This window comes from Lithobates pipiens, unplaced genomic scaffold, assembly GCF_037356315.1.
Source record: "Lithobates pipiens isolate NorthernLeopardFrog02 unplaced genomic scaffold, aLitPip1_a1.2 Scaffold_28, whole genome shotgun sequence".
NCBI lineage: Eukaryota > Metazoa > Chordata > Amphibia > Anura > Ranidae > Lithobates > Lithobates pipiens.
This window is the reverse complement of record NW_027507789.1, coordinates 206,201,676-206,309,306: the sequence shown is the minus strand read 5'-3', so window position 1 is coordinate 206,309,306 and position 107,631 is coordinate 206,201,676. Positions and strand designations below refer to the sequence as shown.

The following is a 107,631-nucleotide window of genomic DNA, read 5'->3' as shown; positions in this document are numbered from 1 at the left end:
CTGAAGCCACGTGTGAGGTGGTGAAACTAGTAGAGGTGGAGCTTTGTGGTGGAACCTTGTCGAAACTGAGTGAGACCTTTCTGATGTATTATCAATGCTTTTAAAACTTTTTAATAAATGTGAGCTGTATATTAGCTGGGGTGGAGAGGTTCATTTTTAATCCCTCGGATATTGCACTACTGGAGGCACTTTCTATTTTTTCCATGTATTTTTGAAACTACCGGCAGCTAATGTGGATTACACTGGATTCAAGTCTGAAGTAGCACAGTGGAAGGAACCCTTATCAGATATAGATCATTATGCCGTGTACCCACGACCGGACTTTCTGGCAGACTAGGTCCGACGGACTGTCAGCAGACTTCCAACGGACTTTCCGAACGAATGGACTTTGCCACACACAATCACACCAAGTCTGACGGATTTGAACGTGATGACATACGACCGGACTAGAATAAGGAAGTTCATAGCCAGTAGCCAATAGCTGCCCTAGCGTCGGTTTTCGTCCGTCGGACTAGCATACAGACGAACGGATTTTTCGACCGGACTTGAGTCTGTTGGAAAGATTTGAAACATGTTCTAAATCTAAAGTCCGTCTGATTTTACAACAGCAAAGGTCCAATGAAGCCCACACACGATCGAATTGTCTGACAGATTTGTTCCATTGGACCTTTGCTGTTGAAAAGTCCGGCCGCGCGTACACGGCATCACTTGTTTCTTGAGCGTCCAACAGAGGTTACCAAGGACCAGTGAGGATTTCCTGTAGGGAGAGTTACACAGATTGCAAGGTGTTTGACCCCTAGCAGGGTCGTGTAAGGAGGTGAGAGAGCATTGCATGTGGTGGCCGGGGCACTATGCATATGGAGATTGTTTGAAGCAAACACTTCACATCACAAGAAATTATCACTGTATATATTAATATTGGACTTTTGTTTGAACACTTATATTGCACACTAGTCTGGATTTGTTTTTATTTTTGTGTGTTTGTATACCGGTGCAGCGCTGTCTCATTTACACTTTGTTTACTGTTCTTCTGTGGGCGCACATAAGTGACACCAGCAACAATTTTAGGTTTAAATATTTCTCTGCATAATAGCGCCCAACTATCCTACTTTTAATCAGTCTGCTCAGTGATGGCCACTCCATACGGGGCATAGGGGCACCGCCCCCCTAATGCAAGCACCTGGCCTGTAATATGCATGCAGGGTGCCCGATGCATGGTTTCAAATGTTTTTTTTTTTTGAAGCACGCGATTAGAGCCAGAGGCTCTAATTGGCTTCAAAAAAGGGTGGGCACCCAGTTGTGTGACAATAGCGAATTAATATTCGCTATTGTCTTCCTGCTTCTCCTCCCAGCCAATCAGGAAACGGGAGGTGAAAAATTGGCTGAGGGGAGAAGCACCAAGATCGTATTGGCCAGTACCGGGGGCGGGCAGGATGTATGGGGAGATCCATAAGGGAAGATGGCCGCCTTCATTGGAGCATCAGAAAGATCTCTCTGCTCTGCATTGCTGCCAGACCGCGTGAGTGCCACCCAACTGGGGGCTCGGGTGGTCTGATTGACACCACCTGGGGGGTGTTTTGGGGGGTTTGTTGACCGCCCCTCCAACCCACTGGAGCACCAGCCGCCACTGAGTCTGCTGCAGACAGGAAGAAACATTTCTCCCAGTCTCCTGCCCCCCAGTGAACAAAATAGCTCATTCTCCTCTCTCTCCACCAGTTATCCCTCATTGATCACTGTACAGTGCAACTTTGTATAATAATGAACTCACTGCTGCTCAACTCCAAGTTGCCACAGCTAAAAATGCAGACGGACGATGCATGCAAGCAGCACCCAATTGCAGTGAATCCGATATGCAAGTATCATAGAGCGGCACACATCCCAAGATCACAGGATTAATATATTGATCACAATTAAAAGGTTACATAGCTGGTCCCAACCCTTACGCGTTTCAGCCCTAAATGGGCCTTAGTCATATCGCTATTACTATTATTATCATACAGGATTTATATAGAACCAACAGTTTGTTCAGTACTTTACAATGTTAGGGCAAATATCACAGTTACAATATAATTCAATACAGGTGAGCAAACAGAGGGCCCTTCTTATGAGAGCTAGATGGAGAGCATGGACAAAGATGGTGCTGTCCTTCTGGAGAGAAAAGCGGATGAAGGCATTGTCATTGGGGGCGGGGGTACTGTGACCTCTGTGAAAGATAATACAATTGGAAGTGATATGCCCCATTCCGACCACAAAATCCATCGGATTTTTTCAGACAGATTTTGTCCGACACTTGTGTTGCACAAAGTTGTCGGAAAATCCGATTGTTCTGAACGAGGTGACGTCAAATGCGTACATCGGGACTATAAACGGGCCAGGCGCCAATAGCTTTGCGTGGCACGTTGTCCGTCGGAGTTGTCTACACACGATCGGAATTTATGCGATCTGATTTTGTTGTCGGAAAATTTTAGATCCTGCTCTCAAACTTTGTGCGTCGGAAAATCAGACGGAAAAAGTCAGATGGAGCCCCACACACGATCGGATTTTCCCACAACATGATCTGTTCCGTGTGTATGGGGCATTAGACATTTTCTGACCTGGCATATGTCTGATGACAGGTCCACTTTAAGCTGGTGGTGTTCCCCTATCTATGTACATAGCTGTAGTCTCTCAGGCAGTACAGCAGGACTCATATGGACTGATCTGTGTCACGCCTCTGACTTCTATCATGGACATTATCAGCATGTGACGAAGCCTGGGGTGAGGGTGTGTGTGACGCATGAGTGTTGATCAAAGGTGTGCACAAATCGCTCTTCAAATACAATTTTTATTTTTCATGTGAAACATTGTGATTAATGTAAAACCACTTCCTTTGTGAACATGCCATTTCTTCAAAAGGATTTAACTGATCTCTTGTTCATTGTCTGAAAGTCGCTGTTATTCAGGAACCAGTATTTACAATTTGAAAAGGTTACTGTAGTTCTTCCCTTTTCCCGTCTCGGCCTTGCCTTCTTTCCTCTTTCTTGTTTCCTTCTTTGCTCTCCTTTTCTTGACGGGACTTTGCTCCCCCTCTCGGTTATATATGGGACTATAGCATACTGCACCGTTGTCTGGAATTTATATGTTCAGGTTTGCACCGCCAGCTAAGGGGATCTTCCCTGGACCTTCCCTGTCTTGCAATCATGTCTATTATGATTGATTGGGACTTGATTTTACGGTAGCATCATATAAGCTTGCCTATACTCATGTTTCCACTTCTAGCCCCTTTGTGGGCAGATTAGGTGTTTTTTCTTGTTACTCTGTTTTAAATGAATAAAAATTATTGAACCAGAAAAGGTTAATTCTCTCAAAACTGATAATTCATGGGCAAGTCCACCTAAAAGTGATACCTGAGTTATAGGTGAAGCCTTGTGAGCCTAGTCCGAGTCCCTGGCTTCTTATGTGTCTTGGATACTACAACAGTGAGATCTCCCTGGTATTATCTGCAACTTGTTTTCCATAATATAAATTATAAAGCCTGTGAGGATGGTGAGAACCCCTCATAATGGACACAACAGGTGTAGAAACTCAGGAACTCAGCACATGGGGTGGTGAGAACCCCTCATAATGGGTACAGCACGTGTTCAGACCTGGGAACTCAGCACAGGGATGGTGGAAACCCCTCATAATAGGCACAACAGGTGTACAGACTCAGGAACTCAGCACAGGGGTGGTGGGAACCCCTACACAGCAGGTGTACAGACCCAAAAACTCAGCATGGGGCTGGTGGTAGGCCCTCATAATGCGCACAACAGACTTGGTAACTCAACGCAGGAACAGCAGAAACCCTAAATAATGGGCACAGCAGGTGTCTAGACCTGGACATTTAGGGTAAGGTTGGTGGGAGTCCCTCGAAATGGACCCAGGACAATAATGGGAGTCTCTTATAATGGGCACAGCAGGTCTAGACCCAGGTTAAGGATGGAGGGAGCCAGGTTCTGAAATCTGTGCTGAGCTCCCTAAAAACTACAGAAAATTAGTAGGTGGATCAACCCATCATTATCTGTGTAAAAGTGAGATATGCAATTTGGGTGGACTGACCTTTTAAGCACTGCTATCTTTTAGGTCCTGTCTCTAGTGGACAACTGGGAAAGGCCAAGGTCAGAGTTTACACTTGAAAGAAAGCTGGGACAGGGGTTCTTTGGAGAAGTCTATGAAGGCCTCTGGAATGGAGAGGAGAGAGTTGCCATCAAGACCTTCAAACAAGGTTTGTAACAACAGATTTTGGGGATTTTCAGAGGAAAGGTGTGGGTAGATTCCTCTAAATGTGGATTTTGGGCTCTTGCAGAGGACCTGAACAGAAGTGACATGGAGAAGGAGATAAACGCGCTCAAGTCGTTGTGTCACCGGAACCTCATCCGTCTCCTGGCTGTATGTTCCATCGGAGAGCCAGTCTACATTGTCACTGAACTCATGACCAAGGGAAACCTCCAAGATTATCTTAAAGGTCAACCCAAAGTCAAAATATGATATATCTGAAAACTGCAGAAGCAGGGGATACAGAAGCAAGGGGTTTATGAGATGAAACATAATCCGCCCTTAAAGTAAACCTGTTATCCATTATGAACATCTGAAATTTCATAGCCCTTCCCGTTCCTGCAAATGCTCTTCAGTAACCCACCAAAGACTATGTTTAGATTGCTAGTGAGCTCTTCAGTTCGGGTCTAAGCCCTGACCTCTGTACAGAGATTAGCACCAATAATGGCAGTGTCCTCATTGGCCAACAAGGTGTTCTCATTGGACAAGGATGCCAAGAACTCAGTAGCAAACTGAAAGCAGTCTAACACAGGGCAATGGAGAGGTTTGTTTGGCCTAGGAATGTAATAGTGGGCATCTCACTGAATCTGATTACAATGTAACACTCCAATAACTGATCACACTACCTCCATCCAACCAGATCAAATGTTACGATGTTCTTTATGGCAGCCATTATTGTGTTTGACCATGGTCATATGTCTCTCTACAGGTGTAGAAGGGAAGCGCCTGAGAAATTCAGATTTTATTAACATAATCTGCCAGGTTGCAGATGGAATGGAGTACCTGGAGAAGAAACATGTGGTCCATAGGGACCTGGCCACACGGAACATTCTGGTCGGGGATAACCTCATTTGTAAGATAGCTGACTTTGGCCTGGCTCGCTTGCTGAAGGTTTGATATAATCTGCTGTCTTGTCACAATGTCACATACAGTACAGTTTAGTCACTTTTAAAGCGACCCTGTCATGAGAGGGGGCTGTCATTGGTGGCCTCTTGATGGTTCCTCATGCCTTCTCACCAGGAGAAAACAAAAGTTCCACAGGAGGAATTCCCCAATCAACACTGACTGTAGGGTTGCCACCTCATACCTTTAAACCTGAACACATGTGACTTACATAGGTTCCGCGGCTAATTTAATGCAGATAAGGCACCAAGTGAGTTTAATTACCACCTTAATCAGCCACAGAACCTGTGTAATTAATATGTGGTCAATGTTAACAGGATGAGGTGGCAACCCTAACTGATTGTGTTTATGGGGAAATTGAGCGCTTTTCTTCCCTGGGACCTGTGGTTGCAGGAAAGAAAGTGGCGTGGCCTGCTAGGGAACGAGTATTCTCAAAAAATTAGGTCATCAATGGCAGCCTCCATTATTCATCAGCTCTTGGGGGGTTAGGGTAGAGGGCATCCAGGACATTGGAAGAAAAAAAAAATACAGTGACAGGAAAGGACCATGTGACTGCTGAAAATGTTCACCCTGGGTGGGATTCGGGGACACATTGTATGCTTAATAGAATGAGAACATTCTTTTGTACAAGCTCCACCCCTTGTGTAATGTTATTGGAGGTAGCATGGGGTCTGGTTTATATGAAGAACTCATTTTCAGCAGAATAGACTCCCAAACAAGAGATGGTTCCCATGGTTCTTGAACTATAAGTAGATGCTCCTCTTAGCATCTACTTCTCCCTACAGCTTCACTTTAAATGTAAATGCAAATGTCCAGAGGAGGCCAGAAAGAAAATACAATTTGTATATTTAAGGCCTCGTACTGACCCATTAAATCCTACCACCCTAGGCACCAGCCCTCAGATACCATTATGATAAATAAAGCCTGAGGTGGGGTATCCCAAAGCTTTTTTAGGAACCTAGTATTGTCCCTGATATTCTTTTTGTATTTTCAGGATGATATGTACTCTCCAGAAAACAACCGAACCATACCAATAAGATGGACAGCACCGGAGGCCCTTTCCCACTGTAAATATTCTACCAAGTCTGATGTTTGGTCCTTTGGGGTCTTGGTTTATGAATTGTACACATACGGCGAAACACCATACAAAGGTGAGCAGCTCTGAGAAACAAAACCTGGGTGAAACATATTTCCATTACCCTAAAGGAGGGGAATTCTTCCTCCTCCTATCCACTCCATTGGGGAACTAAAGGCAAGTCAATTACTGGACAAGAAGTGGCACCATGATCCAGGTGCGTAACTATAGGGGGTGCAGCAGTCGCGACCGCAACCGGGCCCTGTGATGCAGGGGGCCCATGCAGCCCCCTCTACATATGGCCAGCAGCAGCATAGGCAGCTAGGGGTACCAGTGCACCATGCACAAGGGTGGCTGGAGGTGGAGGGTGACTAGCAGAGCTCCATGCATTGCCGCTCAGTCCGATGTGTGTTCTCCCCGGCCAGAGTCCCGCCCCCCCCCCCAGTCCGGCCCACACTGCACTGCATACTTCTCCCGGGTAAACAAACTTTAAGCACACAGATGCAGTGCAGCCCTATGAGAGCCGGCTCCCCGGAGGACACTGCAGGCTTGTCTGCCAGCCCCCCTCCTCCTCCGTCATACACAGATGATGAAAGGTCTTTCTGGGAGATATGCTGATCGCCCATCCAGCACACTGGATGGAGCCCAGGCCAACATGGATGAGTGCGCGGCTTACAGCTTGGTCATGGTGAGTGAGAGGACCCCATCCCCCGCACACCATTACATACCCCCTCCATCTCCCCCTGGGGACAGGGACTCCCACCTTCCCTGGGGACCGGGACCCCTTCTCACCTGGGGGCAGTAACTTCATCTGCCCTGGAGAAAAGGACCTCATCTCTTCTGGGGACGGGGACCCCATCCTGCCTAGGGACAGTCCCCCAATGGGGCACCTAAAAATAAATAAAAAATAATTAAAAAAAACTACTGATACCAGTGGTGGAACTACAGGGCTCACAAAGGTCATACCTGTGACCACACCCTGGAGTTCCCCCGCCAGACTCGGAGGGAAGGGCCCTGGCTGGGGTTCAGGGGGGCCCTTCATGGTTTCTTGCATCGGGGCCCTGAAGGTTCTAGTTATGCCACTGCCCTGATCCACAGGAGGCCTGGCAGTGCAGAAGATCCTCATGGTGGAAGAATAGTCAGGATCATAGACGAGAAGTCTCACAAGTCTCAGAATTCTAAAATGCAGAAAAGCACATAGGCTGGTTCAACACCTTGTTGTCTACTTAAAACTACAATTAATGTAATGAAGAGCTCCTAATTCCTTCTGGGGACTGAGTACCTCTCAGGCACCCCTTTCTAACTCTCCGGCTCCCTGCCCACCACATACCCCTGAGCAACCAGTAAAATGGGCATGGGATGAGCCTATAGCTTAATTTGAGTTGTGGTCGTTTAGAGGAAAACCCTGGTTTGAATAAAAAGCATAGAATCTTTTTAGAGGAGCTGATGGTATTACATAATACAGCCAACGAGCGCTTTCATGTCCTTCCCAAAATAACATAACATTTGACACCCTCAATAATGTGTGCTCATTAGAACAATTTATTTGAATTGTGGCATTTTTAAGGTGCCAACAATTGTACCAAATTATATTCTACTGTTAAAAAAAAAAAAGAACTTTTATTTTAAAGTAATTGAAACAAATTCAGTTTGGACTTAAAGCATTTGTTACCCCAACATTTCATATTTCTGATATGTGCCTGCTGCACCATGTAAGAGAAAGTATCCTGTTCTCTTTGTATTGCTTCCTTTGTGTAAAATCACTGGTGATCCTGCTAGTCCCCTTGCTTTCCTATTAAAACTGACCACACTAAGCAGACGAGCACACCATGGTCAGTTTCCCAGCTATGCTTGGAACTCAGTATGCTCTCCTCCAATGATCAGACTGGTACTAACATGCCCCTGCTGCACAGCCAGCCAATCACTGGGAAGCTCAGTGTACTTCTGCTTCTCCTCCCCCAGTTCATATGCAGCTGAGAACAGAGGGAATGTGATCACTTAAAAAAAAAGGGAAAAAAGGTATTTTTTTTTGTTTATATATCTATACACACACATGTTTTGCCTTTCATTTTTATTTTAAACTGAATTGGTTGTTTTACAAGGTGATCGATTACAGTCACTTTAATACCATACATTTGACAGGTAATATACATAATACATAAAACTAATTACTATGTGTTTCACAGTCAATCATTATGTATCCCCTTTAATTCAGCAGGTTGGGTCCTAGATAGAAATTGGGGCCCAGACAGGAGAAAGGAAAAAAATGCAATGATTACGAAGCGTTTCGTGGGTACTGACCACCACTTCCTCAGGTTCTGTGAAACTCAAGTTAAATAGAGAGTTAGTCCAGGACTGGAATCATAGGCTACTCTTTGACAATGGGACATTTTTGCTGGAAGCTACCAGAATAGGTGGAGGGCAGTTGGAGGGATTTGCTTAATTCTTCTTTCCCTGCCTTTGGCTTCTTGTCCCCTTTTTTTTTACATTCCCCCATCCTGCTATTTTCTCCCTCCTTCCTGCCATGTTTTTTCCCTCTCCTGACCATTGTGGAGTATATCTGGGGTACAGGTATAGGAAAGGAGATGATAAGCCATTGTTCGTGACACATCATGATCCCACAAGAAGTTACCAGCAGGTCTCTATACATAGAATATGATTGCCTGCCCTCCTCCCAAGGGGAGGTTTGGTGTGGCTGGTGGTCCACAGGTTCTATGAATACAGTCTGGGACTAACTCTCTATTTAACTTGAGTTTCACAGAACCTGAGGAAGTGGGGGTTGATACTCAGGAAATGCATCCAAACTGAATTTGTTTTAATTCTTTTAGAATAAAAGTTGATTTAACAGTAGAACATATTGGTATATTTGGTAAATCTTTGGCACAGTAAAAGTCCCACAATTAGAAGAAATTGTTCTTGTGACCAAGTCTCACTGACTTTAAGGACGTTAGTGCCTATCCACACAATCCTTGCCTATCCACACAATAGCAACCAGGTCAGGTCCAATCACACTTCCTCCGAAGAAGTGTCACATGGAGGTCTCTGTGGGTACTTCCTAAAGACTATTATCCAATTTAGCCTGAAATAGAATAATGTCTAGTAAAACCATAAGTGGTGTAGGAACCCCATCAATGGCTTTTTTTGTGGGCTATGTATGAAGTTAAAGTATATCTAAAGACTATAGGACATTAGACCATAGGACCATAAAGAAGAACAAACATAGCCACCTTCTAACCGGAAGTCATATCACAGCAGCCAAAAATAAAGAGGAATTTGGAGGAGGCTGAGACCAATAGCACATACTGTTTAAAACTAATGCCGCGTACACACAAACGGACTTTGAGGGACTAGGTCCGACAGACTTTCGACGGAGTTCTGACAGAGTTCTGACAGACTTTCCGAATGAACGGACTTGGCCACACACAATCACACCAAAGTCAGACGGATTCAAACGTGATGACGTACGACCGGACTAGAATAAGGAAGTTCATAGCCAGTAGCCAATAGCTGCCCTAGCGTCGGTTTTTGTACGTCGGACTAACATACACACGAGCGGATTTCTCGGTAGGAACTGGGTCCAGCGGAGTTCCGGCGGAAAAATTTGAAACATGTTCCATTTCTAAAGTCTGTCAGATTTTTACAAATCTAAAGTCCGCTGCAGGCCACACACAATCGAATGGTCTGCCGGAATCGTTCCGTCGGACCTTTGATGTCGAAAAGTCTGCTCGTGTGTACGCCGCATAAGTAGCTAAATATCTACAGCTAAAACTTTGTTTAGTTTTGTACAGAGTTGGGGATGGGTAAAACCCCTGTCAAGATTATTGTGTCATCTCTGTCTCTATTGGGGAGATTTCCTTTACAAGAAATGAGAATAAGGAAAGGAAGGAAACCCCTTCCTGGACAGCTGTCACCATATTTTAAACCAGTTGAAAGATTTCCACTCTAATCTGGTGACATCTCAATATATTGGATTTTTCCCTCACTTTTTGTCCTGGTGACAATGACCATGAGAACAAATAAAGACAGCGATTCTTTCTATTGAGGAGTAAATCGTCTTCCAGAATGTTATAGCTCTGGAAGCTAACTGTAACGTTTTAATGTGTTGGTACCTGTTTCCGGTGTTCTGACAAAAACTGTCCGCCTATCGAATAGTGTCCGCCCCATACTGCGCAGGTGCAGCGCTTGCGCAGTACGGAGGACAAGGAGTCGCCGAAGAGTCTCTGAGTCCAGGTGTAAGCCCAACCATCCAAGTGGACATACGGTAGCGCATAGTAACAGGGCCCCACGGGGGCTCGCTTCGCTCGCCACGCTTCGCTCGCCACGCTTCGGGCACGGCCTCGCTTTGCTCGGCTATTTTTTATCCTAACTCTATGTCCACTTGGATGGTGGGGCTTGAACCTAGATTCATCTTCAGAGACTTTCGTAATCTCCTTGTCCTCCGTACTGCACAAGTGCAGTACAGGGAGGACACTATCCGATGTGGGACAGATCTCGAAACAACACCGGCAAGAATTTTTTTTATTTTACCTAGCTACCCCCCTCCCCCAGACCAGACCCAGAACTTGCATTGGTTACCAATGTTCTCTTGACCTTACAAAAATGCAATTGAAACAACCTCAGGTTATGATGGCTTCCAAACAAACTATTGCATGGGCCTGGAAGACCCCGCCTCTGTATAACAGAGATGAAAAACCACATTACAAAGGCATTAATCCACAGTAAGATTGAGGCAATCTTACTAGATGCAATTCTCAAACACCTAAAGGTCTGGCAACCTTGGGTTGATAATAATTTCCAGTGCCTTGAAAAAGTATTCACACCCCTTGAAATTTTGTCATGTTATAACCAAAAACGTAAATGTATTTTATTGGGGTTTTATGTGATAGATCAACACAAAGTGCCACATAATTGTGAAGTGGAAGGAAAGTGATAAATGTTTTTCACTTTTTTTACAAATAAATAAGTGAAAATTGTGGGGGGTACATTTGTATTCAGCCCCCGGAGTCAATACTTTGTAGAAACGCCTCTCTCTGCAATTACAGCTGCAAGTCTTTTTGGGGATGTCTCTATCAGCTTTGCACATCTAGAGAGGGACATTTTTGCCCATTCTTCTGTGCAAAATATCTCAAGCTCTGTCACATTGGATGGAGAGCGTCTGTGAACAGCAATTTTCAAGTCTTGCCACAGATTCCCAATTGGATTTAGGTCTGGACTGTGACTGGGCCATTCTAAGCCCTTGTACACACGGTCGGAGAATCCGTCGGAATGTGTCCTATCGGACCGTGTTGTCGGATAATCCGACTGTGTGTGGTATGCATCGGACTGATTTCGTCGGAATATCCGTCGGACCCAATTTTCCAACATGTTGGAAATATTTTCCGACCAACTGGTTCGATCGGACATACTCCGATCATGTGTAGAGAATTTTGATCGGACCAAGTGCCACGCATGCTCAGATCAAATTCCTACATCAAAGCTATTGGCTATTAGTCCCATCGTAACGAAATTACGTCATCACGTTCTGGATGATCGGATTTTTCGACAACTTAGTCCGACCGTGTGTATGCAACAGTTTCGGACAAGATCCGACAGGCAAAATCCAACGGACAAAATCCGACGGATTTGGTTGGCAGAATGTCCAACCGTGTGTACAGGGGCTAACACATGAATATGCTTTGATCGAAACCATTTCATTGTAGCTCTGGTTGTATGTTTAGGGTTGTTGTCCTGCTGGAAGGTGAAGCTCTCCGGCCCAGTCTCAAGTCTTTTGCAGACTCTAATGCCGCGTACACACGATCAGATTTTCTGACAACAAATGTCGCATGTGAGCTTGTTGGTGGAAGTCCGACCGTGTGTATGCTCCATCGAACATTTGTTCTCGGACTTTCAGCCAACAAATGTTGGCTAGCAGGTTCTCAAATTTTCCACCGACAAATGTTTGTTGTCAGCCTTTTTCGACCGGGTGTACACAAGTCCGTCGGACAAAAGTCAGTGCATGCTTGGAATCAAGTGCTCGGTCTTGTAAAACTAGCGTTCATAATGGAGATATCACGTAGACTTGCACGTTCCTAATTGTTGGCTAACATTTGTGTGACCGTGTGTATGCAAGGCAAGTTGCAGCCAACATCCTTTGAACAAAAATCCACAGTTTTGTTGTCGGAAAGTCCGATCGTGTGTACGGGGCATAACAGGTTTTCTTCTAAGACTGCCCTATATTTGCCCTGTCCCTGCTGAAGAAAAGCATCCCCACAACATGATGCTGCCACCCCCCTGTTTCACAGTGGGGATGGTGTGTTCAGGGTGATGTGCAGTGTTAGTTTTCCACCACACATAGCGTTTTGCTTTTAGGCCAAAAAGTTCCATTTTGGTCTCATCTGACCAGAGCCCCTTCTTCCACATGTTGGCTGTGTCCTCCACATAGCTTCTCTCAAACTGCAAACAGGACTTCTTATGGCTCTCTTTCAATAATGGCATTCTTATTCCCACTCTTCCATAAAGGCCAGATTTGTGGAGCGCACGACTTATGCCTGTGTACATGCGAACGGAAATTCAGCCAGCAAAAGACAGATGAGAGCTTTTGGTCGGAAAATGGGACCGTGTATATGCTCCAGCGGACTTTTGCTGGCCAAATTCCTGCCAGCAAAAGATTGAGAGCAGGTTCTCAATTTTTCGGTCGGAAATTCTAATCATCTGTAGCAATTCCGATGTGCAAAATTCCTACGCATGCTTGGAAACAATTTAACGCATGCTCGAAAGCATTGAACTTAATTTTCTCGGCTTGCCGTAGTGATGTACGTCACTGCGTTCTTGACGGTCGAAAGTTCAGCGAACTTTTGTGTGACCGTGTGTATGCAAGCCAAGCTTGAGCGGAGTTCCGTCAGAAAAACCATCCAAGATTTTTCTGACAGAAAATCCGCTCGTGTGTACGCGGTATAATAGTTGTCCTGTGGACAGATTCTCTCACCTGTGCTGTGAATCTCTGCAGCTCCTCCAGAGTTACCATGGACCTCTTGGCTGCTTCTCTGATGAATGCTCTCCTTGCCCGGCCGGTCAGTTTAGGTGGACGGCCATGTCTTGGTAGGTTTACAGTTGTGCCATACTCTTCCCATTTTCGGATGATGGATTGAACAGAGCTCCGTGAAATGTTCAAAGCTTGGGATATTTTTTTATAACCTAACCCTGCTTTAAACTTCTCCACAACTTTATCCCGGACCTGTCTGGTGTGTTCCTTGGCCTTCATGATGCTGTTTTTTCACTAAGGTTCTCTAACAAACCTCTGAGGGCTTCACAGAACAGCTGTATTTATCCTGAGATTAAATTACACACAGGTGGGCTCTATTTACTAATTAGATGACTTCTGAAGGCAATTGGTTCCACTAGATTTAGTTAGGGGTATCAGAGTAAAGGGGGCTGAAAACAAATGCACGCCACCCTTTTTAGATATTTCTCTGTAAAACATTTTGAAAAAAAACATTTATCATTTTCTTTCCGCTTCACAATTTTATGTGCCACTTTGTGTTGGTCTATCACATAAAATCCCAATATAATACATTTATGTTTTTGGTTGTAGCATGACAAAATGTGAAAAATGTCAAGGGGTATGAATACATTTTCAAGGCACTGTACCTCTCGGTTTTGATTCTTCCCTTTTGGAACCATGACTATCCTGGGGCATACTGGTCTTCTGAATGATACCCCCTTCCCGGTGTCTGCAGTGACTTCTGTTTCCCTTATCTTCTTTTCTTTCTATTTATTTATCTTGTTTTTCTTGTATTTTCTCTTCTTTTCCCTCAAAAGTATGTAACTCGTTTTTTGTGTCTTTTGCACCTTGGATCCATTGGATTGGCTGATCTTAGCCACATAGCCACATATACCGTATTTATCGGCGTATAACACGCGCCGGTGTATAACACGCACCCCCAGTTTAGGAGGGAAGTTTAAGGAAAAAAACTTTTAGAAGGCAAGTTTAAGGAAAAAACCTTACATTTTAAATGTCCATCAATGTAGCCTTCCACTGTCCCCCTGCAGCCCTACACTGTCTCCCTGCAGCCCTACACTGTCTCCCTGCAGCCCTACACTGTCCCCCTGCAGCCCTACACTGTCCCCCTGCAGCCTTTCCCAAAATTGCAGTATGGTTAGTTTTAAATTTACCGCCGCCGCTGAAATCTTCGGCTCCTCCCGCCGCCGCAGTCGAGATCTTCGGCTCCTCCCGCCGCCGCCGAGATCTTCGGCTCCTACCGCCGCCGCCGAGATCTTCGGCTCCTCCCGCCGCCACAGTCGAGATCTTCGGCTCCTCCCGCCGCCACAGTCGAGATCTTCGGCTCCTCCCGCCGCCGCAGTCGAGATCTTCGGCTCCTCCCGCCGCCGCCGACATAGACCTAGCCGAGCCGAGGGTACTCGGCTACTCGGCTCTGCTCGCAGTAACGCCCCCCATCCTGCCCCTTGTCCTGGCTCCTGTGATGGACACAACACCGGGCCAATGGCGGGACGTAAAGGCTAGGAGGCGGGACTGGGCGTGACTGAGAGCGGAGCCGAGTACACAGTACACTCGGCTCAGCTCGGTAAATGTCGGCGGCACTCCACAGACAGCGCAGATCGGCAGGTCGGCAGGGGGGATCGGCGTATAACACGCACCCATGATTTTCCCCCCATTTTAAGGGGAAAAAAGTGCGTGTTATACGCCGATAAATACGGTAGCTCTATGTTTGCAGTCCCCTTTTTGCCTTTTTCTGGGTTGTTACCAATCCAATTTCTGTGACCTTATTATGTACTTGTACTTCATGTTGTTGTGATACTATCTTTGAAGTGGGTGCAAACCCAATTTTGACTTTCACATGTACCAACTGCGACAGTGTTGTTATTTTCTCATGTGTTTAAATATATTGAACAAGAAGCCTGCCAAAGGTTAAAACCTTTCCTACTCTATATAAAAAAAAAAAAATGTTTTGGCATTCTGTATACTGTAAAGTTATGTGGTCTTTGTAGAGCAAAAAGGTTCTTCCTCTTTTGCTTTTTATGAGTTATGGATCAGACTGACTTGTCTCTCTTCTCACCAGGGTGGAATAACCGGGATGTCTATGCAAAAGTCTCCCATGGCTACAGACTTCCTCAGCCGGTGAACTGCAAAAATGAAATATACAATTTGATGCTGCTTTGCTGGAAGGACAAGCCTCAGGAAAGGCCCAGCTTCCAGGAACTGGTGGAAACCCTAACGGTCATCGAGAGGACTGTTCGATAACAAACTGGACTTTGAAAAAAATTTGAACAGTTAGTGTGATTCTCCATTGGTGAGCAACAAAGTAGAGCGTACTTTTTTTTAACAAGTATTATGAAGTTATTTTTCTGCCCAATGACAAAAAACTTTTTACCAGGACAACGAATTATAACATCCTCCACCGAACAAACTTTTATCTGACTAGACCGTACTTCAAGATTGCCTCTTAGGCTGGCGGGACAGTGACAATTTTCAAACTGGCGGAAGGACGGACTTTAAAACTTGTATATAGCTTTGTACAATTTTGGGCATAAAACTGTCTTGATTTTCGATTTATCATAATGAGACGTGTCAAATTAGATATTCATTGATTCCAATGAAGATTTTTTATTTTTTATTTTGTAGCCCTTTTTCATGAATGGTTGCATCTATTTCATTGCTTTTACCACACAAACCTACAAAACATAATTCTATGTCAGATTTACCATAAATTATTGGGGATTTGGAAGAAAAAAATGTCAGTAATATCACAGACACCCAGCACTTTTAAATAGCACCTTGAAAAACTTTTTTTTCCGTCTGAAAATATAGTCATTACTAACGTCTGGATATTGCAGGTCCTTAAACGGATTCAGAACATCCCAAATTGGGATTTTTGGTTAGATGTTGCTAGGTTTAAGGACTCCCTGACTTTTCCTCTATCTCAGAGACTTTGGTGGCAATAACTCTGAGGAGAAATCTGACCATTCACCCGTTGTGAATATTTTGGGGGTCTCTCTAGTTCCCTGCTGGATTCAATATTATTAACTTTATATCTTAGAAAGAAGCAACTGTACAACTGTATGAAAGGTGACACTCCATGGTTTGAAGATAGGTAAAGTAGGGAATTGTTACAAAGATATTCCCACTAAAATCCTGAAGGACAGAAGAAGTCAGGGGGTGATGGAGCTTATCGGCATCTGCCAAAAGCTGAAATACCTGTTGTAGGCAGGGTGAAACTGTCCACTTTGCGGCCACAACAGTTTCCCACGCAAAATGCCCTGTGCCATGGGAATGTTCATTAATGTCTCAGTTTCTAGAGCCAGTTGTCAGAATGGAAATTTAGCCATAGAGTTATAAGCATGTTAAATAACCTATACTGATGCTACTTAATTTGGTATTATGTGGTTGAAAAAGGGTTTCCGCTTACACACTAAGGATTAATGACGAACAAAAACCGGCACCGGTGTAGCAGTTTGGTGCCATCAGATCACACACCTTATTCTATAATAGAATCATCTTTTGGAGGGGTCAATCAGATCTGATTTGTGAGCAGACCAAACAGAATACCAGCTGAGTTACATATGTTAAAATGGGTATGGATAAATCGCAGAATTGCCCAATTGGTGTCCAGTACTTGAAAGAACCTTAACTTTTTCAATAAAAACATGAGACAATTGTACCTCCAAACGAATAAATACCACTTAGGTGCAGGTTGAAATCTCATAGATAAAACTAAACACTATCACATGTGTAAACCACCCATAAATCACAGTGTGGAATATCTTGTGAAATGTGACAATTCAAAAATCAAATATGTGCCTATAAATGAAAACAATCAAATGACACAAATTATACACAATAGCACAAGTGCATAAAATTGTGAACATACAATAAAATGAAATTAAACAGTGAATTGTGAAATAAAGTCCATAACACGTGAAGAAAGTCGTCCCCGCACTCGAGACCCAACAAGATGTGTGAACTTTACCACCAAACCAGCAGAAATGGACTCTTACCGGAAGGCTATGATCCCCTATTACGAAGGATCAAATGAGACGTGAGGCCCCTGGATGACACAAGTTATTACGAAACGCGTAGGGCGGAACAGCAGGCTGACGTCACCTCGTGCTCCACACGTATACCCAGAAGGACGGGCTGTCTGTTTTGTGTTCCGGCCGGCGCTTCAGACTGCTTTGCTTTCTGAAACTTTTTATCATGTAAGTGCAATATAATCTTTTTAATAAATTAGTTTTAATGGTTTTACACTATGGAGCGCTTTATATTTTCCATTCATTATGATATCCACGGATGTCCTAATTGTTTGTGAAGTGGATGTTACTAGTCTGTCACCATACCTTTGGTCCTTTGAGAGCTAATCCGTTATATTACACGTCTCATTTGATCCTCCGTCATAGGGGATCATAGCTTTCCGGTAATGCCGCGTACACACGATCCGAATTCCGGGCAGAAAAAGACCGATGAGAGCTTTTCATCGGAAAATGCGACCGTGTGTATGCTCCATCGGAATTTAGCTGTCCGAATTTCCGCCAGCCAGAAATTGATAGCATGTTCTCAATTTTCCCAACTTTCTATCGGTAATTCCGATCGCGTGTATGCAATTCCGACACGCCAAAAATCACGCATGCTCAGATTCAACTACGAGACGGAAGTTATTGGCTACTGGCTATTGAACTTCCTTTTTCTAGTCACGTCGTACGTCACCGCGCTATAAATTATGGGAAGGCAAGACAGCTTGAGCCGAATTCCGTCGGAATTCTGTTGGGAAAACCATCAGAGCTTTTTCCAACGAGAATTCCGATCGTGTGTACGTGGCATAAGAATCCATTTCTGCTGGTTTGGTGGTGGAGTTCACACATCTTGTTGGGCCTTGAGTGCGGGGACGACTTTCTTCATGTGTTATGGACTTTATTTTACAATTCACTGTTTAATTTAATTTTATCTTTGATTGTTCACAATTTTATGCACTTATGCTATTGTGTATAATTTGTGTCATTTGATTGTTTTCAGTCATAGGCACATATGTGATTTTTGAATTGTCACATTTTACAAGATATTCCACACTATGTGATTTATGGGTGGTTTACACATGTGATAGTGTTTATTTCGTTTTTTAATCACATGGTTAGCGCGATTCTATCGTTTTTTTCTTTTTTTCTGAAATCTAAGAGCCAGACTATAATGTCAGACGCAAAACAAGAATCCCTACCTGTTTGTGTCCCAAGCCTCGTCATGAATACTGGAAACATCACTTCCGCCGGAACACAACAGGCATGTGCCACGGACTCTTCCTGACTGGGTCCCAAGCCTCTAGATGGATCCCGGAAGCAATGATAACATCCTCTGGGACGCAAACAGGCATGTACCGTGGACCTAGCCAAATGGCTCAGAGACATCTGGCAGTTCCCCGCCCACCACTAATGTCCCGCGTCGCATAACCTAATGACACAGTGAAGGGGAGTGGTGCTGCCGAATACACCCACTTGACTACACAAAATGCAGTCACATGTATAAATAACACAATGTTGCATAATCTCTAGAATAATTCATCCTATAGGATGAACGCAATCAGAGAAAGTTAAAAGACAGCACTCCCATAGGAAAAACCAAATGGAGGATGTGCAAGTAATATGTGCACATGCTCCCCAAAGCGTGCAAGGTCACGCCACAGCGCCATCATGTGGGGAAAAAATATATGAGCCAACCTAGGGAGCATGTCAACCGTGCCCCTGCACCCACACCAGGGACAAGGTCACTCACAAAGCTCCCTGGAGGCAAACAGTAGGATCCCCACAGACACATGGTAAAGTGTTAAAACCAGGGAGATTACTGTCCAAACGAGATGTCAGAACACAGGTGCAACTGCAATCATACATCAGTAAGATAATGGCAACACAAAAAAGGTACATCAGTACAATAAAATAAATATATGGTGATAAATGTATGGTCCTGTCTAAAAAAAACTTCATGGATGTGGGATGTATATAGGAGAAGCAATACAAATCTAAAGAATAGCCAAATGAACACTTGAAAGAGGAGCGGGCAAAAGCAGAAAGGCATCGCAAACAGAAGCCACCCTGGCGAGAAGGTGCCCCTCATGCCCGGTTGATGAAACAGTTGATGTCCCAATCAACATTCATACTGTAGGGCGAGTGGCACCTTAACTTGTGAATCCAGTAGGTTTCAGGCTGCGATACACCCCTAAGGTAGGACTCCCCCCTCCAATGTGGAACTTGTCAATAACCTGGAAAAAGGTACCCGTAGGATCTTTCCCATGATGTTCCAGGTAGTGACGGGGAACACTATGCTTGATGTAACCCTTTCTGATCTTTGCTATATGCTCATTCACTCTAACTGAAAAAGTCCTTATTGCGCATCCAACGTATCGCCTCTTACATGGACATGTAATCAAATAAACAATGTACTTCGTAGCACACGTGGTGAAGTGATTCATGTTGTAAGTCTGCAATGTTATAGTGGAGACAAAAGTATCAGATTTGCATCTGAGAACATTGTGAAGGCATACGTTACACTTCCTGCAGGGGAAATACCCCTTGCACTCAGAAAAAAAAAGAGACAAGCCATGGGGAGCAACCTCACCCTGGATGGAGCGAGCACCACGATAAATGATATCCGCCCCGCTCTGGCAGGGCCGGTCCCAACACCCCATCATTAAGCAGAATTTTCCAGTGTCTATTTAATATCTTTTTAATTTCCCTATGCTGGATTGAATTCCTACTGAAGGGGTATGAAGAATGCCACACAACAGTGTTAAGCAAGTATGCTAAAAAAAAGAACTAGGCTGTTGTTAAGGTTAACAAACTACGCACTAAAATACACAACAAACCAGTAGAAGAGTGGTACCTGGGTAAGGAGAGGTGTCCTCCAGTAGCGAGGGAGACGCTATTTGGGCTTTCTCCATAGCGGTCCATCTCCCATAGCAACAGAGCAGACCAGCCTTATGGAGGCCCTCAGCCTAGCTATATGGTACGGAAGAGGAAGAGTTAGCACAGGACATACATGAGATCCATGGCAGCCGTCTAATAGGATTTCATTCTGTTATTGGGAGTGAGGTAACAGGGGTACGCAGGCTGGTGGAGGTGATGCAGTTCTACCCCCACTCTGAATCCAACACATACAAGTGACTGTGTGTAGAGCTATGGGACAACACTTAAAGAAACTCGGCTTCATTACTACACACAGTGGGAGCTCATCTCTAAGTCAGGGGTTTGCCTTCATGTTAGACTGAACACATGACTGCAATTCCCGCCTAGCCCTGGGCATTAATGAGTGCGCTTTCAAGCAAGGTACCCCTAAGTGCATGGTCATGGTAGGCCCCACCCACAACATGGCACAGTCTGACATCCTCATCACCTTACAGCTGTTCGGGCCAGGTCGAACCTCCAGTGGCAGCAGGAAGTGAATAATTTAGCAGCAGTATTACTGCCGCTTCCCCTCTGACTAATTGATAGAAGCAGTGATGTCACCCCCCTGGTGATGCAATTATGCTGATTGCTATAGGCCTGGGCATTGTCACAGGTCTCACAGGAAAGGGTTACTTTAACTTGTAATCTATAACAATGGATTCCCAGAGCACCATGGGACAGCTAAAGAGACAGAAGAAGCACTTCCCTTTCAAGCAACCTGTCTCTGTTTGAAACATCTCCTGACCCCCGTATACTCACCCTACATGCACTCACTGTCTCTGTGCAGTGCTTATATTGGCTGTGTCGGTGACCCAGGCAAGCAGAGACATCACTGCCCTGTAATGTGATTAGGCTGCTCCTTAGGATTGGGTACCGTCCCAGTGGAGCAGATCACATGCACCCTCATACCCAGAAGTGCTAGGTAGTGTCAATAGCTGTGGAGGATCAAATTGCTGCAAATTTTCCATTTCATATAAAAAAAACAGTAAAAAAAGTTTCTGAAAAAGCCAAAGTATACAAATAACAAATGTAACAAATGCACAAAAAGGCATAAACACAAATAAAAATAAAGCTAAATAAAAAAACTAAATAACACTTAGTGACACCCCCCCCCCCCCCCCCCACACACACACACATGTGATAGTGTTTATTTTGTTTTTTAATCACATGGTTAGCGCGATTCTATAGTTTTTTTTCTGAAATCTAAGAGTCAGACTATAATGTCAGATGCAAAACATGAATCCCTACCTGTTTGTGTCCCAAGCCTCGTCGTGAATACTGGAAACATCACTTCCGCTGGAACACAACAGGCATGTGCCACGGACTCTTCCTGACTGGGTCCCAAGCCTCTAGATGGATCCCGAAAGCAATGATAACATCCTCTGGGACGCAAACGGGCATGTACCGTGGACCTAGCCAAATGGCTCAGAGACATCCGGCAGTTCCCCGCCCACCACTAATGTCCCGCGTCGCATAACCTAATGACTCGGTGATGCAGTGAAGGGGAGTGGCGCTGCCGAATACACTCACTTGACTACACAAAATGCAGTCACATGTATAAATAACACAATGTTACATAATCTCCAGAATAATTCATCCTATAGGATGAACGCAATCAGAGAAAGTTAAAAGACAGCACTCCCATAGGAAAAACCAAATGGAGGATGTGCGAGTAATACGTGCACATGCTCCCCAAAGCGTGCAAGGTCACGCCACAGCGCCATCATGTGGGGAAAAAATATATGAGCCAACCTAGGGAGCATGTCAACCGTGCCCCTGCACCCACACCAGGGACAAGGTCACTCACAAAGCTCCCTGGAGGGAAACAGTAGGATCCCCACAGACACATGGTAAAGTGTTAAAACCAGGGAGATTACTGTCCAAACGAGATGTCAGAACACAGGTGCAACTGCAATCATACATCAGTAAGACAATGGCAACACGAAAAAGGTACATCAGTACAATAAAAAAAATATATGGTGATAAATGTATGGTCCTGTCTAAAAAAAACTTTTATGGATGTGGGATATATATATAGGAGAAGCAATACGAATCTAAAGAATAGCCAAATGGACGCTCGAAAGAGGAGCGGGCAAAAGCAGAAAGGCATCGCAAACAGAAGCCACACTGGAGAGAAGGTGCCCCTCATGCCCGGTTGATGAAACAGTTGATGTCCCAATCAACATTCATACCGTAGGGCGAGTGGCACCTTAACTTGTGAATCCAGTAGGTTTCAGGCTGCGATACACCCCTAAGGTAGGACTCCCCCCTCCAATGTGGAACAAACTTGTCAATAACCTGGAATAAGGTACCCGTAGGATCTTTCCCATGATGTTCCAGGTAGTGACGGGGAACACTATGCTTGATGTAACCCTTTCTGATCTTTGCTATATGCTCATTCACTCTAACTGAAAAAGTCCTTATTGCGCGTCCAACGTATCGCCTCTTACATGGACATGTAATCAAATAAACAATGTACTTCGTAGCACACGTGGTGAAGTGATTCATGTTGCAAGTCTGCAATGTTACAGTGGAGACAAAAGTATCAGATTTGCATCTGAGAACATTGTGAAGGCATACGTTACACTTCCTGCAGGGGAAATACCCCTTGCACTCAGAAAAAAAAGAGACAAGCCATGGGGAGCAACCTCACCCTGGATGGAGCGAGCACCACGATAAATGATGCCCGCCCACTCCAGCAGGGCCGGTCCCAACACCCCATCATTAAGCAGAATTTTCCAGTGTCTATTTAATATCTTTTTAATTTCCCTATGCTGGATTGAATTCCTACTGAAGGGGTATGAAGAATGCCACACAACAGTGTTAAGCAAGTATGCTAAAAAAAGAACTAGGCTGTTGTTAAGGTTAACAAACTACGCACTAAAATACACAACAAACCAGTAGAAGAGTGGTACCTGGGTAAGGAGAGGTGTCCTCCAGTAGCGAGGGAGACGCTATTTGGGCTTTCTCCATAGCGGTCCATCTCCCATAGCAACTGAGAGCAGACCAGCCTTACGGAGGCCCTCAGCCTAGCTATATGGTACAGAAGAGGAAGAGTTAGCACAGGACATACATGAGATCCATGGCAGCCGTCTAATAGGATTTCATTCTGTTACTGGGAGTGAGGTAACAGGGGTACGCAGGCTGGTGGAGGTTATGCAGTTCTACCCCCACTCTGAATCCAACACATACAAGTGACTGTGTGTAGAGCTATGGGACAACACTTAAAGAAACTCGGCTTCATTACTACACACAGTGGGAGCTCATCTCTAAGTCAGGGGTTTGCCTTCATGTTAGACTGAACACATGACTGCAATTCCGCCTAGCCCTGGGCATTAATGAGTGCGCTTTCAAGCAAGGTACCCCTAAGTGCATGGTCATGGTAGGCCCCACCCACAACATGGCACAGTCTGACATCCTCATCACCTTACAGCTGTTCGGGCCAGGTCGAACCTCCAGTGGCAGCAGGAAGTGAATAATTTAGCAGCAGTATTACTGCCGCTTCCCCTCTGACTAATTGATAGAAGCAGTGATGTCACCCCCCTGGTGATGCAATTATGCTGATTGCTATATGCCTGGGCATTGTCACAGGTCTCACAGGAAAGGGTTACTTTAACTTGTAATCTATAACAATGGATTCCCAGAGCACCATGGGACAGCTAAAGAGACAGAAGAAGCACTTCCCTTTCAAGCAACCTGTCTCTGTTTGAAACATCTCCTGACCCCCGTATACTCACCCTACATGCACTCACTGTCCCTGTGCAGTGCTTATATTGGCTGTGTCGGTGACCCAGGCAAGCAGAGACATCACTGCCCTGTCATGTGATTAGGCTGATCCCTAGGATTGGGTACCGTCCCAGTGGAGCAGGTCCCATGCACCCTCATACCCAGAAGTGCTAGGTAGTGTCAATAGCTGTGGAGGAACAAATTGCTGCACATTTTCCATTTCATGGAAAAAAACACAGTAAAAAATGTTTTTGAAAAAGTATACAAATAACAAATGCACAAAAAGGCATAAACACAAATAAAAATAAAGCTAAATGAAAAAATGAAAGCCAAAGTATACAAATAACAAATGTAACAAATGCACAAAAAGGCATAAACACAAATAAAAATAAAGCTAAATGAAAAAACTAAATAACACTTAGTGACACCCCCCCCCCCCCCCCCAAAAAAAAACAACAACAACACAGCCTCATAATAAATTGCCTAAGCAGCTCAATGGGTTTTCCGGTCACTTTGAATCAATTTGACTTCGGAGAAATCACTCAGTTCACTCCTAATAACAAATCCCTGAACTGTTTCAAGTCCTTTTCCCTTCCAGGACTGAAGAAAGTGAGTGATAAAAAAGCAGTTAATGTTGTAGCTCCTGCCATCTCTCTCCTCCCCACTTATCCTCTACTTTGCGGTGAGAAGTACATCTTAAAGCAATGAGGAAGTATAACAAGTATTATATTCAGTTACAACCCAGTAATCACACTTTACATAATCCATGCACCTTGCTCTTGGGAGTCATGCTACATTTGGAGACTTGTTTTTCTTGGCCATACAGCTGCTGGTACTTCCATTCTGATCTGGTCATCCAATGACTATGTTATCATGAGCAAGACAGAACATATGTATATCAGCCTGTGGGAGTATGATGCCAGTGAGGAGAACGAATTAAGCTTCAAGCCCTGGGAATTGTTTCAGGTTGTGGAAAAGTATGATGGATGGTGGCTGGTCGAGAAGACAAACTTTGACGGTAGCAAAACTGGTGAGAAAGGACAAGTGCCATCTACCTTTCTAGTAGAAACAGAGGCGGTGGAAAACAACACGTAAGTAGTGGGTCATGAAGAGGTTGAAATGGCCAGGAAAATTATTTAAGAAAGAGCAGCCACATTCTCATTTAAAATGGATACGTGAGCTAGAGAGAGCAAGGACTTTTTGAGTGGGCCACTATTTGCACTATAAAAGCCAACAAGCATGTGTAAGCCACCCAGAGATGAGTGATATTTAATCTCTGAGCCAGTTTAAAACTTCTATTTAGCTTAAAGGTGAGCTTTAGGGCCTCTTTGACCACTTTGTGTGTAGCTCCCTCAGTGAAATCTGAGGGACTACTTATAAGTAAGTGGAGGTGTGTTTGCAAAAAAAACAAAACTGAGAAATGTAGAGCAGGCACGATGGATCAGGAGTTTTGGACCTTCCATTGCAAGGAACAATGTGCAATAGGCCTGGCGTGGGAGCTGGCTTATCAAGCCGCTGCATGATGCTTTTCATGTACATACATTGATTTTTTTTATTCCTAACACACATATGATGAGAAAAATTGCTTTGCTATTCACACATATGAGCTTTACCACGCCTTTTTGTTTATAAATTGGCATAGGATCACGTAAGAACAGAGATTTTCCAAGATGCAGCAAATAGGTGGCAAATGTGCAATGGATTGAATTAAAGGAAAGCTAAAAACCAAAGACAAAATAGAGATACCAGTATTCATAGAGGATATTTGGATTTGCTGTTTCCAGTGCAAAAGGCTTCTAGGGGAATATTTCTGGGAAATGCAACATTTGCAGCTTCATAAAATTACGGAATTAGAACCAATCTAAAATGTTCTGATGACAAGGATAAAATGCAGACCTTTAGAGGTGCCCATGTGTACTCTTCATAGTGCCAAGGCACTCAAATTCCATATTCTCCTACTAGAGTGCTGCATTGTCTCCTCCCGAAACCACCAGCTTAGCCCTGAGCATATCCTGGGTAATCCCATAAATTAGTGTAAGGCAACACTTTACAGAGGTGCCCTGGAGTGGAGGGCCAGCTTCACATAATGTATATTTGCAACTGTTCACAAAACAACGTCTACTTTTAATCTAAATGTGTAAAATTGTATAAAGTTAGGGCTGGCAGGCTAAAAGAAGAGGGAAAGTTTTACTAAAGCATTATCTTATAGAACCGAGTACTAAGGTAGTATCTAAAACTTTTTTCTCTAATGGTAGAGTGGAGAAGGGTTCTACTTCTGTTATGTTTTATTGCTGTCTGTGCCTCGCCAGGGAGATTTTCTTTTACTTCCTGTACTTAAAAAGCAACAGGTGAGACAGATGTTACTGAAACAGGCATCCCCAATTAGAATATTTCCTCTCCATTCCTGTTCTTGTGACAACTATAACATTTTAGATCCCCCAACACTTTACATCCTGGTGAATGGCCATCAGGACAGATAAAGAAAGTGAATCTCCCAGAGACACAGCCAGCAATAAAAACTGTTAAAAAGCAATATTCAGCATAAAAAAATAATTTGTAATAATAAGTCATAACCTTCATGAAAAAAAACACCAATGAAATCATTCTAAACAAAGAGGTGCATCCAATTATCTTCTGCATGTATCTCCAACGCAGGGCATAAGAGTGGGAATAGTAGTTTTACAAAAGGGATAACAGATTATTAAAAACTTCTCTCAGAATACCACTTTATAGCACAGTTCTTGTTATTGCTGCACAGATAGCACAAGACAAAGTTCATCTAATGTTGATTGCTGCTTAGATAGCAAAGTTCATACAATGTTGATGCGTATTGTATAGAACTCAACATTTCCCTATGGAAACAGCTGTTGCGTGTTAAACAAGAACTTTAATTCTTGGAGAAATATTTTGTGATGATCCAGATCCCCCTAGCTGGAATACAGTGGCCAACAATATCAGCCTGCCTAGCCACATAGTGAGCTGCATGTCCTCCACGTGCACAACCAACCACATGATAGGGGGGCACCCTCTCTTTAACCCATTTCTGCCTGGACATATGTTGGTCCCATTAGGCTTACCCGATACTATGTGCATGTGATCCTCTTCGGTGTTTCTACCAGCATAAGAACATCCCAGGAGGTTCTCAGTCTGGCCTAACCAGCACCCTCAGCAGTCTGTCTGATTTCTTCAGCATTGGACCCCAACAGCAACCTTATTTAGCACCTATTTGTTTCCAGAAGATCCATCTTGAGGTTAGGGGATGGGGAGTCCACACAACAACAGTCCTTCCGGTCATCCCAATGGTGATGACACAAACCTTTAAGCTGCAAACAGATAAGAGAACAGCAATGAAAAGAAGCAAGTCGAGGAGCAGCCCATACCTTTCGGGGTTTTGCCAGAATCCTACCTCCCATGAAAAGAGAATGTGAGAAGACCCATTAGTCCCGCACCTCTCCTTTGCTTTCCACCTAAGGGGAAGCCCCCAGAAACTAGAACCTCAACAATCTGTGTTGTGACTTGATCTTAGTACTGCTTCCCATGACCAACCACACCAGTCAATTTATACTGAACTCTCTTTCCCAAGGTGTCTAAAACTGGAAGAGGCAGGGCTGGCACTTGCTCACCATCTATGGTACATTGGACTCACTACTCTGGGGCCTCTAGTGTCTATATAGGCATTTACACTGCCTACTCTCACCACAAGGGTTCCCAACCCCAACTATAACACCTAGTGGCCAATTTGGGGGATTAAACCAGGCACTTCTGTGCCCTTACCCTTAGCTATCACTTTTGCTCCTGTTAGATTTTCCAACATATCATACCATATAACATAGGTACTCCACAACCTGATGATGTATACATAGAAAATATCACTTCAGAAAAAATATGGATAGTATTCTCTAACACGTCAGCAAAAATCAACATTCATTGACATATCCATATGCAACTTATTCAAAGAGTCTGTGTGGCCGTAGGGGCTCGGGTTACAATGTCCCATAGGTACTTAGGTCAGCAGGACCCACGCATCCAAAAAACAAATGTCTTGGCTTTAGATAGGATTTAATACATGTGAACATACAGAGGTTGTGATCCAAAGAATAGTGGCTGAGGCTTTCAATAGCCCTTTCTGGTTGATGTTTTTTTTTTAATCAAATCCTTTTTATTATTTTATATGAAAACAACATTGACACAATACAGAAAAACACAAAAATAGAAATCACACCAAACCAAAACCCTGCAGAAAAAAAACAAAAAAAACAAAACAAACCCCAAACCACTTCCCTTCAACAAGGACAGGGTTGATGACCACTGCTATAGACCCTATGGAGAATAAAAATCTGGGTCAGTGTGTGTGATGGAGAAAGACACCCTGGACGGGGACCGGAGGACATCATCCCAAATCTCCTCAGAGATGTGACCAATATCTTTCTCCCAGCCAACCAGAGAATGGATGGGGAAGTTCAATAGAAACCCATCTGATCGTACCCTATAAGTAACCAAGGTAAGACCCTTTGTTGAACAAGCCCATATTATTTCATCTAAGACAGGGATAGAGGGGAAAAATATCTTAGCAGAAGAAAACTGGGCATGAAGAGCATGTCTTAATTGAAGGAATTGGTACAGAGAACTCTCCCCTCAGATCGTCAAAGGATTTAAGTATACCATTCTGATATAGCTGAGCTAAAGTGGTTATTCCTAGTTTTGCCCATCTCTCAAAGCCTCCAAGAGCCGAAATTTGTGAAAGTCTATAATTTTCCCATATGAGAGTGTATCTAGTGGGATATGAGACACCCAACATTTTTTTAACTGTATCCCATACTTTACAGAGTAACATACAAGTAGGCATATCAGCAAGCGAGACACCCCCTCTTGCACCATCGAGTGGAGACCGACTCCTAAATGCAAAAGAAAATAATCGTCGAGCAGGAAAGGATATCTGTTCAGACTCCAATCTGGCAAAATGTTGTAATTGGGAGGCGAGAAAATATAGCCTTGTGTAGCACTGACCTCCGAAGGAGCTGCTGGTTTTATTGGGCTTGCCGTTACCTTCTTGACTGCTTCTACGTCTAGGGGTCCCCGTGGTAGATGGCCCAAAGAAATGTGGAAACCAATACTGAATCTTCTTTTGGGTTATTTATTTGAAACAGAAACATAGTCTCTCAATGAAGGGTAGAGGGTTAGGAGTAAGTTCAGGTACTTTAGACTGCAAAAATGGAAAGTCTCTTATAGAAAAATCTAGAGAATAGCAACCATTTCACAACTGGATTTTAAAACCCCCAGATAGACCTCCTCTCACTAGGCCTAGCAGCCGGTAGGGTGTTAAGTAAAGTCTCTGCCACAGACTTGAGCATAGGATATTTGATAAAGTCACTGCCACAGACTTGAGAGTAGGATATTTGAGAAAGTCTCTGCCACAGACTTGAGCATTACTGAGGGACATAGACAAGTTTAAATAGCTATCATACGGTACCAGTATCTCTCAGCCAGTCCGGCGATACCGTATGAGTGTAGATCCATGTAGTGTCCTTCAACTAAGCCTCCAGGCTCCAGCCTTGCACACGGCCTTCTCCTGAAGAGTCCTCCCCTGGGGTTTCTCCAGTTGCTGGGCCTCTCCCTTCAGATGAGATGGCACCGGACCACCTTTGGATCAATAGGCCCTGAAATCCATTCAGGCCTGTCCCTGCAGTTGCGTTGCCTCAGGCTAGCCAGCCCTGACCCTCGAAATGCATGGTTCCGCACCCCAGGCTAGTAGGGCCATGGGGCTGGGTCAGGAGGACCACCCAAACCCGAACAGGAAGAAAATATTCTACGGAACCCTAAAGCACGTGATGTCGGTGCCTTAAATACCACCTCCCAGAATGCACAGCAGGAGAACACTCTCACTGGGCTGGTTCCAAAAGAACAATGACACTCAATACACCCAGCTAAACTGCGTTCCTACTCTTGCCGACAGTGACAGTGACACCTGTGGTCAAGGAGAACCCAGTGCAACCCAGCTGGACTGGTACTGAGACCAGAAATTTAGAAAATTAGCCCCAAAAGCCAACTGTGGTTTCAGGAAAATTAATTTTGAAAAAACATATAGCGCCTGCTCGTCAGGAGCCAGCGCTACATACTCACCCCTCCCATTTAGACGATGTCCTCATCATCTGGGAAGAAAAAAACAAAACAAAAACTTTCAATCCTGAAAGTCGAGGAACTGCACTTAAAATTTGTAATGGGGAATGGAAAGGAAAAACAAAAAAACACAGAACATGTAATACGTTAACAGTTGACATAAAACAAGTCACATTATGCACAAACCCCAATGCCTGACTATCTACACCACCCACTCTCCGGTAGCTTGATAGACAATCATGGTGATTCCTGAAAAGAAAATACACAAAAGGAACAACAAAGAACACATACTATGTGTACAATCCTAGGTGGCAAAATCCCATTCTCAGCAGAAAATGAGACTCTCTCTCCAGTGCTGTTGACCTATATGTCTGTGTGTAATAGTCCAAGTGTTTGTGCAGACTCACACCACCTAGTGGCAAAAGTAACAAAATGCAAGTCCTTTCATACAAGTGATATGGCCGGTAGTTGACCTTGACACGGAGCTCTCTTTCTGTAGACCTAATACTTGCTAACTAGCCCCACAGTCCTTGTACTTCAAAAATTATTTTAAGCAGAGGGAAAAAAAACAGTGTCTATAAGTGTTTTACCAATAAAACCGAGGATCAGGCAAAGTTAGTGTTTTCCCTTTAGCATCCACCATAGTGACGAAATAGACAACATTGTCCTTTCCCGGCCAGCAAATGAAAACTTTGACGGAATATATGTGTCTCCCAAATCTCCAGTGCTGAAGACACCCGGTGAAGCGTTCGTACATAGCAGGGGAACATCCTTGCTTCCTAAAGGGCTTTTGGTACCTTCAAGTAGTCCCACACATCACTGGCATACCAATGCTCTCGATTTTTCTCAATTTCTTGCATAATTTCCTTGGGAAGAGAAGGGAACTTCAAACCGTATTCTGTAGTCACCCGCTTGTTCAGCAGCCGCTGGGACCGTGCAAGCCTAAGCAGAGCTCGAGCATTTCCATCCCCGGGAGGCACACAAGAGTTTGGTGACTTACACACCATGGCAAACGACATGTTCTTAGATTCAGGCAAACTAACAGGTTTAGGCAAAGTCAAGTCAATAGCCATAGGGGTTCCCGCCCGAGGCGATGCACTCCCCAAATTTAGGGCTAACCAGCCAGAAACATTGCAGGTTGCGGCCACATCATCTGCATTGGCCCACAACATCTCTTGGGACAAAGTCTCAAACAAATTGTCATCCCCTGACAAATCGGACAGGGAATCTATCTCTGAGTCCCGCAACTCCTCTGCTGGCAAATAGTTATGTACAGTCCACTTAAAACAATTTTCCCAGATTTCTCCCCGTATCTGCAGCGGATTCCTTGGGAATGATCTCCTTCCCCGATCCTATCCTGGCAAGTTCTGGGATGGACCTCCACTGCAGCCGTAGGAGGCCTTGACATAGCCTACTTTCTTCGAAGCAGGCACAGTAACTGTAGTAGGCCTCGCCACCGGAGCATATACAGCAGTCTCCTCGGTGGCAACGCCTGTGGCCCAGTCCATGCGGTATGCCCGAGGCGGCACAGTGGGTTGCTCCACTTTAAGCAAGTATTCTCCACACTGCAGGCATCGGACAAAATGCTGGAGACTTGCAACCAGTCCCTCGCACTTGTTGCAGTGCATGCCTAGCGCCTTGACATCTCCAGTCGTATACAGTAAAAAACGCCCCTGTGGTCTCAGGTGAATTCCTGTATCAGTGAGTAAAGTCCTAGGCAGTCTCACACTTGTGGGCTTTCCCACTAAAGCCATCCTGGGTCCCATGATAGACAATGTTCCTGGAATCCGGAACATTTTCTTTTCTTTGGCATAGAAAACAACCTCGATCTTCTTTCTCCTACGACACACTCACGCGTTGCCTCATGCAGGGAAAAGAAACAGGCAAGACTCCTCCCACTGGTTCCTCCGGTCACGCAACTCGCAGGCTTTTTTCCAAATCCATCCACAGTTTACGCCCCAAACAGTGGCCGTCAATTACTCCTTGTAAAATGGCGCAGTCCAAAAAACAAAACCCTCTACCATATAAATTCCACGCAGGCAATTCTCCTTAGTTGCGAGAGGTAACGGCAAATCCCGCACTCAAGCCCCCACATGTAGCACTGACCCCCGAAGGAGCTGCTGGTTTTATTGGGCTTACTGTTACCTTCTTGACTGCTTCTCCGTCTAGGGGTTCCCGTGGTAGATGGCCCAAAGAAATGTGGAAACCAACACTGAATCTTCTTTTGGGTTATTTATTTGAAACAGAAACCGAGTCTCTCAATGAAGGGTAGAGGGTTAGGAGTAAGTTCAGGTACTTTAGACTGCATAAATGGAAAGTCTCTTATAGAAAAATCCAGAGAATAGCAACCTTTTCACAAATGTATTTTACAACCCCCGGATAGATCTCATCTCACTAGGCCTAGAAACCGGTAGGGTGTTAAGTAAAGTCTCTGCCACAGACTTGAGTAGGCTATTTGAGAAAGTCTCTGCCACAGACTTGAGCATTACTGAGGGACATAGACAAATTTAAAGAGCTATCATATGGTACCAGTATGTCTCAGCCGGTCCGGCGATACCGTATGAGTGTAGATCCATGTAGTGTCCTTCAACTAAGCCTCCGGGCTCCTTCAGAGAAGCCAGCCTTGAACACGGCCTTCTCCAGAAGAGTCCTCCCCTGGGGCTTCTCCAGTTGCTGGGCCTCTCCCTTCAGATGAAACGGCACCAGACAACCTTTGGATCAATAGGCCCTGAAATCCATTCATGCCTGTCCCTGCAGTTGCGTTGCCTCGGGCTAGCCAGCCCCGAGACTCGAAATGCATGGTTCTGCACCCAGGCCAGGATGACCATGGGGCTGGGTCAGGAGGACCACCCGAACCGAACAGGCAGAAAATATTCTCCGGAACCCTGAAGCACATGATGTTGGTACCTCCCACTGGGCTGGTTCCGAAAGAAAAATGGCATTCAATACACCCAGCTAAACTGCGTTCCTACTCTTGCCGGCAGTGACAGCGACACCTGCGGTCAAATAGAAGCCAGTGCAACCCAGCTGGACTGGTACTGAAACCAGAAATTTAGAAAATTGGCCCCAAAAGCCAACTGTGGTTTCAGGAAAATGTACTTTTAAAAAACATATAGCACCTGCTCGTCAGGAGCCAGCACTACACTTGGACTAGGGACTGCCAGGCCGCTAGCAATTATAGGATGCTGTAAAGTCTAATGTTTATCTTAATAAAGATCCGGATAGGTATCCAAATTGGGGCATTATGTAAAAAATAGAGAAGCTGAGGCATTCATATCATTTTTATTAAATTGATACGACCTATTAGCGATAAAGGGAGCTTAGTCCAGGTTTTAAAACGATTTTGAAATCTAATAAGTAATGGAAATATATTATCTACAATATATGACTGTGGGGAGTCCGACATAGTTATACCCAAGTATTTTATAGATGATACAACCTTAAAATGAGAAAGTATAGGTGGTAGTGGATCCGGAAGGGGGTATAAAGGCATCAACATGGATTTCTCCCAGTTTATACCTAGACTGGAAAACCTTCCAAACTCCTTAACGTGTTCCATTACTACTGGCAGGGATGAACAGACATTACAAAGTAAAAAGTAACAGTACAGCGCAAATAAATATAAATAAATAAAATCAATTAACCAGTTGCCGACCGCCGCACGCCGATGTACGTCGGTACAATGGCACGGGCAGGCATAAGGACATACATGTACGTCCCTTGCCTCCCGCGGGTCGGGGGCCCGATCGGGCCCCCGCCCGGTGCCTGCGGCGGTCGGTATTCGTTCGGGAGCGATCCCGGACGAGGGGACGGCCATTCATTCATGGCCACCCCCTCGCGATCGCTCCTGACGAATAGAAATCCCCGGTGACATCACTTCCTCTCCTGTAATGTAAACACAGGAGAGGAAGTGATGTATTCTCTCCTCCGTGTCGGTATTTTTCGTTCCGACACGGAGGAGAGCGGATCAGTAAGTTGCACCAACACTCTACACACACAGTAGAACATGCCAGGCACACTCACACCCCCCCTTTACCCCCCGATCACCCCCCCAATTACCCCTGCCCCCCAGTCACAGTGACACCAATGTCATTTTATTTTTTTTATTTTTATTTTTTTGCATTGGTGTCATTTGTGACTGTAATAACTGTTAGGGCAGTTAGAGTTAGCCCCCTTTAGTTCTAATGTACCCCCCTAACCCCCCCAATAAAGGTTTAACCCCGTGATCACCCCCCGTCGCCAGTGTCACTAAGGCTGGGTTCACATTGCAGCGGTTTATGAGAACGAATGTGATTCGCACCGCACTGCAGTGCAAATCACATCCGATCTCTGTGCGATTCGAGTTCAGCCATTCGCCGCACCCGCCGCACCCGCCGCAAATTCGCACGGGACCCTTTTTTTGGCCCGCAGCAGAATCGGATCGCATGGGTGTTCACACCATGCGATCCGAGTTTGCAGATCGCACTGCGATATGCGAACTGATCTGGGGGTGTCAGTAACATTTCACTGACACTCCCAGCAGTTCGCATAGGGCAGTGTGAACTGCCGCCGGGAGGCATGCGATGCGGGAACCCGCCGCGGATTCGCGGCGTTTCCGCATCGCTCCAGTGTGAACCCAGCCTAATAAGCGATCATTTTTCTGATCGCCGTATTAGTGTCACAGGTGACGCTAGTTAGGCAGGTAGGTATTTAGGTTCGCCGCAGCTTTTTATAGCGCCAGGGACCCCCATATACTACCGCATAAAGCCCCCTGATTGCCCCCTAGTTAACCCTTTCACCAGTGATCACCATATAACTGTTACAGGTGACGCTGGTTGGTTAGTTATTTTTTTATAGTTTCAGGGCACCCGCCATTTATTACCTAATAAAGGTTTAACCCCCTGATCACCCGGCGGGTGTCATTTGTGACTAATAACTGTTAGGGCAGTTAGGGTTAGCCCCCTTTAGTTCTAAGGTACCCCCCTAACCCCCCCAATAAAGGTTTAACCCCGTGATCACCCCCCGTCGCCAGTGTCACTAAGGCTGGGTTCACATTGCAGCGGTTTATGAGAATGGATGTGATTCGCACCGCACTGCAGTGCAAATCACATCCGATCTCTGTGCGATTCGAGTTCAGCCATTCGCCGCACCCGCCGCACCCGCCGCAAATTCGCACGGGACCCTTTTTTTGGCCCGCAGCAGAATCGGATCGCATGGGTGTTCACACCATGCGATCCGAGTTTGCAGATCGCACTGCGATATGCGAACTGATCTGGGGGTGTCAGTAACATTTCACTGACACTCCCAGCAGTTCGCATAGGGCAGTGTGAACTGCCGCCGGGAGGCATGCGATGCGGGAACCCGCCGCGCATTCGTGGCGTTCCCGCATCGCTCCAGTGTGAACCCAGCCTAATAAGCGATCGTTTTTCTGATCGCTGTATTAGTGTCACAGGTGACGCTAGTTAGGCAGGTAGGTATTTAGGTTCGCTGCAGCTTTTTATAGCGCCAGGGACCCCCATATACTACCGCATAAAGCCCCCTAATTGCCCCCTAGTTAACCCTTTCACCAGTGATCACCATATAACTGTTACAGGTGACGCTGGTTGGTTAGTTATTTTTTTATAGTTTCAGGGCACCCGCCATTTATTACCTAGTCTCACTAGTGTACCCCTAAATTTAGGGGTGTCTACTTTCCAAAATGGGGTCATTTGGGGGGGGTTTGTGCCATCTTGGCATTTTATGGCCTTCAAAACTGTAACGCCCTTAGAAAGCCTGAAGGCGGTGCTTGGTTTTCGGGGCCCCGTACGCGGCTAGGCTCCCAAAAAGTCCCACATATGTGGTATCCCCATACTCAGGAGAAGCAGCAGAATTTATTTTGGGGTGTCATTTCACATATGCCCATGGCATGCGTGAGCAATATATCATTTAGTGACAACTTTGTGAAAAAAAAAAAAAAAAAGTTTGTAATTTTCCCGCAACTTGTGGCAAAATATAAAATATTCCATGGACTCAACATGCCTCTCAGCAAATAGCTTGGGGTGTCTACTTTCTAAAATGGGGTCATTTGTGGGGGTTTTGTGCCATCTTGGCATTTTATGGCCTTCAAAACTGTAATAGGTAGTGAGAAGTGAACTCAAAAATTTACGCCCTTAGAAAGCCTGAAGGCGGTGCTTGGTTTTCGGGGCCCCGTACGCGGCTAGGCTCCCAAAAAGTCCCACATATGTGGTATCCCCGTACTCAGGAGAAGCAGCAGAATTTATTTTGGGGTGTCATTTCACATATGCCCATGGCATGCATGAGCAATATATCATTTAGTGACAACTTTGTTAAAAAAAAAAAAAAAAAAAAAAAAGTTTGTCATTTTCCCGCAAGTTGTGGCAAAATATAAAATATTCCATGAACTCAACATGCCTCTCAGCAAATAGCTTGGGGTGTCTACTTTCTAAAATGGGGTCATTTGTGGGGGTTTTGTGCCATCTTGGCATTTTATGGCCTTCAAAACTGTAATAGGTAGTGAGAAGTGAACTCAAAAATTTACGCCCTTAGAAAGCCTGAAGGCGGTGCTTGGTTTTCGGGGCCCCGTACGCGGCTAGGCTCCCAAAAAGTCCCACATATGTGGTATCCCCGTACTCAGGAGAAGCAGCAGAATTTATTTTGGGGTGTCATTTCACATATGCCCATGGCATGCATGAGCAATATATCATTTAGTGACAACTTTGTTAAAAAAAAAAAAAAAAAAAAAAAGTTTGTAATTTTCCCGCAAGTTGTGGCAAAATATAAAATATTCCATGAACTCAACATGCCTCTCAGCAAATAGCTTGGGGTGTCTACTTTCTAAAATGGGGTCATTTGTGGGGGTTTTGTGCCATCTTGGCATTTTATGGCCTTCAAAACTGTAATAGGTAGTGAGAAGTGAACTCAAAAATTTACGCCCTTAGAAAGCCTGAAGGCGGTGCTTGGTTTTCGGGGCCCCGTACGCGGCTAGGCTCCCAAAAAGTCCCACATATGTGGTATCCCCATACTCAGGAGAAGCAGCAGAATTTATTTTGGGGTGTCATTTCACATACGCCCATAGCATGTGTGAGCAATATATCATTTAGTGACAACTTTGTGTAAAAAAAAAAAAAAATTTTTTTTTTTGTCATTATTCAATCGCTTGAGGCAAAAAAATAAAATATTCAATGGGCTCAACATGCCTCTTATCAATTTCCTTAGGGGGTCTACTTTCCAAAATGGGGTCATTTGGGGGGGGTTTTGTACTGCCCTGCCATTTTAGCACCTCAAGAAATGAGATAGGCAGTCGTAAACTAAAAGCTGCGTAAATTCCAGAAAACGTACCTTAGTTTGTAGATGTGACAACTTTTGCGCAAACCAATAAATATACAATTATTGACTTTTTTTTTTACCAAAGACATGTGGCTGAATACATTTTGGCCTAAATGTATGACTAAAATTGAGTTTATTGGATTTTTCTAATAACAAAAAGTAGAAAATATCATTTTTTTTCAAAATTTGCGGTCTTTTTACGTTTATATCGCAAAAAATAAAAATCGCAGAGGCAATCAAATACCATCAAAAGAAAGCTCTATTTGTGGGAAGAAAAGGACGCAAATTTTGTTTGGGTACAACATTGCATGACCGCGCAATTACCAGTTAAAGCAGCGCAGTGCCAAAGTGTAAAAAGACCTCTGGTCATTTACCAGCAAAATGGTCCGGTCTGAAAGTGGTTAATATAGTGCATATAACACAAAAGTCTATAAGTGAAAAGCTGCATTTTTTTTTCACTATTCACTATTTTTTTTGTTGTGTTCAGCACTGATTGATTTTCGATTATAGATGAACAGACATTAGACATGAAAAAGAGAAGATCATCCGCATATATTGATATCTTTTCCTCCATGTCTTCCCTAATCAGACCAGTAACATCAGGAGAGGCCCGTATAAGACATGCCAGAGGCTCTATGACCAGGGCAAAAAGCAGGGGAGACAACGGTCCCCCCTGCCTAGTGCCCCGGAAAAGTCTGAAACTAGGAGACTGAAAGCCATTCATCCTAACCAATGCCCCCGGAGCAGTGCATAACAACCGGACCCATTTACAAAAACCAGAGCCAAGCCCCAATTTATCAAGAATGGCCCACAAATATGGCCATTCAACACAAAGGCCTTTATTGCGTCTAGTGCTAAGAAAGCATGGTTTGAATGGCTCGGGGCAGGAACCTGCATATTTAAATATGCCTGTCTGATATTAAATGCAGTTGATTTGTTGGTCATGAATCCTACCTGATCTGGATGAATAATACTGTTAATAACCTTATTTAGTCTAGTTGCAAGTTTCTTCGCCAAGAATTTTAACGTTTGTAGATAATAGAGAAATTGTTCTATAAGATTCTGGGTGTAGCAAATTTTTATCCTTTTTGGGTATGACTACTATTACGGATTGCCCCATAGAGTCTGGGAGCTGGCCCGTATTAAAAGCCTAGCGTGCTAAGAAGAGCGGGAAGTAATACTTTATTATATTTTTTATAGGTCTCAATAGGGAGGCCATTGGTCCCTGGGGCCTTGGCATTGGGAAAACCAGCCACTGCATTTTCTACTTCCATTGTAATAGCCGGGAGATCAATACTGGCCATGTAACTAGATAGCTCTGCAAGGGTAAAATCTGCCCTGGAAGTATATAAATCTTGATAATAGCACGTAAAGATAGAAATAATTGAACTAGTCTGGTTACAAACCCCTCTACATTCAATAAGGCTGAAACATGTGTAGGGTTAGATCGGGGACCTTACTATCTGAGCCAATAATCTACCATTCGCTTATCCCTCAGCCCAGCTAAGTCTCTTCTGAAAAAATAGTTTATTCCTGGCCCTAGATTCCAATAGTTCGTTCAGCCTATTTTGAGATGAAAGCCTTTCCTGTTGGATATCCGGAGAAGGATTTTGAATATATATGGCTTCTGCCGCAGAGGTGTCAGCCTTCGCCAGCTCGAGCTCTCTATGGGAAGCACTTTTGATAATGCTTATATTCTGGATTAACAGTCCCCGAAGATAGGCCTTTAGCGCATCCCATAAAACTTGTATGGAAGTGGAGCCTAAGTTGAGGGACCAAAAATCCAGGATATGATGTTTACTTAAAGTCGTATTTTGCCGAGTACTAGGCCAAGTTCAGAATAGACATACTACCATAACTAAGCAGGCAAACATGTCTGCATGTGGATTTTCGTGGATGGGTGGATAAGATCGCACCTTGTATGAAAGTGTATAACTTTGTTCAACCTGTCTAGGACCAGTCATGGTCCTAGACAGCCCAAAATTTCTGAAGAGGGCAAAAAAGAATTTCTATAAAAGGAGAATCGCAAATAGAACAAATAGAAGGGACTGTATTGCTCAGCCTCCCTCACCGCGATTCCATTCCTAGAAAACAAGGATGCATAACAACTGCTACATATATGGCCTGGAATCTGCTTTGTTGCCTCGAAAAAAAGACTAAAACATTGTGACTTTTTTGGAAGAAAGTTTTTTCGCAGGCTGACACCAGCAGAGCTGAATGGTGCCTTATCTGTAGTGATAAAAGTAACACATTTCAGTTCCCCTGCAAAATGACTAACAGTTGACCAGGAGGCTTCTTCAAGACAATGGTCCTCCCATTGCCCATCCAGGGATGTCTGTGGTCGGTAACCTGGAACCAGAAGGAAAGTGATAGCCTCCTGCTTGGTGTGTGGGATCACAGGTCATTTAAGTGTCTCATACATAACAAAAGTCATGCAATTAGAATTTGGTGTCCTGAATTCTGATACCATACCCTTGGCAGCACCGTACAGATCCATATTTGCAACAAGTGAGGAATATGGGTACACAGAAAAGCAGTAGACACAATGGTTTAATAGCTTCATCCTCCTGTAAGTATTATATACTTTTTTTAACCTCAGAAACTATAGTAAAGGTCTGGATTTTGATTGTTTATATGGGCCAGGGATGTCAATTAGAAGTTTACTTTGAGAAGGTAAAAAAGTTCTAAGGGTGCAGCACACTATCATGTACACCTATTTATGACCAAGCTGTATATACTGTACCTTACTTTATAACAGATCTAGTAATGATAAAAAATTAGCAATTTGGAATTGCTGACTAATAATACAGTGGTGTGAAAAAGTGTTTGCCCCCTTCCTCATTTCCTGTTCTTTTGCATGTTTGTCACACTTAAGTGTTTCGGAACATCAAACCAATTTAAACAATAGTCAAGGACAACACAAATAAACACAAAACGCAATTTGTAAATGAAGGTGTTTATTATTAAAGGTGAAAAAAAATCCAAACCATCATGGCCCTGTGTGAAAAAGTGATTGCCCCCTAAACCTAATAACTGGTTGGGCCACCCTTAGCAGCAACAACTGCAACCAAGCGTTTGCGATAACGTGCAATGAGGCTTTTACAGCGTCCTGGAGGAATTTTGGCCCACTCATCTTTGCAGAATTGTCCTAATTCAGTTACATTAGAGGGTTTTCGAGCATGAACGGCCTTTTTAAGGTCATACCACAACATCTCAATAGGATTCAATAGGATTCAGGTCAGGACTTTGGCTAGGCCACTCCAAAGTCTTCATTTTGTTTTTCTTCAGCCATTCGGTGGTGGACTTGCTGGTGTGTTTAGGATCATTGTCCTGCTGCAGAACCCAAGTTCGTTTCAGCTTGAGTACACGAACAGATGGTCGGACATTCTCCTTCAGGATCTCTTGGTAGACAGCAGAATTCATAGTTCCTTTTATCACGGCAAGTCTTCCAGGTCCTGAAGCAGCAAAACAGCCCCAGACCATCACACTACCACCACCATATTTTACTGTTGGTATAATGTTCTTTTTATGAAATGCAGTGTTCCTTCTACGCCAGATATACTTGGACACACACCTTCCAAAGAGTTCCACTTTTGTCTCATCGGTCCACAGAATGTTGTCCCAAAAGTCTTGGGGATCATCAAGATGTGTTGTGGAGAAATTGAGACGAGCTTTGATGTTCTTTTTGCTCAGCAGTGGTTTTCTCCTTGGAACATGCAGGCCATTTTTGCCCAGTCTTTTCCTGATGGTGGAGGCATGAACGCTGACCTTAACTGAGGCAAGTGAGGCCTGTAGTTCCTTGGACGTTGTTGTGGGGTCTTTTGTGACCTCTTGGATGAGTCGTCGTTGCGCTCTTGGGGTAATTTTGGGCGGCCGGCCACTCCTGGGAAGGTTCACCACTGTTCCATGTCTTCGCCATTTGTGGATAATGGCTCTCACTGTGGTTCGCTGGATTCCCAAAGCTTTGGAAATGGCTTTATAACCCTTTCCAGACTGATAGATCTCAATTACTTTCTTTCTCAATTGTTCCTGAATTTCTTTGGGTCTCGGCATGATGTGTAGCTTTTAAGGATCTTCTGGTGGACCTTACTGTGTCAAGCAGCTCCTATTTAAGTGATGCCTTGATTGTGAACAGGTGTGGCAATAATCAGGCCTGGGTGTGGCTAGAGAAATTGAACTCAGGTGTGGACAACCACAGTTATAGTATGTTTTAACAAGGGGGGCAATCACTTTTTCACACAGGGCCATGATGGTTTGGATTTTTTTTCACCTTTAATAATAAACACCTTCATTTACAAATTGCATTTTGTGTTTACTTGTGTTGTCCTTGACTATTGTTTAAATTGGTTTTATGTTCCGAAACACTTAAGTGTGACAAACATGCAAAGGAACAGGAAATGAGGAAGGGGCAAACACTTTTTCACACCACTGTAACATCTTATTTTGGTTACAATTTCTACAATTTTCTTCTAATTCTAGGGATGATCAAATAGGTGGTCTGTCGGACAAATATGTGAGTGTAACAGACTTCCAGGCCACATCTGAAGATGAGATCACTGTTAAAGCCAGAGAACGACTCCAAGTCCTTTTGAAGCAAGAGGATCGCTGGCTGGTGAGAAAGGTGCAGGTGACAGTAAAAGGGGAGACTGCAATGGGATATGTGCCTTGTGGTCACCTGGTCAGAGAAAAGCCAGTGGAAAAGCAGAGGTAAGTCAAGTAGACAGACAAGAATGGGGTGTGGGGGGTCTTACCAATAAGTCAGTTGATATGGTTTAACCTTATTATTAAACCTCAACCTCAAAAAGAGGATTCCAATAAAAAAGGTTTAGTGCCGGTTCACACAGGGGCAGCTTCTGAAGCCGCCCCCGTACAGCACGACTTCAGCGAGGCTTTAAAAATGAATTCTGTATAGAAGTCAATGCAAGCCACTCCAAAGTCACCCCCAAGTAGTACAGGAACCTTTTTCTAAGTCAGAGCTACTTGAGTCGCTCATATTAGGATGGTTCCATTGTACTGAATGGAGCGGGACTTGTCAGGCTGAAAAGTCGCCTGACAGGTCGCCCCTGTGTGAACCGGCACTTAATATTCCAGAACAAAAGTTACAAAGTATCATCACCAAAGAGAGATAGAACTTGATAGTAGTAATGGTTGTCTACATCATGATCAGTTCATTATTTGCTGCTGTGGTCTTGCCCATTGTATTAGGGGCTGATACAGGTTTCAACCTTGCTATCGTTCCACCCACGTAGGGGCTAGCATTGATAGTGGTAACAGAAGTTAGCTTACAAGGTAGACAAAATGCAGTATTATGAAAAAAAGAACTGATATAATAACAGAGGATAGGCCTTTGTTCATCAGATGACGTCTGAATGATGAAACGCGTAGGGCATGGCCATATGACACACTCTCCCCACAACAAACTACAGCAGCCGGCGGTGATTTTAAAAGCATTTCGGTTTAATTTTTTCTACATGTGAGTAGTTTTTTTATTCAAATAAACGATAATGTGGTTACATACTACACCATGGATATGTTTCTTTCACATCAAACATACAAACGAGGATATAACGCCAGTGGATGAAAAAGTATCTCCCAGGAAAACATAATTCCCATCCTCTGGGACTGTGATATCATAATGGGCGGGGACATCACCCGGCGATGTCCTATATAAGTCGCCGCACGCCGCGTCCCTGTCATTGTGGCCAGAGACAGCGACGAGTCAACAGCTCAAGAAGAGAAGAACAGAAGTCGGCGAAGACAGCGGCGACAAAAGACCGGGCCACCGCTTGTAAAAGCACCCCCCCATGTTGAGGGCACACGGCCTGGTATGGCTCAGGAGGGGGGGGCGCTCGCTCGTCCCCACCCCCTTTCCTGACTGGCCGGGGTAGTGTGCTCGGATAAGGGTCTAATATGGACTTAGGGGGGGACCCCCATGCCATTTTTTCGGCGTAGGGCTTCCCCTTTAAATCCATACTAGGTGATGGCGCCAGCGACGCTTCCTTCGCTAGTCCCGGCTACCTGGAGCCACGTTCAAAATTAGCGGACTTTTCTCCGGGCGGGAAAAGTCTGTTCATTTCAAAAGTACAAAGTCCGGCGGACTTATTTTAGTGCAAAACTAAACGTTCAAAATGAGCGGACTTTCCTCTGTGTGTGTGGGCAAGTCCGTTCATTTAAAAAACACAGCGTATATTCCGGCGGACTAAGTCCGCCGCAAAAGTACCGTGGTACGCTCGTTCGGACAGTTCGGCGGACAGTCCAGGGGTTTTTCCGCCAGACTAAGTCCACCAGATAGTCTGATCATGTGTACACGGCATTAAGGACACTCTGCACAAGTCACTTTCTTCATTAGTATTTGTGGGACTATTCCAATAATCTTCCTATTTTATTAATTTTCACTTATACATTTATTTTTCCACTTGCACATGATTATATGTTTGTATTTTTATATTTTCGTATGATGAATTACCTACTATATGTACATTGATTGTTCACTAGCATTGATTTGATAAGATACTGATTTTAGGCACGCATAGCAAAAAAGTTTTTGGATTTTTTTTTCACATTCTATTAGTGTCTCCACAATTCCTTTCACTTGACGGAGAGGAAATTTATAATTAATTCAGGAGGTTGATATACCCTGACAGATTTAATCACGATCATCATATTATTTTATTTAATATGAAGGATATAGACCATGGTATAAGAGGAACGTAATACTTTCTGCTCTGATTCTTAATTTTAAAGGTATAGAGCCAAATCTACCCACTTTTTTATTTTTATTTTTCACTTTGTTCATCGAGCCATTGGGCCAAGCAGTTCTGGACAGGGTCCCACTACAGTGGGGCATTCTCTAGGGCTAGGCCCACCAATATTCATATAATTGATGAGGTGGCAACCCTACCCAGAGCCCTGTGTTGACAATCAACACAGAGCTTGGTACAGAGGGGGCAACTTTCTATCCCAGCAAAGCAAAGATCAGAAACAGAGATCTGTAGTAAAAAGCAGCAGACTTTACACACATTACACATTATTAGACAAACATTTAACCCCTTAATCGCTCTAGATGTTAACCCCTTCTCAGCCAGTGTATAGTATTAGCACTAGTGATGGACGAACTTCCGACGGGACGTTTCGCGAACGCGAAACGCGAACGGACACAAACGTTCGCGAAAACGACCGTTCGCCGCGGGCTCCATTGACTTCAATGGGAGGCGAATTTCGCAAACCTTTAGGTCGAATTTGCGGCCACGGGGTAATTATTAGGGGGTAGCACGTAGTCCCACCACCTGGACAATAGCATAATACATGTATGAGGTGAATTTGGGATCGATAACTACAAGCATTTTTTTTTTATTTGGGAAATTGTTCTGACAATTCAGGACTATGGAGCTAATGAAGGCAATGGAGGAGAGGGAAGGTCAGGGACCAGGGTAGGCAAACAAGAGGGTGCAGGAGATACAGAGCACTGACAGCAGCACCGTAATACAGAGCACTGACATCAGCACCGTGACATACAGCGCTGACAGCAGCTCCGTGACATACAGCGCTGACAGCAGCTCCGTGACATACAGCGCTGACAGCAGCTCCGTGACATACAGCGCTGACAGCAGCTCCGTGACATACAGCGCTGACAGCAGCTCCGTGACATACAGCGCTGACAGCAGCACCGTGACATACAGCGCTGACAGCAGCTCCGTGACATACAGCGCTGACAGCAGCTCCGTGACATACAGCGCTGACAGCAGCTCCGTGACATACAGCACTGACAGCAGCTCCGTGACATACAGCGCTGACAGCAGCTCCGTGACATACAGCGCTGACAGCAGCACCGTGACATACAGCGCTGACAGCAGCTCCGTGACATACAGCGCTGACAGCAGCTCCGTGACATACAGCGCTGACAGCAGCTCCGTGACATACAGCGCTGACAGCAGCTCCGTGACATACAGCGCTGACAGCAGCACCGTGACATACAGCGCTGACAGCAGCTCCGTGACATACAGCGCTGACAGCAGCTCCGTGACATACAGCGCTGACAGCAGCTCCGTGACATACAGCGCTGACAGCAGCTCCGTGACATACAGCGCTGACAGCAGCTCCGTGACATACAGCGCTGACAGCAGCTCCGTGACATACAGCGCTGACAGCAGCACCGTGACATACAGCGCTGACAGCAGCTCCGTGACATACAGCGCTGACAGCAGCTCCGTGACATACAGCGCTGACAGCAGCTCCGTGACATACAGCACTGACAGCAGCTCCGTGACATACAGCGCTGACAGCAGCTCCGTGACATACAGCGCTGACAGCAGCACCGTGACATACAGCGCTGACAGCAGCTCCGTGACATACAGCGCTGACAGCAGCTCCGTGACATACAGCGCTGACAGCAGCTCCGTGACATACAGCGCTGACAGCAGCTCCGTGACATACAGCGCTGACAGCAGCTCCGTGACATACAGCGCTGACAGCAGCTCCGTGACATACAGCGCTGACAGCAGCTCCGTGACATACAGCGCTGACAGCAGCTCCGTGACATACAGCGCTGACAGCAGCTCCGTGACATACAGCGCTGACAGCAGCTCCGTGACATACAGCGCTGACAGCAGCACCGTAAGCAGCCCCAGGAGGAAGTCAGCACAGCACAGGGATGGTGTGATCCCCTCATAATAAGAACCCCCAGGAGGAAGTCAGCACAGCACAGGGATGGTGGGAGCCCCTCATAATAAGAACACCCAGGAGGAAGTCAGCACAGCACAGGGATGGTGGGAACCCCTCATAATAAGCAGCCCCAGTAGAAATATGACACCGCTCAACCTCTTCAAAGAGGAGGGTAGGGGCATATAGTACGGTGTGCTTTTTTGGGTCAGGGAAGTGAGCCAAATGAATTAAGAAGGTCTGTGTGCTTGATTCCAAAAATTGTTTATAGACATATACATGGTCTACTGATCACATGTGTTGAATTCCTCCGAGATCCATGCCTCATTCATTTTTAGAAATGTGAGGTAGTTAACACTGTGGTGAGCTAGGCGAGTACGCTTATCGGTCACAATCCCCCCTGCTGCGCTGAACGTCCTTTCGGACAGGACACTGGATGAGGGGCAAGCCAACAGTTCGATTGCAAATTGGGCAAGCTCTGGCCAGAGGTCAAGCCTGCCCACCCAGTAGTCTAGGGGTTCATCACTCCTCAGAGCGTCCACATCGGCCGTTAACCCAATGTAGTCGGACACCTGACGGTCTAGGCGTTCCCTGATGCTGGATCCGGATGACACCTGTCGATGGGTCGGCTGAAAGAATGACCTCATATCCGAAGTCACCAACACATCTTCAAACCGGCCTCTTCTTGCAGGCGCTGTTGGATTGGTACCCGCAAATCCTTCTCTGGGAGTGGGAATTGCTCCTCTGCCAGCGCACGCAAAAGCAGAATGCAGCATTTCTCGAAGCAAGGCCTGGAAGTGCTGCATTCTGACAGCCCTCTGCGACGGCGGTAACATTTCCGCCATTTTGTGTTTGTACCGGGGGTCTAAGTACGTTGCCACCCAGTACTGGTCCTTGACCCTCATGCTTTTTATACGGGGGTCCCTATTAAAACACTGGAGCATGAAGGCCCCCATTTGCACTAAAGTGGAAGCGGTGTGGTGGCCTGGCTCCTGCTCATCATCCAGGATAATGTCGTCCTCTTCATTCTCCTCTCCCCATCCTCGCACAACAGGGATCCCAGAAAGGTTTAAAGCATGCTCTTCTTGCTCCTGCTCATCCGCCCCGGCACCATCCTCCTCTGACTCCTCATCAGACTCCTGTTGTTGACTTGTCTCAGATAGAGTAGCCCCCCCTGGGAATTCATCCAGCATTGCGACTTCCTCATCTTCCCGCTCCTGCTCCTCCACAGCCTGATCAATGACACGACGCAATGCACGCTCCAGAAAGAAGGCATAAGGTACCATGTCACTGATGGCGCCATGGCTGCGACTGACCAGTTTGGTGATCTCCTCAAATGGCCGCAGAAGTCTGCATGTGTCGCGCATGAGCAGCCACTGGCGCGGTGAAAAAAAACCCAGCTCCCCAGAACCGTTTCTTTCGCAGAGTTCATACAGGTAGACGTTAACTGCACGTTTCTGCTGGAGCAGCCTATCAAGCATATAGAAGGTTGAGTTCCATCGCGTCGGGCAATCGCAAATAAGACGTCTGACCGGCAGATGGTGTCGCCGCTGAATGTCAGCAAGGCGAGCCATGGCCGTGTAAGATCTTCTGAAATGGGCCGAGATTTTCCTTGCCTGCCGCAAGATGTCCTGGACCCCAGGGTATTTGACAAGGAATCGCTGCACGACCAAGTTTAAGACGTGTGCCATGCACGGCACGTGCGTGATTTTGCCCTGTTTCAATGCGCTAAGCAGATTGGCACCGTTGTCACACACCACTTTACCAACTGTCAAATTGAGCGGTGTTAGCCACTCATCTGCCTGTGAACGCAAAGCTGAAAGGAGTGCCGGGCCAGTGTGGCTCTTTGCTTCCAGGCACAACAGACGCAGCACGGCATGGCAACGTCTCACCTGGCATGTGGAATAGGTTCTGGGGAGCTTGGGCGGTGCAGTGGAAGAGACGCTAGCAGCGGAAAAGGAGGAGGCAGCTGAGGAGGAGAGGGAGGAGGATGGAGTAGGAGGAGGAGAAGAAGAGTCAGGCCTGCATGCAATCCGTGGCGGTAAAACCAAATCTACACGGGTGCCACGGGTTACATGCTTGACGGCCGTCAGAAGGTTCACCCAGTGGGCAGTAAAACTGATATACCTTCCCTGCCCGTGTTTGCTAGACCACGTGTCTGTGGTCAGATGTATCTTGGCACCGACACTGTGTGCCAGAGATACATTCACTTGCCGCTGAACATGGCCATATAGCTCTGGGATGCCCTTCTCTGAGAAATACTTCCTTCCTGGGACCTTCCATTGTGGTGTTCCAATGGCCACAAATTTGCGAAAGGCCTCCGAGTCCACCAGTTTATATGGCAGTAGTTGGCGGGCTATGAGTTCTGACAAGCCAGCCGCCAACCGTTGGGCAAGAGGGTTATCCGGCGTCATCATTTTTTTACGCTCAAACATTAGGCCCACGGAAGCCTGCCTTTTTGCAGAAAAATGTGAGCTTGGCGTGATGGAAGGTGGAGTGGAGGACAATTGTGAGGAGAGAGGAGAAGGAGAAGTAGAAGACGAGGCTGGACGGTGAGAGCCTGCAGTGTGGCTTTGTGTGTTCCGTTGCTCCCACTGGGCTCGGTGATGGCTGCTCATGTGCCTTCTTAAGGCGGTCGTCCCTAGGTGAGTATTGGGCTTACCGCGACTAACGCGTTGACTGCAAAGATTGCAGATGGCAACGCTATTGTCAGCAGCGGACACGTTAAAAAAAGCCCACACTGCGGAGCCATGTGCCGGTGTCCTGGGAGCGCCAGATGTGACCGTACATGGTCGATGACTCGCTCCTGATACATTTGCAGTCTGCTTTGTCCCTGCTGTGCAATGTAAGTCATTGCTGCTTCTCCTCCCTATCTGCTGGTCCATATCTCCCTCTGAACTCCCCTCCTCTTCCTCTCTTGTGGGCACCCACGTGACATCACTAGACACGTCATCATCAACGTCACCTTCCCCACCGCTATAAGTAGAGTAGGCAGCAACACCGGGGACCAACCTCCTCCTTGGGCTGATCTGGGTACTGGCGTCAGACTGCTGAGTAGCGCTTGTTGCTACCTCCTCTTCCTGATCCAATACCAAGAGTGGCTGCGCATCAGAAATGTCCTCTTGATATGGATCGGAAAATAATTCCAGTGACTCAAGCGGAAGGTATGTGGTGGTGGTGGTGGTGGTCGTGTTGTTGGTGGTAGTGTCTTTGGGGGTGCACATAGCAGAGAGTGAAGAAGAGGGTGCAGATCGAGAGGATGAGGAGGGTGCAGAAGAGTAAGGCTGAGCGAGCCACTCAACCAAGTCTGGTGCATCCTTTAAAGTAATTGAACGCACCTTCTGCAACTTCCCACTTTGGCTCAAGCCTGTTGCTCCTGCCCTACCCCTACCACCCCTGCGGAAGGGCCTGCCTCTTCCTCTGCATGTCATTTTTTAAATGACCCTGTGACAAAACTCTTAGTCCCTATACCGCTGAAGGACTGCTGCAGTATAGGTGAGCGGTCAGCAGTGGTGCACGTCAACCCTATCTATTGTGGACCTATAGCGGTCCTTACAGAACAGCAGACTGTACCGCACTCAAGCCTATGTACCGTAGCACCCTATACCAAGTTACCAGTCCTTATAAGAACTTTTGTGGACCAAGCAGGTTGTGTATTAGTGTTTAGCAGACTGTACGTCAGTCCCTATACCGCTGAAGGACTGCTGCAGTATAGGGCAGCGGTCAGCAGTGGTGCACGTCAACCCTATCTATTGTGGACCGATAGCGGTCCTTACAGAACAGCAGACTGTACCGCACTCAAGCCTATGTACCGTAGCACCCTATACCAAGTTACCAGTCCTTATAAGAACTTTTGTGGACCAAGCAGGTTGTGTATTAGTGTTTAGCAGACTGTACGTCAGTCCCTATACCGCTGAAGGACTGCTGCAGTATAGGGCAGCGGTCAGCAGTGGTGCACGTCAACCCTATCTATTGTGGACCGATAGCGGTCCTTACAGAACAGCAGACTGTACCGCACTCAAGCCTATGTACCGTAGCACCCTATACCAAGTTACCAGTCCTTATAAGAACTTTTGTGGAACAAGCAGGTTGTGTGTTAGTGATTAGCAGACTGTACGTCAGTCCCTATACCAATGAAGGACTGCTGCAGTATAGGGCAGCGGTCAGCAGTAGTGCACGGCAACCCTATGTATTGTGGACCGATAGCGGTCCTTACAGAACAGCAGACTGTAACGCACTCAGGCCTATGTACCGTAGCACCCTATACCAAGTTACCAGTCCTTATAAAAACTTTTGTGGACCAAGCAGGTTGTGTGTTAGTGTTTAGCAGACTGTGCGTCAGTCCCTATACCGCTGAAGGACTGCTGCAGTATAGGGCAGCGGTCAGCAGTGGTGCACGTCAACCCTATCTATTGTGGACCGATAGCGGTCCTTACAGAACAGCAGACTGTACCGCACTCAAGCCTATGTACCGTAGCACCCTATACCAAGTTACCAGTCCTTATAAGAACTTTTGTGGACCAAGCAGGTTGTGTATTAGTGTTTAGCAGACTGTACGTCAGTCCCTATACCGCTGAAGGACTGCTGCAGTATAGGGCAGCGGTCAGCAGTGGTGCACGTCAACCCTATCTATTGTGGACCGATAGCGGTCCTTACAGAACAGCAGACTGTACCGCACTCAAGCCTATGTACCGTAGCACCCTATACCAAGTTACCAGTCCTTATAAGAACTTTTGTGGAACAAGCAGGTTGTGTGTTAGTGATTAGCAGACTGTACGTCAGTCCCTATACCAATGAAGGACTGCTGCAGTATAGGGCAGCGGTCAGCAGTAGTGCACGGCAACCCTATGTATTGTGGACCGATAGCGGTCCTTACAGAACAGCAGACTGTAACGCACTCAGGCCTATGTACCGTAGCACCCTATACCAAGTTACCAGTCCTTATAAGAACTTTTGTGGACCAAGCAGGTTGTGTGTTAGTGATTAGCAGACTGTACGTCAGTCCCTATACCAATGAAGGACTGCTGCAGTATAGGGCAGCGGTCAGCAGTAGTGCACGGCAACCCTATGTATTGTGGACCGATAGCGGTCCTTACAGAACAGCAGACTGTACTGCACTCAGGCCTATGTACCGTAGCACCCTATACCAAGTTACCAGTCCTTATAAAAACTTTTGTGGACCAAGCAGGTTGTGTGTTAGTGTTTAGCAGACTGTGCGTCAGTCCCTATACCGCTGAAGGACTGCTGCAGTATAGGGCAGCGGTCAGCAGTAGTGCACGGCAACCCTATGTATTGTGGACCGATAGCGGTCCTTACAGAACAGCAGACTGTAACGCACTCAGGCCTATGTACCGTAGCACCCTATACCAAGTTACCAGTCCTTATAAGAACTTTTGTGGACCAAGCAGGTTGTGTGTTAGTGATTAGCAGACTGTACGTCAGTCCCTATACCAATGAAGGACTGCTGCAGTATAGGGCAGCGGTCAGCAGTAGTGCACGGCAACCCTATGTATTGTGGACCGATAGCGGTCCTTACAGAACAGCAGACTGTACCGCACCCAAGCCTATGTACCGTAGCACCCTAGACAGACCAAGTTACCAGTCCTGATAAAGAGCTTTGTGGAACAAGTGAGTTGTGAATGATTAGCAGACTGCAGCAGAAGGGCAGCAGTCAAGTATAATATTCTTTCTATATTTGGAAGAAAGAATATTATACGTGTACAAGCCTATTACCGTACCACTGATACCAGTCCTGAAAAGAACCTTTGTGGAACTAATAGTAACAGCAAGTCTTTAAAATTATCCTCACTGCCTGACACACTGCTTCCTGCCTGTCCCTATACAAATTGGCAAAAAAGAGTAGGCTGGAACGATTAGCTGGAACAGCTCTTTTGTGGACCTGATAGTAACAGCTAATGATGATGATGATGATGATGATGAAGAAAGACTAATCTGGCTGAGCTGTCCCTAAAATAGCAGCATACAGCGCTCTGTCCCTTTATCTAAACTGACAAAAGAAACTCAGGCTGCTGACCTAACACCTATACCAGTCCTGAAAAGAACTTTTGTGTACCAAATAGCTAGCGTTTTCTCTGTCCCTACTCCACACAGGATCCTTTCCCTACAGTGACAGAAGAAAGAATGTAAAATGGCCACCGGATCGGGTGTATTTATAGGTTAGGGGGAATGTCCAAGTGTCCATGAGCTGTCATGTCTCAATTGGTTGTCCTGTAACACATGATAAACGTGTCACGAAAGGTTAAAGTTCTTGTATACATTAAACACGTAAGTCCGCCGGGGCGAACGACGGAAAAAGGCGTTCGAACCCGCGGACGGCGAAAGTCGGAAATTCGCCGCGAAACGACCGCCGGGCGAACCGTTCGGCCATCACTAATTAGCACTGATCACTGTATTAATTAATGTCAGTGGTGATGTCAGTGACAGTTTGTCAGTTCCCCCAGCGTCAGTTTTAGATTGCCCACAGTCCTGGGAATACCCTCAAAGCATGTTGCTTGCTTTCTGGACCCCATCCTGACAGAGCCTGCATCCCTTTAGAGGTTCGCTCAGCATTATCATTAAGAACATCAGAGACGGTCTTCTTTTGCAGCAGTCATAGGTGCAAGGTTGCTTTTTTTCTTTAAATTAATGTTACACCTTTTCCTACCGCACAGGATCTGTGTGTGATTTTTTTTATGCATCTGTCAAAGAATTCTGGATGATCTCAGAAATTTCTTAAGCTGAAGCCCGCCAATATGGGCCCTTAGGCTGATTGTAGCCCAAACAGCTAATGCTAACTTGTCCTAGCTTTTTTACATCATGAAACATGTTCTCTTGGGAGATAGTAGAACAATTCTCCTCTTAGAAGATAATAGAATGATGGGTAACTTGTGGAAAGTTAATGGAACAGATCTCCACTATATGTCTTGGGCGCCATTTCTTCCTTGACAAATTGTTTCTAATTTAGGGCTCTTTACACTGGCGTCACCCTCGATAGAGTGATCTGCTGTGGATCACTTTTAAGAAGATGGTTAACAGGTGATGAAAAGGCATTATGCTGCCTCTTCACCGCCAGTATTACCACTAAGAGCCCACACAACTGTGCCACAATAGCAGAAAGGAAAAATAAACTGCTCTTGAGTGAAACAACAAAAGGGTGCAATAATCTATAAAAAAGGCAGCAGCAGTAAGTGAGATACACACACCTAACAATAAGGAAATACAAAAAGCTGCGCCAACAGGGAAATAATTTATACCTAACTACCCAGAGTGACATTTTTTTTAAAGATTATAAATGGTTGATACATTCAAAATTAAAAAATAAAAAATGACAATTAATATGATTTGTTAATTAGAGAGTTCATAAAAAAAGTCCATAAACAATCCAAAGTCACGATCCTTTATGAGGACACCACGGTGATTACACATACACGAGATGCGCACAAGTGCCCGTCACCATAGAGTGAGTGCGCTTACCAGATGGAAGCTTAATTAAAGCGTTGTAAGTAAATCCTCAGTCTCCTCAATATACTCCTCCTTATAGTGGATCAGCTGACCGTAGTGAAAAGCAACATTCGCATATAAACATCTCATTCCACGATCCCAAAAAATACTATCAATGGCTCCAGGGAAGAAAGGGAAACCAGCATAGTGTAACACCGTTTGGAAATTTTATTAGAGCAAAAAGATAGTGCACTTACATAAGCATCGATTCAGATACAAAGTGCAGAGTAGAACATACAAAGCCGTCCGGCATTCGGGAGCCCGTCCTCCCCTTCTACAACGTGATGGCGTCACTGCGTGCCTTTCCAGACGCGTTTCGTCATAAATGACGTTGTCAATGGGGAACAGGCAGCGCAGCGACGCACCACCTTTTATACCAGAACGAGGTCTGGTTTCAGTTCTGGTATAAAAGGTGGTGCGTCGCACGCAGTGACGCCATCACGTTGTAGAAGGGGAGGACGGGCTCCCGAATGCCGGACGGCTTTGTATGTTCTACTCTGCACTTTGTATCTGAATCGATGCTTATGTAAGTGCACTATCTTTTTGCTCTAATAAAATTTCCAAACGGTGTTACACTATGCTGGTTTCCCTTTCTTCCCTGGAGCCATTGATAGTATTTTTTGGGATCGTGGAATGAGATGTTTATATGCGAATGTTGCTTTTCACTACGGTCAGCTGATCCACTATAAGGAGGAGTATATTGAGGAGACTGAGGATTTACTTACAATGCTTTAATTAAGCTTCCATCTGGTAAGCGCACTCACTTTATGGTGACGGGCACTTCTGCGCATCTCGTGTATGTGTAATCACCGTGGTGTCCTCATAAAGGATCGTGACTTTGGATTGTTTATGGACTTTTTTTATGAACGCTCTAATTAAGAAATCATATTAATTGTCATTTTTTATTTTTTTATTTTGAATGTATCAACCATTTATAATCTTTAAAAAAAAATTCACTCTGGGTAGTTAGGTATAAATTATTTCCCTGTTGGCGCAGCTTTTTGTATTTCCTTTCCACAATAGCAGAGGCTGTGGGGTGGTTGCAGCATGGACCCTGTGACAGGAGGGCCCACGGAACCCAGAACCCCTTGGAAAGGTTGGGAAACCCTTGTTTCAGCTCCCAATGCACCTCCTATGTCTAATTCACCCTGTGTACATTAGGGTGACTGAGAAAATATGGCTTGGATTACTTAAAATGGGACAGTAATATTTATCCACAATATCTTCCAGGATATATATATATATATATATATATATATATATATATATATATATATATATATATATATATATATATATATATAAAGGCTATTCTTGGTTTGTTTTATTCTGAACTCAACATGTTAATTGAAAGAGCACATTGGCCTCTGTACAATGTAGGAGAAGGGCCAACTCCTACTGGAGCTCCTACCATTGTGAGAAGGTGTCCTGTGTTTATACTTATGTTGTGATTAAGGGATTAATTAGCTCATGTTAATTTATGTTTCTGCTTACAGGTGTATTGTTAGAGTAATATAAGCAGGAGGGGGGAACCTCCTCTTCAACTGTATATAAGACTGTATTCTTGTTCTAATAAACAGTTCATGGTGAGCAACCATACAAGTATTGTCTTGTTTGTGGTTGTCAGCGGTTGGAATATCTGATATCTATATTCAGACTGGAAGGAAGCGGTATATGACGAAAGCACTCAAGCGGAGTGTGGGACATTTGTTACAAACCCATTTGATTGAATGCCATGGGGGGGGTGGTTGAGGGTGTGTTTTTACTACCCCCAACCACAAGTCTAAACAAGGCCTAAATGTGCTGACAAACTGTACTAACAAATTGTAAATTCCCAATAATTCATCACATTCAACTGGACGGTTTCAATATATATAGATTTGGTTTCCTAATGGTTTGTTTCAGCTAATTTCATTTTTATCCTCCTAGCTGGTTTACTGAAATAGATGGCCTCCTCTGTACAATGTAGGAGACGGGCCGACTCCTACTGGAGCTCCTGCTATTGTGAGAAGGAGTCCTGTGTTTATACTTCTGATAATGTATAATCTACTCTGTGAAGCTCAGTGACAACAAGCCTGACCTGTAGTGAAATCCTGATTAATCACAACAATGGCCAGGTGGGCACGGAGTCACATTGGCTGCTTTAAGGAATTCATTAATTAGCTCATGTTAATTTATGTTTCTGGTCACAAGTGTAGTGTTAGAGTAATATGAGCAGAAGGGGGGAACCTCCTCTTTAACTGGATATAAGACTGTATTCTTGTTCTAATAAACAGTTCATGGTGAGCAACCAAACAAGTATTGTCTTGTTTGTGGTTGTCAGCGGTTGGAATATCTGATATCTATATTCAGACTGGAAGCAAGTGGTATATGAGGAAAGCACTCAAGCGGAGTGTGGGACGTTTTGTTACAGACCCATTCGATTTAATGCCATGGAGGGGTGGTTGAGGGTGTGTTTTTACCACCCCCAACCACAAGTCTAAACAAGGCCTAAATGTGCTGACAAACTGTACTAACAAATTGTAAACTCCAAATAATTCATCACATTCAACTGGACGGTTCCAATATATAAATTTGGTTTCCTGTTGGTTTGCTTCAGCTAATTTCATTTTTGTCCTCCTAGCTGGTTTACTGAAATAGATGGCGCAAAGGCGGAGATCCTTCTCCTATCCGAACAAAACATAGATGGTTCTTTCCTAGTCCGACCCAGCAAAGACTCAGGATATTGTCTTTCAGGTGAGTAAAGATGCTTAAAGAGGGAACAGACTGATTTTTTAACGACTTCAGCCCCGGAAGATTTGGCTGCTCAATGACCAGGCCATTTTTTTAGATACGGCACTGAGTCATTTTAACTGATAATTGCATGATTGTGCGACGTTGTACCCAAACAAAATTGGCGTGGCTTTTTTCCCACAAATAGAGCTTTCTTTTGTGGTATTTGATCATCTCTATGTTTTTTTTTGCGCTATAAACAAGAAAAAGCGTCAATTTTGAAAAAAAAAAAAACACAATATTTTGATCTTTTTGCTATAATAAATATCCACAATTTTTTTTTTAAAAAGCGATTTTTTTCCCTCAGTTTAGGCCGATATGTATTCTACATATTTTTGGTAATAAAAATCACAATAAGCGTATATTGATTGGTTTGCGCAAAAGTTATAGCATCTACAAAATAGGGGATAGATTTATGGCATTATTATTATTATTTTTTTTACTATTAATGGCGGTGATCAGCAATTTTTATCTGGACTGTGACATTATGGTGGGCACATCGGACACTTTTGGAACATTTTTGGGACCATTGCCATTTATACAGCGATCAATGCTATAAAATTGCACTGATTACTGTGTAAATGTCAATGGCAGGAAAGGGGTTAACAGTAGGGGGCTATCAAGGGGTTAATTGTGTGTCCTAGGGAGTGATTCTAACTGTGGGGGATGGGACTGCCTGAGTGAGGAGAGCAATTGTTGTTCATACTTAGTATGAACAACAGATCGCTCTGCTCACCTCTGACAGCACTGTTCTGTTCTGTCTCTGTGTGGAGCGATCGCAGGTGCCCAGTGGTCACCAGGCACGCACATCGGCCCATAGTGGTCAAAAGGCAAACAGACATATGGTAACGTTGTTTCGCCCAGGAGAGCCAACATGCCGCAGTAAAAATGCGGCAGCTGGTCGAGAAGGGGTTAAACATTCAATAGACTTAATTCACAAAGCTAACACGTAAGGATTAGGACACTTATTTTCAATAAAGTGACAGTTATTTTTAGCTGTTTTTAATGAGATTTAAAAATTACAGTCACATGGCTGAATAAGAGTCCATATTGTTCAACCAATAAAAAAATAAAAAATAAGTCATACAATCCCATATACACAATCCTATACCCACAGTTAATCCAGAGGAAGGAAAAAAATCTCAGCAAAGCATGATCCAATTTGCTACAGCAGGGAAAAAATTCCTTCCTGATCCCCCTAGAGGCAATCGGATTTTCCCCGGATCAACTTTACCAATAAATGTCAGTACCCAGTTATAATATGTACATTTAGGAAATAATCCAGGCCTTTCTTAAATTAATCTACTGAGCTGGACAGAACCACCTCTGGAGGGAGTCTATTCCACATTTTCACAGCTCTTACTGTGAAGAAACCTTTCCGTATTTGGAGATGAAATGCTTGGGAGCAGATCACCTCCTCCTCCCCTCCAGACAGTGCCTTCCCCGCCTCCTCCTCCCATTGGCATCACTAGATGCAGGCCTGCCCATCCTAACAGCCTACAAGCGTTGTTTCTTTGCTGCACACCTCCCTCCTCCAGTTCTGACTTCCCACCACGCAGAGCACTGGATCCGGGCTCTCCCTGGCTGGATGCTAAGGCAGAGAACAGGGGGGCTCTGTATGAAGACACTGTGCAGGTGGTATCCTGTTTTACTGAGCAGCGGGGCTCTCTCCCTGTACTGTGCCTTCAGTCCGTGACTGTCTCCAGTACCATGCCTGCAGTCTGACTATCTCCTGTACCATGCCTGCAGTCTCTCACTGTCTCCTGTACCATGCCTGTAGTCTCCGACTGTCTTCTGTACCATGTCTGCAGTCTCTGTCTCCTGTACCATGTCTTTAGTCCCTGACTGTCTCCTGTACCATGCCTGCAGTCTCCGACTGTCTCCTGTACCATGGCTGCAGTCTCCGACTGTCTCCTGTACCATGGCTGCAGTCTCCGACTGTCTCCTGTACCATGGCTGCAGTCTCCGACTGTCTCCTGTACCATGGCTGCAGTCTCCGACTGTCTCCTGTACCATGGCTGCAGTCTCCGACTGTCTCCTGTACCATGGCTGCAGTCTCCGACTGTCTCCTGTACCATGGCTGCAGTCTCCGACTGTCTCCTGTACCATGGCTGCAGTCTCCGACTGTCTCCTGTACCATGGCTGCAGTCTACGACTGTCTCCTGTACCATGGCTGCAGTCTCCGACTGTCTCCTGTACCATGGCTGCAGTCTCCGACAGTCTCCTGTACCATGGCTGCAGTCTCCGACTGTCTCCTGTACCATGGCTGCAGTCTCCGACTGTCTCCTGTACCATGGCTGCAGTCTCCGACTGTCTCCTGTACCATGGCTGCAGTCCCTGACTGTCTCCTGTACCATGCCTGCAGTCCCTGACTGTCTCCTGTACCATGCCTGCAGTCTCTGACTGTCTCCTGTACCATGCCTGCAGTCTCTGACTGTCTCCTGTACCATGCCTTTAGTTCCTGAGTGTCTCCTGTACCATGCCTGCAGTCTCTGACTGTCTCCTGTACCATGCCTTTAGTTCCTGAGTGTCTCCTGTACCATGCCTGCAGTCTCTGACTGTCTCCTGTACCATGCCTTTAGTCCGCTCGCCTCCCACCCTGCCAACCTCCGGCTCCCAAACAACAACCCCCGCCACCTCCCAAACCACCCCTCTTCATAGGCGATAGGTATCAGTAATTGGTATCATGCGGATTTGACTCTTTACAAAGATTGGGGTTGCGCCATGTCCTAGCAACACGGCGCGGCTGCGTTCATTGCGCTGCATGCCCCCGCAGGCACGTGACAGCGGCCTTTCTGGGACATCGTCCCAGAACAAGTGCAACACAGCCCACCCGTCATTTGACAGCGGGACGAACGGCAAGTGGTTAAAGAGTCCCTAAAAATTGGAAACAATGGCTTTCAGTGGAGTGCAGAAGGGTTTGAACTTCCTCTACCAGTAACAAAGGCTTCCCTTATTTCTAGTATAGGTGTCACCAGGACAAGAAGTGAGGCTAAATCTTCCTAATGGGGCCATTGACCGGAAAGAAAAAAAAATCATTTGACAAAAATGTTAATTCTTCCCTACTCAAATTGTGTTAGGCCTACTTAACTGGGACATGCTCAGCTACAAGAGGTCAAGTCTTACATCCACCTCTCTTCCCTCCAGTACGAAGGAACAAAGAGGTCCTCCATTACAAGATCAAGAAAGAAGATTCAGGAAAAGTCTACATCTTTGAAGAAAGATTCTTTACCTGCATCCACGATCTGGTCCACTATTACCGCTATCACCTAAAAGATCATGACTGCCTACCGCTCACACCATTTCTTAACGTAAGAGATATTTGAAAAAATAGTCTGTTACACATAAGCACAACCTCATTAAACAATTTAGCGTTTTATTGAGCACTGATAGTATAGCCATTGCTATATTTCCAGTGCTCTGTCAGAAGACATTCGGGTTTCCTACATGGTAGCTGTCCAAATGGAACGAATAATTACCCCAATGAGGACTTTACAGGCAGACTAAGGGAGTAAGTGAAGGTATAACAAAATAACAAAGTTTTATTGGCTTACAATTCTAAAAAGGCATATGCCAAGGAGGGCGAATACACATCACATAATAAAAACATATACAGCATGATGGTATGTAAGAAAAGAGCACCCAGATCATCGAATGTGCTAGAGCACAGAGGCGCCCCAAGTGATGCAAGGTGTTCACAGCTGGACCCAATGCGTTTCAGAAAAATGGTCTATTCCTTCTTCATGAATAAGGGTGCTAGACATAAATAGTCACCATATATAAACACCACATGTATGAGAATGGCATGCTCCAACAGAATGTCATATCACGCTTGGGAAAACTGAGGTAGGTGTAGCCAAATTGCAGAAAGCCTGGTATGGTGGCTGGTGGAGATCCGCCATGCAAGGTAGCTGTCCTATCATTTGCCCGCCCCTCCTCTCCTCCTGATCAGTCACAGAATGCTCTGTTTTCTGTAAACATATTCACAAAATAAAAGTTATTCTGTGAATGGACAGGAGGAGGGGAGGTGTGGAGTGTGGCTGCTTCTCCTGTTGTAGCGCCAGGGTGTGGAGATAGCTTTACTATTGGCACTCAAAACGGATTACACTTAAAGTGGTTGTAAACCCTTACAAACCACTTTGACCTACAGGTAAGCCTAGATTAAGGCTTACCTGTAGGTCCAAGAAATATCTCCCAAACCTATACGGTTTAGGAGATATTTGCCCGAAGACAGGCACCGCTGTCTACGGCGCATGCGGCGTAGACAGCAACGCGCAGGCGCACTGAGCGTGGCATCCTCGATAACGAAGATGCCGCGCAATACCGCGCCTCTCGGCTCCCGTGCGCATGCGCGGGAGTGACGTCATCGCGGCTTCGCCGAATGACAGCAGCGGAGCTGCGAGACCCCACCAACAAGATGGATGCGGCGGACTACAGGGGACAGCGGTGACTTCGCTGGCTCCTGTGTCAGGTAAGTGACACATAATGGGCTACTATGCGATGCATAGTAGTCCATTATGCTTTGCCTTTGCAGGGAATGAAAGTTAACTATTAGGAAGCAAGTAGATTTTAAATACAGACATCTTCGCTGAAGTTCTTCATTAAATTGTACTCAGGGACCAGTAACCGGAAGGTACGCCTGCAGAAATGTGAATTTTAGATGTCATGTCTGTGCACTTGCTCCTCATTATCAGGGTCAGAGCACTCAAAATTGTTATCGAAGGTAGAAACTGGAGAGTTAAGCTGGCTATGAACCATAGATTTTACCAGAGCTTTTTATCTCAGAGAATACACCCTCCCTTGCTAAGTAAAAAGTAAATTGTACAGAATGTGATAATAACAATAAAATATATCCCCTGCAGCCAGCAACAACAGCCCCCAACCAGCAGCAATAGACCCCTGCCAGTAACAATAGATCCCCCAGAAGCCAGCATCAATAGACCCCTCCCTCAACAGTAGATCACTCCCAGCAGCAACTGACCCCCCCCCCCCCATCCCCAGCAACCCAAGACCCTCCCAGAAACATTAGATCCCCACTGGCCACAATAGACACCCCTGCAACAAGAGAACCCCCAGCAACCAGCAACAATATTACAACACTTCAATACAGACCCCTTGCCATTACATACATTCAATGCTGGAGGTGCCGGAACTGCGTTCCTCCACGTTCCCGCTGAAAAAAAGCCCTGGATTTTACCATCCATAGTAACCAGCACAGAAGAAAGAACCTTACCCGGTTGATTCTTGTATTCAGACAGCTGGGACCTGTGGATGACTGAATACCTGAACAGTGCCTGCATAGGATTAAATGTAGGTGCTGTTTTGCTGACAATTTTTGGCCCACCTCCTCTGACAAAAATTAATTGGGAAACCAACCTTTGTTGAGCCAGGTGTTGCCGAAAAAAAACAGCACACAGACCCCCACCCCCTCAAAATAACAGGCCCTTGGATGGGCTTTTTTTTTAAAGCTGGAAAGGGAACGTTATCATTTGCTGGCAATTTTAAACACTTTTTCCTTTTTAAATGTCAGTACTGCTGCAGCACATTCTGTACCTCACAGAGGTGTGCCCCATCACAGGCAGGATTAGGACACCCCCCCAGCCATGTAGCAGCAGTCCCCGCACACCGCTGTCACGGCCGACATCTTTCTCAGGGCTTTTTCCGGGTTGTGACTGGCCGGAGCTGGGATGATGTCACTCCTGCGCATGCATGCCGGAGCCACCGTTCACGGCACAGGCTCAGATGGAATTACACCCGCGGGCCGTTCCTTCAGAACGCATGCGCCAGTGATGTCACTGGCTGCATGCACTGGAGATATCTCCTAAACTGTATGGGTTTAGGAGATATTTTCAATACCTATAGGTAAGCCCAGGGCTTTGTTTCAGCGGGAACGTGGGGGAATGCAGTTCCGGCACCTCCAGCACTGACTGTATGTAATGGCAAGAAAAGTTGGGGTCTATTGATTGGGGGATTTATTCTAGTTGGAGAGGGTCTATTTTTTGCAGGGGGGTCTATTGTTGCTGAGGAGATCTAATGTTGCTGGTGGGAGACCTATTGTTACTGAGGGTGGGACTTACATTGCTGGGGGGGGGGGGTGAGATGTTTCTGGGAGAGATCTATTGTTGTTTGCTGACAGAGTCTATTGATGCTGGCTGCGGGAAGATCTATTGTTGCTGCCGATAGTCTATTGTTAGTAGGGGGGACATTTTGTTGCGTATGGACAATTGTTGGTAGGGGGATCGAGTGCTTCTGGCTTAGGGCCTAATTGTTACTGGCTGCATGGCATCTATTTTACTGCTTTTCTTGCTATCATTACCAAATTCCATACAAATTACTGAGCACCACAAAATTATATGTGGTTCTGTATTCTTTAAAACGAGTGGTACTGGGGAGGTGGGTAGGGGGTGGAACCAAGGAATAGGGCTCGGAGGTGGGTTGGGGTGGAGACAAGGGGTGACTGGGAAAGGGGGAGTTCCTCCACCTATTCTCTGAGAAAAAAAGCCCTGGGTAAGCCTTATTATAGGCTTACCTATAGGTAAAAGGTTGCAGAGGAAGTTTACTTCCTCTTTAAAAGGATTTTTAATAACATATTCAGGGAATGGCCTCTGCAACCCCCCGATTCCCCGATCCGACAGCTAGCGAAGATCCCACCTCCCCCCACTAGCTGTCACATCACTCATTCACAGAGCTCTGTAAATGGAAAACTACAAGCTCCGGCAGCCTTTGTGGCTGTTGGCTTGTAGTTTTCAATGAACTACCCTGCTGATGTTGAGCGCTGTGATAGTTCATTCTCTCTACCTGTCAGGTTGTATCTGCTTCCCCGTAGCGGATATATGGGCACACTGATAGATCTGCAGGAGACCTGCATGGCACCAGCGATCTGCTGATGCTTTAGAGGCTCCAGAAACAAAAACTAATAAATGCATTTATTATTTTTTGTTAAAAGGTTGACTTATTCTTTAACCACTTCTTGACCTCTGGAAGATTTGTCCCTCTTCATGATCAGGCCATTTTTTTGTGATACAGCACTGCGTTACTTTAACTGACAATTGCGCGGTCGTGCAATGTTTCACCCAAATAAAATTGACGTCCATTCTATCCACAAATAGAGATTTCTTTTGGTGATATTTGATCACCTCTGTGGGGTTTTTTTTTTTTGCACTATAAACAAAAAAAGGCCGACAATTTTGAAAAAACAATATTTTTTACTTTCTGAAAATAAAAAAAATGTCTTTATCAATTTAGGCCAATATGTATTCTGCTACATGTTTTTAGTAAACAAAAAAAAGAAAAATCCCAAAAAGCGTATATTGATTGGTTTGTGCAAAAGTTATCGTGTCTATAAACTATGGGATTGTTGTATTTATTTTTAGTTATTTACTAGTAATGGCGGGACTATGATATTGCAGTGGACAGAACGGACACCTGTGACACTAATACAGTGATCAGTGCTAAAAAAAATATGCGCCGTCTCTGTACCAATGGCACTGTCTGGGAAGGGGTTAAATTCAGGGGCGATCAAAGGCTTAACTGTGTGCCTAGGTTGTGCTAACGCACTGAAAGGTCAGAGGTGCTTTGACTTAGGGAAGACATGAATCCTTGTCTCTGCTTTGCAGGAACACAGGATCAATACCTTCCCTTCTGACAGAATGACAATCTGCCATGTTTACATAGGTAGATCGCCGTTCTGCCTGTGTCCTGCGTAATCAGCGGGTGCTGACAGACATCGAGTCCACAGTACCCGTCGCTGGGCTTCCGCTGTGTGTGTGATCACAGTGGGAGTGGGTTCCCGGCAGGACACACATGCCCCAGATTCGGAAGTGTCAGCTTGAGTACTAGGTACGTGATCTGGCACAGAACGGCCACCCTATCGCAGTATATGTACGGTGGGCAGTCTGCAAGTGGTTAAAGGGGTTGTAAAGCTTTGTTTTTTATTTTCTAAATAGGTTCCTTTAAACTAGTGCATTGTTGGCTCACTTACTTTTTCCTTCGATTTCCCTTCTAAATGTTTTTCTTCCTTTGAATTTCTCACTTCCTGTTTCTCCTCAGTAAACTTCACACCATCATCCGAGCGGTGTTTAGTCAGCCAGAACAGCTTACTGAGGAGGAACAGGAAGTGAGAAATTCAGACAAAGAAAACAAAGAAAAAAAACATTTGCAAATGCACTAGCTTAAAGGAACCTATTTAGAAAATAAAAAACAAACCTTTACAACCCCTTTAAGTGCTTAATAAAATTCACTGCTTCTTGCGAAATGGAATTTTTTCTAGATTTTTTTTTTTGTACAAATGCATGATCTCCAGGGCAGTGCCCACCCCCTGTGCTATTTCTGACATCCCCATGCCTATTACCCCAGAAAATTTGCATTTTTATAGGTTGTTATAACAAATTCTTATAAGTTGATAAATTCAGTTCCTATTCATTTCAGTAGGGTTCAAGCTTGGCATCTGAATTACTCAGAAGTTCATCGAATCGAACCCTGCTCAAACCACCCCCAGCAGGGCAGGTCACTCATCCCCAGCTCTCTAGTCTAGGGTAGATCAGGGAAGGGTGGTAACAATGTTTGAGAATCAAGTGCAGCGTCGCCAGCTTACTACGGGAAGTTATCAGCTCACAAGTTTTCCACCAGGATCAACGGGCATTTTTTGTATGTATCACAAAGATGAAACAAAATGATTTAAATGGTATATTTAAAAGGGAGCAAATAAGAGAAGCCTATTGTTGACGTACATCTTGAAGTTTACTGATGACAGGTGTTTTGTCTTGGTAGGTTAACAGCTGCATTGAGGACACCTGGGAACAACCCTCGTCAGATTTCACATTGGTGACAAAAGTCAGAAGCAATAAGATAGGGGCTTCCGAGATCTGCCTCTGGGAGGGAAACTGGGCAGAAGGAGGGAAGAACGTCCTCATCCAGACCATATCTGAAGGTTTGTGAATAGCTGGTGTTGGCAACCTAAAGCAGTGTTTCTCAACTCCAGTCCTCACGGCGCCCCAACAGGTCATGTTTTCAGGATTTCCCTGAGATGAAACAGCTGTGGTAATTACTAAGGCGGTGAAACTGATCAAATCACCTGTGCAAAATAATGGAAAGCCTGAAAACATGACCTGTGGGGGCGCCTTGAGGACTGGAGTTGAGAAACACTCACCTAAAGTCATTGATTCTATCCAGCAAACACCAGATGTGCTAAAGTCAAGAGTGCATTCCTACTACCATAGCTCCCAACTGTTCTTGATCTCGAGGGCCTGTCCCTGATTTGGAGCAATGTCCCTCATTCCTCATTTGTCCCTCATTTTGGTCTGATCTATATAGTTATATACAGAGGTGGACTGACAACTCATGGGGCCCCCGGGCAATAGGAGATTATGGGGCCCCCGGGCAATAGGAGAAGATTATGGGGCCTCCAGGCAATAGGAGATTATGGGGACCCCAGGCAATAGATTATGGCGCCACACAGTATACACACACATACAGTATACACACACAGACACACAATATACACACACACAGTATACACACACAGAATACACATACACACACTAAAAAGGTACTGGAGAGGCGTGGCAGCTATAATCTTGGGATTTTTTTTTTTTTAAACACAGATTTTTACATACTGTCCCTGGTTTTATTGAGGCTGCCTGGCAACCCTGATGGGGCCCCTTAGTGGCATAGGGCCATCGGGCAGTGCCAGAGTCCCCGAATGGTCAGTCCGCCCCTGGTTATATATAAAATGCACTTTTTATATATAAAAAAATTTGTTTTCTAGTGCTAAACCTTTCATCTGATTTCTAAATTGCTGCATTTGTAAACTTCAAAAAACAATATAAAGGAATAGCAGTGATAAAAAAAAGCACTTGTGGGTTTAACCAATCTTGTTTTTTTGTACAATTCTCCTTTAAGGGGGCGTGGCAAGGGGTGTGCCCTATGCCGGCATACTTTTTCTGCTAGGTGTCCCTCATTCCCATCTCAAAAAGTTGGGAGGTATGCTATTACCTTTATCTGAGTTGCAGAACACAGGCCATCTCACAGGGTTAAGAAGAGGATATAGGGAGTGTACTTCCTGAAACCGACTTCATGCATCACCAATCACATTCAAACTAAGAAGGCTGGGCTGAATGATTGTTGGTTGTAATAATGATTTGTATACTGAGAATCAGTGAATGGTTCTATTCAAGCCTATGGGAAACATTACTTTTGGTGGGCTAATTGTTTTAATCCAGCCATGGGTAGTTTATGATAAAGGGGACCAGGTGGCTCAGAATGGGGTTGTCTTACAAGAGTCTGCTCAGATCCTATTGTCATTCCACTATCCTGTTCTCCATCTCACCCTACAGAGTTTTTTAAACGGAACAACTTTATGAGTGGAATTGAGATTCAAAAAACACTAAATCACAGGAATATCGCCAAACTGCACGCATTGTGTACCGCACAGGACCCCGTCTACATTGTCACAGAGTTCACAGAGAAAGGAGACCTTCGGACCTTTTTGAGCGGTCAGTAAAACAACCCTTTGAAAGTATCTTAGAACTGTTGATTTCTGCTACTGCCGGGGGGGGGGATGGGGAATGACTGTCATTTGACTTTATGCTCTATGCAGACGTCTGAGAAAGGCAGTGAGCCAATCGTACAAACAGGAAATGAGATTCCTGGAGGTGTTACAGTGTAAAGATGCCACGTTTGCAAAGAAGAGACCTTTAGAACACCATTAAGACTACAGACTGAGGTTGAAGGACTTTTCTTAAAAACAATAATGCCGCGTACACACGACCGGACTTTTCCGACAGCAAAGGTCTGACGGATTTGTTCCGTCGGACAATTCGATCGTGTGTGGGCTCCATTGGACCTTTGCTGTCCAAAAATCTGACGGACTTTAGAAATAGAACATGTTTCAAATTTTCCGGCCTGAACTCCGCCGGACCCAGTTCCTATTGAGAAATACGTTTGTGTGTATGCTAGTCCGACGGACAAAAACCGACGCTAGGGCAGCTATTGGCTACTGACTATGAACTTCCTTATTCTAGTCCGGTTGTACGTCATCACGTTCAAATCCGTCAGACTTTGGTGTGATTGTGTGTGGCCAAGTCCGTTCATTCGGAAAGTCTGCCGGAACTCCACCGAAAGTCCGTCGGGAAGACCCTCAGACCTAGTCCGTCCAAAAAGTCCAGTCGTGTGTACGCGGCATTAAGTACTTATTAGCTTGTGTAGCAATTATTGGTACCAGGTTTTAAAGAAAGTGGAGTTGTCTTCCTTCAAGTAAGCGGTTTTGGGGAATGATGTGCTTATTCCAAAAATGCTGTGACAATTAATCATATATAGAATGCAGCATGAAACAAGCACAAGTGATAAACCAACCGTGATGTGTGATTGATATTGTCAATAAAATAAAATTTATATATGAAGCCCCATATATATATATATATATATATATATATATATATATATATATATAGTCCTATTATAGACTTAAAATGATGAATCAAACTTCAGTGATATGTGACACCACCTCCACCACCAGGTGAATTGCCCGCGGCGCTCACCTTACGGGATGACCCCACTGGGTCTAGTCATGCCTTTAGTGACGCCTCCGACTCCTCCCGACGTGTTGCGTCACAGATCACGTGACTTCTTTCAATTTTGCGCAATGAAAGCCTTTCTTTTGCTCTTAGACAATACAGAGAGGAGCCAGTGATTTCTATCCAAGAAGTTTTAAAGAGACCAAACACAACAACACAGTCCTGCCAGGCACATCTAAGATCTATTATCTTAAAGGCACGACTAGACCCAGTGGGGTCAACCCCTAAGGTGAGTGGGCAATTCACCTGGTGGTGGAGGTGGTGTCACGTATCACTGAAGTTTATGATTCATGTGATGAAGCAGTTTATGGATATTTAAGTCTATAATAGGACTATATACAGTATCTCACAAAAGTGAGTACAACCCTCACATTTTTGTAAATATTTTATTATATCTTTTAATGTGACGAGACTGAATCATTTACACTTTGCTACATGCCACTACTTTATACATTTTCAGACCATTGCTCTCTAATGACTTCATTCACATCACTATACATGAGACCACGAGATGGTAGGAAGTCTTTAAATTCTTTTTTAAGCAACCCGAAGGTCAACCAAAAGATTTCTGACTCCTTGGAGGAATACATCTCTTTAAAGAGGTTGTAAGCCCTCGTTGATTCTTTAAATAACATACATATCATACTTACCGCCACTGTGCAGTCTGACCCCTTGTCTTCTGGGGTCCCCCAATGGTGCTCACGGCTCTTTCCTGCATCGGGAGACCCCCTAGGAGAAGCAATCTCTCTGGGGGTTACCATGCGGGCGCGCTCCCGAGTATTTGTGTCCATAGACACAGAATGCCGGACTCGGCCCCACCCCCCGCATCATTGGATTTGATTGACAGCAGCGTGAGCCAATGACTGAGTTGCTATCAATCTATCCAATCAAGAGCCGAGACAATGGGCAGAGAGGTAGAGCATGTCTCTGCTGTGGGAATGAACGGGCTTGCGTAAAACGGGGGGGGGGGGGGCTGGTCAGTGTCAGAAGTTTTTTCACCTTAATGCATAGGATTGCAAATGGAAAAAAATAAATAAAAAATCTGACATTGCTCTATCCAAAATGGAAAAAAAAAGTTTTGCCCATAGTTCTACTTTAAGTGAGCTTTACCCTCCATGGGCAAATCATCGGTTCACAATAAAGAGGCCTTGGTACAAAATTAAATACTGGAAAAAATTGTACCCCATAAAAAAGAGAATTTGTACGTACTTGTTCAACCATGTTGTAGATCGTCGCTAGCTATAAGAGCTACAGTGCTCAGGGAATCCTCTTCATCCGACACTTCCAGAAGTCTCAGATTACTTTCCCTCCTGAACCCCTTGCTTCTTCCTGCAGGTCTTAGGTCACTGGTGTTTACTGCAGGGAAGATTAAAGGGGCATTCCACTTTCATAAAAAAAATAAAAATGAATAATGTAGCATATACTGTACAAATGTCAAACAAGTCATTTTGTAATTCTAAAGGCATGCAGACACTCACTTCTCATTAAAACACTGCACATGCACCAGATGATTATAAAGAACCAGATTCAGGAATTTGTTTAAGGGCATAGTGGAACAGACAGCTGTTTCTTCAGGACATAAAAAGTTAGGAATCTGCTATGACATTTGTTAAAATCCTTGCAATGTACATTGATCACCCAGAGGAAATATTTTTTTTCTCAACAAAAGTGAAGTTACACTTTAAATACTGAGAGAAGTTTAAGGTTTTTGGTTGGGTTAAGGCTTGGATGAAGGAAGGGTGAAATTGTAAAGCTGGGTACGGACATTGTGCAGTTCTTATTATGGAACTGGCCATAATTCGCTATGTGGGTGGCACTGTTGGCACTCCTGCCCAACATCCCCCAAATAAGGAATTAAAAGAGTCCAACAAAAAGCTGTCTGCTGAATATCAGGTGCCTCCAATTAGATACAATACATTAGCAGTAGTGGGAGATTCCTCCATCTGAAGCTCAGGCTGACCCAGAGTGGATATAAGGGTTGTGTTAGTGGTCAGGTGTTGCAAAGGAAAACTTTTTTACATTCCACTTGTTTTTGATGCTTAAAGACAAGCAAAGGTCTGCATATTTATATTGTCTGCTCATCTTTCTACAGGTCAAGAAGGACTTCATTTAGAGGAAGCGGAGCTCGTGTATATTGCGCACCAAGTGGCAGACGCAATGGCCTACCTTGAAGTGAAACGTGTGTGCTATCTGGACTTGCATGGTCAAAATATCCTGGTTGGCAACAATCTACTTTGCAAAATATCCCAGTTTGGACTTTCTGTCCAGATGAAGGTTTGAATTAAGCAGAAATTCTTAAAACAAAAAGAATGACCCTCTGACACCATATTGATTTTTTTAGCTTCAAAAATGAACTTTGATGTCCTAATTCCCAACACATTCTGTTAACGACTAAATCGTTTTTTTTCAGCGAAACAGTTACATTTGTGCAAAGTAGCCTAACGTCATAAAAAAAAAGATATATATTTTAGATTGCATTTTTAGTTCTGACTAGGATCTACAGAAAAGTTACATGTTCGGAGTCTGACGATCAACCAAACCTCCGGTTGCAGAGGGCAGTGAAAAATTAAGCAACCAATGACATATTTCTGCCCGGCCCATTCAACTGGCAATGGGAATCCACTTGTTGTAAGCAAAGGAGTAGGGAATGGGGCTGATACATACAACAACGCAGTTTGGCTGGCCAGGAAAGCGGGGACCAGCATTTAGCCCCCTTGAACTATACCAGGCCACATGCCCTCAACATGGGAAACGTACCTTGCCAAGGGGTCCCCCCCTAGCAAAGCACTTTATCCCCATGATGATGGGAACAGGTACGTCTTCCCTACAACCCTGGCATGGTGGTTGTGGGGATCAGCAGGCGGGTGGCTTATTGTAATCTGGAAGATCCCTGCAAAAAAGAAAATTAATGAATGACTAACCCTACTCATTTACAAAAAAATATAAATGAACTAAACATGCAGACATAATTTGACAAGTCCTTTATTAAAATAGATCCACATTAAAGTGGATGTAAACCCGAAATTATTATTTTTTTTTTTTTTATGTCATAATGTAGAGTATAAGATTTTCTATCATTTGAGCCCAGTCTTTCCACAAAAGAGTTAATCCAGCTCTGAGCAATCCTCTTATTGTTCAGTGAGATAAATCTTGACAAACAGAGAAAACCTTGTCAAATCCTCCCCCTTGCTGTGAGTGACAGGTGATTTACATATCTCATGCACTAGCCTAAGAGACACGCATTATTTTTTAATTCTCCCCACTCCTTTCTTCTGCTGCTCTGCAAGGATTGGCTGTTCCACACCTCAGCATGATTTGGCATTCTGAAGTAATGTGGTGACTTTTCTGGCTTTTGACTGGATGTTAGTGATCATAGCAGAAGTTCAGTGTAAGAAATACACAGGAGAAAATGCATGTTGATAAGGGGAGTGTAGAGGTGGGCGGGGAGTCTACTGACATCACGACTCCACCCACTGAGCCCTGGAAAACAGACCCACCCACAAAATCTGCAGTTTTTCGGGTCTTATAGCAGGCAGAGGGGAGACATTTGACAGATAAGTATACATGCAGGAGGCATGTATATCCTTCTAGATAACCAATATTGCAGTAGTTTAGAAAGAATGAGAGTGGGTTTACATCCACTTTAATGATGAAGAACGATGCACTCTGAAAGAAAACATGTCAATACGCCCGATTCTGATGTAAACAAAGAGCTAGGTTATTCTGGGTGGCGTCACTATGGTCATGAACAAATTTAATCAGTGATGTCGCCGATTATATCCCCTATGTTACATTTGGCTGTCTAGTAGGGTGCGGTCATTCGTGGCAAGCAGTAGCAAAAAGCAGAGTCAGAATTATTCCTTCTGATAGTACAAGCTATGAGCTGCATGCAGATACAAAATGACATGTACTGGCCTTCCAAAACCACCTAGGGACCCAGACTGAACAGTTATATGGACCCCAACCATGTTGGAATCATGCACTAGTGTCAGAAATCTTTAGAACCGGGAGGCCCATTTAATCTATGGCCACTTCAGAAGCAAAATCTTTCCCCACGCCTGATGGACTACCATCTCCAAAGTCTGACCCATACCAGTTCTGTGTACAGCTACCTAAAGACATGAACCGCTCTGTTCGGCTGTACTTAGATATAAGCCAGTAAAATGTTCTATTCTTGGACCTCCATAAGCTATATGCTTGTTCATGCAAGCACTTGCGTATACCCAAATACAGCCAAACAGAGCCACTCATTTCCATAAGCAGCTGTACATAGCACCTGGGCATCCCGAGTAAGGGGAATACACCAGAATTTACTTTCCACCAGCCCAGGTGCCCATGTGCAATAGTCCTAAGACTGAACTAGAGAAATAGCATCTGGTTTACCCAATTAAATGTTCATAAGTAATATGTTTCTTCACCCCACAGGGAAAGCAGTCTCTGAAAGTAAAAGATAAAGTTGCCGTAAGATGGATGCCTCCAGAAGTATTACAGTATTGGGAAATTTCCAATAAAATTGACGTGTGGTCTTTTGGAATTGTCCTGTATGAGATTTTCACATTGGGGCAGCTCCCATATAAAGGTAATATCCATCTCCTAGCTCAGAGGTCTCGACTCATCAGTAAAGCCCAACTACTAGCAATGACACATCTTCTTATAATCACCCTAAGGATAAGATACCCTTCCTTTGGACGCTGGCAATATTTAAAAACAAATTACAGCAAAAGGGAAATGATGATATAGGAACTACAGGAATTACTACATTTGTTTGTTAAACGATTTATTCTGGATAGTGATGGAAGAACTTCCGACGGGACGTTTCGCGAACGTGAATGCGGCCAAAACTTTGCGAACCGCAAAGTTTGAGGCGGACCCCATTGACTTTAATGGTAGGCAAACCTTAAAAACCTCCAGGTCATATTTTCAGCCACAAAATACTTACTAGCTGTGCACACATAGTCCCACAACATGGACACTGACATAACAAAAGTATTAAGTGAATCTGGGATCGACAACGACAAGCATTCTTTTTTTTATCTGTGAAATTTTGACAATTCAGGAGCGCATGAAGGCCATGGAGGAGAGGAAAGGTCAGGCCAGGCTATGAAGGGGGTGCAGGAGATGATCAGTGCCACAGTCTGGGCAGCACAGTCCTGTGCCAGTGTCCCAGTGTGCCAACCTGTGCTTAAGCCCCTCCCTCTGCCCGGCCCTTACCCCCACCTATGCAGGGCTCCACTGCGATGGTCCGGAGGTGCCAGTCCAGTGCTGATCCTCAGCCATGATGCTGGCATTGCCTGCTGATTGGCTTCTCCGGTGCTATCTCCCTCACTGTCTGAAACCAGCACCTCAATAGAGACTGTACTGAGACCCTATATACTTTATACCTATACCAGTCCTTAAAAGGACCTTTGTGGACCTAGTAGCTAGTGATTTGCAGACTGTCCCTCAGTCCCTACGCTGATAAAAGACAGCTGCAGAATCGGGCAGCAATCAGCTCAACAGCACAGCAGTCAAGTATAATATGCTGTCTATAGATGAAAGAAAGTATATTATACGTGTACAACCCTATATACTGTATACCTATACCAGTCCTTAAAAGGACTTTTGTGGACCTAATAGTAATAGCTAGTGATTAAACTGACTGTCCCTGCTCCACACAGCGTCCTTTCCCTACACTGACAAAAGACAGAATGTAAAATGGCCGCCAGGTCTATTTATAATGTAGGGGGAATGTCCAATTGTCCATGTGCTGAAATGTCTCAATTGGCTGTCCTGTACCCCATGATGGATGTGTCATGGGTCAAAGTTCTTGGCAATGTAAACAAATATGGCCGCCGCGAACAGCGCCAGAAGTCCGCCAGTTTGGTGAAACGTGAACGAGCAAAATTCACCGCGAACCAACCGCCGGGCGAACCGCAAGGCCATCTCTAATTCTGGGTTTCATATAGAAGGATACAATCAACCACATGTTATCTTAATTGCTCATTCACATCATTGCGGACTTAAAAACGTAAAAAGAATTTACAATAACAAATATCCACCATGATAAAGTTGAGCTCCAGCCTGATATTGAAAATAGCAATCAATGCAGTCAAGTATTTCAAAATGTATTTTGATATGAAGCTAGAGTAAATAACTGACTCTTTCTTGGCATCAGCCAGTTGTAGTCAACTGTACAGCAACACTAAAGATAGGAGAAGGAAGGGCAGAGTGGGAAACAATAAGTGCAGAGTGGGTAGAGGCTTGACTAATTTGTCTCAGATAACACATACAGGAAATAAATGAGGTACTGATGCACTCATGAAATGAAATTAGATGAAACGCGTCAGTAAGACCAGACACATTAGATGCCCCTTGACATGTGCTCTTAGCTGGATGATTTGCCATGTGCTGCTGAACCCTCACTTTTTCTTTCACGCTTCCTCAGTTAGTGTTAGCAGAGACAGGACCTAGGAAATTCACTGTCTTCTTACGCTTCAAAAGACTAGAGAAACAACCTCTGTACTGCTGTTATTTGAAATAAAATTGTTATAGATATAACATCTGTGTCTTATGGAAGAGTTAAGCTGTGGTGCCAAGTCAGCAGGTGACCACACTGTCCAGACAGACTGTTTCTAAGGATGTACAGTATCTCACAAAAGTGAGTACACCCCTCACATTTCTGTAAATATTTTATTATATCATTTCATGTGACAACACTGAAGAAATGACACTTTGCTACAATGTAAAGTACTGAGTGTACAGCTTGTATAACAGTGTAAAGTTTCTGTCCCTGCAAAATAACTCAACACACAGCCATTAATGTCTAAACCGCTGGCAACAAAAGTGAGTACCCCCCTAAGTGAAAATGTCCAAACTGGGCCCAAAGTGTCAATATTTTGTGTGGTCACCATTATTTTCCAGCACTGCCTTAACCCTCTTGGGCATGGAGTTCACCAGAGCTTCACAGGTTGCCACTGGAGTCCTCTTCCACTCCTCCATGACGACATCACAGAGCTGGCGGATATTAGAGACCTTGCACTCCTCCACCTTCCATTTGAAGATGCCCCACAGATGTTAAATAGGATTTAGGTCTGGAGACATGCTTGGTCAGTCCATCACGTTTACCCTCAGCAAGGCAGTGGTCATCTTGCAGGTGTGTTTGGGGTCGTTATGTTGGAATACTGCCCTGCGGCCCAGTCTCTGAAGGGAGGGGATCATGCTTTGCTTCAGTATGTCACAGTACATGTTGGCATTCATGGTTCCCTCATTGAACTATAACTCCCCAGTGCCGGTGTTCGATCAAAAAGTGTCAGGCCATCGGATAGTGTCCGCCCTGTACTGCGCAGCCGCATCGCTTGAGCAGTACGGAGGACAAGGAGACTCCAAAAGTCTCTGAAGAAGAATGGCGCCTGCGCACTGAGTCCAGGTGCAAGCCCCACCATCCAAGGAGACATACTGTGGCAAACAGTAACAGGGCCCCTCGCGGGCTCGCCACGATTCGGGCACAGCCTCGCTTCGCTTGGCTATTTTTTATTCTAACTCTATGTCCACTTGGATGGTGGGGCTTGAACCTGGACTCACTGCACATGTGCTGTTTAACTTCGGAGATGTTCGGCTTCTCCTTGTCCTCCGTACTGCACAAGCGCAGTACAGGGCAGACACTATCCGATGGGGGACACTATTCAACACATCACCGGCAGCACTCATGCAGCCTCAGACCCGGACACTCCCACCACCATGCTTGACTGTAGGCAAGACACACTTGTCTTTGTACTCCTCATCTGGTTGCCGCAGCACAAGCTTGACACCATCTGAACCAAATAAGTTTATCTTGGTCTCATCAGACCACAGGACATGGTTCCAGTAACCCATGTCCTTAGTCTGCTTGTCTTCAGCAAACTGTTTGCAGGCTTTCTTGTGCATCACTTTTAGAAGAGGCTTCCTTCTGCAGTGTGCGGCGTATGGTCTGAGCACTGACAGGCTGACCCCCCACCCCTTCAACCTCTGCAGCAATGCTGGCAGCTGTTATACGTCTATTTCCCAAAGACAACCTCCGGATATGACGCTGAACACACGCACTTAACCTCTTTGGTCGACCATGGCGAGGCCTGTTCTCAGTGGAACCTGTTCTGTTAAACCCCTGTATAGTCTTGGCCACCGTGCTGCAGCTCAGTTTCAGGGTCTTGGCAATCTTCTTATAGCCTAGGCTATCCTTATATAGAGCAACAATTGTTTTTTTTTCAGATGCCATGTTGAACTTCCAGTGACCAGTATGAGAGAGTGAGAGCAATAACACCAAATTTAAAACACCTGCTCCCCATTTATATCTGAGACCTTGTAACACTAACGAGTCACATGACATCGGGGAGGGAAAATGGCTAATTGGGCCCAATTTGGACATTTTCACTTAGGGGTATACTCACCCGCCAGTGGTTTACACATTAATAGCTGTGTGTTGAGTTCTTTTGAGGGGACAGCATATTTACACATGAAAAGATATATTAAAATATTTACAAAAATGTGAGGGGTGTACTCACTTTTGTGAGATACTGTAATCTGTGCATGTGCAGATGTGCCGCAAGGCTCACTCTGGTCCCAAAACCCCCAAAAAAAGTCATAATTTAAAGAATCTGTCCATCCAGAACTTTTATGTGGTGGTGGATGTTGGAGCGTCAACCCATCTGACAGTCTCTTTTCTCCTTCTTGGATTATAATGAGCGATCTCTGTGCCAAGTTCCGAGGTCTGCACACATTTTGTGCTCAATATGAAGGGTTCCCTCCATCGTTGCTGGACTTTATTTTATACTATGGAGACTGTAACAGGAGCAGTTGGGACACATAAAGGTGGGCAGAAACACCTAAAACTCCCAGGTGGAGATGATTATGGCAGGGAGAGCTATCTCACTAAGGCTCGGTTCACACAGGGGCAACACGACTTTCGGAGGCAACTTGGACGTGACTTGGACGCGACTTGGACAGACTTACGACACTACTTTAAGTCGCCCCAGGCCAGGCGACTTGCCGTGGCCAATCAGAGAATGAGCTCTCAGGGGGGAACTCCTTTTGAGAGCTGATAATTCTCTGAGAGTCGCCTCCGTATAGACGGAGATCCGTCTTGGAGGCGACCTCCATTGAAATCAATGGGTACCAGTCGCCTACAAGTCGGATTGAAGTAGTACAGGAACCTTTTCTGAAGTCAGAGCAACTTCAGTAGTGTGCATTAAGATGGCTCTCATTCACTTACATTGATTTCTACATGTTGTGCGACCTGAAGTGACATGGGGCGACTTGAAGTCGGATCTGAGTCGCCCCTGTGTGAACCGGCTCTAGTGGAGAATCCAAGACCTACAAGAAGTCAGGGGCTGACTGAACATCCCCTCCTCCAGCCCCATCTATAATTACCATGTTACATTTGGGTGGACCTTGGATCTTTAATATTATCTTTTGTTCTTTTGCAGGTCTAAAAAATAAGGAACTGGTAACAAAGCTTGTAGAGGGGTACAGACTGCCGATGCCACCGCTATGCACCTATGACATCTACAGATTAATGCTGGAATGTTGGAACAAGGATGCTGATAAACGACCCTCATTTCAGATGATTGTAGAAAGCAAAATATTTGAGTAATGTTCATAAATTGATCCTTAATTCAATAAAAAAAAAAAAACTGCTTAACTTGCTCTGTCCTGCTATTGGAGGAAGGAGAAAGCATGAACAACCACCAAGCTCTCTCGTTCTCAAGCATTTGTTTATTCCCATTCTGCACGGTTATTCTAAAGAAGTGAAAGAATAACTAGCACTTCTTCTAAGTATGATGTATTGGAGGGGGTGCACACGTGCAAAACATTTCAGAACATTGGATCCCTAAACATTAACTAGTAAAAACTTAAAAGCACTATCTGTGACATGATGGTTTATATGGCTAGGGGTTATCAGTTGAACTGTTAAAGCATCCTGGGGTCATGGTTTTACTTTCTTGCAAGACTGGCTATGATCAAGAACTGGGTCATAATAATAAATCTCTTGCAATGCATGCTTTCATATACTTACTCTATATTCTTACTTAGGTCAGCGTCTCAAAATGTCGAATTCTTTAATTGAACTATTTGTTTTGTTGCTCTTTTTATTTAGCAATCAGAAAACGTTTGGTCTTTCTGACAAATACATCAGTGTAAAAGACTTCCAGGCCATGGCTGAAGATGAGATCAGTATTAAAGCCAAGGAAAGATTCCGCGTCCATTCAATCTTAAAAGATCGCTGGCTGGTGAGCAAGGTGGAAGAGACTGAAAGATACTCTATGAAGGGATATGTGCCTTGTGAATATCTGGCCAGAGAAAAGTCTGTGGAGAAACAGAGGTAGGTCACAATATTAAAGAGAAAGTAAACTCTCCCACTCTGATGCTTCTTTTCATTTAGTCCATTGTAATAAGTCATTATCAGACTATAGCCACTGTAATCCAGCCCAAATCGCATATTACTTACTGTTTAAAGAAACTTTAAAAAACTTGTTTCCAGGGGTTAGGCAGCGCCATCTTAAGTATTGTTTTCTGAGTCCACAGTGGAGTGTATTTCCGTCCTTACATTGAACACTTTCTGTACTGTTAACCAAGCCTCCTTCTCAATCCAATGTTTCTATGGCAAGCCTGCTTCCCTGTTCAAAGCTGACTTATTTTATTTCATAGTATTTACTTGTGCCGATGTCTAATGTTTGCCTTTATCAGTCTTATCAGCTTCAGCTGATAAGACTGCAGTAATGGCCAAGTTTACACTGCATGGCATGTCGCATGGTCACATGGTGTGTAGAAGGAAGCTCTGAATGACTCTGCAGCATCCTGGGATATCAGTGTTATGTGCCGTAGGAAGTCCTGATAACAGATAGATAAGACAGAGAGTATGCCGGTGAACTATCACATTGTGTCCCCCATCGGATAGTGTCCGCTGTGTAATGCGCATGCGCAGTACACAGCAAACACAGATTCCGAAAACAGCCGAAGATGAACGGCGCCTGCGCCAAGAGTCCAGGTTCTAGCTCCACCATCCAAGTGGACATAGAGTTAGAATAAAAAGAGCCGAGCACAGCGAGGCCGTGCCAGAAGCGTGGCGAGCGAAGCTAACCCACGAGGGGCCCTCTAATATTTGCAGCCCTATGTCCACTTGGATGGTGGGGCTAGCACCTCCACTCACGGTGCAGGCGCCGTTCATCTTCTGAGATTTTCCGAATATCCTTCTGCTGCGCCTGCGCAGTATGGGGCGGACAGTATCTGATGGCCGGACGCTATATGGCAGAACACCGTAAATCAGGGGAGATCTGGGCATGCTCAGTGACTTCAGTCTAAAGAACAAAAAGGATTACAATACTAAGCAAGTAAGGAGATATCTACAAGCAGTGTTCATTAGGGTTTTTATGCTGATTGACATGGGACAAAGTTGTGGGGGAGGGTTTACAACCACTTTAAGTTTACTTATTAAACTAAGATCTATGAGAAGTTCCACCACAAAAAATTGAGAATCTACATAAGAATTTTTTATGATAACCTACTTTAAATGGGTATGATCGTCCACCTTAAATAATAATGATGGTCCTCCTCAAAAGTTATGCAGGTCCACATTAAGTGTTTTGAATTTCTACCTCAAAAGTCCTAAATGTCCACCTCAAAAGTTACAAAGATTCCCCTATGAAGTTATGCAGGTCCACCTCAGGAGTTAAGAAGGGCACCTCAAAAGTTATGTAGGTCCTCAAAAATAATGGGGCTCCAGCATACTCCGTATTCACATCTGGCATTATACTGGTTACCAAAATGAACCAGAAACTGATGAAAAAAATGATACTTATTGAAAGGAAAAAAACTCCCATGTTGATAGTTTAGCAAACCAATAAGAGTTGCGTTTTCATTTGGGTCACACAAATTGTGTGTTTGATGATTGGATACCAGATCCTAGTATGTACAGCATATTATATTGCCTGTTGGTATGCTATGAACACTTACTGTTTTCTCGTCCCAGTTGGTTTTTCAACATAGAGGCCAAAGAGGCGGAGATCCTCCTTCTGTCCAAATCAACCAGAGATGGCTCTTTCCTCGTCAGACCAGGCACAGAGTCACACTATTGTCTGTCAGGTAAGGATAGATGTTTAAGGAGGCCTGCAGTTTGGACTAAGAATGTCATTCAAAATTTATCTTGGCTTCAAATACAAGCTGCTTTTGGAGCTCTTTCTCTAGCCAATTGGTCTGACTTTCAAATGAGAGTCAGGCCAGTATGCTATTGGTCACCTTTTTCCCTCTTCCCCAAATCTACATTTCTGTTATTCAGTGTAGGGTGACTGTTATCTGCATCAAAAGGGACCGACTCTCCTTGTCCAAATGTTGGGATTCAATTATTCAGAATGTCTTCCCCTTCCCTGTATTTCAAGTGCAAGAATCTATTGTAATGTAGCATTCAAGTCCTATGATGTGGTGGCTGTATTAGTTTATCCCTTTTGAGGATTTATCTTTTATTTTCATCTGGTGTTCCTGTGAATAATATACTTTCTGTCCTAGGGTGACCATGTCCAATCACTGTGTTTTTATTGCAGTATTGTCATCCTAAGACAGGAAGTGTGTTACTACAGAACACTTTCCCCTCTCCCCTTCTCCATAACACTGAGGGGGTGATGGAGGGTCCATAGTCTAGCAACTAGGAACACTCTTAAGCCTTGTACACACGGTCGGAGAATCCGTCGGAATGTGTCCTATCGGACCGTGTCGTCGGATAATACGACTGTGTGTGGTATGCATCGGACTGATTCCGTCCGAATCTCTGTTCCAACTGGTTCGATCGGACATACTCCGATCATGTGTAGAGCATTTTGATCGGACCAAGTGCCACGCATGCTCAGATCAAATTCCTACATCAAAGCTATTGGCTACTAGCCTGAACGTAGTCCCATCGTAACGAAATTACATCATCACGTTCTGAAAGATCGGATTTTTCGCCAACTTTGTCCGACCGTGTGTATGCAACAGTTTCGGACAAGATCCGACGGACAAAATCCGACGGGCAGAATCCGACGGATTTGGTTGTGGAAATCTCCGACCGTGTGTACAAGGGCTAACAGTGCAGCTCAGAAGAATGCAGAGGAAATGCAGATCTCTGGATTTCTGGCAGGATCAACTTCTAAACAGACATAAAAATAAATTTTCCACAATACATTTAACAGATCAAGAGAAAGCAAATAAGAGAAGTTGATTGTTTAGGTTTACATACCCTTTAACACCCAACTACTGTAAAAAGCTTTTCTACTTTTCTCTAGAGCAGGCAAGGAACCCCTTACATTCTGTTCTAATTTCACCTGCAGCCTGCTGATTGGAAGGTTAATCAGCATCATCACTTTTGTCCAACAAGGAGAAAGATAACATAGGGACCAATCTTTTTTTGATTAGGAAATGCATGGGCAAAGCACAGGTTCACTTTAAGTGTAGTACCCAGGTGAGGGGGAAGGGATTTTCTCCAATCTGTAGACAAAGAAGATTGAGCAAGCATGTCTTCTGCAGCCCAGATAGCCAGCAGTTGTGCGGAAAGTTTGAAACTGACTTGCTAAGCTTTTGCTGGACTTGTCAGGCGTCACAAGTTTGTTGCACAATTGCAGCAAGTCCGCATTTGCATGACTCAAGATCAAATTTCTTTGCAAACATTCTGCAAGTCTGTTGCGAGTTCTGGTTCAGTTATGTTGTGCAATAGTCATCCCACCACTGGGGGTCACTGTGGCTAAATTTTCCATGATACATTTTCCATGATGTAGACTTGCAGAGCTTTTGCTTTAGACTCACCATTGCAACTTTGTTCTTGCTAGAGACTTGCCAAATCTGCTACAAACTGGAAAAGTGTCAACTAGAACGTGTGCGTCAAGTGCTCTGCAAGTGCACAACTCGCCAGTAAAAATGTGCAGCAAGTTAACAGACTTACAATTCAACACTGACACAAATTCTGTGTTATCTTTGCTATGGGGGAGGTGGAGCAAAGCTTGCTCTGATAATTGGAGAGAAATATTTAGCAGCAGCAGCAATTGTTCGAACAGAAGCTGCTCCACCAAAGTGTGGGTACAGTGTGGTATTGATGCTCCCCAAATGTCTGAACTGTCTTCTGTCCAATAACCAATCTTGTTATGGCCATTCATAGTCCTCCATATAATATAAGGCCCAAGTACTAGAAGCCCATATCTCACACCTGTATCTCCACTCTCTAGTGCGGAAGAACAAGGTCGTCACCCACTATATTATTAAAAGAGAAGATACGGGAAGATTTTTCATCTACAAGGATTGCTCTTTTACCTGCATCCATGATCTGGTCATTAACTTCCAACAGCACCGAAAAGGTCACGACTGCCTACCGCTCACGCCGTTTACAAAAGTAAGTGAAGTACAATGTTAGTACAATTACGGGTCAGTCCTCCCAGAAAAACTGATTTCATAAATAAAGAGTTAATGCAGCTCTGTCACTAATAAAAACACTATATAGAACAATACCGTGGAGCGCTAAAAAGTACAAAACCAAGTGGTGAAGCAAAGCACTGTGGGTTCTTGCTGACGAAGTCCAGCCCAGGAAATAATCGTAATGCATACGGGGGGGAGGAGCCATGCCTTCTGCCATCACCCGCGGCTATCTGATCGCTTTGTTTTGTACTATTAAGCACTCCACGGTGTAATGTTAATTGTCGTGCTTGTAAGTGTGATTTCAATCATCTTTTTGAAGTAAACTATTAGGCAGAGAGCACTATTTGTTGCGTTTTGATTTTACATATCATATTGCAAAACTTCTGAGGATTTGACATGTCAGACAAGTCCCATTCTCATCAGGATTGTGACCCCCCCCCCCCCCCCCTCATAGGGGAATGCATTTCATGACTGTACACTCAGGTTAAGGTGAGCGGCCACAATTGTCTTTGATGGTGGAAGTGACACCATTCTGAGCTTGGATATATTTTAGTTCACCTTTCTGACTTACCACTGGGTCGGTATCCTCACTGGATGAATTTTTCTTTGGTCGGGGATTGCTTATGAACTTTTTATGAATTCATAATTATTTATTGAACTGCGCTTTCAGATTGGACTCTATGGAAGAAGACTGGGTATACTTAGCTGTTCCACCTTCTGTTCCTTTGGTCTCTTAGACAGGAAACATGTTGGCTAAATCTTCAACATTCCACACACCGGCAGGTGTGTCAGATTCCTTTTCCCCTGCTATTTGATGTGGTTCTATTCACTGTCCCCAATATCACTACAGTGAGCTGGGACACATACAGTAAAGGTAGACAGGTACACCCAAAACTACCAGGTAGGCAGACCAAAGTCAGGCGTTATGGCAGAGAGATGTCACTGTTGAAGCATCCAATACATAAAAAGATGCCAGGGCCTGAACCTGACAACCAAAGTTCAGTTACTCCTTAGCATCAACATTAGTGGGAAAGGTTAGACCCTCTATTAGATCCTTTTAAAGTCCTGGTCCCTGTTGAGATGAATCCTGTCTTCTGTCCTAGAAGAGTCCCAAGTCAGTTCCTGCCTCTGAAGCAGCTTGAATGGTTTTCTGTTGCAGTCACACAGACAAGCATAAACATCAGTACATAGAGAATAGGACCTAGTGTAGACATGATCAGTTATGATAGGAATAGCTGAAGATAAAGGCAATATTTTCATAAAGGTCCAACTTAAATCCACCACCTGCTATCTCCCTGTTGGTCTTCAAATGTGCACTTACACGTGTTCAATTACTAATTACATTGATTAAAAAAAAACTACACATGTCCCTTAAGTTTAAGAAAAAGCCAAAAAATAAAAGTATATGTTAGATAAAGAATAGTGAGTGAGTGTTGTCACTCTAGGACAGGAAACTGGCGGGATAACCTGGTAAAAAAAGCCATAAAAAAAAAAAAAAAAGAATGCAGCTTCCACATCTAAGGACTGGAAAGCTGCCCCCTATTACTTGGGTTCATTTACACTTTAAAATGACTTACTAGAGGTACTTTGTCTTAAAAGGATCCCAGATACATGGAGGACTCGTGGGAGAGGCCTTCATCTGACTTTACTTTTGAGGAAAAAGTGTATGAGACTAATATTGAAAAAACATCTCTTTGGAAAGGAAATTGGACAGAAGGAAGAAGAAAAGTCCTTATCCAGATGATTTCTAAAGGTTTGTGGCTATTGAACATTGATGAAGTAAGGTGGGCAAAGAGCTTGTGTGCTAGATAGGGTGCCCAGGTTAAAGTCTGAAGGCCATCATATCCAGACACACCTGTAACATGTTGCCAGTCATTATCGCCTGTAGTATTTAGTTGGCAAATACCTTGCATAACAATAAAAATGTTGGCTGGCAAAATAAATTGGTGCACTCTAAGCTTCTCCACAGTCATAGCATTTAGGCATAAAATTCACTGTACAGGAACCAGTTTTACAACCTTCTTCAATACACAATAAAGTTACTATATTATTCATAATGGAGAAAGTTACTCTGGTCTGTAGCTTACTGGGCTTCACTACTCCCCCTGGCAATGGAAATGTTTTGCCCAGTGCTTTCGGTTCAGCACTACACATGTGGTAATCTATGTCCGCTGAAGAAGCCTTAGCGCCACCATACTTAACAGTTAAAACCATGTAACAGTTCCTTATCTCTATTGAGGCGAGATCTTTGAGCTGTGTTCCTGGAGCTGCACACCTCCTGTGCCCTTTACAGCAAGGTCCTTCCATCCCCGCTGAACTTATGCATTTAACTTATACTATGAAGTATGCTACAGGAAGAATGGGAACAGTCCAAGGGGGGCAGGAATAGAACTGGGAACTATAGTCAGAAGCAAGGACGTCCAATGGGTACGCAGAAAAGGTGACCACCTTAAGAACTTTAGAAAGTGGCACTCAAAAAGGGCAGAAATAGCAACCTATGCTGAGACAGTTCACAAAACAGACATCCTGCTAACCACAAGCAGTGCTCAAAATCGGGAATAGCTTTCTTTTATCAAGCTGTCTATGGCCAGCCTAATTGCACTGAGGCCATGATCTGGAACTCAGAATTTTTTTGGAAACTCAGCCCTCTAAACATCAATGGCTGCCTGTTGGACTAGAAAGTAACACAAGAGAAATACTTAAATCTGTCTGCTGCTGATATGAAAGCCAAGTTTCCGTCAGCCGGGCACCAACCTGACCCACTGTCCTACTGAACAAAAGAAAATGCAAAACATAGGTGAACGTATGCTTCTACACAGAGGTTACATAAGAGGTGCTAGTGGCAGGGTAGGAAGTTTGTAGGGAAATATATATATTTTTGAAAACTAGCAAAAACGGATGGGATGCGCACTTTGGTCTTTTTGGTCTTGATGCTAAAGGACTTTGTCCCAGCACTGGTTGGAAGTCCTAGTCACCAGAGCCCCAAGACCTAAAATAATTTTATATATATGAAAGTGTAACTGCGCTGATCCAAAAAGTGCTAGTGCAATAAAACCACTATAATGGTATCTATACTTCATATACAGCTTATACAAAAACCTATAAACTGCAAAGTGCAACGTGCCAATAAATCATTACAAAGTGCAAATTATCATGTGCAGAATATCATGGGTGAAATATTGCAACCCCACAACATAAATATTTTTCAATGATCCCCAGAGTTAGTTTCCGTTTCTCATATATATTCAACTTGCATAATGTGCGCCAATCCACATCCGTGCTCTAAAAAATAAAACTTATCACCACCATCTGCAATGGGCACTCACCAGAACCTATAAAAAGTTTTGCCTTTGGTTCATATTGGAATAACCACTGCATTTCTTGGCGTTCCTCCATCTGGATTACCACTAGATACTACTCACATCTCCACATCAGTCTTAGTATCTCGTAAAAATCAGATTAAACATCCATCATTGCGCAATGTACTTAAAAAATGTATTTATTTTAGCCAATAAAACAATAACCAGAATATCTGAAATGTACACTCACAATTTAAAGTGCCTCTAGTTCCGCATTGAGTCTTTCCAGTAGTTTGTTCTATGGTTCAGCTCCGCCGTGTTGGTTTACCGGAATCGGCGTGCGTTCCAAGCCTCAATCTGATGCGGGTCAGTGATAGGAAGTAACATCAAGGGTTACACAGAAGTCTCTATGCGTTTTGCATACACACATGCGTCATCGGGATGTTTAATCTGATTTTTAAGAGATACTAAGACTGACATAGAAAGGTGAGGAGTATACAGTGGTAATCCAGGTGGAGGAACGCCGAGATAGAGTAGTGGTTATCCCAATATGAACCAAAAGCAAAACTTTTTATAGGTTCTGGTGAGTGCCCATTTCAGAAGGTGGTGGCGGCACATGAAGTGGTGAAAAGTTCTCTTTTTTAAAGCACAGATGTGGATTGGAGAACATTATTCATATTGAATATATATGAGAAATGGTATCTAACTCTGGGGATCATTGAAAAATATTTATGTTGTGGGGTTGCAATACTTTACCCATGATATTTTGCACATGATAATTTGCACTTAATAATGATTTATTGGCACGTTGCACTTTGTAGTTTATAGGTTTTGTATAAGCTGTATATAACGTACATACACCCTTATAGTGGTTATATTGCACTCGCACTTTTTGGATCAGCGCACTTACACTTTCATATATATAAATTTCCCCTATTATAATATCGTTTTTTTTTTAACTGCAGCAGATCACAATTTTAGTTTAAGTTTATTATTGTTATATTGGATTAATATTTGCGTCAGTGACACAAATTTTTCATACAGTAATTGTAACCTTTTAACCTTTAAGCCAGCTGGCTATGGGTGACTTACATTAAGCCTAGTGGCATAAACTGGCACTGAAATGTCCTCCATCCATTTCCTAATTATATCTTGTCAATACTTCTCCCCTTTCTTTATTAAATTAAACAGAGTTTTTTGAAAGAAGAAAAATAATGGATGGGATTGAGATTCTCAAGAAGCTGAAGCACAAGAATATCATTGAATTGTATGCCTTGTGTACCATCAAGGATCCTGTCTATATTGTCACAGAATTTGTGGGGAAAGGAGACCTTCTCTGCTTTCTACGTGGTAAGTAAAAACCTCCATAGCTAATTATAAAAGTGGGAAACACTGTAAAGGTAATTTGTAAGCCCTTGTACACACGGTCGGATAATCCATCGGAATGTGTCCTATTGGACCGTGTTGTCGGATAATCTGACTGTGTGAGGTATGCATCGGACTGTTTCCGTCGGACCAAATTTTCCAACTTGCTGGACATACTCCGATCATGTGTAGAGAATTCCGATCGGACAAAGTGCCACGCATGCTCAGATCAAATTCCTACATCAAAGCTATTGGTTACTAGCCTGAACGTAAGTCCCATCGTAACGAAATTACGTTATCACGTTCTGAAAGATCTGATTTTTCGACAACTTTGTCCGACCGTGTGTATGCAACAGTTTCGGACAAGATCCGACGGACAAAATCCGACGGATTTGGTTGTCGGAATCTCCGACCGTGTGTACAGGGGCTTAGACACCATGGTATCCAAGCAGTAGTTGAATCAACGCACATTAGTGTTTATTGGTTCTTCACTCTAGTGAACCTACTGCGCTTCTTAATCTTTCCAGTTGTCAGGCTAATGTACACTTTGAATTGTATCTGAACCCAAGAACATAATGTGCTCCTATGTCACGATGGAGTCATAGTAAAACTATATGTAATAATAGTTGGGTCTTCGAAATATTGTCAGATGTTTGAAACAGTGATCTATTTGCTTAGTTAACATTATTTTTAAGGGTTGAACTTTTCATTGTTGGCTGGCTGTCAGAAACAGATCATCTAAGCCTGCAGAGGCATACATCCAGGAAAGTATGCGGAACTCTGAATGTATTTACACCTAAACACAAAAATGTACTATTCTACAGTTTACCAGTCCTCAGATATGCCTGTTACAGTTTCTATTGATAAATAGGGCTGTTACTGATTAAAATTTTCGTGTTCGATTAATCTTTTTTTTTTTAATCGATTAATCGACTAATTTCGATTAATTATAACACACATACAGATCCAACTACTTTTAGCTGATCTCCTTGCATTGCAACTCTGCATTAGTCAGTGGTAAATGTGGTATACACTATATACAATCACCCGACACTAGTTAGTTTCCACAATCCATGACTTAACCTCACAGTTCCCACAAATATGTTTTAAATTCAAAATGTAGCACTGACGTAAGTCTTTTTTTTTCCACAGTAGCACGACAATCCCTCCACCTCCGGTCTAACTAATCACTCTCACCTTATGGCATGGACCCCTGTGCAAACAGGTGGTCATGCAAGCGGGTATCAAAAGGGTTAACACGGACCATAAACTTCTCTCAGGTCTCCTTAGATCTCAGCAAGCACACCAGGTCATGGGTAGAAAGAAAAGATCTAAGTGCTCACCGCTTAATTATAAGATTTCATTTTTGTTTTCAAACACATGCTACTCACATAAAGATAAAAACAGCATGTAAAGCCGACAATCGCGTTAGTTCCATAGGGCAGCAGTAGCTGACGTCATGTGTAGCGCCTCCTTGTACGCGTTACGTTCAATTAGAACTTCGCTGTCACTGGACTCCTCCCCCCTTCCCTTCGTTAGCAGACAGAGGCACTTGGGAAGGGGGGAGGAGTCCAGTGACGTCGATGTCCGTGATGTCACCGGATCTCCGATGGAACTCCCTGAAGACCCCGGAAGCCGACGGAAAGGTGAGTACCGATCAAAATAATTTTGATTGATCAAAAAAAGAATCGATTAATCGAGAAATTTATCTTTAATTTCCACAGCCCTAACAAATACTATAAATTAACATACTACTGCCAACATGTGAGCGGAACAGTGAAGCTCTTGTAATCCCCAGAATATTGGATTTAGTTGTAATTGTGACCTGGCCGTGGTGATCTCTGAGGATTAGTCAGGGATACACATGTATATACTGTATAAATATTCTAATTCCCACTTATTTTCTGCAGGGGAAAAAGGATCCCTCCTAACAGAGCTAGAACTTCTTCACATTGCTGATCAAATAGCGGATGGCATGGCCTACCTGGAAGTAAAATGTGTGCTGCATCTTGACTTGACTTGTCGACGCATCCTGGTTGGAGACAATCTAGTTTGCAAAATCTCCCATTTTGGATCTGCCATTCAGAAAAAGGTTTGACCAATGAGGACTGTCAGAACAGAAAGCTTTTGCTAACAAGAGTGAAAAAAAAGTATTATATATACATTGCAAGGATTAACAAAAATACAGATCTGTAGCTTTCTTTGTCTTATAAGAATTAGAATTTTCCTTACCATGTGCTGTCTGAAAAGATTTTGTATTTTTTCCACAGGGTGATCCTTTTATTCTATCAGGTGTTGCTGTTCCAGTACATTGGATGCCACCAGAGGTTCTACAGAGCAAGATATATTCCAACAAAACAGACGTGTGGTCTTTTGGAATAGTCCTGTATGAGATTTTCACCCTGGGGCAGAAACCATACACAGGTAAGAAGATTTTCATCTCCAACTCTAAAATCCCCATGGATGGGAAAGTCTCATAACAGGAAAAAAAAGCAGCAAGACGTTTGTCCATAATTACTAAACTCATGTACTGGTCATGCTCCACAAGAATGTACAGTATATAGTTACATAGTAGGTGAGGTTGAAAAAAGTCACGAGTCCATCGAGTCCAACCTATGTGTGTGATTATATGTCAGTATTATATTGTATATCCCTGTATGTTGCAGTCCTTCAGGTGCTTATCTAATTTTTTTTTTTTTAAACTATCGATGCCCCCCGCTGACACCATCCTTGCGGCTCTTATATTAAAGAACCCTCAACATATTTTAAGGTTAAACCTCTTTTCTTCTCATTTTAATGAGTGGCCACGTGTCTTAAACTCCCTTACGAGAAAAAGTTTTATCCCTATTGTGAGATCACCGGTACGGTATTTGCAAATTGAAATTATATACCCTCTCTTCTCCGTCTGGAGGGTATGGAACCATGTATTCAGGGGTGGCTGGGGGGTCTGCAAGGCACAGTACTGGAGTGTCAGGAGGCCACTGTACTAGCATGTTACAGGGGATCTCAAGGGTATGGAACTGGGGGTCGGGAGGGCTGGGTGTTTGAAGGGCACAGTCCTGGAAAGTCAGGAGAGCATTTCTCAGGAGGGCCCAGTGTTGGGGGTTAAGAAGGCGCAGTCCTGGGGGGGTCAGGAGGGCACACTACAGGGGTGGTCAGGAGGGCATTGTTCAGGGGGTCTGGATAGCATGAAACTGGGGCTTCAGGAGGGCTCACAGAGGTGTCAGGAGGATATGGTACTGTTGGGTCAGGAGGGCACACAGAGGTGTCTGGAGGATATGGTAGTGGGGGTCAGGAGGGCAAACAGAGGGGTCAGGAGAGCAAACAGAGGGGTCAGCAGGGCACACAGAGGGGTCAGGAGAGTACACAGAGGGGTCAAGAGGGCACACAAAAGAGTCAAGAGGGCACACAAAAGAGTCAGGAGGGCACACAAAAGAGTCAAGAGGGCACACAAAAGAGTCAAGAGGGCACACAAAAGAGTCAAGAGGGCACACAAAAGAGTCAAGAGGGCACACAAAAGAGTCAAGAGGGCACACAAAAGAGTCAAGAGGGCACACAAAAGAGTCAGGAGGGTGCACAGAGGGGTCAAGAGACAACAGAGGTCAGCAGGGCATGCAGGAATCAGCAGGGCACACAGAAGGGTCAGGAGAGCACAAAGAGAGGTTAGGAGGGTACAAGTGTATTCCTGATGCAGAGCTGCATCGGGGCACAATTTTTAATAGAGGACTTGCTAAAAACTGCCCCATGTCTTTTGCTATACTACACTGATCTTTTGGGGTGAATGGGTAGGGGTTTCAATAAGATTCCAACAAGCCCCCTGCCAGTAGACCCCCACAACCACAGCCCAGGGTTATGGGGCAGTGACCCTTGTCTCCATCAACATGGGGACAAAGTGTTTTGGATTAAGGGGTCAAAGCCCCTCGCCCCAAAGCACCCCGCCAAGTTGAGGGCATGTGGCCTAGTATGGTTCAGGAGGGGGGTGTGCTCACTTGTTCCCCTCCCCCTTCTGGCTGCATGCCCAGATAAGGGTCTGGTATGAATTTTTTTCTTACATTTTGGCATGGTGGTTCCTCTCAAATCCATACCAGACCTAAGGTAGGAATAGACAGCAAAGCCTCCTATTAAAAGTCCAATATGGAGGATCAGGATGAGGGAGCTCAGGTTTTACAGAAACTGTAAGATTTGCATGTAACTTCATCCGACTATTTTTTTCTGACATTTTTAAACATGGTTTTTACTGGAGAGAACCTCTGTTTGTGAATGTTTCCATTACGCTCAGATGGAATAGCCCAGGTGTATGACTTGTTACTATTAATATGTTATTTTTGTCTTCCCAGGTCTTAAAAGTTTGGAGGAGGTGCGTAGAAAGGTGGCGTCAGGATACAGACTGCCCCAGCCTCCCCTGTGCAGTGGGGACATCTACACTTTGATGCTGCAATGCTGGGACCAGGACCTGGACAGCCGACCTTCGTTTCAGAAGATTGTGGAAAGCAAAATTTTTAAACAGCGGTTATCATAGACCGCTCTCCTTTAGAGTGAACGCTGACCTGTGTATTTATAGGAGACATGGAGGTTCTCCAGAAAAAAGGAGAAGGACAGAAGAGAAAGAGATAACATGCAGGAAAGGAAGATACATCGATGATATTGGGTCTAATTAGCTACAAAAAAACAGTTTTTCCTGTATAATAATCCTTTCATATTCTCATACAATGATTTTACCATTGTACAACTATTTCTGTATACTGAGATTTTATTATTACAGCAATTTATTTTATTTTATTCATTTATCCTAAACCTAATTACTGACTACTACCATTATTATCAATCCTGTACTTACTGTATACTGTACATTGTCTTATATTTTATTCACTATATTCCATTTAATTAGCATTTTAATAAAAACATGTTCCTTTATTTATAATTCAGGTTTCCATAGCAACAGCAGCGTCAGAGGAAGTTGCCGCCCCTTAGCTATGGAAACCTCCCCTCCCCCTCCAGGAAGCAGGAAGTTTATCTACATTCACAAAGATTATAAATCTAGAAATACAAAAAGCCCCTACAAAAGGTAATTACTTTTTAAAAGATGCTAATTGTAAATGATATCCCTTGTTTCTGTGCAGAGAGATAGATAGATATATATATCTGCACAGTAAGAGGGATATCATTTACAATTAGCATCTTTTAAAAAGTGATTACTGCAATTTGCAGAAGCTGCCCCATCAGTTTGCCCCCATCATAACTGACCCATCATACTGCCACAATCAATATTGCCCCCATCAAAATTCCCCCATCAAAACTGCCCCATCCAATTGCCCATCAAAATTGCCCCCCATCAAATATCTGGAGGATATGGTAGTGGGGGTCAGGAGAGCAAACAGAGGGGTCAGCAGGGCACACAGAGGGGTCAGGAGAGTACACAGAGGAGTCAAGAGGGCACACAGAGGAGTCAAGAGGGCACACAGAGGAGTCAAGAGGGCACACAAAAGAGTCAAGAGGGCACACAAAAGAGTCAAGAGGGCGCACAAAAGAGTCAAGAGGGCGCACAAAAGAGTCAAGAGGGTGCACAGAGGGGTCAAGAGACAACAGAGTTGTCTATGTCTTTGTTCTGACAGTCCATCATATTGCCCCCATTAAAATTGCACCATTATACTGCCACCATCAAATCTGCCCCATCAAACATGCCTCATCCTATTGCCCCATCAAATTGCCCCCATTAAAACTGCCCCATCATACTGCCACCATCAAAACTGCCCCACCAAAACTACCCCATCATACTGCCACCATCAGAACTGCCCAATCCTATGGCCCCCATCAAAATTCCCCCATCATGATTGGATGATAAAATCAGCAGAGCTTCCCCTCATTGCAGATCTTCCCCTCAGATCTACAGTGACTGCACTTCCAAGTGCAAAGTGGATTTGCCTTTAGTAAATAACCCCCTATGTCATGAAGCAATAATGAATCAATAGCATCCCCCAGGCCACCCACAGTGTCCCATCTGATAACAAATAGAGATCACGAACCCATCAGCAAGACCAACATACACATAACAAGGGCCTGAAGATCAAACCTACCAAACATATCCTCAAAACTCACCGCATCTGTCAGAAGAAGATCCATGGCCGGCTCGGTGGCTGGCACCGTCAGTCCCGTCTGGTGGTCGCTGTCTATGTCTTTGTTCTGACAGATGAGGTGAGTATTGAGGATACGCTATGTGTATATTGTACATGTGCACTGAATTGTTTTTATCAATTGTGAACATTCATTGTCCCCCATTTGTTTTAAAACTTTGGACTCCAATAAAGATGTTTTTATAACAAAATATTTTTTGTGTGTTTTGGCACCATTAAAAATCCCATTCTGTTCTAAAATTCTTTGAAAACTATTGATAGATACAAGAAACCCTTTCACTGGATCCTTCTTTCCCATTGATAAGGGGCCCCCCCCCCATATCTACACATCTATGTGAATGGCTATGGACATTGATGAGGGGTCACACCCCCAATATGTACACATGTATAGGGATGGTCATGGACATTGATGAGGGATCCCCCCCATGTACACATGTATAGGGATGGCCATGCACATTGATGAGGGGTCACCCCCTCCTCCATACGTGCACAGGTATTGAGATTGCCACAAACATAGATAAGGGGTCACCCTCCATATGTACACATGTATAGGGATTGCCATGGACATTGATGAGGGGTCACCCCCCATATGTACACATGCATGGGGGCTGCCATGAACATTGATGAGGGGTCACCCCCTCCCCCCATATATGCACATGTATAGGGATTCCCATGAACATTGATGAGGGGCCACCCCCCATATGTACGCATATAAAAAGATTGCCATGGACATTGATGAGGGCCCCCCCATGTGTACACATGCATGGGGACTGCCATGGACATTGATGAGGGGTCACCCCCCCATATGTACACATGTATAGGGATTGCCATGATCATTGATGAGGGGGTCACCTCCTCCCCCATATGTGCACATGTATAGGGATTGCCATGGACATTGATGAGGAGCCCCCCATATGTACACATTTATAGGGATGGCCATGAACACTGTTGAGGAGTCACCCCCCCCCCCCATATGTACACATATATATGAATTGCCATAAACACTGATGAGGGCCCCCCCATTTGTACACATGTATAGGGATTGCCATGGACATTGATGAGGGGTCCCCCCCATATGCACACAAGTATAGGGATGGCCATGGATATTGATGAGGAGTCGCCCCCCATATGTACACATGTATAGGGATTGCCATGCACATTGATGAGGGGTCATCCTCCCATATGTACACATGTATAGGGCCATGGCCATGGACATTTATGAGGGGTCATCCCCCCATATGTACACATGTATAGGGCCATGGCCATTTATGAGGGGTCACCCCCCCATATGTAAACATGTATCGGAATTGCCATGCACATTGATGAGGAGTCACCCCCTGCCCCATATGTGCACATGTATAGGGCTTGCCATGAACATTGATGAGGTATCACCCTCTCCCCCAAATGTACACATGTACAGGGATTGCCATGGACATTGATGAGGGATCAACCCCCCATATGTACACATTCACGGAGATTGCCATGGACATTGAGGGCCGCCCCCCCCCTATGTACACATTTATAGGGATTGCCATGGACATTGATGAGGCCCCCCATATGTACACATGTATAGGGATTGCTGTGGACATTGATGAGGGCCCCCCCATATGTACACATGTATAGGGATTGTCATGGGCATTGATGATACATAGTTGCCAACATAAAAAAAAACATTTCCAGCTTTATATTGTTGTGCATCCAGCAAGCAATATAACGGTTCATCACCGCCTGTCAAATGCCCTCTGAAAAGTAATCATCACAGATTGCTCTTCAGAGGGCAAAACAAGTAACAAAAAACAAAAGAAACTTTTCTGGCCCCATTTCTTCACCAGGGGGCAGACAGAGGCTTATTACATGCCTTTTGGGTGCAGGTGGTGAAATCTGCAGTGCTGCATTCTCCAACAATTATAGTTCTGGTCTGTCCCTGATTGGTTGATATAGAAGAGGTCAGAGCTTAAATTAAATTATTGGGAACTGCAGTGCAGAAGATCACTCCGTCTACTCCCCAAAGGCATTAAATAGACCTTTTATGCTCCTGCCCTCCCCCGCTGAACAAATGGGACCTCAATAGGTTTCTGCAGGGCTGTGCTGTAAAGCAGCTCCCACATATAGTATCTATTTCATCCTTGTTTTTAGCCATTTACCTGAAATTCTGACCTCACACTCACACATGGCAATTTTGAATGGCAGGTAGAAGTGCTGTGATTCTGCTGCGATTCAAAATCATGGGAAAATGTGCAACCAGCATTTGGATTGCATTATTCTTAATGGCAACCCAAACATGGCAAGATCTTGTCACGATTGTCACATGACAGAATCGCATGGAAATCTATCCAAACCATGCAGGGGACTATTTTTTTACCTTTGGGTGCGGCGGAGTAATCTGCAATGCAGTGGTTCCTGGTCCTGGGCCTCTTCTATATGAATCCACTGCAACAATTCGAAAGATTACAATAAAAGAGGCTGGATGTTTAGTTTAATAAGAGGCAGAAGCACTGCAGATTAATCCCCCATGCCCGAAAGTGAAGAATCATTCCCCTTTCATTTATTTTAGTGGGTCGGCATAACTGGCAGGCAATCAGAATTTTTATATGAACGCAACCATTAGTCATCCCTGTGTCCCTGTCATGACGGGGTTTATTTATTGTTTCTGGCACTGGAATGTTAAACTTTTCTCTCTATAATTTGATGTTGTATAATCATATATATATATATATATTAGGTGCTAAATCTGATTCTTCTTTTTTATTGCAGATGTATGCAGTATTTACTGCAAACACAGCTCACAAAGCAGGTCTGCTCCAGTGAGCGAGACAAAATGTGAAAGCTATATTGAGACTCCACCAGCATGCGTCTTTCACACTGAGACTCCACCAGCATGTGATGGTTACATGGAGACTCCACCAGCAAGTGACGTTTACACGAGGACTCCACCAGAATCTGACGTTCACACAGAGATTCCACCAGTATGTGAAATTAACACGAGGACTCGACCAGCATGGGACATTCACATGGAGACTCGACCAGCATGGGACATTCACATGGAGACTCCACCAGCATGGGACATTCACATGGAGACTCCACCAGCATGGGACATTCACATGGAGACTCCACCAGCATGGGACATTCACATGGAGACTCCACCAGCATGGGACATTCACATGGAGACTCCACCAGCATGTGACGTTCACATGGAGACTCCACCAGCATGTGACGTTCACATGGAGACTCCACCAGCATGTGACGTTCACATGGAGACTCCACCAGCATGTGACGTGCACATGGAGACTCCACCAGCATGTGACGTGCACATGGAGACTCCACCAGCATGTGACGTGCACATGGAGACTTCACCAGCATGTGACGTGCACATGGAGACTTCACCAGCATGTGACGTGCACATGGAGACTCCATCCGCATGCGATGTTCCTACTGGGACTCCACCAGCATGTGACGTTCACACAGAAAATCCACCAGAATTTGACGTTCACATTGATACTACACCAAAAGGGCAGGAGAACGTCTCCTGTGAAGATGGGGGCAAGGTTATAAGAAAGGATAGGTGAATACTAGTAGTAGGTGATTCAATTATTGGAAAGATACAGAGGACAATCTGTCACAGAGACCGTTATTGCCTAACAGTATATTGTTTACCGGATGCTCGGGTTCAGAACATTACAGATTGCATGGACACATTGTTGGATGTGGTGAGGATGGACTTTGCTGCAGTCTGGCTCCAGGTCGCGGCCCCTAGGGTCTCACAGCTCACGGTAGACTACAGGAGAAGGAAACGGCAGGCTGGAACAAGGTAAAGGGATAAGGCAGAGGTCAGGGCAACTAGCAGACAGGAACAACAGAATACACGCCAAAGGTTCAGGGTCACAAGCAGACAGGAATCGTAGAGAACACGCTAAGGTTGGTAACAGAGACAAACAGAGCACACGGCGAGCAGTAAACAGGAAGCGAAACACACAGTGAATACACAATGGTTGATCAGCACCGCTGGCTTGCAGTGCACAGGTTAATATAGGGTTCCCTGATATGGCCTGGGGTGGAACCATGCTTAGAGGAGAGGTTATAAAAACCACCAGGTGGAAGTGGCTGGCCTCTTAGTCTGAACACATGAGGAGAGGTAAGCAAACAGAGGAAGATTACTGCATAACCATGACAGCACCCCCTCTTACGAGGCCTCCCCCTCACCCGCCTGGGTCCAGGCTTAAAAGGGAAACTCCAGATGGAACCTCTTCAATAGACGAGGAGCAAAGACCTCAGATGCAGTGATCCAAGACCTCTCCTCAGGACCAAACCCTTTCCTATGTACGAGGTACTGAAGAATGCCTTTACGGAGCCGGGAATCCAAAACTTGACTAACCTCGTATTTTAGATTATCCTCAGAGACCAGAACCAAGGTAGGGAGAGGACGAGAGGACTTATTGAGGACTAAAGGCTTTTTAGGAATGGGCAAGGGCATTAAAAGACCATCAGGAGGCTGAGCAGGGTCTCCCAGACCCTTAAAGATGAGCTGAACATCTAGCACAGGACCACCAGCCTGGGCAGAGGTCAATGGATCCCTGAGGTCAGGTTGGTTAGAAGGTGACATGTTACAAGAGTGAAGCTGGATAGCTGAAACACAAACAGAATGCAGAGAGCCCTGAGAAAAAGATTGAAGGCCCCACCTGGCCGAATAAGGCAGTCTATCCAACGGATGGATTGAGCCTCTTAAACGGGTTTAAACGGACATAGTAGCAGTAGGGTGAGGCCAGGTTACAGAAGGTCCTGAACAAGAAGCAGGAAGCTCACTGGGCATGGGCTGGACTGGCATAACTGGTGCAGAGGCTGACTGAATAGTATCGTCAGGTGTAGCGACCATCTCAATCGCATCACAGGGTATAGCGGCTGTGAAACTTGTGGACAAGTTAGCCTGGCTGTGCGTCCAAGGGAGATTAGGGACAGGCAAAGGTAAAGGGTTATGCAAACTGGAGTGAATGATCGACTCAGGTTCATAGGTTGGCCCCTCATCCAGAGTGCCACATGACCTAGAGCGTGCATCAGCCTGACTATTGCAGGATGCATCCCAGAGATCGCTATATACAGCGGGAAGAGCAGAAGATACTGGGATGGTGGCAACAGGAAGGAACGCTCTGTTGGGAGAGAAGATTACCAAAAAGCTGGAAGAAATTCAGGTTGACGCTCCACCAGAATGTGAAGTTCACATTGAGATCCCACCAGAATGTGACTCTAATGCTGAGACTCACCCAGAATGTGACCTTCACATTGAGACTACACCAGGAAGCAATGTTCACATTATGACTCCACCAGAATGTGACATCCACATTGTGACTCCACCAGACTGTGATGTTCAAGATGAGACAAAATTCCAGAGGAACCTTGGGAACATCTCCTCCAATGAAGATGGGGCAAGGTTACAGGAAATAAACTGGCAGTAACGCACACAAAACTATAAGGTGTTAAACTGGCAGTAACGCGCACAAAACTATATGGTGTTAAACTGGCAGTAATGCACACAGAACTTTATGGCCTTCAACTGGCAGTAACGCATACAGACGTAAATGGCGTTAAACTGGCAGTAACACAATCAAATAGATTGTGTTCAACCGTCACTACACGGGCGCTATCTGAACTGTCCCTACTCTAGCTATACACTAATGTAAAAATTACTACACTACTCTGTCCTGCTATAAGTCGCTGATTACCGCCATTACTAGTAAAAAAATTAAACAAGATAAAAATAAATAAAAACATTCCCTAGTTTGCAGATGCTATCACTTTTGCGCAAACCAATCAATATACGCTTATTGGGATTTTTTTTTACCAAAAATATGTAGCAGAATACATATTGGCCTAAATTGATGACAAAATTCGATTTTTCATTTTTTTTTATTGGATATATTCTATAGCAGAAAGTAAAAAATATTTTTTACAGTCTTTTTTTGTTTATAGCGCAAAAAATAAAAATCGCAGAGGTCATCAAATACCATCAAAAGAAAGCTCCATTTGTGGGAAAAAAAAGACAAACATTTTGGGTACAGCGTCACATGACTGCGCAATTGTCAGTTAAAGTGACGCAGTGCCGTATCTCAAAAAATGGCCTGGTCATGAAAGGGGGTAAGCCTTCCGGAGCTGAAGTGGTTAAACCCCACTAGTCATTATTGTAAAGCATGTATAACAATAATGTTATACCCAAAAACAATTCAACAACGTTATTAAAAAAGCAGCATTTCTCCGATATAGATTTTGTCTAAGCAGCTCAATAGATAAACCTGAGAGTTTTCCGGTAATTATGGGAAAAGTCAGCTTCAATGAAATTGAATCCCTAATTACAAATGCCTAAATTATATCAAGTCCTATTCCCTTCTAAGATGGAAGAAAGCAAAAGTGACATGACAATGTTGCTACCCTCCCTCCTACTGATTTCTCCTTTGCTTTGCCAAGAGATCTAATTCTTTCAGCAATGAGGAAGTATAATCAGAATTGCATCCAGTAATTACTTAAGACTGACCCAGCCGTTGGCATTTTCATAGTCCATGCACCTTTTTCTTAGGAGAGATGCCTTATTTGAAATTTTCCAGCTGGTAAAACCGACACTTGTTTTTCCTGGCCTTGTAACTGTTAGGACTTCTATTTGGATCTGGTTATCTCCTGGTCATCCCAAGGCTACATGATCATGAGCAAGCCGGTTCATACGTACATTGCTCTGTTTGACTTCAATGGCCCAGTGAAGAGTGACTTAAGTTTCAAGGCTGGGGACCGGCTTCAGGTTGCGAAAACAGAAAAAGGATGGTGGCAGGCCGAGAAGATAAACTCGGATGGCAGCAAAACTGTCGAGAAAGGACTAGTACCGTCTAACTATCTAGTGGAGGAAGGAACAAAGGAGAGCAAGACGTAAGCTACTATTGTGGGGTCACCAGTACGGTATTTGTATATTGAAATCATATCCCCTCTCAAGGGTCTCTTCTCCAGAGAGAATAAGTTCAGAGCTCGCAACCTTTCCTCATAACTAGTATCCTCCAGACCCTTTATTAGCTTTGTTGCCCTTCTTTGTACTCGCTCCATTTCCAGTACATCCTTCCTGAGGATTGGTGCCCAGAACTGGACAGCTTACTCCAGGTGCGGCTGGACCAGAGTCTTGTAGAGCGGGAGAATTATCGTTTTATCTCTGGAGTTGATCCCCTTTTTAATGCTAATATTCTGTTTGCTTCGTTAGCAGCAGCTTGGCATTGCATGCCATTACTGAGCCTATCATCTACTAGGACCCTCAGGTCCTTTTCCATCCTAGATTCCCCCAGAGGTTCTCCCCCCCAGTGTATAGATTGAATTCATATTTTTGCCACCCAAATGCATTATTTTAAATTTTTCTACATTGAACCTCATTTTCCATGTAGTTGCCCACCCCATTAATTTGTTCAGATCTTTTTGCAAGGTTTCCACATCCTGCGGAGAAGTTATTGCCCAGCTTAGCTTAGGATCGTCCATAAATATAGAGATTGAACTGTTTACCCCATCCTTCAGGTCGTTTATGAACAAATTAAATAGGATTGGTCCCAGCACAGAACCCTGGGGGACCCCACTACCCACTCCGGACCATTCCGCGTACTCCCCATATATCAGCACCCTCTGAACTCACCCTTGTAGCCAGTTTTCAATCCATGTACTCACCCCATGCCAACGGACCTTATTTTGTACAGTAAACGTTTATGGGGAACTGTGTCAAATGCTTTTGCAAAATCCCGATACACCACATCTACGGGCCTTCCTTTATCTAGCTGGCAACTAACCTCCTTATAGAAGGTTAGTAGATTGGCTTGGCAAGAACAATTCTTCATGAATCCATGCTGATTACTGATAATGATACCGTTCTCATTACTAAAATCATGTATATAGTCCCTTATCCCCTCCAAGAGTTTATATACTATTGATGTTAGGCTAACTTGTCTAATTCCCAGGGATGTAATTTGGGCCCTTTTTAAATATTGCTGCTACATTGGCTTTTATCCAATCAGCTGGTACCATTCCAGTCAGTAGGCTTAAAGTATAGTTATGCGCTAAACTCAATATTCCACCATAAATGTAAGTGCCAAGTGCAATAAGACAAGTGTCTCAAAAAAACCTCATACCATACAAATCTGTGAGGAGAATTATATCAAACTACTCTTACCAATAAATAGGTAAGTAAAAAATCACAATGTAACAACTATGCTGATCATCTAAATAAATAAGTTCTGTGCAAGCCTTATTTACATTGTTTTTGTAGGTGATTCCCCTCAATACTGGTACTAATCATTTATTGCCTATTTTTTGCAGTGTTATTATCAATTTTACCGCATATTTATCTGTTCACTTAATATCGGTAACTATCAAGCACCTATGTTGTGAGTGATTTATCATTTTTTCATTATTGTGTTTAGTTTGTACACGTTTTTATGGCAAATTAATTTATTTTGATGTATTTAGTCTATCACCTTAATCACATCGAGATATATTTATTTATACAGCATCATATATTTAAATTTTTTTGGTATCAATTTATTGTTACATTTCACTCACTAGCTGTGCAGCAGTAAGGGTTTTGGGGGGGTTCTCTCATTTTTCCTTCTAATGTAGTTGTTACATTGTGATTTTTTTTTACTTACCTATTTATTGGTAAGAGTAGTTTGATATAATTCTACTCACAGATTTATATGGTATGAGGTTTTTTTGAGGCACTTGTCTTATTGCACTTGGCACTTTACATTTATGGTGGAATATTGAGTTTAGCAGATCACTATACTTGAAGCATATTTATTTGTTGATTACTGGTCACGGTTGAGTGTTGCTGCTGTCTCTTTTTAGTAATATTTCACTGAGGTTCCATTTTTGCGCTTGAGTGTTTTTTAGTTTTATATTCCAGTCATTAGACTGTCAGTAAAAATTAGGAACAATGGTCTGGAAATTACTTGACCGAGTTCCCTAAGTACCCTTGGGTACAAGCCATCTGGTCTTGGTTATTTATTATTGTTAAGTTTCCCAAGTCTAATTTTAATTCTGTCCTCTCTTAACCATGGAGGTGCTTCCTGTGATGTGTCATGAGGATAAACACTGCAGTTTTGGTTACTGAAGCCCCCCCGATTCCCTCGTGAAGACTGAGGCCGCGTACACACGGGCGGATTGTCTGCCCAACTTAGTCTGCTGAACCGTGTTTCAGCGGACAATCCGCTCGTGTGTGGGCTTCAGCGGACTTTTTAAGCGGACAGTCTGACGGACTTTGTCTTTCGGAATTTCCGTAATTTTGTCCGTCCAAACTTGGTTTTGTCCGTCCAAACTTGGTTTCAGCGGACAGTCCGCTCGTGTGTAGGCAAGTTGGACGGACTAAGTATGGCGCATGCTCAGAAAGGATTTACACGGCCGAAGGTTGCATTGCAGTGTATTGGACGTCCGTTTTCTAGTCCCGTCGTACGTGCTGTACACGTCATCGCGCAAGTTTTCAGCGGACTGTCTGTTCATCGTGTGTGGTCAAGTCCGTTCATTCAAAATTTGGACGGACTGTCTGTCGGATTGTCTGACGAACTTAGTTGGGCAGACAATCCGCCCGTGTGTACGCGGCCTGAGGAGAAGAATAAATTCAATACCTTCGCCATCTCCCCATCCTTTGTAACCAGATGTCCTTCCTCATTCTTTATGGGGCCAACATGGTCTGTCCTCCTTTTTTACTGTTTACATACTTAAAGAATTTCTTGGGATTTTTTTTGCTCTCCTCCGCTATGTGTCTTTCATGTTCTATCTTAACCATCCTTATTGCACCCTTACATTTCTTGTTGCATTCTTTATAAAGTCTGAATGCTGATGATGATCCCTCAGCCTTGTATTTTTTTAAGGCCCTTTCCTTTGCTTTTATATGCATTTTTACATTGGAGTTAAGCCATCCAGGACTTTTGTTTGCTCTTTTAAATGTATTACCCAATGGGATGCATTGGCTAAGCCCTTATTTAATATGCTCTTAAAGCAAACCCATCTCTCCTCTGTGTTCTCTGTTCCTAAGATTTTATCCCAATTTATGCCTTCTAGTAAGGTTCGTAGTTTAGGGAAGTTGGCTCTTTTGAAATTCAGTGTCTTTGTATTCCCCTTATGTTTTCTATTTGTGTGATTCATACTGAAGCCAATTGACCTGTGGTCGCTGTTCCCTAAATTGCCTTGTATTTCCACATCCGTGATCAGGTCTGTATTGTTGGTAATCAGTAGATCAAGTAACACTTTATTTCTAGTTGGTGCGTCTACCATCTGACCCATAAAATTGTCCTGCAAGACATTTAGGACCTGGCAAGCCTTAGGCCGCGTACACACGGGCGGACTGTTCGCCCAACTTTGTCCGCTGAACAGTGTTTGGGCGGACAGTCCGCTAGTGTGTGGGCTTTCAGCGGACAGTTTCAGCGGACAGTTTGACGGACAAGGTTTTTCGGAAATTCCGTAAAACTGTCCGCTGAAACCTTGTTTCAGCGAACAGTCCACTCGTGTGTAGGCTTGTTCGTCAAACAAAGTTGCGCGCATGCTCAGAAAGGATTTTCACGCCGAAAGCTATAATGCAGTGTATAGGACGTCGTATTTTTCGTCCCGTCGTACGTGCTGTTCACGTCATCGCGCACGGTTTCAGCAAACTGTTCGTCCGTCGTGTGTGGCCATGTCCGTCCATGCTAAGTTTGAGCGGACTGTTTGCCGAAACTGTTTGACGGACAAAGTTGGGCGAACAGTCCGCGCGTGTGTACGCGGCCTTAGATGAATGCATGGTTCCCTCTGCCCAGTCTATGTCTGGATAATTAAAATCCTCCATTATGATAACACTTCCCATCCTTGCTGCTAATCCAAATTGTGATAGGAGATCTGAAATTCTGACCGTGTGTAGGCTCCATCAAACATTCTCCATAGGAATTTCCATCACACAAAATCCGTTGTCGGAAATTCCGATCGTGTGTACACTATTCTGATACACAAAGTGCCACGCATGCTCGGAATCAAGCAGAAGAGCAGCACTGGCTAATGAACTTCATATTTCTCGGCTCGTCGTACGTGTTGTACATCACCACGTTCTTGACGTTCAGAATTTCCGACCAACTTTGTGTGACCGTGTGTATGTAAGACAAGTTTGAGCCAACATCTGTCAGAAAAAATCCCATGGATTTTGTTGTCGGAAAATCCTATGGTGTGCACAGGGCATAAGACCCCATACACACTATACAACTTTTGTTGTCCGATTTCCTTCAGATTTAACAAAACCATGTAGTGCAAGGGCCTGCCTGATTGTATACAAATTGAAACCCTTAAGGTTTGACCTCATATTATATGGTTTTGGTAAATCTGAAGGAAAAAAATCTACAGACAATTGTATAGTGTATCCAGCTTTAAAATAAAAAAAAAGACCTATTTCATTGGACTCGCATCGGTTAAAGCTGAACCCATTACTCTTTATCAAACATTAAAAAAACATAACGTTTGCTCATGTGCTCATAGACACTAAAGGGATGCTCTGGCCAGTGAAGGATTACAAGGGGCAGTGGTTGCCGAAGGCTCGAGACTCCAAAGGGGCCCGTAGGCTTGCTAATAAATGTTCTGCACTGCAGTGTCATTTAGACTAGAGTTAGTCAATTCTAGCTTAGCAACTCTTTCAACAGTTTTTAGTAGGCTTCCTATTCATTTGTGGGAAACACTTTAGACACAATACTTCCTTTTAACCGTTCCTGGAAACCTTGTTTCAAAATGATCTGCCACCAGTGCATATGCAATTAGCTAAAAGCATACCTCTACAAAAGCTTCAATTTAGAATTCGGATTCTGAACTCCAGAAAATGTTTTACGGACCTCATACATGAGCCCACTAAACTGGCAAGAAGAGAGGGGGGTATGCAGGTCAAACCAAATGGTGCTGTCCAATATCCTACAAAATATACCGTATGCTTGTAACTATTATGCCCTGTACACACGGTCAGACATTCCGACAAAATCCATCAGATTTTTTACGACGCATTTTGTGCCAAACTTGTCTTGCATAAACACGGTCGGACAAAGTTGTCGGAAAATCCGATCGTTCTTAACTAGGTGACGTACAACACGTACGTCGGGACTATAAACGGACCAGTAGCCAATAGCTGCGGTCTCTTGTAAGCATGCGTGGCACTTTGTCGGAATTGTCTACACATGATCGGAATTTAAACGATCGGATTTTGTTGTCGGAAAATTTTAGATCCTGCTCAAATGTTGTGTGTCGGAAATTCCGATGGAAAAAGTCAGATGGAGCCCACATATGATCGGATTTTCCAACAACACAATCTAACCGCACATTTTCCGTTGGAAATTCTGACCGTGTGTACAGGGCATAAAACAAACACTTGTATCTTATCACAAGGTGGTATAAACAAACAACAAAATATATAAAAATATAGATAGATAGATAGATAGATAGATAGATAGATAGATAGATAGATAGATAGATAGATAGATAGATAGATAGATATAGAAACTACATTACCAAAAGTATTGGGACGCTTGCCTTTGAAAGGCTAGAAAATGAAAGGTCCCTCAAGGTAATGCCTAACACCAAATTATAATGATCAAAAAAGTTCAAAAGAAAAAGTTAGTTGAATTATTGAGACTTGTCAAACACAAGTAAGGAGGGAAATTCAATGGACTGGGAGCCTACAGTAAATGCATAATTAGAACTGAGAATAAAAGAACCTGTCTCGGTTCAACCAACCCAAATGCATGAAAATAGAAATAACCCACTGCATGTATCAAAGACCGAAAACAATTTTATTAGATAAACCACAAATGTATGTTTAAAACAATGACGGCCAGACACAAACACTAATAAATACAAGCCAAGTCTACCTCGTGCAGACCCATGAATAAGACCTAAATCCAGTGTTGAGTGTTATACCCTTCATTTCACAAAACCTCTTAAAGGAGAAGTCCAGCCTGAGCTTGTTTGGCTGGGCTTCTCCTAAGGGTCACATGAGTGCAATTCATTTTGCACTCCTGTGACCCGTTTTCAGCAGAGAGCGGACTGCTGATGTCACCAAGATCAGTCCAGGCACCACTTCATCCCGACCCCCAGAAGTTATTTGGATCTGATAGCAAGATGGCCTCTCCCCACCCCTTCACAGCTAAGCACTCCAATGAGCATGGAGGAGCAGAGCAGGAGAGCTGCTGACTGACAGGCAGCAGCTCTCTGCTCGGGGAGGTGAGAGAACCGAGCCATCGGCTATGTTCGGTGGCTCGGTTCTCAGCGAAGAGGAGTCGGGGGACAGATGCTGCATCTACCTAAGTATGAATAGGGGATAAAAAAAAAATCCCATACTTCTCTTTTAGGCTGGGTTCACACTGAAGCGATGCGGGAACGCTGCAAATCCGCGGCGGGTTCCCGCATCGCATGCCTCCCGGCGGCAGTTCACACTGCCCTATGCGAACTGCTGGGAGTGTCAGTGAAACGTTATTGACACCCCCAGATCAGTTCGCATATCGCAGTGCGATCTGCAAACTCGGACAGGAATCGGATCGCATGGTGTGAACACCCATGCAATCAGATTCTGCTGCGGACCAAACAAAGGGTCCTGTGCGAGTTTGGGGCGGGTGTGATGCGAATTCAGCCATACTATCTGTATGGCTGAACTCGCATCGCACAGAGATCGGATGTGATTTGCACTGCAGTGCAGTGCGAATCACATCCGGTTCTCGCTGCCGCAGCAGTGTGGACCCAGCCTTAAGAATGAATAGTGTGTACACCTATGGAGGCCAAGATAAATAAACTCAATTCTCATGGAGTAAAATGTGCATATCCCCAGTCTTCTGCATAGTTGGATTCAATAGTGATAAGGGTTACTGGCCCCATATAAACAAATTGTGCAGATAATGTCCTGGTGGCGTTTGGACAACCCAAGAAGGGAAAAAGTTTCCAATGGTCTAGCGGAGGTACTGCATGAGCGGGCCGGTTCTTCAGTGTGCATGTGCTGATGACGTCGGCAAATGTCGATACAGTGAATATCTCCTAAACTGTGCAAGTTTAGGAGATATTCACGATACCTACAGGTAAGCCTTATTATAGGCTTACCTGTAGGTAAAAGTAGTGTTATGCCCTGTACACACAGTCGGACTTTCCGACAGAAAATGTGTGATCGGATCGTGTTGTCGGAAATTCTGATCATGTGTGGGCTCCATCTGACTTTTTCTGTCGGAATTTCCGACACACAAAGTTTGAGAGCAGGATCTAAAATTTTCCGACAAAAAATCCAATCGTTTAAATTTCGATCGCGTGTAGACAATTCTGACGGACAAAGTGCCACGTATGCTCAGAATAAATTAGAAGACGAAAGCTATTGGCTACTGCCCTCTTTATAGTCCCATTGTACCTGGTTCACCTCGTTCTGAAGGATCGGATTTTCCGACAACTTTGTGCGACTGTGTGTATGCAAGACAAGTGTGGGCCAAAATCCGTCTGAGAAAATCTGTTGGATTTTGTTTTCGGAAAGTCCGACCGTGTGTGCAAGGCATAACAGGGTTTACAACCACTTTAATGTGCTGTTAACACCATCACATAATTTCTAAAGATAAAATCGTTTTCTGATGGTG

At 44.3% G+C, this 107,631-nt stretch overlaps 2 protein-coding genes and 1 long non-coding RNA gene across 3 annotated transcripts in view; 2 read left to right on the top strand and 1 right to left on the bottom strand.

Moving 5' to 3' along the window:
* Window positions 1-15,882, top strand: part of LOC143936057 (tyrosine-protein kinase Srms-like) — a 48,849-nt gene extending 32,967 nt beyond the window's left edge. Inside the window, exons 4-8 of the mRNA XM_077460367.1 lie at window positions 4,102-4,243; window positions 4,325-4,483; window positions 5,003-5,184; window positions 6,191-6,347; window positions 15,328-15,882. Coding sequence (XP_077316493.1) covers window positions 4,102-4,243; window positions 4,325-4,483; window positions 5,003-5,184; window positions 6,191-6,347; window positions 15,328-15,509 — 822 coding nt within the window. The 3' untranslated portion in view covers window positions 15,510-15,882. The remainder of the gene's footprint in view (window positions 1-4,101; window positions 4,244-4,324; window positions 4,484-5,002; window positions 5,185-6,190; window positions 6,348-15,327) is intronic.
* Window positions 15,883-24,682: 8,800 nt separating this feature from the next.
* Window positions 24,683-93,213, top strand: LOC143936056 (uncharacterized). The gene is made up of 17 exons (XM_077460366.1): window positions 24,683-25,008; window positions 41,819-42,046; window positions 56,121-56,233; window positions 59,417-59,580; window positions 65,039-65,198; window positions 66,604-66,762; window positions 69,935-70,116; window positions 72,268-72,421; window positions 77,280-77,442; window positions 77,951-78,175; window positions 79,823-79,935; window positions 82,041-82,204; window positions 83,827-83,980; window positions 86,718-86,876; window positions 88,802-88,983; window positions 89,162-89,315; window positions 91,229-93,213. The coding sequence occupies exons 1-17, from the start codon at window positions 24,791-24,793 to the stop codon at window positions 91,408-91,410; spliced, it is 2,874 nt and encodes a 957-aa protein (XP_077316492.1). The 5' UTR covers window positions 24,683-24,790; the 3' UTR covers window positions 91,411-93,213.
* On the bottom strand, window positions 26,417-80,027 carry LOC143936058 (uncharacterized). The gene is made up of 4 exons (XR_013263607.1): window positions 79,807-80,027; window positions 77,870-78,159; window positions 69,052-69,198; window positions 26,417-27,240 (listed from the first exon to the last, which is right to left on the bottom strand). It is a non-coding gene; the product is annotated as an uncharacterized LOC143936058 (long non-coding RNA).
* Window positions 93,214-107,631: the final 14,418 nt, after the last annotated feature.

What these genes read in the sequence shown, in the direction of transcription:
- LOC143936056 (XM_077460366.1), top strand. Translation starts at nt 24,791, where the DNA reads ATGAGCAAGACAGAACATATGTATATCAGCCTGTGGGAGTATGATGCC. An exon ending in GTCACACTATTGTCTGTCAG is followed by an intron (nt 79,936 to 82,040) that starts GTAAGGATAGAT and finishes TCCACTCTCTAG; the next exon opens with TGCGGAAGAACAAGGTCGTC. An exon ending in CCTTCTCTGCTTTCTACGTG is followed by an intron (nt 86,877 to 88,801) that starts GTAAGTAAAAAC and finishes TATTTTCTGCAG; the next exon opens with GGGAAAAAGGATCCCTCCTA.